Source organism: Neophocaena asiaeorientalis, unplaced genomic scaffold, assembly GCF_003031525.2.
Source record: "Neophocaena asiaeorientalis asiaeorientalis breed wild unplaced genomic scaffold, Neophocaena_asiaeorientalis_V1.1 scaffold293, whole genome shotgun sequence".
Taxonomy (NCBI): domain Eukaryota; kingdom Metazoa; phylum Chordata; class Mammalia; order Artiodactyla; family Phocoenidae; genus Neophocaena; species Neophocaena asiaeorientalis.
Genome location: NW_020173920.1, coordinates 1,313,340 through 1,454,876, shown reverse-complemented (window position 1 = coordinate 1,454,876; position 141,537 = coordinate 1,313,340). Strand labels below are relative to the sequence as shown.

The 141,537-nt window shown below is 40.8% G+C and overlaps 2 protein-coding genes across 2 annotated transcripts in view; both read left to right on the top strand.

The window, feature by feature from the left end:
• ATP13A4 (ATPase 13A4) overlaps positions 1 to 33,392 on the top strand; it is a 60,703-nt gene extending 27,311 nt beyond the window's left edge. Inside the window, exons 12-24 of the mRNA XM_024752117.1 lie at positions 3,881 to 4,005; positions 8,714 to 8,877; positions 9,692 to 9,814; positions 11,068 to 11,147; positions 12,572 to 12,614; positions 13,002 to 13,111; positions 14,975 to 15,071; positions 16,806 to 16,878; positions 23,931 to 24,102; positions 24,817 to 25,010; positions 26,454 to 26,542; positions 28,596 to 28,676; positions 33,180 to 33,392. Of these exons, the coding sequence (XP_024607885.1) occupies positions 3,881 to 4,005; positions 8,714 to 8,877; positions 9,692 to 9,814; positions 11,068 to 11,147; positions 12,572 to 12,614; positions 13,002 to 13,111; positions 14,975 to 15,071; positions 16,806 to 16,878; positions 23,931 to 24,102; positions 24,817 to 25,010; positions 26,454 to 26,542; positions 28,596 to 28,676; positions 33,180 to 33,392 (1,564 nt within the window). The remainder of the gene's footprint in view (positions 1 to 3,880; positions 4,006 to 8,713; positions 8,878 to 9,691; positions 9,815 to 11,067; positions 11,148 to 12,571; positions 12,615 to 13,001; positions 13,112 to 14,974; positions 15,072 to 16,805; positions 16,879 to 23,930; positions 24,103 to 24,816; positions 25,011 to 26,453; positions 26,543 to 28,595; positions 28,677 to 33,179) is intronic.
• A 29,699-nt stretch (positions 33,393 to 63,091) lies between these two features.
• On the top strand, positions 63,092 to 140,840 carry LOC112404271 (probable cation-transporting ATPase 13A5). Its single transcript, XM_024752101.1, is given in 28 exon segments — positions 63,092 to 63,162; positions 64,317 to 64,530; positions 76,020 to 76,095; positions 76,312 to 76,375; positions 76,480 to 76,560; positions 83,061 to 83,130; positions 85,975 to 86,060; positions 86,062 to 86,104; positions 93,545 to 93,551; positions 94,924 to 94,989; positions 95,948 to 96,076; positions 101,897 to 102,036; positions 102,439 to 102,630; positions 106,561 to 106,622; positions 108,300 to 108,450; positions 111,261 to 111,347; positions 117,183 to 117,261; positions 117,264 to 117,338; positions 121,259 to 121,378; positions 121,381 to 121,404; positions 122,203 to 122,363; positions 123,945 to 124,070; positions 125,184 to 125,263; positions 127,879 to 127,921; positions 129,771 to 129,880; positions 135,007 to 135,103; positions 137,112 to 137,184; positions 140,824 to 140,840. Coding segments are annotated over 28 exon segments (2,544 nt in total).
• Positions 140,841 to 141,537: the final 697 nt, after the last annotated feature.

The following is a 141,537-nucleotide window of genomic DNA, read 5'->3' as shown; positions in this document are numbered from 1 at the left end:
TAAATTTTGGAGATTAATCCTTTGTCAGTTGCTTCATTTGCAAATGTTTTCTCCCATTCTGAGGGTTGTCTTTTGGTCTTGGTTATGGTTTCCTTTGCTGTGCAAAAGCTTTTTAAGTTTCACTAGGTCCCTTTGTTTATTTTTGTTTTTATTTCCATTTCTCTAGGAAGTGGGTCCAAAAGGATCTTGCTGTGTTTTATGTCATGGAGTGTTCTGCCTCTAAGTGTTTTCCTCTAGAGTGTTTTCCTCTAACACTTTTATAGTGTCTGGCCTTACATTTAGGCCTTTAATCCACTTTCAGTTTACTTTTGTGTATGGTGTTAGGAAGTGTTCTAATTTCATTCTTTTACATGTAGCTGTCCAGTTTTCCCAGCACCAGTTATTGAAGAGGCTGTCATTTCTCCATGTATATTCTTGCCTCCTTTATCAAAGATAAGGTGTCCATATGTGCGTGGGTTTATCTCTGGGCTTTCTATCCTGTTCCACTGATCTATCTTTCTGTTTTTGTGCCAGTACCATACTGTCTTGATTACTGTAGCTTTGTAGTATAGTCTGAAGTCAGGGAGCCTGATTCCTCCAGCTCCTTTTTTCTTTCTCAAGATGGCTTTGGCTATTCGGGGTCTGTTGTGATTCCATACAAATTGTGAAATGTTTTGTTCTAGTTCTGTGAAAAATGCTATTGGTAGTTTGATAGGGGTTGCATTGAATCTGTAGCTTGCCTTGGGTAGAATAGTCATTTTCACAATGTTGATTCTTCCAATCCAAGAACATGGTATATCTAGCCATCTGTTTGTATAGTCTTTAATTTCTTTCATCAGTGTCTTATAGTTTTCGGCATACAGGTCTTTTGTCTTCTTAGGTAGGTTTATACCTGGGTATTTTTTTCTTTTTGTTGCAGGATTTGGCAGGCGGACTCTCAACCACTGTGCCACCAGGGAAGTCTGTGCATTAGTTTTGTGTCCTGCTACTTTACCAGATTCATTGATTAGCTCTAGTAGTTTTCTGGTAGCATCTTTCGGATTCTCTATGTATAGTATCATGTCACCTGAAAACAGTCACAGTTTTACTTCTTTTCTGATTTGGATTCCTTTTATTTCTTTTTCTTCTCTAACTGCTGTGCCTAAAACTTCCAAAACTATGTGGAATAATAGTGGTGAGAATGGGCAACCTTGTCTTGTTCCTGATCTTAGAGGAAATGGTTTCAGTTTTTCACCATTGAGAACGACGTTGGCTGTGGTTTGTCATATATGACCTTTATTATTTTGAGGTAAGTTCCCTCTGTGCCTACTTTCTGAGGGGTTTTATCATAAATTGGTGTTGAAATTTGTCAAAAGTATTTCTATATCTATTGAGATGATCAATGGTTTTCCTCCTTCAGTTTGTTAATATGGTGTATCACATTGATTGATTTGTATATTTTGAAGTATCCTTGCATTCCTGTGATAAACCCCACTTGATCATGGTGTATGATCCTTTTAGTGTGCCGTTGGATTCTGTTTGCTAGTATTTTGTTGATGATTTTTGCATGTATGTTCATCTGTGATATTAGCCTGTAGTTTTCTTTCTTTGTGGCATCTTTGGTTTTGGTATCTGGGTGATGGTGGCCTCGTAGAATGAGTTTGGGAGTGTTTCTCCTTCTGCTATATTTTGGAACAGTTTGTGAAGGATAGGTGTTAGCTCTTCTCTAAATGTTTGATAGAATTCGCCTGTGATGCCATCTGGTCCTGGCCTTGTGTCGTTTAAAGCTTGTGTTTCCTTATTTATTTTAATTTTGGATGATCTGTCCATTGGTGAAAGTGGGGTGTTTAAGTCCCCTACTATTATTTTGTTACTGTCGATTTCCCCTTTTATGGCTGTTAGCATTTGCCTTTTTATTGAGGTGCTCCTATGTTGGGTGCCTGCATATTTACAATTGTTATATCTTCTTGGATTGCTCCCTTGATCATTATATAGTGTCCTTCTTTGTCTCTTACTTGTTGTAAAGCTGGTTTGGTGGTGCTGAATTCTCAGCTTTTGATTATCTGTAAAGGTTTTATTTTCTCCCTCAAATCTGAATGATATCATTGCTGTGTAGAATAATCTTGGTTGTAGGTTTTTCCCTTTCATCACTTTAAATATGTCCTGCCACCCCCTTCTGGCTTGCAGAGTTTCTGCTAAAAGATCAGCTGTTAACCTTATGGGGATTTTCTTGTATGTTAATTGTTGCTTTTCTCTTGCTGCTTTTAATATTTTTTCTTTGTATTTAATTTTTGATAGTTTGATTAATATGTATCATGGCATGTTTCTCCTTGGATTTATCCTGTATGGGACTCTCTGCCCTTCCTGGACTTGACTATTTCCTTACCCATATTGGGGAAGTTTTCAACTATAATCTCTTCAAATATTTTCTCCATCCCTTTCTTTTTCTCTTCTTCTTCTGGGACCCCTATAATTTGAATGTTGGTGTGTTTAATGTTGTCCAAGTGGTCTCTGAGATTGTCCTCAATTCTTTTCATTCTTTTTTCTTTATTCTGCTTTGTGGTAGTTATTTCCACTATTTTATCTTCCAGGTCACTTATCGTTCTTCTGCCTCAGTTATTCTGCTATCCATTCCTTCTAGATAATTTTTTATTTCATTTATTGTGTTGTTCATCATTGTTTATTTGCTCTTTAGTTCTAGGTCCTTGTTAAACGTTTCTTGTATTTTCTCCATTCTATTTGTAAGATTTGGGATCAACTTTACTATCATTACTCTGAATTATTTTTCAGGTAGACTGCCTATTTCCTCTTCATTTGTTTTGTCTGGTGGGTTTTTACCTTGCTCCTCCATCTGTGTTTCTCTGTCTTCTCATTTTGCTTAACTTACTGTGTTTGGGATCTCCTTCTTTCAGGCTGCAGGTTCATCGTTCCCGTTGTTTTTGGTGTCTGCCCCCAGTGGCTAAGGTTGGTTCAGTGGGTTGTGTAGGCTTTATGGTGGAGGGGACTAGTGCCTGTGTTCTGGTGGATGAGGCTGGATCTTGTCATTCTAGTGGGCAGGACCATGTCTGGTCGTGTGTTTTGGGGTGTATGTGAACTTATTATGATTTTAGGCAGCTTCTCTGCTAATGGGTGGGGTTGTGTTCCTGTCTTGCTAGTTGTTTGGCATAGGGTGTCCAGCACTGTACCTTGCTGGTCATTGAGTGGAGCTGGGTCTTTGCGTTGAGATGGAGATCTCTGGGAGAGCTTTCACCGTTTGATATTACATGGGGCCAGGAGGTCTCTGGTGGACCAATGTCCTGAACCCGGCTCTCCAACCTTAGAGGCTCAAGCCTGATACCCAGCCAGAGCGCCAAGACCCTGTCAGCCACATGGCCATGTACATGGGGAGTTTCTTGCCTTTTGGGATGTCTGAGGTCTCCTGCCAGCGTTCAGTAGGTGTTCTGTAGTAGATGTTCCACATGTAGATGTATTTCTGATTGATTTGTGCGGTGGAAGTTGTTCTCCACATCTTACTCCTCCACCATCTTGAAGGCGCCTCACCTCACTTATTTTTAATGGTGTTTTCTACCAGAGCTAGAACTCTCTGGTGGCTGTTAACAGGTATGGTGATGAAAATCACCACAGAAGATGGAAGACAGCGTTGTGGTCATTTAATTCATTCTCTACAAAGATTAAAGTTAATCTCATCCTTAATAAGCATCCTCTCTTCATTTCAGTTCTGTCAGAACAAAAGTCTCTATATCCTTGTGCCCCCTCCTGTTTTCTTTCTGGATAGTTTCTGCACACATTCAGTGTCCCAGGAATGGTGAATGAGTAAGTGGGGACCACTCTGAGAGGAAGATATCTGACTTTGTTTTTGTTTGGCTTCCTGTAAGAAAGACTGTAATGTGTGATTTCTGTTCAATCATCCATATACTTCCAGGGACCAGGTAGAATCAGACCTGATATTTCTGGGATTGCTGATCTTGGAGAATCGACTGAAGGAGGAGACAAAACCTGCCCTGGAAGAGCTCATCTCAGCCCGGATAAGGACTGTAATGATCACAGGTATAGAAAAAAGTGTGTGTGAAAACAGGAAGAATTTGATGTGGAAATAGACAGAGATTCACTCATTTAGCAAATCTTGTTGACTTGCAACTATGGGCCGGACACTGTTCTAGACACTGGACCTGGACAGCAAAATAGGCAAAGTTATTACTCTGAGCATCCTTTTACATGGGTTAAGATAGAAAATCAATCATTCAATTGAATAAACAGCTACCAATAAGTGTTATGAGATACATAAAACAGGTGATGTGGTAAAGTGTGTTTGACCAGCTACTTTAGACGAGGTGTCCTTTCTGAGAGGGAACGTTTGAAATAACACCTGAATAAGAAGACATAAGCCATGCAAAGATGTTGATATTTATTATTAAATTTTCAGAGAAGAAGAATGCTTAGTCAGCATGGTCTGTAAAATACACTGAAGGCCCATCAATGAGCGCTACAATTCTAGAGATTAAAAAATGCTGTCCCTTCTACTCCCACTCCCAAACTCCAAGTCACAAACAAGGGAGCAGTGAGAAAAGATTGTGCAAGAGAAATGTGTGAAGTTTCTTAATGAATGCTTCCGAGTAGAGAGTCAGTGATTTCCTAATGCATTCATGATTTTTGAGTGTGTATTGCCTTCCCTTTCTCTGCTCTCAAAGTCAGATGCGTTTAACTCTATGAATTCTGGCATCAAGATACAGTCTTGCCCCACCAAAGCACTCTCTCCCTATCCCACTGTCCTTGAACCCAATTTGATGTTGGAAACTCGAGAATACATTCACCTCCCCTTTGGAGCTTCTCCACCCCCCTCCACTACCACACCCTCCAATCCAAGAGACTTTTGGATCACTTTTTCCCTCTCCCTTCTTAGCCCCTCTGCCCAACTTCTAGGTGCTGCTGAGTTAGTTTACTACTTATTAAAATTCCCCTTACATTATGACCCTTCTGTTTCAAAATTTTTATTTAGCACTTATTTTACACAGTCTCAGAATCTATCCTTTACCAGTTAGATTTATGTAGAAGTAAGAGCTCATCGCTCACAACACTCCCTCTTCACTTCTTCTTTCATATTAAAATTTCTGTTCTGCTTCTTTCCTTGCTTGGTTGTAATTTTTCTGAAGAATTGTCCTTGGATGGGTTGGAAGGGTGATATGCTCTCTGATCTTTTATATACCCTGAAATATCTTTCTTTGCTCTGATAGGTGAATGATGTCTTGCCTGGGTATAGTATGTTTGGGTTAGAGTACTTTTTAAAAAAAAACTTTATTGGAGTATAGTTGATTTATAATGTTATGTTAGTTTCAGCAAAGTGAATCAGTTATACATATATCAATACATATAATATATCCACTCTTCTTTAGGTTCTTTTCCTATATAGGTCATTACAGAGACCTATATTACACTACTAATGTAGAGAACTCTACATTACAGAGTAGAGTTCCCTGTGCTATACAGTAGGTCCTTATTAGTTATCTATTTTATATGTAGAGTCCTTTTTTATTAATGGTCTGTAGGTTTTATTCTTTTATCTTCCAGTTTTTGGTATTGCATATCACAAGGCCAGTGGAGTCCACTGTAGGTAACTTGTTCTGTTTACATATAATCCTTTTTCTTTAACTTTGGAGTTTAGAAATGTTACCAAGGTGTGCCTATATGTTTGTCTTTTTTCATTAATTTAGTCTGGAACATTGTGAGCATTTTTTTTGTGTGTGTGTGGTACGTGGGCCTCTCACTGTTGTGGCCTCTCCCGTTGCGGAACACAAGCTCCAGACGCGCAGACTCAGCGGCCATGGCTCACGGGCCCAGCCGCTCCGCGGCATGTGGGATCCTCCCAGACCGGGGCACGAACCCACGTCCCCTGCATCGGCAGGCGGACTCTCAACCACTGCGCCACCGGGGAAGCTCCATTATGAGCATTTTTAATCTGTCTTCTTCTTCTCAGGAAAATTTCTTCTATTGTTAATTAGGGCTTTTGTTCTCTCTTTCCTTCTTCCCTTCTGGAATTTCCATTATTCACATGACAGGCTTCCTGGATCTATCCTCTCAGTCTCTTATGTTTTTTTTCTTGTAACTCATATTTTAAATTTTTTCATATAATTTTTAAAGGCTATATTCCATTTACAGTTACTACAAAATATTGGCTATATTTCCCATGTTGTACATAGATCCTTTTAGTCAATCTTACATAACTCTCATATTTTTATAATTTTGCTCTGAGCTTTAAGGGTTCTTTTTTTGCACTGAATTTTTTCAAACTGCAAACTCGGGTATCAAAAATGAGGATGATCTCCTTCAAATCACCTCTTGAATTGTGAAGTTCTTAAATTGTGTTTTGGAGTAGGAGTGACTTTAGAAAACCATGTTTTGCCTGTGCTCCATTTGAGTTTCCTAAGTGCTCTCATTATTTTTAATGCAGCTTTCTTCTGTCTCCAGCAGCTAGCCTACTTTACCAGTCATGTTCTGGTTGTTCTGCCTTATATTTCCTTATCTAGCTTCTGGAATTTCTTAAGTAGGTTTTTATCTTTTTTTGTCAGATGGTTGAGGATCAGGCCTGGGCTGCATGTCCTAAACAACAGACCTCTCGCAGGTGACAGATGGCAAAACGGTCTGTGTTGCAAAGCAGATGGCTGTTGTCACCCTGCTGAGGCACGTGGAAGAGCCTCTCACTCTCAGGGCTCCCTGATCTCAGGCTAGAGCATCTCCCTCCCCCCAGTTAGCTCTTCTGAGGATTCTCAAAGTATTTTGGTAGAAACCTGGGAGAAACCATGTTAGGGATAGCCAGCCAGTTGTTACGTTATTTATTTTTAGTGGTTGCTCTACAAATCACTATATCTGTACCTACCCTTTCAAGAAGGCTTATCATCATAAACATCCCCTACTTTCTCTCCTCTGTTATTGTTGTATATATATGTGTATGACATACAATGAAACCCCACCAGACAATGTTAGAGTTTTAAATTTCAACAGTCAAGAGTTGGAGAACATAAGTGAAGAAAAATCGACTTTATATTTATACGGCTCTTTATTATTTCTGTTCCTAAATGTTCATGTCTTATGTTGCAAGTTTCCCTCTGGTATCATTTCCTGTCAGCCTAAAGAACTTCTTTAAGCATTTCTTTTTGAGCATATCTGCTGGCACAAATTATCTTAGATTCCCTTATCTAAGAATGTCTTCATTCCTGAGACTATTTTCATTAGCTATAGGAGTCTGAGTTGACAATTTTTTTCTTTCAGCACTTTAAAGATGTTCCACTGTTATCTTGCCTTCATGGTTTTTGATGAGAAATCTGTGATAATTTGAATTATTGTTTCCCTATATGTAATTTATTGTTTTCCCTAGCTGCTCCTAAGATATTTGCTTTATCTTCGGTTTTTTAGCAGCCTGATTATGTGTCTGGGTGTGGTTTTCACTGAATTTATCGTGTTTCGGATTCACTGAGCTTCTTGAATCTGTAAATTTAAATCTTTTACCATATTTGGGAAGTTTTCTGCTATTATGTCTTCAAAACATTTTTTTCCTGTTCCAATCTTTCTCCTCTCCTTCTTGGGCTCTAATGACATGAATGTGAGTTCTTTTGATATTCTTCAATCTTTGTTCTTTGTTTTTTCAGTTGAGAACTTCTATCTTGTCATTTATTTCAAGAGTATCAACCTTCACCACATGGAGGAGGATTACAATAGCTGCTTTAAAAGCATTGTCTGATAATTCCAACATCTGGGTCATCTTGGGACAAGCAACTATTGAATTGTTTTTTTCTTGAGAATTGGCCAGATTTTCCAGGTTTTTCACATGTTGAGAATCCTGAACATTTTGAATATTATGTTGGGATACTTTGGATCCTGTTAAAATCCTCTAGAGAATGTTGAGTTTGTTGTTTTAGCAAGCAAAACTCTGGAATATGGGAGGTGACTAATATCATAGTTCAATTCTTGAAGCTTTTGCTATCCTTCTTCAGGTTTGCTCTGCACATGCACAGCTCTGGGTTGAGCTTGGGGCTTACATAGTTCATACACTGAATTAGTCTCCTTGTCTAGCTCTCTTCTTTCTAGGATTTCCCTCACAACTCTTCAGGCCTCCAGTGCCCCTTTCCTGGTTCCTTTGGCCAGAAAAAGTAGGTTTTTCTTGGAGTTTTAGCTATCTGCATAGCTCTGGGACTGGGGCTCACACTCAGGTCAAATTACGTGAGAGGAAAGAGAAAAAAAGCTGAGAATCTCTCCACCTTGTAGATTATTTCTCCAAATTTGACTCCCTTTCACATTATGCCATTTGTGTTTACTTTTCAAAGTCCTCAGGTAGGTTTTTTTAATGGCATTTTTTCTGGAGTTTTCCATTGTAATCAGTGGGAGAAATAGATTCTAGTGGGCTTACTCCATATTAGCTGGAAGTGGAACCACAAGATGTCATATTAAACCAGTAGAGTTTTGCTAAACATCTACTAAGCTGCTGACAAATAACAGAAATATATTTGAACTTTTCCTTTTTAATTTTACTTCCCACTCCCTGGCAAAAAAATACTAGTAGGTCATAAAGTAACCAGATGAAAAGCAGCAATAATAAGAAAAGGGATCACAGAATCATGGAAGGTCAGGGCTGAGAGAGAACTTAGAGACTGTTTCTTCTCACACCAAAAATAAGGTCTGAACTCCTTACCCTAGCTTTCTAGGTTCTACGTGAATTGGTTCTGTCTCTTTGATCTCATCTTGGGATACTTTTCCTTTCTTCTAGGTGACAATCTTCAGACTGCAATAACAGTGGCCAGAAAGTCTGGAATGGTTTCTGAAAGCCAGAAAGTCATTCTCATTGAAGCAAATGAAACTACTGAGTCCTCATCAGCATCTGTATCTTGGCAGTTAGTCGAAGAGAAGAAACATATTGCTTATAGGAATCAGGTATACCTAAAAGCAGACTGCCATATTATCTAACTCGTCACACAGTGTTGACTACTGAGCAGCTTTGACCAGCAGAGGTGTACAGGTGACCTAGGGTCAACATACTTCTCCAAATGTCTAACATGTATACAGTTCAAAGAACTCAATTATATCATTTTCCCATACCATTCCTACTGAGCTTTAAGGTATAGTGCTTTCCTGGGTGCTGGAAATAATCCATTCTTTTAAACTTAAAAAAGTCTTTAGAAAGAATATAGTAAGTGGGGCTGCAAGTCTAATTTTCCATTTTTTCCCTTGCTTGCCAGCCATCCCACTGGGTTCAAAGGGGATTTAGTCCCTAAGAGAGACACTGCTGTGTGCATTGGAAAATCAGACTATATCTTCAGGGTGGGAAGAAGTTTTATTCATTTATCTCCAATCTTGTCAGTATCCTATGTCTATTATGTCCTTGTGAAACAATATTAATTCTGTAAAAAAAAAAAAAAAGGAAAGTTCTCACCTCAGGGAGGGATTTGTTAAGCTGCAATGCTTTTGTATTTTACACTTGAAATGTGTGAAATGTGCTTTTTTCTGGGACTCACTGAGATCAAATCAGGATGAGAACAGGACGTGAGTAAGTGTTACCCCCCTGTTCACTAGAGGCTGTTGATGTGCAAAGATTGATCCAGCAAAGAGAAAGTGCTTCTCTGAGGAATCAGGGCCAGAGTGTGACTTTTATAGAGAGATCCCAGACTGTCATTGTTGCCTTTGTTCAGATATGCTTGTGGTCCTAACCACTCTATCAAGTCTAAAATTACTGCGTCTTGCCTTGCAGGACAATTACATTAACATCAGGGAAGAAGTCTCTGATAACAGCAGAGAGGGAAGTTACCATTTTGCCCTAAGTGGAAAATCCTTCCAGGTTATAAGTCAACATTTCAGCAGCCTACTGCCAAAGGTAAGTTCTAAGAGGGTACCAGTCTCCTAGTAAAGATGCTAACAATGTCACGGAGCATGATCGTAAGTAATTTCAAACCTCTAACTAGGTTAGATATACCTATTGAATGTATCATAAGGGAAGCAGATAGTTTTGCAGAGGTCGCTGCTGTTTCATTTCCTGCTAGATTTAAAATTAGTAAATTTGATTAACTAATTATCCATCATCTATAGGATTAAAATATTAGTGACTTCTCAAGTGATAAGATTGCTTTGGGGGAGCTGTCACTATATTGCCATGGTTAGGGGGTCTCACAGTATAGTGTAAATCCAGCAATTATACAGGAAGGCAGGCCCAAAATAGAGGAATTCCATTAGGTTTTTGATAGAGGACGTCTATACAAAAGAGGGTCAAACTTAAAACTTTTCTGATGAAGAACAAAGCCACAATGAGGGCAGGTAAGTTATATACATAAAAAAACATGTGAGCAAACTAGAGAAAGATTGTGTCCAGGGTAAAGCAAAGATAATTTATTTGTATTCAATTGCTCATTATCTTAAGTACTGTTTAAGAAAAAAAGAATGAAGACTTTAAAGGTGAGTGAACAGTAAGCTGAGTTTACAGCCAAGAAGAGCAGGGAGCACACACAGCTGTGACACAGAAGAATGTAGACTCTGTAGGATGGGGTTCAGGTGGATGGAGCTGGTACAGGTTTTTATACAACAATCCATTAATGTGACAATCTATTAATGTTTCAGAGCCCAAATTAGGCTGGAGTTATCAGCTGAGTTTCACAGTTGGTCAAGCCCAGATGGTATGGTTAAGTCAAAGACCACAGATAGTCACTCTCTCATCTCTAGGCTATTTTTCTGCTAGATCTGAACAATTTTCTGAGAAGCAGTTGCCTCCTTTCCTTCTCCTGGGATGCTGACCTCTTGTTATCTTGCAATTTCTCATACTTTACTGGTTTAAGGTTCCATCAAGCTCAGGGTTTTTCAGGACGACATCCTTCATGGCCCCTAAGCTAAATTCCTGTAGGTCATCAATTATGTCTATTAAGTAGTCATTTTTACTGATTTTGGTCTTCCTGATCACTTATCTGATGACCAAAGTCTCAACATCTGTCTTAAAATCCAAAGAAGGACTTCTTGGAAACAAATATTTTTCTCACTCATGGATATCATTACCCAGTCAGTGTTCTGAATGTTATCAATTACTTCATGTATGACCAGCTGACATAATAAAAAAAATTTTCCCTTTTGTATTCTTTACAGATATTGATCAATGGGACCATCTTTGCAAGAATGTCTCCAGGGCAGAAATCCAGTCTGGTGGAAGAATTTCAGAAACTAGAGTAGGTCTTTACCAATTCAGATGGTGTGAAGTGCATGGAGGCATGACAGGGGGAGAGTAAGGAAGTCACTCAGTTTGGTTAGGGCAGTGGTTCTTAACGTGGTTACACATGACAGTCACCTTGGGAGCTTTGAAAAATTAGCAATACCAGGACACCACCGTTCAGAGATTCTGATTCAATTGCTCATGTGGGCACTTGGACATCAGTATTTTTTTAAAAGTTCCTTTCATAAGTCAATTATGCATCCAGAATTGAGAACCCCACTGAACTAGAACATAAGGGGGACAAGAAATAACTCTGGAAAGGTCATCTGAACTTGGCTCCTAAAGGTACAATGAAAATTTAGACTTCATTTTTACAAATTATTTTCATGGTTATGATACAGGGAGGTCCCTATGACAAGAGATTCACATAACCCTAAAAATATTAAAACATTCTTATGCCAAAGCATCCTCTCCATCCTACATCAGAAAACTATTCTTGACACAAAGGGTCTCCATTGTCAGAATCCCATCATTTGGGATCCTTTATTTCCTGTTAATGGAAGCCCATGGAGTCTCAGAGGCTTTCTCTACCTCTGGTGCTGGACCACACTCACACAGCTCCAACTCCTACCCATCCCTAGTCCACCCTCATACTCATTGATTCAGTCACTAGGCAAAAGATCTATATTCAAAAAGCCCTATCTTCTAAATATGGCTAAAAACCTCCACAGTAAACTCATTGCCTTAGATAGAAGTGTGGAAGAGAAGTACAGCAAATTCTGCAAACACTGTCAGAGTGCTCCTACCTTAAAAAGCAGACTGTCTTCGTCAACAATTCAAGAGAGCAGTATTCATCCAGCCTCAGAAAGCTATCCTGAAATGGGGATATAGTTTCTTTCTTCAACTTCTGGTCCTGGCACCACATTTTTGAGTTGAATGACAGCTGACACGGTGGATTTCCTCTCCACTTACTATTAATGTCACCAACAATAATTCTTATTTATCATTTCAGAATACATCACTTCACTGAATACTCATAATGCTTGTAGGGGAGAAAAATGATAGTCAAAATGGGGAAGTGATCAGGTCAGAGATCCAGATCTTCTGGCTTCAAATTCTGCGCCTTCCCCACCATGCCATGCTGTCATATAATCGTGAACATCCTGTTTTACAGCTGACAGAGCTGCCTCCTAGACAGAGAAGTGCAGGGTCTCCTTGAATCGCTTGGAGTCAGGAAGGCTGTATGGGATTTCTTAATCCATTGTAGGAACTGCTGAGTCATACTTTATTTTATTCAAACCAGACTGTTGGGGAAACTCCCTTAAAATACATAATAAGTTTGAGCCTTAAGTAATGAAGCTCATTTTATCTTTTTAATTAGAGCAATTAGAAGGTAAGATTGCTTTGATCTCCTCTACAATTGACACGGTTCCCTTTTAGTTACTTTGTAGGTATGTGTGGTGACGGAGCCAATGACTGTGGGGTAAGTAGCTGTCAGTGTGTCAGTTGTACTTGCTTCAAGCCCTGTAAGAGATAGTATCCCCTGGGATATATACCACCTCCATTCCTCTTGAAGGAGAAACTGATGTGGGCGGTTTGGAAAGGTTTGAACCAAAGCCACACAATGACTCAGTGGTCAGTACAGACTAAATGGGGGAGAACTTGGTTCTGCATTCCCCACTTCTTTAGCTAGGTGTCCCAGTGCCATCTCTTTCTTATGTGGCAGGCAGAGCAAAATTTGATCATCTCCTGGCCAGTGCTTGGGCCCACAAGCCACTTCGTGCGCAGCTTAACTAGCCTTTCTCGTGTGGCCTCAGGAGAGAGATGTGTGAGTGTGCATCTATACAGTAAGCTGACTCTTTGCTTTCAGGCTTTGAAAATGGCTCACGTGGGCATCTCTTTATCAGAGCAGGAGGCATCTGTGGCCTCACCTTTCACTTCCAAAACTCCAAACATTGAATGTGTACCTCACCTTATCAAGTAAGTAGGTACTTTTCACCAGCATTGTTTTAATGTCTCTTGACTTTTAGGTGCAAACCCCTTTGTTTTGCCAGGCGAAGACCAGTGGAAATGTGTGTCCCTGGGCGGGGAGGATGCTTTGTGGGAGAAACCAGTCAAACATTCTACTCCAGAGTGGACTTACCTCCTGGGAAAACAGTGGCATTTCTAATGAAGATCACTGAATAGATTAATTTTAGAAGATTAGAATCTGGAACTTGTTGCTGCTTTGAAAATGTCAATCATACTCTTCTTATTATTATTTTAAGTGAATCTCCTTAGATACTTTCTTAATGGAGAATTGACAGAAACCTTCTCTTCCCTACTTGCTTTCCTTTCCTCTTGCCTCTTTATGCTTCCTTGGAATATACTTCCTATCCCCAGTTTTCAGAATATTTATTCATCTTTGCTGCTTCTGCCACAATTTCCCTTGGTGCTTTGTTCCCCTCCCCCAACCCCAGAATATGTACTTCTGCTGCATTTTGTTTGAATGATGGAGACGGTTAGCATTGTGGCTGCTTTTGGTTATTATAACTAGTATGTGTTTACAGTTTATAAAGTGCTTTAATGCCTAGTATCTTATACATCAAAACAGCCTGGAATTGTAGGGATGGTCACTATTTCTTTTACAAACAAAGAAATTGAGGCTCAGAGAACTTGATGTATCGAAGCTCACAGCCATATAGGATTGAAGATTGCATTAGAATTAATTTTGTTTCAATGTGTTTTATATACAAATATCATATTCCTGCCACCACATTAAAATAATGATTTGACTAGCTGCTCCCCATTTTAAAAATGTATTCATGCATCTGACAAATATTTATAAAGTAGGGACTTAGGGCCAGGAACAGTTGGAGGCACTGGGGACCCAGAAGCAAATAAATCGAACGCCCCTTGCTCTCACGAAGCTTTCTTCCCGTGAAGAAGTTGGGCAATAAACACACACACAGAAAAGTCAGGCGTAGTGTGAAAAGTTGGAAGATGGCTTGGGCAGTGGAATCGGCTGCTTCAGATGCGGTGGTGTGGGGAAGCCTTTCTAAGGAGGTGTGGAGGAGAAACCACCTTCTAGGCGGAATAAACAGCAGCAGCAAAGCCCTGATACAGGAAAAAGTCTAGTTTGAGGATCAGGTTTTGGAATCCCAGGAAACCATTCTGACCAGAATTAAATTTAAACTCTATTTTTTCCCACATGAATGAGATAAAAGTGGCATTTCATACGTACTCTATTTTACACTCTGAATATATACTATGCATTCAAAGTCAATCAACAGTAATACAAATGAACAGGCTTATTGATTCCAGTCTCTTTAAATTTGATGTGTGCCTAATTTGAGTGTGCATATTGTCTTAGTTCAGTTTTAGAAAAAGTTGGTACTGCCAGATGAAATTTGAATGAGATGTTTGCAAACTCCTGAAGCACCTGAAGCACCCCAAACCTGCAATCTTATTTCAATTTCTCAGTTCACAGATGAAGAAACTGTAACCAAGAGAGGGAAAATGACCTTTCAGATGACATTAGTGAGTAGATATGAGATCTGGGACCAGTTCCCAGGTCTCCTGACTCAGAGCTGAAATAATGCCTGCAGACAGGACAAGAGTAACTCTACATTCGGGCTCCATCGAAGGCCTGTGGACCTTGGCCTGGATTTAGTCTTCCTTGAACATCTAGCACACTGACTGCCGGCTCCCACTGGCTCAAGACTGTCCAGTCTGTCAGACAAACAATCGAATTATCAGGCTTTGATGTTTTCTTCTGAGCTCAGCTGAACAGCACAGAATAACTGACCGCGTTTCTTTTTGTGACTTTCATTTCATTACTCTTTCATTTCTTTTCTCACACAGGGAAGGACGTGCAGCTCTCGTTACCTCATTTTGCATGTTTAAGTACATGGCTCTGTACAGCATGATTCAGTATGTTGGTGTTCTGCTGCTCTACTGGGTATGACTTGAGACCTAGCCTCTTGGTTAGTGAGAGCTAAAACAAGTAGCGGTCACTGGCAATTTGCAAAGCCTCTTAAAGAAAGAGTGCACATGGGATATGTCGAGTACCAACAGCCTCTCTAAAACTATCTTTAACGTTTTCGAAAGTAAATCAGAAATAGACAAGGATACAAAGGAAAAGTCGTTGGCGTCAGTTCTCTGACTCTCTGACAGTAGTTTCTTATCGCGTTGTAGCTGAGGTTCAGAACTGAAGGTAAACTTTCTCTCTCACTGTTGTTTTGGCTTGCCTGGACCAGGTCTCTTATCTTCCCAGTTCCAGTGTGGCTCCACCCTAGCATAACATTCACTAGAGAGGTGCTTCTCTAATTGGGGTTCTGGTAAATGTTTCATAACTGGCTCTCCCTGGAAACACAAACCCCAATTATTAATGTTTACCAATTTCAATGGCATAACTACTCCCACCATGGCTGATTTCAAGCTATCTACCTGACGTCACTGAACATGGAGTTGGGAAGAGATGTATTATACAGTAGCATACCATTCTATAATACTTGCACCATATAGATACAAGAGTTGTAAATAACCTTAAAACCATTGATAATAGTTAAATGTAGGGAAATGATTAGAGAGTGATGAGTTTTGGCTATTACCTGTGTTTTTAGTATAAGTTATTTAATGGTAAATTTGTATAATTTAAGTTTTTATATTGGCTGTGTTTAAAAACCAGCTCACGGAATTCCTGAAACTTTAGCAGTTGACTTTCATGAGCTAGTACAAAGCAGCCTATCACTGATTCCCTGAATACAGGGACTTGAAAATTGGCATATCATGCCCCCAAAGCACATAGGCCTTGTGATGGTTTTTACTATTTAACAAAATCTAAAAGGAGAAAAGACATATCTAGTATTTGTGAGCGCAACACTTGGGCTTATTCTGTTAAGTAACACTGAGAAAGTGAGTTCCATTTGTGCTGAAGGTATCTAGATTCGTCTCTATGCCTTGCCCCCTTGCTCCTGGTATGAAGGTTTTTACTTCCGTTATTTTCAGATTATATAAGTCCTTTTCCTCTCACTGATGAATGGGCTGGAAAAGGAGAGGCTGTTTATAGAAATCTGTCCCTAGTTTGGAATCCCAATAACTCATTATGCTCAAAAGTAGAGTTAAACATGGGTCATCATTATCTCCTTTCCACGAAGGGTGTGTGTGGGGGGAAGGAAGCAAGTTTCTTGAAATCAGTAAAACATGAACTTTTTTTTTTTTCAGGAATATCAAGGTGCTTTATCAGGACTTTCTAACAACACCCAAGAATGCAAATAGTGGGTTTAGTTATTCTCATTTTCCATTGGTGAAATTTAGGTAGGGTCACCACACATCTGTCACTGACCATTGGGAATGTGTCATTTTGTTGTGTCAGACCAAACCCCAACCTTTCTGCTAACAAGTAGAAAAGAGACTAGAGATGAATCAGAGTGAGATGTTCCCCTCAACAGGGGTGACACTGATGCTCAAAGGAGCAGCCCAGAAAGCACACTGCAGTGGCCCTCCTGGCTAGAAGGGGGTTTGCAGGCTTGCCTTTGGTACCCCTGCCGACATGCCCAGGCCCCTGACCATACCATCTCCTTGGTAATTTACTTGAAAATCCTATGTTGCAGTGAGAAAATGAGTGCAATTGATGTCACATTTCATCCAGAAGGTTATAACTTTTTTGAGCCACTTTCCTTTTTATTTTCAGGAGACAAACAGCCTTTCAAATTACCAGTTTCTGTTCCAGGATCTGGCCATTACAACTCTTATTGGTGTAACAAGTAAGATGTCTTTTAAATTTTCTTCTCAGAGATACTCCCCTCCACTTCCTTCCCTCTACCCTGCAGGGTTAGTCCACCATTGAGGGGTAGCAGCTGTAGCCGCAGTGATGAGTGACTTATTCCCAAAGGGGTATGGTATGCAGAGAGAGAAAGAGGAAATAGAATCTTCATTTTTAAGTGTTGAAAGTGTTAGCAAAGGAAAAGCTGGCTCGTTGTTTTGCTGTTTTCCACCAAATATAGAGCTTCTATAAATGGTCACTAAACCTTTAAAATGAAAAAAAGCACCTTGAAAACTGACTTCAGTGTGCTTTTAGGTATAGTTATGGTCCAAATGTGCCCAATTTATAGAAGTTAAATGGCTTTTATGTTTCCCATTTCCAATCCTAACCTCTCAGGATTTAGAACAGAGATTAAATGTAATCTTGCCATTATGCCACTCTCACCCATCACCTCCTAACTGATATATGAATTGTCTCCCCAGTTTCCCCGCTATGGGATTTTTCCCCAGCCTGACCACTATCCATCATGTTTACCATATTCTCTGCTTTTCTCTCTTATATATGAATGCCACCAGCTCCACTTGTACTTTAAATCCTACCTGCTCCTACCTCCTCAAGGATTTTGTTCCTGGAATGATCTTTTTCTCTATCACCAACTTTTCTCTGGTCCACTGGATCATTCCAATCAGCAGATAAATATAGTTTTGTATCGTCTTTCTTTAAAACCTCTTCTGTGACCCCAAATCTACCATTAGCTACTGTCCCCTTTATTCTCAAACTTCCCAAACAGTTGAGTAGACCCACTTTGTCCACTTGCCATCTCTAATTCTATTGTCATTTCATTTCAATCAGCCGGATTCTAACGTTCACGGACATGAATTTGGATTCTGGGCCTGTGCAGTTGTTTGGTGGAAGGCAGTGGTTTCCTGGCACATATGTAACAGCCAGCTCTCCAAAAAGTTGTAGATATGCATGTATATGCATACGCATAGAAGCTTATTATAAGCTTTACTAAAAAGGAAAATGTGTAGTGAGCAATTATCAAATAACATTAAAGTATACGTTACTCTTTCTTGCAATTTCCATTTAGCCAATGGATTCTCACAGAATGCTTTAACTGAGTTTCATTAGTCTTGTATCCATAGTCAATTATTGTCGCGATTGATGACTGAAATGGTTCTGATGTGAATGAATGTTTGTTGACGTTTTTCTTTACCTGAGTGAGCAAAACAACACAGGCTTATGCTGAAACTTTAATCATTCAACAGTCATGTGAGCAACTTATTTGCTAATTTGGATAATAGTTCTTGAAATCTGGAAGAATATTTCCTCAGTTAAAAAACAATTGTTCATGATGTAATGGCTACAGACGTGACACACGTTTAAGTTCAATCTCCATGTTTAACTTTAAGAACAGAGATAATGCTAAACTGTAGTAAAATCATTAGGACTGCATCGGTTCTGAGTATTCATTATCTTGGTTTGTTTTTTGCGGTACGCGGGCCTCCCACTGTTGTGGCCTCTCCTGTTTCGGCCTCTCCTGTTGCGGAGCACAGGCTCCGGACGCGCAGGCTCAGCGGCCATGGCTCACGGGCCCAGCCGCTCCGCGGCATGTAGGATCTTCCCGTACCGGGTCACGAACCCGCGTCCCCTGCATCGGCAGGCGGACTCTCAACCACTGCGCCACCAGGGAAGCCCCCATTATCTTTGTTTTTAAGATAATATTTATTTAATTGCAACTTTATATAGTATTCTTCTAATAATGGCTACATTTAATAATTGGCTTACGAACTTAGTGGCAATTGGCTCTTGTGAGCTCGTATGAGCCAGCTCCAGACACCGCTGGCTGGGAGGGTCCACATTACTGATACATTCAAAAATACCAGCATATACACACTACTGTATATAAAGTAGGAAAACAACAAAGACCTACTGTATAAAACAGAGAACTATACTAAATATCTTGTAATAATGTGTAACGGAAAAGAATCTGAAAAAGAATATATGTGTGTGTGTGTGTGTGTGTGTGTGTGTGTGTGTGTGTGTAACTGAATCACTTTGTTGTACTAACACAACATTGTAAATTAACTATACTTCGATACAAAAAAAAAGTACCAATCTTAGACTGCCTCTTCCACATGCCTCCTGGTCTTGCTTTCACACTGTTTCCACTATTTCATCTTATACCTTGTCGTCATAATCTTAACAGCTATCACGCCAACTTATGGTTTAAAAAACTTGCTCAAAAGCTTTGCTTTCAGAGAACATATGCAAGGAGAGTAAGTACTATGCACACTTCGGCTGTCTCTTCCCCAGCACTGCTCTTGTCAAGTCCACCAATGACTCCCTTGCGGTCAGCAGTACTGATCACTTCTCTTTCCTCACTGTACTTGGATCTCTCAACAGCACTCTTATCCTTCAAAAGGTTTCTTCTCTTGACTTTCATGATGCCGCACCCTGCTGAATTATCTATTGCCTTAATGAATACAGCTTCCTCATGTCTTTTGCTGGTCTCTGCTCCTTTACCTGTGCTCTAACTTTTAGAATGTTCCAAGGCTTGCTAGTTCTTAGGTTCTCTTGTCTTTTCAGTCTACACAATCTCCCGAAGTGATTTCAACCAATTCTATGGCTTTAATGTTATCTGTATGCTGATGAATCCCAAATTTATGTCTCTAGGCTTGATGTCTATCCTAAATTCTGGAAATGCAGCTGCTAAGCATCTAATCTTGGATATTTAACAGGATGGAGACTTAATGTGCCCAAACAGGATGCTTTATTCTATCAGATCTGATATTCAACAAAATTATTAAATATTTACTGAGTGTCTGGTTTGTTCTACTTACTGTAGTAGGCACTTGATATACGTCAGTGGAAAAAACCATAGAAATTCGTTTCCTCATGGAGCTTGTATTCTATTGAAATAGTACCACAATCTACCAAGTTGTTCACATCGAAGACCCGGAGTCATCCTTAATTCCCCTCTTTTCTTCACCTTTACATATAATATCTATCTATATATATATATATATACAATTCCTATTGGCTCTACCTCCGAAACACATCCTACATAGCTTCTCTCCATCCCTATTGTAGCCACTGTCACAAAGCCATGTCACCTCCCCTGTGGGTTACTGCGGTACCTTCGCAACTGACCTTGCTTCTGCTCTTGCTGACTTCTCCTCACCCCAATTTACCTTTCACACAGTAGTAAGACTGTTGTTTTTTAAATGTAAATTTTATCGTCATCCTTCCCATTTCCACTAAATCCAAAGTCTTACATGACTACTTCTCCAGCTTCACCTCTAACCATATTGCTACCCACTTACTTGTTCCAGGCACCCTGGTCTTTCTGTCTTGTGAGCATTGCCAAGCTTGTGGGTACCTCAGCACCTTTGTTTTTGCTATTTTCTTTGCCTAAAATACTCTCCCTGTAGATCTTCCTATGGTTCTAGTCAGAAAAATGTCACCACTTCAGAAAGGTCACTTTAAATAGTGACCAAACCAGTTATTCTCTATCACCACACGTTCTGCTTTATTTTTTTCACACTACTTTTCACAATCCGAAATTATGATATTTACCTAAGTTTTTATTTGTTTTTGCCTGCCTTCCCTCACTCAGTGTGTGTACTTCGTGAGAACAGCACCTTGTCTATCCTGATCACTGCTGTATTCCCAATACTTCTAACAGTGCCGGACATATCAAAGGAGCTCATTAAATATTTGTTAAATCTACTGTAAGAACATCCTTGGGCAGTCCTTACTGTTAACAGAGTAATCCTTTACATCAAGCCAGGTCTACCTCTGTGTCACTTTCACCCATCTCAGTCTTCAGTTCTGCCATTTGGGGTGGCAGAGAATAGTCTGATTTTTCTCTCCAGAATAGTTCTTCAGATATTTGAAAACAGCTCGCATTTCTTCTGTGATTATTCTCTTTCCCATAACAAGCATCTCCAGATTTTTCTCTATTTTTTAATGTAATTCATCGTGAAAAGAAGATGGAAAACATTGCAAGAGATAACAAAGAGAAAAACCACCTATATCCTCCTATATCCTGCTATCCAGAGCTAACAAATTAAAGCATTTTGATGTATTCCCTTCCAATTATACACACACACACGTATAGATAAAGAAATTTGAATTATGTTTTCTATATAATAGTTGTGCATCCTGGTTTGTTAACTTTATGACCACTTTTTTATGTGTACATATTTTCATTCTTTTTTATGGTGATAAATTATACATAACATAATATTTGCCATTTTCACCATTTTTAAGTGTACAATTCAGGAGCATTAATTACATTCACAACATTGTGCAACCATCACCACTGTCTATTTCTAATTTTTTTCATCACCCCAAACAGAAACTCTTTACCCATTAAGCAGTAACTCCCATTGCCCCTCCACCTAGCCTCTGATAACCGCTAAACTATTTTCTGTCTCTATGAATTTGCCAGTTCAAGATGTTTCCAATAAGTTGAACCATACAATGTTTGTCCCTTTATTTCTGGCATATCTTATTAGCATAATACTTTCATGATTCATCTATGTTGTAGCATGTGTCAGAACTTCATTCTTTTTATGGGTGAATAATATTCCATTATATATATACCACATTTTAATGTTGATGTGTTGAAACTCAACTGATTCTTATGTGTTGATCTTGTATCCTGCAACATAGCTGAATTCACTTATCAACTCTAGCAGTTTTCTTGAGGATTCTTTGGGATTTCCAATATTTGGTATCATGTCACTTGTGAATAGAGATAGTTTTACTTCTTTCCTCCAACTTGAATGACTTTTATTTCTTTTTCTTCTCTAATTGCTCTAGATAAAACTTCCAATGCAATGTTGAATAACAGTCGTGAAAGTAGGCATCCTTGTTTTGTTCCTGATTTTAGGAGGGAAAGCTTTCAATCTTTCACCCTTGAGTGTGATGTTAACTGTAGGTTTTTTATTACATAATATATAATTATGAGGGTTACATGTAATATGCTAAATGTGTAACAATCTAGTTTGAATAGGTACCTTAACTTTAGTAGCATATAAAAACTCTGCTACTTTACAGGTCTGTCTCCTCCTTTCATGCTATTGTTGTCAAATTACATCTTTATCCATTTTGTGCCCAATAACATACGTATATAATTTTTTTTTATGCATTTGTCTTTTAAATCATGTAGGAATAAAAAGCTGAGTTAAAAAACACAAATACAATAATATAGGATTTTATATTTGCCCAAATAATTACCATTACTGGGCAAAATGAGTACGTCAGTAAAGAGATAGAAATTATAAAAGAGGATTCTTTAAAAAGAATGTCTTTGGGCTTCATTTTAAAATTTCTAACTCTTTAATACTCTCCTTTTGTTCACATTATTTCCCTGATTTTCTTCAGTTCTTTGAGCATGTTAAAAACAGTTGTATTAAAGTCTTTGCCCAGTAAGTCCAACATCTGGGCTTCCTCAGAAATAATTTCTGTCAATTTATTTTATTCCATTAAATATTATAATGTTGTAACTCTGGAAATCAGATTCTTTCCCCTCCCCATGGCTTGATGTTTTTTGTTTTGCTGCTTTTTGAAGACTGTAGTAGTCCATTTATTTAGTGACTTTTCTAAACTATTTTTGCAAAGATTAGATCAGTTGTCATGTGTGGTCACTAAAATCTCTATTCCTTTAGCTTTTGTTCAGCTAGTGTTTTGACAGAGATATCCATGAGTTGAATTCCATGAGTTTAAAAACATGAACAAAGAAATACCTCTCCCAGTCTTTGCAGACCAGTTTTGTGCTGGGGCACATCAACACTTAACTAAGCTTGTGCTGAGTCTAGTGATTGTCCAGGGCTGAAAGCTTAGGGTCTTTCCTGGTCTTTTCTGAACATACATCTTTGGCAGGCACATGGCTTTCTATATTCCCCAACATGCACAGGTACTTCTGAATACCATATTTTCCAAATAAATGCTCCTTAACTTTTCTTTCTAGGCTTCAGGTTGTTATTTTATGTCTCAACTGTAATCTTTTGCTCCCCATGACTATGGGTAGCTTGTTAGCCTTACAGTGTTTTGAAGGAGTGTATGCTGCTTTTCCACCCTGACTAAGTTTTTTATTAGGCAAAACAGAGATGAACACCTTGCATCAGTTCTCCAGGTAGCTTCCAGACAGGTTAGAACAGACATACACAATAATTTGTGGATAAAGTTTGCTTTTCCCCTTTTGTAACCAGGGACAAGGACCCTCCGCTGGGAATGCAGACAACCATGTTCAAGATTGCCATTGAGCTAAGGAGGGAGGGGGGCAAGGGCAAGTAAAAATGCCACAAAGCTTTCTTCCCATTTTTAAGTTGTCTTTTTCTTGACTCAGCATTTGCTTGTTTGCTGTAAACTTTCGTCTGTTTTTCAGAGTTCTGACAAAGTTGCTTCTGACAGTTTCCTTTTGTTTTTCAATGTTTCTGTGGAGGGATGGGATGTTGGAGTTGCTAATCTGCCATTTGGTTGATGTCACTCCTCATTTTGTTATTAAATATTTGAAAACATTGCTTCTTAGTGACTGTATGTTGTTTCATTATAGAGATGTACCATAATTTATTGTAAATGATGCTGTGCTGAACATCTTCCTACATCTCTGATTTTTTAGCTTAGAATAAACTTCCAGAAATGGAATAGCTATGTCAAAGGTTATGAACATTTTTCAGTCTCTTCATATTTATTGCCAAACTGCCCTGCAGAAGGTAGTTTTGTGTTAATATACGTTTCCACAAGCAGTGTATGAGACTGCTCATTTCATCACTTCCTCATCTATAATGTAATAGTCTTTGCTTATTTAATAGGGGGGGAAAGGGCATCTTGTTGTTGTTCTGTCTTCTCTTTCAAGAATTCCTCATATGACTTGAGTTTGAATTCATTCATTGTTTTATTCCCTTACTTTGTGATGTATCAATATTTCAATTTGTCAATTTCCTCAGATATATGGGCCCAAGAAGTTACACCATTCTTCTGATGAAGAATACAAAATTTTCCTGCTCTCATATACATATAAAACTTGAATTTATTTTGTAGTGAATTTGAATGGTGCCTATCCCAAGCTGGTGCCTTTCAGACCTGCAGGACGGCTGATCTCCCCGCCTCTGCTGCTCTCTGTGATTCTCAACATTCTTCTCAGCCTGGCCATGCACATTGTGGGCTTCATTCTGGTTCAGAGGCAGCCTTGGTATTCCATGGGGATGCACAGGTATGATCACAGCCTTAGATTGTCACATTCTAATTTCTGTCAAACATCATCTGGCCCATATGTTGGGAGGCAGATGGGTCTTCATTCTACTAAAGCTTTGGCTTCCTTAAGGCCCTTGGCAGTTTTCCAGTGATCTCTTCTTTGTAGCACAGTTTGGTGGCATCATTCATTAGCACTTATCTTTGCTCATCTTGAATGATAGTGAACTCTGACCATCTTTTATATCTAGGGTGACCATGCATTATAGTTTGGCTAGGCAGCCCTATTTTAAGCCTGATATCCCAAAGGAATGATTACATTGTTCCCTTTCACATTCAAATCTGTGCCTGTTGGATGATGAATTGTATAGTCACACTACTTGTAAATGTTCAGAAATCTGAAGCAAATAGAGGGAAGTGTCATGACTTACTCATATCTTTTTCTCTCACATAGTCTTACTACATTATTCGTGCCCAAATTATTGAATAAATAACTTGTTGGATCTGTTATCTATCTATCTATTGATATCTATCTATCATCTATCTATCAATCATCTATCCATCTACCCAAAATATAGATCTATACATGCTGGTTTCTTTCTCCTTACTTTTCAGTATATTCTTTCCCAAAGTGTAGGCAATTATAGAAGCATTAAGGACATGTAGTTGTGTAGATACATATGCTTCGTAAGGACTTGTCGTCTCACTTCATTAGCTTCTTTGGTTTCCTTTTTAGTACCTGCACAGTGCAAAATGAGACCATCTCAAAGTTAACCATTTCTCCAACTGCTCCAGATAAGATCGGAAGTAATGGTGTCTTCACAAGTTTTGAGAACACTACTATATGGTTCTTGGGAACAATCAACTGTATCATTGTGGCTCTTGTCTTCTCTAAAGGAAAACCATTTAGGCAGCCCACATACACAAACTGTGAGTAGAACTGTACCATATCAGAGGTGAGAGGTCATCAGAGAGGAGAACAGATTCTCCTGGGTCACTCAAGGAGCAATTGCAGAGTTGACACTCATCTAGGGTCTTCTGACTTCCACTCCAGGGCTCTGTAAACACATGCAGCCTTATTTCCTGGTCCTTTGCTACCTCCCTCAAAGCTGTGTTAAATACTAGAGTTTCTTAATCCACCACTTCCTTTCCCTAGAAATTTGTCTCTAGGTATCTTTTCATGGGTTCACTCCAAATTGGGAAGACACGTTTAATTCTCTGCTTGTCAGTACTTGTCAGAATTCATCTCAGAGGAGGTGGGGAGAAGGGTCACAGCGCTCAGTTGGAAGTGTCTCCTGCCATGAATACAATGGTCGGGATGACACTGTGTGATTGGCAGTTCTGGGAGCGGGTCCAGCCTGGAGGAGCCTGACTATAGAAAGTTGTTGAGATTCTTGGCCAAAGTACCTCTCACCTCCTTACAGTCTGGGCTGAGGGTGGGGGTGAGTGTTAGGAGAAGTAGGTGACCTGTTTAGCTTTTGGGACATGTATTTGCATAGCATCACTACCCCTCTAATTGGGAAAATTTAGAAGCACAAGTTGAAGAATCAATATCCTCAGAAAAATCTGTTCGGAGAAAGTTATTTTGCTCTTCTTCTTGGGATGAGGAAGCAACCGAACGCTGACCTCCGCATGATTGCAATTCAAACATTTGTTTATTTACAGTCCTCCTTTTTCCCAGAAAAGGATTTGAGGCAGATGCTTTTTTGTTGTTGTTTTTTTGTTTTTTTTTTTTTGAGATGCGGGTGCCTCTCACTGCTGTGGCCTCTCCCACTGCGGAGCATAGGCTCCGGACGCACAGGCTCAGCGGCCATGGCTCACGGGCCCAGCCGCTCCGCGGCATGTGGGATTTTCCCGGACCGGGGCACGAACCCGTTTCCCCTGCATCGGCAGGTGGACTCTCAACTACTACGCCACCAGGGAAGCCCAGATGATTTTTTTTTTAACATCTTTATTGGAGTATAATTGCTTTACAACGGTGTGTTCGTTTCTGCTTTATAACAAAGTGAATCAGCTGTGCATATACATGTGAGGTGGATGATTTGCATTAAAGAGACTCAGATACTTGGATATCTCCAAGGCATTTATTGAAAACGTTATTTTGTCAGTGTTACCCTATATGTATGTCCCATTTTTATTAATTGAAACATATAACATGCATGTAAAATTTTCCACTTACCTCAAGGACATACATAGAAATCGTAGAGGTGAGACCCATTGCATAGAAGTGAGTACTTTTCATCTATTTTGCTGAGTTTAGTTGTAGAAATCAAGTAAATCTAATCAGTGTTAATCTAGAATATGTGTATCAGTGGATGTGATACTCTGGACTCAGATTTCTCTAAATGATAGCTTGTGTTCTTATTTCCTCAGATATATTTGTCCTTGTGCTGGTCATACAGCTGAGTGTGTGTCTATTCATTCTATTTGCCGATATTCCAGAATTATATAGGCGTCTGGATGTAAGTCTTATCTCTGGGATATGATGATATTTTATAGTTATATAACACCCCGGCTTCAAAAAGCAGGCCACAATTGCAATTGACATGGATTCTTGACACCTATTATTCTTTTGAGATGGTAGGGTTAAAATGAATGCTGAATTTATTCATAATTTTTATTTAAGCTGGTCGGGAAATAAAATTCTGTCTAGCCTTGGTTTCAAGTATTTCAAAAACATTGAACGTTTTTCCTTTAAAAGATCTCTGTAAGATTGGGAATTCTATTTATACATTTTCTCTTAAAGAGAATTTTCTCGTAAATGGTTTTGCTTTGAAGCTGTTTAAAACAGTTTTGCCTATAACACTTTTGGGGTTAATTCTCAAATCTGTATTTACATTTTTTTTAAAACTCTTTAAAAACTTGTTTTTCTGTATTACATACTTAATGTCTGCAAAACCTACGTTCAAAGATCCATATCTTACCTCAAGTACTCTCTTACAGTTTTGTAATTTTGAGACAACTGTGAAACTCTAGAAGAGACAGAAATTTTACATATTCAAGCAAGGGAAAATGTATATTTTGATTCCTCTAATCTATTCTTCTTTTGAATTAGAAGTTAATCATTAATAAAAGTCCTTTAGACCAATAAATAGGATACAGAAGAGATGATAAAAGGACCTGAGCTTTTAGTTCTTTGTAAAATTGCCTGTCTGCTTCTCCCTCTCAAAGATAAGTTTCATGAGGTCCAACATCCTATCTTATTCATTCTTGTATTACCAGTGCCTGGCATAGTGAATGGCACATAATGGCAATGACTGACTGACTGACCATTGCAGATCAGGTTCCTAAATGTAGACAAGCATTTGGAGTACATAGTGCATTCCAAACCAGCAACACCGTCACAAACCCATGGTGACATTTGACATATAAACTAATATCTACATTCAGCTTTTCATTTTTATAATTGTATTACTGTGGTTGACGGTATAATTGTATTCATGAATTAGATTAGGTACTCATGGAGATAAATAGTCCTTGCCTACTAGCCTTCTAAATGAGTTAAAATTCCTTAATCCTGCCGAAGTTAAGGTTAAAACATGTTGGATTTAGTTACACTCTTAAGTTAGTGAAGACTGTTTCAGAGAGGCTGGGACCTCTTGTAACAAAATAAGGAATGTATTTGGTTTGGAGGGAACCTGTGCAGAGTCATTGCCAGCATGACTTCAAAAGATTCTGCAAAGGATTATTGCTCACCTTAAAAATAATTATTTTTCTTATTACATAAAATTATGGGTGCATTTTAAAAAATGTAACTATGCAGGTAAGGAAAATTATAACATTATTAACTATAGCCTTCCATCTTTAAAATTCATATATTATAAATGTGTGTTTGATTTATGAAGTTTATTTTATTTTAAATGGAATCATGCTGCTTTGTAACCTAATTATTGCTCATTTTTTAAAAATTCATATTTTTTTTAAATAGAGAAAACATTCCCATGGTTTAAAATTCAAAAGTTTAGAGAAGTTATGTGGTGAAAGCCTCCCTCCCATCCTTGTTCCCCGACTACCAGTTCCTCTCTCTGGAGACAACTGATAACACCAGTTTATTTTACATACTTTCAGATATGTATTATACACGTGTACATATACATTTCTTATATGTATATTCTACCATGTTTACACAAATAGTAACAAACTGTTACATTTGTCCAAGTCTTCTGAGATGGAGATATCCAGGTGAGGTGAGATGTGTAAGAAAGTTATTGGAAGAATTACCTGTGAAGGAAAAAAAAAAAAATATTAGGAAGCCAGTGGAGGTGGGGAGGATGCCACACTATGATGTGGGTCTGACCCCTGCGAAGGACAGAGGGAAGGAACGTGAGCTGGATGAGTTGAGTTTCAGACTGCAGTGAGATTCCAAGAAAGTCAAGCCAAAGTTGCCCATCAGAGGTGTCTAGTGTCTCACAAGAATGAGTGTGGTTAGAAGCCTGCATGTACACTGTGAACAGCATGAAGTTTTTGCAGCATAATTAGTCTTCAGACTGACTTTGCTTTTTCATCTCCCACCAGCTGCTCTGCACTCCAGTCCTGTGGAGGGTCTACATTGTCGTTATGCTCGGCTCCAATTTCATTGTGTCCCTTGTCGTGGAGGTAAGTGGCCTCAGGCTGCTGATTGCTAGTTGGGGTGGCGGAGGCATTCTCTGGGAGTCTGAAAAAGGAACAGCTTTAGCTGACAAGGCTCAACAGTGCAAGGGTCTCCCTTCCTTGGCAACATGAGCAATGATGCTTCCCTCTGATGAATTCCAAACAAGGTATTCATTTGCCTATCTGTAAAGTGGGGCTGGGGAGGATGGGAGAAGGTCCTATCCATTTTTAAATTTCACAAATAGAGACCCAAATCAATTCATTCAAATTTCTTCAAAAGAAACTGATATATGAGTCACATACTGTAAGATTTACCTTTTTAAAGTGTACGATTCAGTGGCTTTTAATATGTTCAGTGAGTTGTGCAACCTCCAACACTGTCTAATTCTAGAACATTCTCATCACCCTGAAAGAAATCCCACGCCCATTAGCAGTCACTCCTTATTTCCCCTTCTTCTTCCTTCACCTCCTGGCAACCACTAAACTACCTTCTGTCTCTATGGATTTGCCTATTCTGGACATTTCATATAAAGGGGATCATACAGTATGTAGCCTTTTGTGTCTGGCTTCTTTCACTGAACAACTTCTATCATTTTTACTTTACAGATGGGAAATGAGATTCAGAGTGAGCTTTTCCCAGCTTTTATTCTTTATGCTCCGTTTCCCCAGGAAAATGAGCTTGCGTTCCCCCTTTGCCTTGCTACGTGCTTTACTCTCTCCTCCTTCAGTGCTGTTAGACACAATCCCCATTTCTTAAAGCCCACTCTTGGAGGGGGCGCCCCAGAAAAGGCATCCATTCTGTAGGAGGGATGAGCTTTAAGACTCCATCTGTCCCCATTCCTGCTTTCACTTACAAACCCAGACTGGTTCCAGTGAGGGGGGATTCGTGGTGGGCTGGCGCACCTGGGGCCTGACGGCCCTGCAGTATTTTGTATGCAGGAGCTCCGGAGCCTTCATTGCTAAACAGGGTAAAGGCTGCACAGGAGCTGGTGGCAGGACAGGACATAGAATTAGGATAAGGAGCATCTATCTCTTTGCTAAACTAGGACTTCTCAAACTTGAGTGGGCATCAGAATTCCCTGGAGCGCTTGTTAACACACAGATTGTCCGGCACTGCCCCAGCATTTCTGATTTGGTAGGTCTGAAGTAGATACAAGCTTTTGTTTCGAATAAGTTGCCCGGTAATTCTGACGCAGCTGACTCAGGAATCACACTGAGGAGTCCTGTGCTAAACCATATGGTCCCCAAAGCCACCGAATTAATAGAAGAGCATTGCCATGAGAGTCGTCTTATGGAGTTGCAGAAAGATGGTCCTTGTCCTTTAAGGGATAATCTTATGTGTATATCATATTCCTGTCCATGATCGTGTTATTTCTTCTGTCTAGTACGTCTTTCCCCATTTCTGCATATTGAAATAACATTCCGTCTTCTGTGGCACAGCTAGAGTATTGGCCTGTTCACAAATTTTTCCTGATTCCTGGATCAGTTAGGCAAGTAACAAAGCTCAGCAAGCAGTGGCTTAAACAATAAAGATATTTATTGACTCACTTAACAAGAAGATTGGAAGCCAGTGGCTTCAGGGCTAGTTTAGTGTCTCTGTGGCATCACTGGGGCTCTGCATTCTTCCACCTTTTCGTCTCACCATCCTTAGATGTTGGCCTTCATGGTTGTGCTTGTTGCTTATGGGACCCAGCTAGCTCCCATGTAGCTAGGCTTTATGTCTGTTTTCAGTGCAGGAAAAAAATGGAAGAAGAGGTACCAGCAAGCTTTTATTCCCACAAGTATGAACCTTTCATCAGGAAGCAAAAAATGTCCTGCAGCCCACCAGAAGGCTTCCTCTTATGCCTCATTGCTTAGAACTCTGTCTCATAGCTTTAGTAGAAAAGGACTCTGGGAAGGTGGATCTATGCCAAAAAGTTAGACAAATGGGCTTAGACTAGTTATGATTTTTTTTTTTAAGGTGGGCAGGGAAGAGCCAGGAGGAATGGGCTGTAGGGTAATCAAGCAACAAAGTCTGCCATAATCCCCCAGCAGGAAGCCGTTCTCCTTCAGTACATTTGCAGCTAAGAATATAGCTGCAGAGTGTAGTCTACCTGGGTTTGAATCCTGGCTCCACCCTTTCTTGTTGTCTGACTTTGGTCAAGTCACTACACTTCTCTGTGTCTCTGTTTCCTCATCTGCAAAATGATGATAATAATGGTACCTTATCTCATAGGGTTACTGTGAGCATGAAATGTAAACAGTGAAAAGCACATAGCACTTAGTAAATATAAGCTCTTATTATTATGCTATCTCTTGTGGTACTTACCATTCCTTACTTTGTGTCTAGCAATCATTTATTCATTCACTCTTTCCACAAGCATTTGTTGAACCTGTGCCATGTACTAGGGCATGATGTGAAAGGGGTAATAATAGCAGAGGGGTAGAGCTCACAATCTACAGGGAGAAAGAAGACAAGCGTTATAGTTACCTGGGTATAAATTTCTCTTTTTGCTTGCCATTAAACTATGGCAAGAAGTCATCTTACTAGCTATAACAACTGCTTTGTTCTATTAGGAGCTGGGTAAAGGTTTATTCAATTCTTAAATGTGAGAAGTAAGCCTGCCCACCCCCAGCAGATGGAGACAGTAATTTGATACTCGTGAAACAAGTTTGAGTGAGACCTTATCCTTACTTGCTGGGTCTCATGATCTCCTGCTAACAGGCAGAGGAGCTAATGTGGATAGCTTTAACACACTCCCTTTTATTACTTATGCATTGTGTGAATGCGTGTGTGTGTATATATGTATGTGTGTGTGTGTGTGTATATATATATATATATATGAATTATCTGAATGTCTGTCAGAAGAGCTCATGTGATGAAGTTTTGTTTTTTTCTTTAAGAAATGGTATATCATCAAGGCTTTCCTTTTGTTTCTCATTCTACATCTAATTTACAGTATACAGTGACAGGATGGACTATTTCTCAGTGCTTTCTTTGATTCCCTTTTCAGGGCATCAAAGTAATACAGGTCATCACATTTGTAGAATTGTAACAAAGCTCAAGATGTTGTGTAGAGCACTAATGTCTTGTGTGTGTGTGTTCATTTGTTTTGTACGAAGCCTGCTAAGATTTCCTGGACATAAGTTAGATTTTAAAACCTTTAATTGAATACCTATGATCCTGCCTTAGCTCTAAGGAGAACTACTGTTCTCTTGTTAATTAAAGAGGACAAAAAACCTTGGTCTGGGAAAGTAAAGGAACAGGTTTGGCTAGGTGATCCCTGAGGTTTGCAAGATGCTGATAAGATGGCTGTGTGAGTGTTTAACAGCCTGTCGGCAGATGATCAGTTTTTAGAGGAATGTTCAGACTAGCTGTTCTCTATGATTTCCATGGGCAGTGGACTCAGATGTCAATGATGGGTGGATTTTAGGAGACCACTATCTCTAGCAAAGTTCCTTGTAGAATCCTACAGAATTAACTCTTTCAGTTTCGCAAAGATACCACTGACAGACACCAAAACCAGTTCTAATTCTGTGGGACAGCTTGGGTCCTCATATTTTCCTCTTTGTTTCTTTCATGATAACTTATAAGATGGTCAATCTTTGTGACCACATAGGATGAAAAAAATGAATTTAACATAATCCCTCATGTGCTATGTATTATAAGTTATAACTTGGGCTCTATTCAAGGCTCAGTCTAACTCATGATGTAAAATGCCAGTCCAAAATGTTTTCAAAGGACATATCTTTTGTCATCTTATAAAACGTGTTGCAATGAGATATTTGTAGGTGAAGTTTGGAGGCTTATGTGAATAAGGCTGCAATGCACAGCCATTTGTTAAATGAATAGTTCAGGAGAATGGTAAAGGGAAGTAGCTGTGCCATGCCATGCTCTGCATTGTAAGGGGAGTTATATAATCCTAATGACAAATATAAGAGGAAGGAATTATTATTTCTAATCACTGAGGCTCAGATGGGGTAATTAACTTGCCCATAGTAGGTGTCAGAGCTGGGATTCAAATCCAGATCTGTCCAGCTACAAAACTGTGGCCCACATCCCAAATTTTACCTGTGTTCATGACTACGCAGTGATGTGCCAGGGTACACACAAGTCACATCGTAAGCATGGCATATCTTTCTGTAAGGTCAATACCATTTGGTAGTAGATAATTTTAAGTGTCATCTATATTAAATCACATACGGATGTTGATATGGAGTGAACTGCAGAATTTGGATGCTTTTACATTTAATTTACATATGAAATCCTTGAGGCGGACTACTTCAAGCTATGTTTCTGGATTCTTGAAACTGTTTCTCTCTCTTCTTCCAGAAGAGTTTCTTAAGTGGAAAAGTTTGAGAGGCCATGACCTATCACATGAAATCACCTTGGATTTGTCAGAGGCTCAAGTTGTTTTTCAAGCTAGATTGAAGCAGTCAATGCAGTAGTGCCTTATGAGGGTCTATGGAAGGCTGTATTCTGGAAACACTTAACCTCTGATTGTAAACGGTCACTCCTTTATTTTGCAGGAGGCCATCATTGAAAATAGAGCCCTGTGGATGATAATCAAAAGATGTTTTGGCTATCAATCAAGAAGCCAGTATCGGATATGGCAGAGGGCCTTGGCAAATGACCCCAGTTGGCCCCCCATAAACCAGACCTCCTTCTCTGACATGCCGGCGTGTGGCAGGGGAGTGTCTTATAGCAACCCGGTGTTTGAGAGCAACGAGGAGCAACTTTGAAGGCGATGTGATATCCAAGTTTATATAACATAGTAACGATGACAAAAGGGACCAGTTTCAGTGATTTGTTTTTAAGCAGTGAGACTCTTACAATATCAGCTAGAGTTTTTGGAATCAAAAACCTGCCCAATCATGGTGACAAATTAAAGTCTTTTTGATAAAATACTTTCTACAGAGCAGAACACTGCCCTAGGAGAGTGTTTTTCTCTCGGCTTCTGAAAGTATTAGAGGTGTTCAGTGATTCAAGAATGGTCCACGGATGGCAATGGGCCAAGAGATTGAGAGGCTAAAGGAGAAGGAGAGTACGTAGTCTTTCTTCTTAGATAATATATTTTTTAAATGAGTTGAGGGAAAGTAGCATAGAATTGTAAACATGTTAAAGATCATTTTTGAATTCTGATTTCATTGATGGAAAAACAAAGGCATGAGAGCCATCACGCCACTCTTCGCTGTCTGGTTTCCTTTCCTTTATGGTACTTTTCAGATTTGAGATGTTTCCTTCCATTTCCGGCCTTCCCCTAAGTATTAGTAAGGATAGGCTTAGCCGATGCTGCAGTAACAAACAGCTCCAGTATCTCAGTGTCTTAACACTCAAGAGCTTCTGTCTTGATCCGGGTGGCTCTTTAGAATAGCCCTCCTCGGAGTGGTGACTGCTCCAATCTGATGGCTCCACCGACTCAACACAAGGACTCCATGTATATTGCAATGGGGAAGGAGGATGGAAGCTCTTCAGTGTGTCAGAGTGGTACACGTCTCTCCCATCACTCACACCACACTAACCAGGGATTTGGCAAAGAAACTGGGAAGTACAGTCTCCTGTATTTAGGGCTGGTTTCACGGACATACAATCTGGCAGTCGCATAGGGTCTCATGCTCAGAAAGGTCCCATTGTTGGTTTAATGCTCTGCTATTGCCATCTTGAAAGTCCTTATTTTTAATAAGGGTCCCCCAAATTACATAGTTGGTCTGGCTTATATTCCTGGAATAGAAAGGAAGGTAGCGCAAATCAAAGAGCACTAGAAATGTCCACTAACCTCTGGCTCCTGACTCTGTGGACGTCTATGTTTTAGGAACCCCGCGTCTCGTGTGCCCAGTTCCGGGAACCACATCCCGTGTGCCCAATTCCAGGAATGTTTACTCCTCTGCTCCCTTATTTTTGAGAAAAGTTAGTCTTGTGCTACAACATTATATGTTGTCATTAACATAAGTCCTCATACAACGTACGCATTTCTTAAGCTTGAGCCTTTAGATTTCAGAAAACAAAAATTTCCCTTATTTTATCATTAGTACAGTTTGGTTATATTGAGCTCAGCAGACAGCACTGAATTCTAGGAAAACTTCCACAAATAGTATTTTAAAGCAAAAGCAACATTTTCATGACAAACATCAAATCCTAAGTGAATGTTCCGGGCAGGGAGTGAGTCCCTGGCTGGTTGGCTACTTAAGAGCATCTGCAGGCATTCCCTTACCTGGCTTAACTCCTGAGCGTGGTTCTGGAACATGGTGCAGATAATTCTGGAACCTGGTGTTTCTCAGCCACAAAGTTACCTTGTCATTTCTGGTTTTAAAACAGGGTGTGAAGAATCATTAGAGCAGGCTGCAGGATCTTTGTCTTAGTACAGAAAGAAATGTTTCCTTTGACAAAGTCAGCCTTGGCAGTGATATGGAAGCTCTGAATGTCTTTTTCTAACACTGATAGTTGTTCTCGTTTTTCGAAAGTTGTGGGCAGGGGCAAGCTGGAGATAGTCTGCAGCCTAGTGACGAGCAAGTGTGGGGTGCACCGTTCAGACTCTGAAAAGCCTCCCACCAAGTGCCATCACCTCCACTAGCCATCTGAATTACATAATCCTCCCGGAACTCAGACAAGGAAGGGCTTACCATCAGCATTTTACAGATGAGAAAGCTGAGATTCAGGGTGAGGAGAGCACACCCAGACCTTGGACACAAATCTTCAGCGAACCTGATGTTACCTCCAAATAATACCTCCTAATTACTAAGCTCCAACAGGGCAGGGGTGCATGGTGTGATCTCACAGTCAAACAAAGAGTGAATTTCTTTTTGCCAGGTGCAAGGAGGCAAGCCTTTGCTAATACCAGGGCCTTCTGTTCAAATGAATGCAAGGCATCCTGCCAGCCTTAGACTAGAGGTGTGTTAAAAACCAAACAAAACCCCAAACCACAGGTGTCTGTTTTTCTGCAATTCTGAGCTGCTTTTATCTTGATCTGAAGTGATTCCATCCTCAGCAAAGGGAACAGGGACGGAGGACTCTGGCTCCTCACCAGCCAAACAGCCATAAAACCTTGGCCAAAAGGGACTCATTCTAAAGATCGTTCTTGAGATGAACTACATCTTAGAGGCAGTGAGTGAAAGACCAGGAAGTGCTTAGCCTGGAAAAATGGGTGTTCAGGGGACGCCAGAATGGTAGTCAAACACTTGAAGGAGTTACCGTGAGAGAGAAAGCTCTGACCCGGGTCCGGTGGCACCACCAGTGGGTGAAGAGCACGATGGGAGCGGCTTCAGGCTGACACGAAGACCACTCCCCTAACAGTCAGCACTGCCAGAGGTGGAAGTTGGTGACCTCTGTGTGCACTCCGTGACATTGGTGGTTGCAGCAGATATTAAAGACCAATTCGCAAGGGAAGTCAAGTATCAGATGAAACTCAATTACCTGCAGGATTCCTTTCAGGCTTGATACACCCAGTGTCTCAGTCTCACGCTGTGATGTGAACCTTTTATGACTGCTGCCCACAGACTGACCTTGTGGGGGGCTAGGCTGGGGAGGTCCCGTGGTGAGGGTGCACAGGCTGATTGCTCTGTACCTTGGAAGGTGGCTTCTGATGGGACAGGAACCTAGACAAAAGTTGCACAGAGCGGGGCCCTGACTGCCAAACTGACAGCTGGGGGATACTTCTGATGTGAGTATTTTCTCAGAAAGAGGTGTTTGAAAATTTTGAGAAAAAGAACATGGGACAGTGCCCCAAACCCAAGGGCAGTGCTACCTGTGCCCGATATGCTTTCCCGACCAGGACTTGGAGGAGAAAAGGACATAGTCACCTGGTCCAAACCACTTGGGAGGGTCCCCTGTGTGTTTACTCCAAGGTATACGGCTCTTACCCATAGAGAAGAACCCTGACTCCAGGCTCGCCTTGCTAAATACGGAATGATGGAAATAGAGAATGGAAGTACGGCTGTGCCATGTACGTCCTTATGTGCTCACAGAAGTGTGCGTTACACACTTGCAGATGTGATGACTGGAAAAAGGGATTATATATTCAGAGGCTAGTATGTTGTTTATGTGATAATAATTTATTCTGTACGAAGGAGGCATGTAAAATCTATCATTCTGTTGTTCTAAACTCAGTCTCTCTTCCTCCGCAGTGGAGTCTTTCGTTCTGGATAATAAAATGGTGTGGTCTCCTCCATTATGCTGAGTCAAAACAACATCTTTACAAAGTCCCAGGCATTTCTAACACTGCAGATGCCATTATTCCCTGCTTTGTTACAGGACGTTACAGTCTCTAAAACACCTGTACACTCGTGCTTTTATTTAAGCCTCATAACAGTCTTAGGAGGAAGGCAGGGCAAGGATTACTATCCTCCTTCTTTTCGTGAGGTACCAAATCCTCCAAAGGCTTAGTAACTTGTCCAAGGACACACAGCTCGAGAGTGGAGGGGCTGGAGCTGCATTCAGACGTGGGACCTCTCTGCCTGCGAAATCTCTGCTGTGTCACTCTTCCATGTTGTTTTCCCCAGGATGTTTGCAGCACCGACAGTCAAGGAGGCAAGCAAGGCAGCTGTACAATGGATTGCCATCATGAGTATGAATTCCTCCAGAAAGAGTTGTTAGTTTTCCTAGAAGTTCTCTTGGACCTAACCATCACTCACAGAAGAGGTCAACTCCCACAGCTGAGAGAGTAAAATCATAAAACCAGAGATCTGTGAGCCTATGTCATGAGATCACATAAAGCTCTGGGTTTTGCCTTCAGTCTCCAGAAGCAGAAACCTGTATCTCTGCTTGAACTTTGCTCAGCCCCTACTTTGTTTTTTTTTGTGTGTTTGTTTGTTTGTTTTGCGATACGCAGGCCTGTCACTGCTGTGGCCTCTCCCGCCGTGGAGCACAGGCTCTGGATGCGCAGGCCCAGCGGCCATGGGCCACGGGCCCAGCCGCTCTGCGGCACGCGGGATCCTCCCGGACTGGGGCACACACCTGCGCCCCCCGCATCGGCAGGCGGACTCCCAACCACCGCGCCACCAGGGAAGCCCTCAGCCCCTACTTTGTACAGCTTTTTTTAGGGTTATATGAATTCTCTTGCGGCTTTGCACTATGCTCACTTCTTTATGCTTAAGAAATGGCTGCCACACAACACTGGCTGTCCTTTGGGTTCCATTAGACTTGTTAAAAGAACGCTCTACACTTTATCAACGAAATGACTTTCCTCAAAATTGAAAAAACATACAAATAAAAACAACAATGACAAAACACACCTCTCCTAGAGGTGTTGACAGAGCCTTAGGAGTGAGTCACCCTGGCATTCCCAAACATGTCAAGCTTGTTCCTTCCCTGGGAAGACTGCATTTGCCATCCTTTCTGCCTTGAATGCTGCCCCCACTCCCACCAACCCCTACCCTCCTGGCTGACTCCCTTCTCCTTCAGGTTTCAGCTCACTGGTCACTTCTTCAAAAAAGTCTGCCCTGATCCGACCACTTTATCCAAGGGTTTCCTCACCCCACTAGCTCGGTTTGTTTTCTACATAATACCTGAGCAACCCTTTAGGAGGCTGAGGTTGAAAAAAATCCCAATTGTTTGAGATCACGCACTTAGGAAATGGGTGACCTGAGTCTAAAATCCTAGTCTATAGGTTTCCAAATGAAGGTCCTTTATGTTTTTCACTCCTAGCCAGATTCTGCTAATCAAATCATCTAATCCACTAGGGAAAAGAATGTAACATGTTGTAGAGCATCCATGTTTGAATGTAGAGTACTCAAAGGGTTATCCAGACTCTCCCAGCTCTACTTCCTTGCCATCTCCTTTCGATTCTCTCTCCTTAGTGTTTCAGCTTCATGAAAAATCTGATAAAGCACTGGCCTGTGATAAAGGCTGCACACATATTGACTATGGAAACTCTGTTGAGTTTGAAGTTGTGGATAAGGGTGACAATGCTGCCAGAAGGTCTCACATACGTTGCATGTATTACGCACTGCACAACTCAAGGGGGCGCCCTTCACATTGTATCACAAGCCAAAAGTGGTGGTTCTGTGTGATATCAAGAAGGCTTTGTGGGTAAGTGAGGACTTTTCCTTGTGTAACCACAAACATGGGCATGCAATGAAGAGTCCCACCTGTCCCCCTCCAATCAGTTCTTAAATCCCTGCACGCTCTCTTGGCTGTATCTCTCCAGTAGAACTTCCTCTCCTCCAAGACGCTGGCCACCACCTGCCTGAATATAAGAATCTCTTATCTGGTCTCCCCAACTGAAGTCTCTCTTCTGGTTTTGCTTCCCAAGGTCCCTATGAATTTGATCGCCCAACTTGATCATGCCACGTCCATGGTCAGAAACCTTTCATAGTCTAAATTATCTACCAAATAAAATACACATTGTTTAGTAAGGAATTTAAGACTCTTTGCGCTGGCCACATCTGGCCTCATCTCAGACATTTCTCATCCTTGTACTCTATAATGCAACAAACTGTCATTTCCACACTCAGTAACTCACTTATTATTCCCAGCACTCTGTAATTCACTTATTCGCAGCATACAATAACCCCTTTCTCACCACGATACCTTTTCCCATGCTGTTTTCTCTATAATTATTACTCTTATCTTCATACATCCAAATCCCACCTATTTCTCAAGATCCAGTTATAATGCCACCGGATCTGCCAAAACAAATGGGAGACCTCTTTTATCTGCACACACAACACACTCTACATACCCATCCTTTGGGTAGCAGGCAGTTCTTTTTACCTTGTATTATCGTCCAGTAGTGTTTTAATTTCCTCCAATGCCTACACAACCCCATTTAACTAGGAGCACATTCTCTGAGGGTAGGGACCAAGTCTGATTCATTTCATTTTCCCACGCTATACGCAGCACAGGGCCATGGTTGAGTCTCCGCAAGCAGCTGTGGCATGATTGAATACAAAATATAATCACCGGGACATTTTGTTGATTTATTTCTCCTCCTTTGTCTGTGAACATCTGTTTTCCATTCAATACAAAGAAGCTTAACTAAAACATTAGGGCTATGAATAAAAACAACCAAATGTATAAACGTATAGTGATTCCAGTGTTGTGCTTTATGTGTATACATATACATATACATGGTTTGTATAGCGGGTGGGGGAGGTGCGCTGTGGAATTAGAAGAGCTAGGTATATGCTACAAAGACCATCTTTATATGTAGAGGACACTAGAGGTTTATTTGTGAGTGAAAAGGCTCTCCTAGAAAGGTACTCAACCCGAGGGAAGAGAGAATTGAGGCAAGCAAACTTTTTCGAAAACCAAACAATGGATATTAGGGAACAGGGGGAGAGTTTCAGTATAATTGGCTCTGTATTTTCCAATTTGTTCTCTGGTTTCACCCTATCTTTACCAACTTTTGCAGGGGCCCAAGGAACAGAAAGCTGTGATGAAAAGAGAGAGAAAGAGATAAAAAATAGAGATAGGGATAGAGATAAAGATGGAGAAAGAGATAGGGATAGAGACAGAGATAGGGGTAGGGGTAGAGATAGAGATAGAGATAGGGGGAGGGATAGAGATAGGAGCCCACTCTGTGGTCGGTGTGTCAGAGTGTGATAAAAGCACAGTGGAGGGAATCCACCTGTGGCCTCTGTCACTTTGCAGTGTTGCGACTGTGTGAGCACCAGAGGAAGACGCATTTTGCTACTGGCTGAGGGTGTCACACAGAGACCTATAAGTATTATAAACAGTCTGAGCACGTCTCCAAATGGCTAAGGGAGGTAGAAAGTGGCGAAAGAAGATGAAAAATGGGGAGGTGTGACTAGAGTGGCGTGCAATTTGGGGTCCCCTGCAACCAACCTTCAGGTCAGATAAAGCCCATAGAAGCCTCATGGAAGCAGCAGAGATCATCTTGGAGTGGTGCTCTGTGTGTCTGTGTGGGAGAGAAGAGCGTCCTGTCACCAGGAGCCCTACTGCAGTATTCCGTGGATCTTCTCAGTGATTCAGGAAAGACTTCAGCATGGCACTGCTTCTGTGATCCTGTTTTTGACTACGATAGGGAAACATAGGTTGTAAGGATAGGAGAGATACCTATCCAGGAGGTGAAGGTGCATTTCATGGAAGCATATGCAGGAACATTTAGGGGTAAAGCACTCTGAGAAAACAGCTCAGAGCCCCAAGGCCACGCCATGTTCCTGGTCTGCTCAAGAACTAGGCAAAGTGCAAGATAAAGTGGCTCCACAGCTGGCTGGATGCTTTTTCCTGAAAGCTGAGTCATTTCTCTCTTGACCCAGCTCAAGGTTAGCCTTGAGAATTGGATAAGGCCTTCTTAAATAGCCTCAAGAATTCAGCCACAATCCATGACTAATTAGAAGCTGGTTTGATCTGGGGACAGTTTTTTAGGTTCACATCCTCCCTAGAGGGATCCTGTAACCTATTTGGTCTGGATGCCAAGAGTCATACTTGGCAAAGGCCAAATATTTGTGTCTGCCCACACCTAACCCTAGCACAGCGGGTGTCCCAGGGCAAACTGGGTAGCTCAGGCCTGTACCTGGAGCCTGTGAAGGTAGGCAGAGCTGGCTTTTGGGGGTGTAGGAACAGCGATGCTAGCTGAGGTCATGTGCTCACATCGAGTACCCCATGTCTGACCTCATCATGTGGGCCACACAGCGCTCAGATAAAGTCAATCTCAAAAGTGTCGCTTTCGGGCAATGGCATATGGCAGCTAAGAGTATAAGCTTAGGAGTCAGGCAGGTCTGAGCTCTAACCCAGAATTCTCTGATTTGTGATTTTGAACAAATTAGTTACTATGTCTACATCTTAGTTTCCCTGGCTATTGGCATGAGCATATAATTTATTACCTCATTCATAACTGCAAAAATCAAAAGAGATTAAATGTGGCACATAATTTTTTCCCCTACGTCTCTCAAGCCTTTTTTTTTTTTTGGATAAAAGAACATTTCAAAATTTATTTTGGCATAGAGTAGATATTTACAAGGTTCTTAGCAAGGCAGGTGGGTAGCGTCCTCTGATCTGACCTTAAGACGTGACATCTGGTTTTAAGTGGTCAGAGAATTAAAGCTTCCAAATCTGCCAAGTTAGCAACTCTAGAAAAATCTGTAGGGATGGTGACTTAAGACGATGAATAATCAGTGAAAAAAAGGGAAGGTAATTCTTAGATAACAGAATCTTCAACAGTGAAGGCTTTAAAATGAAAGGAATTTTGTGTCCCCAGTTTTGTTCTGTGTCTTGTTGCATTTTTTTTTTTTTTGGATAAAAGAACATTTCAAAATTTATTTTGGCATAGAGTAGATATTTACAAGGTTCTTAGCAAGGCAGGTGGGTAGCGTCCTCTGATCTGACCTTAAGACGTGACATTTGGTTTTAAGTGGTCAGAGAATTAAAGCTTCCAAATCTGCCGAGTTAGCAACTCTAGAAAAATCTGTAGGGGTGGTGATTTAAGACAATGAATATTCAGTGAAGAAAAGGGAAGGTAATTCTTAGATAACAGAATCTTCAACAGTGAAGGCTTTAAAATGAAAGGAATTTTGTGTCCCCAGTTCATAGAGTAGATATTTACAAGGTTCTTAGCAAGGCAGGTGGGTAGCGTCCTCTGATCTGACCTTAAGACGTGACATCTGGTTTTAAGTGGTCAGAGAATTAAAGCTTCCAAATCTGCCAAGTTAGCAACTCTAGAAAAATCTGTAGGGATGGTGACTTAAGACGATGAATAATCAGTGAAAAAAAGGGAAGGTAATTCTTAGGTAACAGAATCTTCAACAGTGAAGTCTTTAAAATGAAAGGAATTTTGTGTCCCCAGCTTTGTTCTGTGTCTTGTTGCATGGAGACAACATTATTATGGTATGTAAGGCTTGCCGTGGTTTATGCCTTACTGAGAGTTTCTTTGCTCACTATAGCCTTGTATAGCAAGGAGTCCCTCAGGCTCACACACACACAAAAGTCTGTGTTGTCACGAGAAATCTGAGTCCCTCCAAAAGATGCCCCACTGATTCAAAAGCCAGGCACTTCTTTGTCAACAAAGACATCCAGGGCGAAAAGTCTGGAGGGCAATCTGCACTTGGCTCATTGGTAAGTCTTAATCACAGTCCCTGTTTATTTGGTTCTTACTGACATTAATGTGAAACATCAGCAATTTTGCTTCCAAGACAGAATCCATTGACTTAATTTTTTCACTTTTTTTTCAGTTGTGCAGTCAGAAATTCATTCATATGAGGAAGAGGCAGCTACTACCTATGGAAAAACGCCAGAGAAAGCAGTGGCCGGACTGATTGCTTTTTGGCAAAGGCTGAACTCAAGATTTACCAAGGGAAGCCCGTGTAAGTGTGACCTGAGGGGAAGTTACAAGTGCCAGAGCATTGCTGAGCCTGGAAACTGGAATTTCAGTTACCTTGTAAGGTATTTCAGAGAAAATTATACATATGCAAACACAAGGATGATGTATCACCATGTTGCTAAAACGGTGATTTCTTTTTTTTTTTTTTAGGGTTTACTCTTTTTTTTTTAATAGATCTTTTATTTTATTCCAATAGCATAATTTTTTTTTTTATGTGCCACATCTTCTTTATCCATTCATCTGTCGATGGACCCTTAGGTTGCTTCCACATCCTGACTATTGTAAATAGAGCTGCAATGAACATTGTGGTATATGACTCTTTTTGAATTATGGTTTTCTCAGGGTATATGCCCAGTAATGGGATTCCTGGGTCATATAGTAGTTCTAGTTTTAGTTTTTTAAGGAGCCTCAGTACTGTTCCCCATAGTGGTTGTATCAATTTACATTCCCACCAACAGTGCAGTAGTGTTCCTTTCTCACCACACCCTTTCCAGCATTTACAGTTTCTAGATTTTTTGACGATGGCCGTTCTGACTGGTGTGAGGTGATACCTCATTGTAGTTTTGATTTGCATTGCTCTAATAATTAGTGATGTTGAGCATCTTTTCATGTGCCTCTTGGCCATCTGTATGTCCTCTTTGGTGAAATGTCTATTTAGGTCTTCTGCCCATTTTTTAATCAGATTGCTTGTTTTTTTGATATTGAGCTCCATGATCTGTTTGTATATTTTGGAGATTAATCCTCTGTCCATTGTTTCATTTGGAAATATTTTCTATCACTCTGAGGGTTGTCTTTCCATCTTGTTTATGGTTTCCTTTGCTGTGAAAAAGCTTTTAAGTTTAATGAGGTCCCATTTTTATTTTCATTACTCTAGGAGGTGAGTCAAAAAAGATCTTGCTGTGAACTTTCCTGGTGGTGCAGTGGTTAAGAATCCTCCTGCCAGTGCAGGGGATATGGGTTCAAGCCCTGGTCTGGGAAGATCCCACATGCTGTGGAGCAACTAAGCCCATGTGCCACAACTACTGAGCCTGCACTCTACAGCCCACGAGCCACACTACTGAGCCCGTGTGCCACAACTGCTGAAGCCCATGTGGTCTAGAGCCAGTGAGCCACAACTACTGAGCCCGCGTGCTGCAACTACTGAAGCCCATACACCTAGAAACCTGTGCTCTGCAACAAGAGAAGCCACCACAATGAGAAGCCCACACGTCGCAATGAAGAGTAGCCCCCACTCACCATAACCAGAGAAAGCCCAGGTGCAGCAATGAAGACAGAACACAGACAATAAATAAATAAATAAATGGATAAATAAATAGAAAACAGTAAACTGATTAAAAAATAAAGATCTTGCTGTGGTTTATGTCAAAGGGTGTTTTTCCTGGGTTTTCCTCTAAGAGTTTTATAGTGTCTGGTCTCACATTTCAGTCTTTAATTCATTTAGAGTTTATTTTTGTGTATGGTGTTAAGGAGTGTTCTAATTTCATTCTTTTACATGTAGCTGTCCAGTTTTCCCAGCACCACTTATTGAAGAGGCTGTCTTTTCTCCACTGTATGTTAGCTCTTCTCCAAATGTTTGACAGAATTCACCTGTGAAGCCATTCTTGGCTCCTTTGTCATAAATTAGGTGACTATATGTGCATGGGTTTATCTCTGGGATTTCTCTCCTGTTCCATTGATCTATGTTTCTGTTTTTGTGCCAGTACCATACTGTCTTGATTACTGTAGCTTTGTAGTATAGTCTGAAGTCAGGGAGCCTGATTCCTCCAGTTCTGTTTTTTTTTTTTTCTTATGATTGCTTTGATTATTCGGGGTCTTTTGTGTTTCCATATGAATTGTAAAATTTTTTGTTCTAATTCTGTGAAGAATGCCATTGGTAGTTTGATAGGGATTGCATTGAATCTGTAGATTGCTTTGGGTAGTATAGTCATTTTCACAATATTGATTCTTCTAATCCAAGAACATGGTATATTTCTCCATCTGTTTTTGTCATCTTTGATTTCTTTCATCAGTTTTTTATAATTTTCTGAGTGCAAGTCTTTCGCCTCCTTTGATAGTTTTATTCCTAAATATTTTATTCTTTTTGTTGCGGTGGTAAATGGGACTGTTCCCTTAATTTCTCTTTCGGATTTTTCATTGTTAGTGTATAGGAATGCCAGAGATTTCTGTGCATTTAGATTGTTTATTTGAGATATTTCTTGTTTCTTGAGGTGAGATTGTATTGCTATAAACTTCCCTCTCAGAACTGCTTTTGCTGCATCCCATTGGTTTGGGGTCATTCCATTTTCATTGTCATTTGTTTCTATGTATTTTTTTATTTCTTCTTTGATTTCTTCAGTGTTCTCTTGGTTATTTAGTAGCACACTGTTTAGCCTCCATGTTTTTGTGTATTTTACAGCTTGGGTTTTTTTTCCTGTAATTGATTTCCAACCTCATAGCATTGTGGTCAGAAAAGATGTTTGATACGATTTCAACTTTCTTAAATTTTCTGAGACTTGATTTGTGCCCCAAGATGTGATCTATCCTGGAGAATGTTCCATGTGCACTTGAGAAGAAAGTGTATTCTGCTAATTTTGGGTGGAATGTTCTATAAATATCAGTTAAATCTATCTGGTCTATTGTGTCATTAAAACTTGTGTTTTCTTGTTTATTTTCTGTTTGGATGATCTGTGCATTAGTGTAAGTGGGGGTATTAAAGTCCCTTACTATTATTGTGTTTCTGTCAATTTCCCCTTTCATGGTTGTTAACGTTTGCCTTATGTATTGAGGTGCTCCTATGTTGGGTGCATAAACATTTATAATTGTTACATCTTCTTCTTGGATTGATCCATTGATCATTATGTAATGTCCCTCCTTATCTCTTGTAACAGTCTTTATTTTTATTTATTTTTTTTTTTTGCGGCACGCGGGCCTCTCACTGTTGGGGCCTCTCACGTTGCGGAGCACAGACTCCGGACGCGCAGGCTCAGTGGCCATGGCTCACGGGCCCAGCCGCTCCGCGGCATGTGGGATCTTCCCAGACCGGGGCACCAACCCGCGTCCCCTGCATTGGCAGGCGGACTCTCAACCACTGCGCCACCAGGGAAACCCAACAGTCTTTATTTTAAGGTCTATTTTATGTGATACAAGTATTGCTACTCCAGCTTTCTTTTGATTTCCATTTGCATGGAATATCTTTTTTCATCCCTTCACTTTCATTCTGTATGTGTCCCTAGGTCTGAAGTGGGTCTCTTGTAGATAGCATATATATGGGTCTTGTTTTACTATCCATTCAGCCAGTCTGTGTCTCTGGTTGGGGCATTCAATCCATTTACATTCAAGGTTATTGTCAATATGTGTGTCCCTATTACCATTTTCTTAATTGTTTTGGGCTTGTTTTTGTGGGTCTTTTTCTTCTTTTGTGTCTCCTGCCCAGAGAAATTCCTTTAGCATTTGTTGTAAAGCTGGTTTGGTGGTGCTGAATTCTCTTAGCTTTTGCTTGTCTGAAAAGCTTTTGATTCCTCCATCAAATGCAATCCTTGCTGGGTAGAGTAATCTTGGTTGTAGGTTTTCCTCTTTCATCACTTTAAATAAATCCTGCCCCTCCCTTCCGGCCTACAGAGTTTCTGCTGAATGTAACCTTAAGGGGATTCCTTTGTATGTTATTTTTGTTTTTCCCTTGCTGCTTTTAATACATTTTCTTTAAATTTAATTTTTGTTAGTTTGATTAATATGTGTCTTGGTGTGTTTCTCCTAGGGTGTACCATGTATGGGACTCTCTGGGTTTCTTGGACTTGTGTGATTATTTCCTTTCCCAAGTTAGGGACGTTTTCCACTATGATCTCTTCAAATATTTTCTCAGACCCTTTCCTTTTTCTCTTCTTCTCCTGGGACCTCTTTAATTCGAATGTTGGTACATTTAGTGTTGTCCCAGAGGTCTCTTTGATTGTCTTCAATTCTTTTCATTCTGTTTTCTTTATTCTGCTCCTCAGCAGTTATTTCCACCATTTTTTCTTCCAGCTCACTTATTTGTTCTTCTGGCTCAGTTATTCTATTATTGATTCCTTCTAGTGTATTTTTTCATTTCAGTTATTGTGTTGTTCATCTCTGTTTGTTTGTTCTTTAGTTCTTCTAGGTCTTTGTTAAACATTTCTTGTATTTTCTCATACCGTGCCTCCATTCTATTTCTGAGATTCTGGATCATCTTTACTATCATTACTCTGAATTATTTTTCAGGTAGATTGTCTATTTGCTCTTCCTTTATTTGGTCTTGTAGGTTTTTACCTTGCTCCTTCATCAGTGACATATTATTTTGTGCTCTCTTTTTTTTTTTGATGAGTGGGATTGTGTCCCCTGTCTTATTGGTTGTTTGGCCTGAGGCTTCCAACACCGGAGTTTGTAGGCTGTTGGGTAGAGCTGGGTCTTGGTGCTGAGATGAGGACCTCTGGGAGACCTCACTCCAATGAATATTCCCTGGGGTCTGAGGTTCTCTGTTAGTCCAGTGGTTTGGACTTGGAGCTCCCACTACAGGAGCCTCAGCCCGACCCCTGGCTCATGAACCAAGATCCTGCAAGCTGTGCAGGGTGGCAAAAAACAAAAAAAGGGAACAATAACAAAGTAAAATTAGACTAGGAAACTAACAGATATGTTAGAAAGAATATAAAAATAAAAATATAGATGAAACAACTGGAAGGTAAAACAGAACCACAATAGTAAAAAAGAGGAGGAGAAAATAGAAATGGTGGAAAAGGCCTTGGCTGTGGAGGGCAGGGCATAGCGGGGGCGGGGGGGTTGTTGGGTGGTAGGCGGGGCCTATGCTTAGGACCCACAGAGCTGACAAAGGCCCTAGGGTGTGTGTGGGAGAGGGGTGCTTAGGCTCAATAGAACAGAAGGGGCCCAGGCGTGTCTCCTGTGTCTGGTCTCAGAGGGTGGGAGACCCCACCTGGGAGCCCAGCAGGTTTCCCAGGCTCGAGTGGGTGGGGCCAATGCCCTCCTCTCCTCTCCTGCTCCTCCAGTTCTGGAGGGCCCCTCCCACCTGCCTCTCCTGTTCTCCCCCAGCCTCCCTCCTACGCTCTCAGGACCAACATGACCCAGAGGGGAGTTCTGAGGGTGTCAGATCTGGCCCAAGAGCTGGGCAGACTTCCCCGGCCGATTGGGCAGAGGAAACGCTGGGCGTGCTCTTCCCTGATCCAAGGCCCCTGAGGGTCCCTCCAGGTGTGGGAACCCCTCCGCCCTCTCAGCCAGCCCTCAGGGGCACTGGTCCTGTCTGGCCTCCACTTCTCCTCCCCCTTCAGTCCCCCCATGTCCTACCAGTTTGCTTGGGGGTTTCTCCCATCTCCTTGGGTGTCAAGGTCCCCCACCAGTATCTGTCAGGTGCCCTAGTTGGGGAGAGATGTGAACTCTGCATCTTCCCACACTGCCATCTTGACTCCACTCCCTTAAGGAGGAATTTAAAGTCTTGGCCTTGCACACAGTATAGCTTTTTAATGTGTTGTGTGAATCAGTGAAGGAGTAAATAAAAGAATGCATTAGTGGAGAATGAATAACTGATGAATGCACTATAAACTTCTAGGAATTGAATGAATATAATTCTACTTTAATTAAAATGTTATTGTCTATGATAATACTATCTATTTACTAATTGTTTAAAATTATTCTTTTTAAATCTCCTTATTTATTTAAAATGAGATACAGAGTGTCTTACAGCTAGCCTTTGTTTACAGAATCAATTACTTGCCCTTCAAGAGTCAACTTTCTTTTCAGACTTCATTTTGGAGTCCTTCTTGTCCCATTATCTGACCACCCTGAAGGACTGCTTTTTTAAATTGACCCTTCTTGGATGACTTCCAAGTCTACAGAATCTCCCATGAGATGCAAAGAACTGTACTAAATAGTCCAGATCCAGACATATTTGCAGGTAGTGTTTAGTTGGTCTTTTTGCCCACTGTCTCCAGGGAATTGTCTACAGCACTTCATAGGTTTCTTTTTGGAACATGGTTCTCAAACTTGACCCATCATGAAAATCCCCAAGGAGCTTATTATAGAAATAAAGTCCTGGGCCCAAGCTCAGACATACTCTGAATCCCTGGAATGGCTCCTGGGGAGCTGTATCTTTAACAAGCTCACCAGGTGATTCTGAGGATGAATCAGATTTATGAATTGTAATCCTAAACGAATAACTTAGATGATTTTCCCCTAAAGGTGCTATCTTGCATTTGTCCTCATAGAGACTCATATACAATTTTTTCTGCCAACTCCCACAGTGTTGAGAGAATATTTTGTGGTATAGTTCCTTTGGAAATACTATGTTTGTCACTGTCACATTCTCAACTCTGTCATAAAAGCAGTCCCTGGTGGGAAGAAAGCCTGTTGACAGACTTCTCTCCATTTGAGGTGAGCCCATTTATCCCTGCTCTTTGTTAGAGTACTAAGTACTCCATTCTTAACAAGACAATCACCTGCTGGCTAAGTTCAGTGGGAAAGCATTACCACTAGCCAAAGGCAAAAAGGTAGAATGGGGTTTAATACCTTGTATTCTTGAAGCTATAGTAGAAAATGTATGTAAAGCCTATGCTCCTTAAGGTGTTCAATCTAATCCATCCTTCAGATGAGGGAGAAAAAGAACAACTCATCCTGGACCATTATCTCAAAAGGTCTGATTATCTCAAAAGAATTCTCGTCTTTCCAACCAGGTTAGATCATCTAGAATTGGTTGGTAAGAAACCAATTTGTTTCAGGACATCAATTTAGAGGGTTATATTCTCCTTAGGATAGATCTTGGGGTCCAGCTCACTCTGGAATGCCTAAGTCCATTCCCTATCTTTGTAACCATCCCATCTTATCCCAGCTGTTTTCTTTCTGGGGAAGCCTCTTAGACTGACAAATGTTACTGAACTTCTGTTCTTTGAGCAGAGACAACACCAGTTTCAGAAATGCCGCTGTTCTTCTGTTCAGTATCCTTCATTTGTCTCAATGGTCAATAGCATTTTAAGCAGTGGGGGGAGCAGAGATGTGAGTTCAGTGTTCACAAAGGTATTGATCTTGAAACCAGACTTCTTGGATGGGACTCAAACCCAGCCGCACCTCAGACTGGGACTTGAATCCATGATCCCTGACTTAGGAGGGGACTTGAATCCTTTTTTTTTTTAATACATCTTTTTTGGAGTATAATTGCTTCACAATGTTGTGTTAGATTCTGCCATACAACAGAGTGAATCAGCTATATGCACACACGTATCCCTATATCTCCTCCCTCTTGAGCCTCCCTCCCTATCCCACCCCTCTTGGTGGTCACAAAGCACCGAGCTGATCTCCCCATGCTATGCAGCAGCTTCCCACCAGCCAGTCATTTAATTAATACTGCTCACCTGGTGTCAGGACTTACTGAGGCTCAGGTTCTTTTGTCTCAGTGTAGAAAGAATTTAGCAAGAGGCAAAGTGATAGGTAAGAAGTGGATTTAATAGTACAGAACACTCATGAGAGATACAAATGGGCAGGCAAGGGAGTACCGCCCTGTGAACTTAGTGGGCTTCAGTTTCATAATCAAAGGAAAAGTGGGGAGGGGGAGAAGACCATCTTCTTCCTCATTCTGGAGTAGACATTAAGCTTCCATCATCAGCTCCTCCTCCACATCCGGCGGGGGAGTTTTCTGTTCCTACATGGTTAACCTGGGACTGTCATGGAGCTATTCAATTCAGCGGAAAGGGGGTAACACATGCTAAAATATGGTAAGTCATCTCAGGTTTCAGCATAATGAGGGTCTTCTACTTTGGAATGTCACCCTTCCCCTATATTTTTATTTTTAATATGCACAGAAGAGCACGTCCTAGGAATCATTAACTTACTGACCTCACTAGGCGGGATGTGAGTCTCATTGACCTGATGTATAGCTTTGTTGTTAGTTTTGTTGTTAGTTTCGTTGTTAAGCGAGCCTGCTTGGTTTCGTTGCTAAGCAAACCTGCTTTCTTGAGTGATCATTAACTTTAGGGGTCTCCCATAATTTTCTCTCTACTTACAATCCCCTAGTGGGATTAACTATTTAATCACCTATTCTGTCCCTATCAATCTGACAGCACTGGGGCATCTTTTTGGCCACTTGTCAGACTTTGGTAGGTGACTTACCTGACAAACACAGTTAACACTTGACAATCATTCTCACTGGCATTTCCAGTACTCAGCTGACAAGCCATGCAATTGGCAGTCTGTATAGATTTGTTCTTGTGGCCAGTCATCTGGAAAGCCCTCCAGAATATGAAATTAAACAGACATTCTGATCCTATCCTGCTACTAAATACACAAAGTGCTGGGACAATGTGGCATAAGCTTTGGCAAGCCTAAAGTCCTTGACAAGAGTCAATACATTTCCAGCAGCTTAAAATGAACTATTGAATTCTCCTGGAACAATCTTAATACCTTAGGCAGAAAGAGTGGTTAGACCAAACTCAGAGAAGCTGAATGGAAAATTTTAAATTAGGGAGAGAAGAAACTGGAGACTTTGAAGTGAGGGACCTTTGTAAGAGCCAGGTGAGAGAAATGAAAGATGAAATCTGCTTATACAGTAAGTAGTTCCCCATCCCCCCAAAAAAGAAATGAGTGCCGCCATAGATCCGGAATGGGGGTTACAAATATTACAAACCCTTAGTTCTTTTCTGATGTTGGATTCCCCAGAAGCAGACCCTAAGCCATGGAGTCATATGCAAATACTTATTAAGGAAGTATTCCTAGGAGAAACTGGTAAGGGAGTAGAAGAAAAGACAAGGGAGAATGTTATTTTGGGCAAAGTCTTAACCTCAGCTCGATGCTACCACGGAGACTTGGAACATAAACTTCACCTCTATGTTCCAACTCTTGGCAAAGGAGAAGAGCTTCAGACCTCAGTCTTAGTCATTGGCTCCTGGCTGCTGGGGCGGGGTGGGTATGGGGAGTAAACTCCAGGTACTTTCGGTTCTTTGCTAGGACAGGCAAAATAGTTCAAGGACAATCCTCTACAGACAGTTGCAGGTACATTAGAAGAAAACACATAAATGCCTGTGGAGGCATCAAAGACATCCAAGGGGATCTGAACAGACCACAGACAATGTCTACTATAGTTTTATTTTCTGCTCTGCCACTGACCACCCTAAAGGAAAAACACAGTAAGCATCCACATAATCTGAAAAATGGAAGAGTGTGAATCAGATTCCTTAGGCAGGGAAAGAGTGATTTATTCATCTACACAATATTTGTTGAACACCTGCCATACCTGCCACTCCCTGAGCTAAGTACTTGGATTTGAAGATGAATTGTTCTTTCCCTTGAGGGTGATAAGAGCCATTATTGAGTTATGTATAAAATGCTGCGGGAATGGTCCCCAAAGCAAAGTTGGTGTACCCAAGGGCAGTGAGGGTCACTAAGCCTGGGACACATAAAGCATTAGTAAAATGGAATTGACTCCATAATAGAGTAAATAAATTAATACTTATTTAATAACTGAAGAGACATTAAAAAAAAAATCTCAAACAGGAGCTTCAATGGCCCACACCAAATCACAAAATCTGTACCACGTGAAGTAAATTTTACAATAAAGACAAAGTAGAGCCTAGGATTTGATCCAAGTTCTTGTACTTGACTCCCATGAGGGTCATGGAAGAACTAGGTCAGCTACCTAACCTGTGTCTCTGCCCCTACGGAGAACAGATGGAGGGGCAGTCATGCCTAGAATAGGAGCAGAAATGAGAACCCCAGAGAAAAGCCATCAGCAGAAGAGGGGTAGCCTTTTCCTAATCGACCAGGTCACAGCAGTAAGTGGGCGAGGTGGAATATATCTTTCCCCTTGATTCACATACTCTAATCAGAAGTCCCTGGGCTGCCTTGTTCTGCTACAAGTTCAGATATGCCAACAATCAGTCACTTTCAAAAGTCATAACTTCTGCCAATAGATTCTGAACCACCCAGTTTCTATAGGAGGAAGATAACTCAAAGGCTCCAGCTAAGCAATGAATGGTTTACACGTCAGTGACAAGCTAAACTTGAGCCTGTCCATGAGAGGTGAGCTTGTCAATGCCCTTCTGGGATATTGGTCTTAAGAACAGCTAGAGGGAAGTAGAGAATACAGAACAATTCAATTCCACAGCATGTCTCCAATAGATTGAGCTCAAGGGCAGGGTTCCAGCCTCATTCATCACTAGATTCTCACCTTAGGGCCTAGAACAGTGCTTTGCATATGCCACCTTTTCATACGTGTGGGCAGAAATGAATTGAGAATCTGACAAAAAACTGATATCCGGGACATCTCATAAATAGTTGATGGGAAAGGTCTGGCGGTTTCTTAAAACAACTAAATATACACCTATCTTACAACCCAAACGTTTCACTTCAAGGTATTTACCGAAAAGAAATGAAAACATATGTCCACAAAAAGATTTGTGTAACAGTGTTCGTAGAAGCATAACAACTCCAAACTGGAAACAACCCAATTAAGAAAATGGATGAATAAACTGTTGTTTATATAAAGGACACTATTCAACAATAAAAAGGAACAGACTACTGGCACGACGTGGATAAATATCAAAAACACTATGCTGGGCTTCCCTGGTGGCGCAGTGGTTGAGAGTCCGCCTGCCGATGCAGGGGACACGGGTTCGTGCCCTGGTCCGGGAAGATCCCACGTGCCGTGGAGCGGCTGGGCCCACGAGCCATGGCCGCGGAGCCTGCACGTCCGGAGCCTGTGCTCCGCAATGGGAGAGGCCACAACAGTGAGAGGCCCGCGTACCGCAAAAAAAAAAAACAAAAACACTATGCTGAGTGAAAGAAGCCTAACATAAACAAGTTTATGCTGTATGATTCCATTTCTGTGAAGTTCTAGAACTGGCAAATCCAATCTATTTTAGGGGAAAAATAAAACCCAGCAAAGAGATTGTCTCTTTGCAGGGGGTGGGGATGGGATAGGGCAAGGATTAGCAGGGAAGGAGAATAAGGGAACTTTCTGGAGTCACTGTAATGTTCTATATCTTGATAGGGGTTACGCGGGCCTCTCACTGTTGTGGCCTCTCCTGTTGCGGAGCAGAGGCTCCGGACGCGTAGGGTCAGCGGCCATGGCTCATGGGCCCAGCCGCTCCGTGCCTCGTGGGATCTTCCCGGACTGGGGCACGAACCCGTGTCCCCTGCATCGGCAGGCGGACTCTCAACCACTGTGCCACCAGGGAAGCCCTATGATATATTTTGAAATACATTAAAAAATTAGAAGGGATTGATAGAAGGATAGAGTAATAATGGGAGATTCTAGGTGGGCGTTTACTGTAAAATTCTTCCAGTTTTTCTGTATGTTTGAAAATTTTGTTATAATAAAATTTGGGGAGATATAAAAAAAAAAAGAAATGAATTGAGAAAAGCTGATGTGGTTGATGAGCTACGATTACAACTCCAAGGGACGCCTTTTGCCAACCATGTAAAATCTAACTTGTAGCTAGAGAGCTCAGATTTCCATCTTCTGGCTTTCATTTACTTATCTAGTTTTTTCTTCCTAGGTTCTTCTTCAAAAAGAGCAAAGCAGAGTACACATTGCAAATTGAAATACTTGTGTTTGGTAAGTGCAAATTTTAGTTCATACTTGAAATGTTTTACTGAATTTGAATAATATCTTCAAAATCAAAATTTATTTTTCTTTTCAAAGTTTCAATTGTTTGTTTTAAAATTAAAGAATGGGTCAAATAGCTAGCTAGTGGGAAGCAGCCACATAGCACAGGGAGATCAGCTCCGTGCTTTGTGTCCACCTAGAGGGGTGGGATAGGGAGGGTAGGAGGGAGACGCAAGAGGGAGGAGTTATGGGGATACGTGTATATGTATAACTGATTCACTTTGTTATACAGCAGAAACTAACACACCATTGTAAAGCAATTATACTCCAATAAAGATGTTAAAAAAAAAAGAATGGGTCAAGAAAATAAAATTTTACATCATATAGAACAATTTGATAATTGCCCAAATTTTACCTTTTGCAGGAGTTTTCATTTTATTAAAATTCATATATTGGTTACCACAATATTACTATTAATTACAATGTACAAATTTTTTTCTTTTGGAAAAATAATAAAAATTTAAATTATTAATCCATTACTTCTTTCCTCATGCACTCTAATATTTATTTTTTATTTATTTTATTATTTTTTTTTTTTGCAGTACGCAGGCCTCTCACTGTTGTGGCTTCTCCCGTTGCGGAGCACAGGCTCCGGACGCGCAGGCTCAGCGGCCATGGCTCACGGGCCCAGCCGCTCCGCGGCATGTGGGATCTTCCCGGACCAGGGCACGAACCCGTGTCCCCTGCATCGGCAGGCGGACTCTCAACCACTGCGCCACCAGGGAAGCCCTATTTTTTATTTTTAAAAACTCTTTGCTGGTGTAATTATACATACAAAATCCAATAAAAGATCATTTTGGCATCTATGTTTATTTTCTATTTGTTGTTCTCATTTCACTTCACAAATTGAAAATCATTCATCATATAGAAGAGGAGGCATAAAGAATGATCTGCTGGACAGGGAAAGACAAATACCGTATGATAACACTTACATGTGGAATCTAAAAAAATGTAACAAACCAGTGAATAAGACCGAAAAGAAACAGACTCACAGATAAAGAGAACAAACTAGTGGTTACCAGTGGGGAGAGGGAAGTGGGGAAGTGGGAGGTACAAACTATTACATATAAAAGAAGCTACAAGGATATACTGTACAACATGAGGAAGAGAGTATTTTATAATAACTATAAATGGAATATAACCTGTAAAAATTATGAATCACTATATTGTACACCTGTAACATACAATATTGTACAGCAGCTATGCTTCAATTAAAAAAACTATCGGGCTTCCCTGGTGGCGCAGTGGTTGGGAGTCCGCCTGCCGATGCAGGGGACAATGGGTTCGTGCCCCGGTCCGGGAAGATCCCACATGCCGCAGAGCGGCTGGGCCCGTGAGCCAGGGCTACTGAGCCTGCGCGTCCGGAGCCTGTGCTCCGCAACGGGAGAGGCCACAACGGTGAAAGGCCCACGTACCGCAAAAAAAAAACAACAAAAAAACCAAACATATCTGCTCTAGGTGCCAAATACGCCAGGCACCCAGCACTGCCTCTCTACTTCCAGTCCTGTGGTTTGCCCCTTGCATACACAGGTTTGGGCACACTGACTTCCTTCCTGCCCCCCAACTTCAACATTTGGACATCTGATATTCCCTTTACCGAGAACCCTCTTGGCCTAGATAGCCGTTAAGCCTTAACTCTAATACTACCTTGTCAGTAGTACCTTCCCTGCCCAATTTATTTAAAATGCAACTTCACATCTTCTTCTGTTTCTCACCCCCTCACTCCAGACCCCCACTGACATTGCCTAGTCCTATTTCTAACCTTATTTTTCTCCACAGCAACTGTGAATTTTATTTGTTTACTTGTGTTGTCAGTCTATTTCGTGGAGGATTAATAGGGTGTGGAGTGGCCTATGATATAATATAATAATAATAAGGCCTCTCACATATGCTCCTCCTTAGTCTGCAATAACCCAGGCCACCCTCACTTCTTCCTTGTATTTCAGTCACCTCTGCATGGTTTTGCCTCTTTCATCAGAGTCTTCTGAGTAAAAGGATCCGATCTGATCTACCCCATTGCCCCTCACTGGGATCATCACAGGTTCTGTGTGGGAGAGACTGCTAGATACCATCCAGTTTATTTCCTTTTCCTGGCATACAGGCGGACCACATTTCCTAATCAACTTGGCAGTTAAGTGTGGTCATCTGACCGAGTTCCAGCCAATCTTTTGGCACAGGTACAGAGTACCTCTTCCAGGACTAGTCTATGGAAACCTTCATTAACTCTCCGTATACACTCCCCCTTTCATACAATCATAGCAGCCTTGGACACCTCTTGCTGAAGGTGGTAGGGACACAAAATGGAAGGACTCAGGCTTCTGAATCCCTGTTTGGAGGAGACACCCCCCACCCTCATCGCTCCACCAATGCCCTCCCACCACCACAAACTTAGACCCACGCTTCTGCTGTGTTAAACCTCTGAAAATTGATATAGTTCACTGTTGTTATAGCAGTCAGCTTACCTTAACTAAACAGTCTTGCCCATAGGGCATTCTTTCCCAGAAGACTCCTGTCCCCAGCTCTTTCCTGTGTAGATTTTCAACAATGTATGTGAGATGGGGTGCTTCTGTAAGGCTCCAGTGGTCAGTAGAGGAATCTAGATAAGGCATCCCAATCCACACTAGCTTTCCCTCTAGGTCATGAGGAATTGGGAAGAGGGAATCTTGACCCTGCCACATAAGAGTGTGACACATGGTTCTAATACACTCCGCTATGCCTGTTGCTTCTTCATTTCTAAGACTCATGGACTAGAGGTGGAGACATCTCACCTCCCCTAATCCATGTACTCCCCCATGTTCTTCACCTCTCCAGGATCAGAGCAGAGTTTTAGAGAAAATACAGTAGGAAAGGACGAAGTATTTCCTGATGGAAATAAACTGGACTGGAACCAAGAGACCTGGCTCTGTGTTCTGGATCTGCCAGTATTGTGCTGTGTTGCTTTGAGCAAACCTCTTTTCATATCTGTGTTCTTTTTTGTTTTCTGGAAATTGTATTTTGAGTCAGGGATTGTCTGGGGAGATACCCTCTCAGTCATTTACCTCCTCTGGCTTCACTCTGGACAGAAAGATCCTTCAAAGAGCTAAGACTTGGCTTCTGGGTATTATTGGTTCTTCAGGTCCTTGTGTGAAGTGAGAATTTTACTCTATTTTCCTTTCATGTTTTTCATCTGGCTCCTCCCTTCCTGTCTCTGGAGGACCCTACCTTATGGTATATGATGCTGACAACTTCTAATTGGTAGGGTGTTTGCCTTTGGGGTTCATCAGGATGTACTATGTTCTGCTTCCGGTCACAGGCAACCAGGAATCTGGCCTCTTCAGATGGAAAAGATTGGCAGAGTGTCAACTTAAGTTACAGCCTCCTGAGCTCTATGGCTAAGCAGCTTCTAGAAAGCCCCTTTCACCAAGGCTGAGTGTGCTTCCCCACCATTCCCACCCCAACACTCCTACCCACCACCCCTCACTACATAAACACAGTAGATGGCTCTTCCTCTCATGGGCCTTCAAGGCGCTGGCTAAGCCATTGAGGTGAGGTGTGACTAGCTCTCTCTTGCTTATGGGCATCCGTTAGTAGATTCTTTAAGCTTTAATATCTGTTACAGATCCTCCAGGAGGTTGGGTTTAAAGCAGACATGATTATTCTCTATACTGAGCATGTCCTCTGGTGGCTGAAGCAAGTGCTCAGTACTTACAGAACTTCAAGATCAACCAGTTCGATTCTGTTTACAAGCTCTTCATGGTGGGTACACCTCTGTTTACATTACATGCTCATTGCCCACCACTCCCCCTCATTCCCTGTATTCTCAAGCCTTACTTTCATATCTCTTGATACCCGAAATAAGCTGTATTTTCTCACCTCTCTTAAACCTTTTCACACATTCTGTTCTTCTGTTCTCTGGTCTAGAATGTGTTCACCATCCACCACTATCCCCTATTCCTTCCATGTGGTTAACATGTGCTCATCTTTGAGATGTCAGCATAGGTGTCATTTCCTTTGGGAAGCTGTTATTATCCCATTAAATCTGAGTTTGATGTCTTTCTTATTTAAGAGGCTGCTTACTTGCCTGTCTCTCCCAAGCAACTATAAACTCCCTCAGGGTGGTGGCTCTCTCCTTTTCATCACTGACTCCCAAGGGCTCAGCACAATGTCTGGAATATCTGTTGTTTAACGCATGATTGCTGAATGGAGTTGCTGTGAGTGTTATATTTTGTATCTTTGGGCTGTAACAGAAACCACAAGCGACAGTGGCTTTATTAAGAACATTTAATTTTATGTTTAACAAGGTGTCTAGAGCTAGGTGGTCCCAGGTTAGTCATGTGGCTCAATGGGATCATCAGGATCTAAGCCCTTTTATCCTTTACTCCACCATCATTAACATGGTGATTTTCATCTTCCTCATGGTCTAAAGATGGCTGTCATGCTCTAAACATTGCATCTTCACATATTTGTAAAGGAAGAAAAAGTTCTCTCTCTTTTGTCAATAGGGCATTCTTTTCCAGAAGACTCCCGTCCCCAGCTCTTTCCCGTGTATTTTACTGTTGCGAACTGGATCACATGCCCACTCTAAGACACATCGTGACTCATCCTTGGGGATTTTATCTGAAGTCATGCTGCTCAGACAAAGTAGGGCTTCTTCTAGCAAAAAAAATGAGTGAATAGCTGATCAGTAAGAAGTGAATGATGGCTGCCCCTCAAGTCTTTCACTAGGTTTTACTACAATCAAGGACTCTTCTCCATATCTGAGCTCTACTTTAGATTGGTGCTACTTCAAATGCAACATTTGTGATGGCATGTTCTTCTATCATGTGGGCACCTCAGTAGCCCCTCTGGCCTGAAAAGCTGTAATTGTCTGTTTATTCTCATCAGTCACTTTCTCCTGAGCCAGAGAGCATGTTGACCTCTCCTGAACTTCAAGGTGGGCACTCGTTTCCCCTCAGGGCAAACAACTATTTCAGGCAGTGGAAAGAGTCAAGCATCATCCTCCAGTTGTATTCATTCTCAGTGAATTTTCTTCCATGGCCAAAGCTGCAAGAGTTTTGTTCAGTTATTGTGTCCTGATGTTACCACATCAGGACTAGATGCAATAAAAAGGCAATAATAACATGATAAAAGTTTTTATCGTGAACAAACTAACCAACTCCTGAATGGATCACAGTGCACCTATTTTTTGATAAAAATATCAAATTCAGTGGTGGTTATACAACTGTTGGGATCTAGATGACATCCCCAATATTTAGCCTTCCTAGCTCTTCCTCCCTCCATCTACTTTACTGATCTGAAAACTTTTTAAACTAAAAAGGGAAAGTGAAAGGGATCAAATTATTATCATTATACTTTACTTTAAAAAAGCTTGTTTCTTCTTGGTTAGTGTGAAGATGATGATCTCTTACTGAGTGTGACACCTGCTATAGTTGGGCTTTTACGAACATCATCTTAGATCCTCATATCAACCCTATGTTCATTGTTGATGTGTTATATACTAGCAGCCTAAATTTCAAATTTTAAGTGATTTGTCCAGAGTCATCAGTAGAACAGGGATTAGAATTCAGATTTTCCCAATTCCAAAGTGATCCCTACATTCCCCGTCATGAACCAAAACCTCTTCCTTCAATTTTCATTGTCACCCCCAGTATTCTCACTACTTTTCCCAAGTTCATAAGGTTTTCAGTCGTCTCTCACTGGTTAACCCTTCTGTCTCAGGTTTTTGGCAAAGTGGCCAATCCCATTCATTGGCTGAGATATGTATGGACAGACATGCAATTATTTATCTTCCTAGTTCAACAACTTAAGTCGGGAGGCACTCGCATCTAGCTAAGCAAATAAATACTAAGAATTTAAAAAAAACAAAAGGATAGGGGCTCCCTGGTGGCACAATGGTTAAGAACCCGCCTGCCAATGCAGGGGACACGGGTGCGAGCCCTGGTCCAGGAAGATCCCACATGCCGCGGAGCGACTAAGCCCGTGTGCCACAACTACTGAGCCCATGTGCCACAACTACTGAAACCCGCATGCCTAGAAGCCCGTGCTCCACAACAAGAGAAGCCACCGCAATGAGAAGCCCCCACGCACAGCAACAATGAATAGCCCCCGCTCGCCGCAACCAGAGAAAAGCCTGCGCACAGCAATGAAGACCCAATGCAGCCAAAAATAAATAAAATAAAATATATAAATTTAAAAAAATAGCATCATTTCCTGCTTAAAAAAAAAAAAGGATAGATTAACAGACCAATGCTGTGGCTGAGGAAAGTATTTCCTCTCTTTCCTTTGTAAGCCTAATAGGTAAGGCATGTGCTAAGAGATTTTAAAAGCTCCTGAGAACAGCAACGACAAGTAGTGATTGTTCTGAGTTCACAGAAGCCCCGGTGGTTTCGACATTTCCCCAAGGAATTAGCCGGGAGGTCCAGTTCAGATGGAGGAGGAAAGTAGGAAGGACCATCGGGCTTTGCTCAACCCAGGAGGAGAGAATGAACTGGTGAGCCTTCCCTTCTTTTTATTATAGTTTCTCAAAGTGCCTGAGACTGTGGGCTACTTGGGGGGATGCTGGCTTTAGGAACTGGAGAGGTTTAAGTCTGGTAAGTCTCCTGGAGATCCACGAGGCACACCTTTATAGTGGGGGACCTGCAGGGGCGAGAAAGTTGTGTCTTCTAGATGATGGCATTCTTGCCAGCCTCATGTGCATTGATTGGACCCGCGAAGCTCCCCTCAGCTATTTTGCAGTCATCGGTGTACACTCCCACAGGGTACTCACTGAGGTATTCATCCTCATTATCTGGCATTCCATATAATTAGACAAATTCAGGCAAAAACTGAAACACTTTTTTTAAAAAAATTCTTTTATCTTTAGTATATCTGAATAACTTGGTCTCAGAGTGCTTTGGGCTGAACTCATGCCTTACAAGGCCAGGAGAGATTTTAAGCACCAAGTACTGAAGAAAGGAATAGAGCGTGACCTGGGATTTAGCACACGTTAAAAAAAAAGTTCTCATTTCTCCAATTCTTTTTTCCCATTGCCCCTACCACTTAACACAGATAAATCTTGAAAAATAATCATGAAAAACTTGAAAACTCCTGCAATAGCTCTTTGGTGCTGAGGAGTTTAGATTTATTAGTTTATTTGATCCTCAGAATTCACGGAAGGAATTAATCCTATTTCATAGACAAGAAATCTGAGACTTGGGAGGTTAAGTAACTTGCCCAAGGTCCTCAGCCTCCAAGGGCCAGGCTGGGAAACCAGTTCACTACTTCCCCCTCCACACCCCGTGATGTTCACACTTTAGCTAGGCAATGAGAAAGGGAGATGAAGAAAAAGAGGGTATGGAATAGAGAGGGCGCACTGGAGGGTGGAAAGGAACCCAGAGGACGTGGTTCATATATCAGAAAGGTATCAGTTACTCGGCTGGTTTTTCTGGTTCCCCATGAGATCCATGGGAAATCCATACTCACTCTCTCCCCACCTACCTGCATTTGTGAACCTACAGAAAATAAGTGACTTCATAAATACCTGCACTGTCCAATAAGGCAACCACTGGCCATGCGTGGTTTTAGACAAGTTCTAGCGTTAAATACACAGAGGCTTTTGAAGACTTAATAAAAGCAATGTGTAAAATATCTCATTAATAATTTTTACATTGATTATACATTGAGATGACAATGTTTTGGATAGCTTGGGTTAAATAAAACATATTGTGAAAATTAACGTCACTCGCTTTTTTTTACTTCTTTAAAGTGGCTGCTGGGAAATTGAAATGACAAAAGCGGCTCACATGGGTGGCGTACACTATTGTAACCCACCGATCTTGACAGTGGGACAGTGTTCTAAAACCCTTGGACTGAAGGGATGCAAAGACTTAAACCTACTCACCTGTGTTCACTGCCGAACAACTCTGTACCGGATCTAATTCTTTTTCAGCACGTTTACGAGCGCTCATGAAAATCTCTGGCTGCTCTTAATTCTTATCTAACTACGTGTTGCTTTGGTGACGTTTAGAGCCTCGTGTTTTCCGTCTCTTAACCATAGAAAGAGCGTGAGTATCAAAGGATTCTATAACAGATCAGGAGCCGCTTTTCTTCTTTTTTGTTGGTGATCAAATAGTTCTAGAGAAATCCACCAAAAAAAACGTTGTTAGGACTCCCAGCTAGGCTTACCTCATTGTCAGGGCATCCTGGGGAGGGGGACAGGCTATCGACCTCTCCATAAATCTTACTCAAGAGCTTAGGCAGAGAGCACAGAGGCAAAACCTACTCGGGTGGATCAGGAAACTTGGTGAGGCAGGTAGGCTCCAGGGGGTGACCCAGGTGCACAGCTGAGAGAATTTGCCACCTGCCTCGGGGCACTTGCTGTCCTATAAGTCACAGGCCCAGTGCTGTCGGATCTTTCAAGTTTGAAAAGGAAGCCAGAAATCTGTATGCTTATGTAAAATAGCCTTATTATAAACTTTGGGAAAAAATTCTTTTTTTTTTTTTTTTAAGATAATCAGTGGGCCAAAGACAAATTGGGCCTAGTCTAGTCCCAGCCTTTGGAAGCCTGTCAGTCCGTGGTTTTACGACCTCTCCTCACTTGCTCTTCCTGAAGTTTCCCCATGGCCCCATCTGACTCCTTGCAGTCATCAGTTCAAGGGAACAAGCACTGTGACGTGCGAGAGGGCGTGAGGTAGAAACCGTCTCCGCGGGCGGTGAGGGTCTGCGAGATGAGCCACGCGCAGGCTTGGGTCATTTTGCTGAGCTCAGCACAGCAGAAAGCGTGGCAGGAGCCTCCGCCGTTGAACCTTGCTGTATCATCTCCTGTCCTCTGCCACCCCCAGCTCCTCCTGGAGGGGAGCGGCTCATACCTCCTGTGTCGGCACCGTGCTCAGTGCTTGACAAGCAATAGTTCGTGTCACCCTCACAACAGCCCATGTGATAGATGCCCTCACTGTACAGGCCTTGACTGTGCTTCCCAACCTCTCCCACCCTCCCACTCCTACCTGGCTCCAGGGGTCTCTTTTTCCTTCACCTGGCTTTTTCCTAAAAGTGTCTCCGTTCTTCTGCCCCGCGTTTCATCAGCCCCTCCATTCACAGTCAGCTTTTCTTGTCTCCTCCCGTGGTCCTCTCAGGACCCACAGACTCACTAACAGCCCACAGTATCCGTCACAGCCCCAGACCCTCAATGAACCTGGAGCCTTCGGACTGTATAGCTCCTACCTAATGGAATGAAATTTGTTCTCAGGCAGGCCTGGGTTTAAATTCTGGTCCTGTTGGGTAAGTTATTTAACATCTCTGAGTTATTCGTAAAATGAGGATAGTAATACCTACCATTCAGAATTGTGGTGCGGATTAAATGAGGTAAGACAGACTTTCCAAAAATATCTTCCGTTGTACAATATCATAATAGGTATTTACTGTATAAAAAGTCTGCTTTTTCCCCCTAGCAATTAGGTTTGAGAAATACTAGGTGAAACAGGCAAGCCAATAACAGCAGGCCCTCTCAGAGCCTGTAGTATACTGTGGTTCTTTGTGAATCTCCAAAAGGGGCATTACAGTGTGCCCTATTTCACATGTATGTATGTATCCATGGAATCCTTCCTGTGTGTGTTGGGCAGGGCGTACCTCATGACTACTGTTCCATGTAACCACCGTAGGAAAGGATGGGAAAGGATGGGATGTTTTCAATGAACGATTGGTATCATTTTAGCATTATTATTACTCTCCTCTATGAAAAAGGCATTATATCTCCCCGAAGCCAGGCATGTCAGGAGGCACAGGATATGCACAGCATCCTCTCTTTCGGAGTCCCCTCTGGCCATGCTTGCCGCATTTACTTTCCAGAGATCGTCTTGATTCTGTTCCTGAGACAGAAGTGCTGCGTGATTCATATCGGTTGCCAAGCCCAACCATTCCATCGGGGCTCCCCTCTGCACAGATGCCCCCCACACTAGTGTCAAAATCACAGGTGCGAGCAGCCCCAGAAGGCAAAAAGACAGCAGATCTTAGTCAAGGTTCCACTGCTGACTGGGTGGCTGCGGACACCTTTTGGGACCTTGTTAGTTGCCTAAGAATGACATCAATTACCCCTTCTGATTCACAGGGTTTGCGAGGGTCACATAGAAAAGATGGAAAATGCTATGAAAATATGAAGAGTAGATTTACATGCAAGGAGTCAGGAGTTGTCATGTGGCTTTAAAAATTACAGAAATACAAATAAGTGAAATTGATGCTGAGAATACTTCCCCTGCCTCTGATTAAACTTGGGGAACGATAATTGTTTGAGGTCTACCATTTCCAAAACAGTATGTGAAGAGTTGTTAAGAAAAATCAGGAGTTTTGAACATCTGAATTATTTTAAACACTGTCACATTCTCCTCATCTTCCATTCAAGGAAAAACAAAACAACACTCAAGGGACTAAAACTGAAAATTAAAAAGTGAGCTTTATTGTCTCTTTCCTCTGTTTAGTCACCATTTATATTAACAGATTGGGTGACAGCAAGTTTATCTCAACTTCAACTGACACCTCACTACGAGGGAGCGAGAACACTATAGATGACAGAATCAAGATTCAAAAAGTTCTCTAGGGACTTTCTTGGTGGTCCAGTGGTTAGGACTCCATGCTTTCACTGCAGGGGGCATGAGTCTGATCCCTTGTTGGGGAATTAAGATGCCTTGTGCCACGCGGTGTGGACAAACAAAAAAGTTCTCTAGGCTGGATTGTAGGGGAGAAGTTGGCAAGATGCAGTGCAACAGGCCTCATTATGGAGTTTTTGTCTTAAGCTATTATAAAAATACAAGGTGAGGGGATCAATGACTTGGGCTTAGCTATGCATGGAAAAGTACTTTATTTGGTTATGGTTGGATTTTAGTTGCCAATATGATATAACTATAAAAAAAGTCCTTGGATATCTTGTTGGAGTTTGTTCTGCAGAATAGAGGAAATAAATCCTGCTATAATTTATGTAAGAACTGTTTAAAAGACATTGGAAATAGTTCCCCAAAGAATAATCACAGTGGTTGTCTTCCAATAGTTAAGTGGCTGATGTGGAGAACAGAGTAGAGGTTGGTAGAGTCCAGCCTGATCTATTTTCCTTATGGAAGAACTTTCTAATCACCTGTGGTGGCAGAATCTTAACATGACACCCCTCCAATGAGCTTTGCCTTTGTATTATCCCCTCTGGTTGAGTGTTGGTGGCACCCAAAAGTATGATGAGCTCTGATTCCTGTGATTATGTTATGTTGTATGGCAAAAAGGGATTTACAGATGATAAATGCTGGAGAAGGTACAGAGAAAAGGAAACCCTCTTAAACTGTTGGTGGAAATGTAAATGCAGTCACTGTGGAAAACAGTATGGAGGTTCCTTTAAAAATGAAAAATAGAGTTACCATTAGATCTAAAAAAAAAAAAAAAAAAAAAAAAAAAAAAAAACAGACAATAGGTGTTCATCTGTGAAAGATGGTGTACAGCTATTTTTTTCCAAAAGATACATTTGAACCAAATAATTTCTGAGACACTCCTCCTGTTTAGTGATGCTCTTGCTCCACAAATAACTTGTAACAGAACATGCCATGTTGCCCCATCCATGCCTTTGACGTAGGACGAATTTTGGTTCTAGAAATTGTCCCTGCTAGCCAGCCCATGCGCCTCATTCCCTTTTGATGTACTTTCAGCGCTCTGTCACCATTAGCCTCATCAAACAAAGGTCCTCAGTTGCACTTTTACTTCCAGGAACACGACGTGATGGCACTTTTGCTATAGTAGTCCTGGCTGACTTTATGAGCGTGGCTACAGCTGAGTGTGACATTATGTACATCTCTTTGGCACTGGATTCTGATTCACACTTCTAAAGAGGGAATGGCTTTACTTACTCCAGAAAGAGCTAACACACCATTGTAAAGCGATTATACTCCAATAAAGATGTTTAAAAAAGAAACATAAGGGGGATATTTAAGAGGTTAAACTATTTCAGTACTTATTTTAAACAAAACATTTTTTTAAATTTATTCATTTATTTTTGGCTGTGTTGGGTCTTCATTGCTGTGCGCAGGCTTTTTCTAGTTGCGGCAAGCGGGAGGCCAGCGGAGGCTACTCTTTAGTGCAGCGCACAGGCTTCTCATTGCGGCTTGCGAAGCATGGGCTTTAGACGCGCGGGCTTCAGTAGTTGTGGCTCGTGGGCTCTAGAGCGCAGGCTCAGTAGTGGGGCACACGGGCTTAGTTGCTCCGCGGCACGTGGGATCTTCCCAGACCAGGGCTCGAACCTGTGTCCCCTGCATTGGGAGGCGGATACCTATCCACTGCGCCACCAGGACAGTCCCTATTTTAAACTTATTCAAGGCTCAGTGTCTTTTTTATTTTTATAGTTTGTCAACATGTCTACATTTTATTTTAATTTATTTTGGGGGTGGTTGGCAAAGATTTTTATTATTTATTTATTTATTGAAGTGTAGTTGATTTACAAAGTTGTGTTAGGTTCAGGTGTACAGCAAAGTGATTCATTTATACATATATATCTATTCTTTTTCAGATTATTTTCCCTTATATGATATTACAAAATATTTATTTAGTTCCCTTGTTGGTTATCTATTTTATAAATAGTAGTGTATGTATGTTAATCCCAAACTCCTAACTTATCGCCCCCCGCCAAGCCTCAGTTTCTTTGATCTACAAATAATAACTTACAAATATTATTAATAATAATAACTATTTCAATACATGATAATGTCTATTTCATAGGATTCTTGGGAAGATTAAATGACACCTAAGTAAATGTCCAGAAATGTTAGTTCTTATTGCCAAATGTAGACAAAAGTGAAAGTACTCGTGATATTTTATCCTTACTCGAAAGGCACTTCATGGCATGAACGTAGGGAAAAATACAGGAAACTATAATTAACAACATTTGGCAACTAGTGACAACTAACACAAATTACTACATGTGACTAAACCAGTAATAGAAGGTTGAGGAAAAACACCACACTGACATGACTCATTACCTAGAGACAATATTATCCTAACATTAAAGAAAAGAACTTTAAAACATGGCAGAGTTAGAGATAAGAGAGCATTTTAAGAATATCCTCCCACTTAACACACAAAAGAACCCAATTTGGCATGTCTAGATAAAGACAGCAGAGGGTAGATTGTGAATAATAAATAGAAACTCGGTGCTGTGATTGTTGTTTTAAAAAAAGAAGATAAAACATGATGAATTCTAGCATCATACAAGGACTCAGAGATATTATCTCTTTGGCCATGATTCAAAGGACTAAAAGTTTGAGGATTATACAGAAAGAGATAACTTACTCTAAGGCTATTGGAACATTCTCACTCATGGAAACGCCTAACATGTCACAGCAAAAAGCTGGCATTGCCATCCACAGAAGAAAATTGAAGTACTGAGAATTATTTATGTGATATCTTGGTTGAGTAAATGAATTTACAACTTTGAGCTGTAAGAATCTGGTTTGAGGAAGTAAAAGTGTTCTGAAAGTAACCCAAAATACCCACTCCCAAAAATTTGAATCACTACTGTGTCTTTGCATGGTGGGTAGGTAACAGATATTTCAGATGGATAAACACATGAATGGTGAACATAAGAATAAGATGATTTACAAAAGCTGAAAAAGACCTGTTTACAAGACCAGTGGTTCATAAATGTTACTGCTCCAGATGCAATAAAAATTCCAGAACAAAGACAGGAGGAGACCCTAGGAGATGATGATTCCATAAGTCTAAGAGGATCCCACCAAAAGGGAATTTGGTGAGGAAACCATGCTTAGATGAAACTGGGCCCTGTAATTTTCCTTTCCTGAAGAATATGACCAAACCTAGCTCTGTCTCTGATCGCAGCTGTGAGAACTACCTATAAAGAAAAGAAAGGAAAAACATTTTTTTAAAAATGCCCTTTCTGTGCTAGTACTTCATGTATGTTCTCATTGAATCCCTATGAGCTAGTTACTCAGATATCAATTTTACAGCTGAGGAAACTGAGGCTCAGCTAAGTAAACGTATAAAAGGTCACATTACGTAAGCATCAGAGGATGCTCTGTCACACTGTTTACCTCCTATGCAAGTGAAGGATGGCTGTACTGGTGTGTGTGTGTGCTTGGGTGTGCTCGTGTATATAGTTACTACATCTGTTAATCTTTTAATTAGTTTGGTGTTTATCTTAAAGCCTTTTTCCTAGTTTCACATATTACAAAGGTGAGCAGTTTTCTTTTGGGCCTGCATTTGACTTCAGTTTTGACAATTTGTGCTCAGTGGGAAAAGCAAAAATTCCATTTAAGCCACTGGATCAATCACTTTCAGAAACACAGCTTATGGTTTTGGCAAATAATATTTAGCTCTAAATATTGCCCGTGGTCAAATCATTTCACAGTGAGTGCAATGGGACTAGCCACTTTTAATCCACTGAAATTTTGTTGTAAATTAACCAAGCTAATATTTACTCTCAACATATACTGAGTGTTCAAAATGTTTCAGGAACTGTGTTAAATGCTTTGCATGCATTATCACATTAGTTTCTCACAACAACCCTAGAAAAATAGTTAATGCTCTTATTTCCATTTATGAAGGAGGAAATTGAGTCAACAGAAGTAAAGTGGATTACCCAAGGTCAGATATCTGGTTAAGTGGTAGAGGCATGATTTGAACTTGGTTTTCTCACGCCATATCCCAAGCTTTTAACTGTGACGTCAGACTACTTCCACTGTGTTTTACAACCAGCCACATTTTTCACATGAGGAATCTAAAGTTCAGTTAATGAAATCATTTACCCAGATCGCATTAACTGGCAAGTGATGGAGCAAGAAATAGAAGTGAGAGCTTCTAGAAGGCATTGGGGTGGGCTATAAAGAAAAGAGTCTCTGCTGATAGACCTGGATAGGGCTCTAAATTGTGACCTTAGGGAACAACCTCTGTCAAAAGGCATGTACAGATTTCAGTTACTCCTAATCCAAGCTGCTTCCTCCGTATTCCGGTCCTAGAGAAAGACAATTAAGGCTGTGTTACCTCTCCTGTTACCTGGAATACAGAATTCTAGTGGGGAACAAAAAAGCGAGGGAACATTACTGCTTAGAGAGAATACAATTCAAGTCTATGTGAAGATGGGCACAACCTCTGTGCTATTCAACACCACTAATAGGTGGCAGATCGGGGGTCCTCACCCTGTGGAACACAGCCCGTTTCCATCACCATCCCTGACTCAGTGTATTGCAACTCAAAACTGAAGGAGTCACCTCTCTCCTCCTTTGGATGAACCTATTATCACACCACTGCTAACCGTGACAGAGCACTTCCTTCGTGCTCAACACCTTACACTCCTTGTTTAATCTTCACAACTATTCTTCCAGGTGTGTGTTATTAATATCCCCTAAGTACAGAGATGGAAACTGAGACTTAGAGAAGTTAAGTCCTGAGGTCACAGAGCTAATAGGTGGCAAAACTCACTTTATTGCAACGAGCCACGTATAATGCGGTTGAGATTCTGATGCTCTCACTCCTGTTCCCAGTGTCTTTACATTTACAAGACCTCTGGATTCTACTTATCTTCCTCTTATGGCACACATATTGTTCCTGGCTCTCTCCTCTACCCTGCATTTCTTAATGGATTTTACCAGAGGTAAATCAATATTTAGGAGAAATCTGAATGACTCTTACTACATCACAAGAATAATCATCTAGAACAATCAAATTATACTTGAGATTAATCGGTCAAATGGAAACATGATAAACTCGAGTCACATAAACATTGGCAAGCCAATTGGGAGTAGATTGAAAGAGTACCAAATAAAGTAGCGATTCTTTTATCCTAAACCTCAAGTCCCATATCTAGCCACATAAACTCTGGGAAAACTGAGAAATGATAGAAAGGAATTTTACCAAGATTTATGAGGCCAGTTTATCAAAGAAGCAAAAACATTGCTTCTACTCATCTTTGCTCAAGGAGCTACTTATTTCTGAAAGTTACTCTGACATTAACAAGGTCTTTTATATCTATCTATCATCTATCTATCTATCTACTATCTGCTATCTAGGTTTGCTATCTACTTACTTATTTTTTAACAGATAGGGAATAAAAAAACTGTTGATATTTTGATTGAGCTGTCCCCAGCCAAAAGCAATGTCTTTCACAGAAATTTATCTTGGTTACAGGGATGTGATTTTATCTCTGCTCCTATGTATGTCAGCACTTCCCAATCATCCACACCAGGAGGCAGCTACTGTATTCCCAGGTCACCAAACCTCCTATTTCCAATAGAAATCCCCTTCTCTGGTCTTTTTCTTTTTTCAATCACTTTTCAAATTTTGCTGCCATTTTCTCTTTCTCAATCCAATCTCACTGAAGTAATTAAAGTAACTTCCACCTGCTTGGAACAATATCTAATAACAAACTCCACTTTTATTTTATTTTTAGTGACATATACAGTGGTGTCAATAAAGTGCACTGATTTTAAGTGTACAGTTCTATGACCTCTATCAACACTTGGTTAAATGGGATTGCTAATGGTTAGTCCTCGAACTTAATATATCTCTCCATTTATTTAGATATTTGCTCTCAGCAATAATATGTAGTTTTTAATTTAGAGGTCCCGTACAACTTTGTTAGAACTATTACGAGATAATTGATTTTTTCCCTTGATAGTATTGCAAATGATATTTAACTTTATTTTCAAATTGTTTGTTACTAGTATATACAAATACAATTAGTTTTTCTGTATTGACTCAATATCCAGCGACCTTGATAAATTCACTTATTAACTCTAATAATTTGTACATTCTTTTCATTTCTTCATGTACATAATCACATTATATACTCATAAAAAGAGTTTTATTTCTTTTTTCCCCAAGGTTATTGAGGTATAATTGACATATAACAATTTGTAAGTTTAAAGTGAGAACTTTAAGACTTATTGTCTTAGCAACTTTCAAGTATATAATACAGTATTGTTACTTTTCATTTTCCAATTATTGTAAACATTATTTCTTTTTCTTGCCTTACTGCACTGGTTAAGACTTCCAATACTATACTGGATATTAGTAGTGATTGTTGATAACCTTATTTTGCTTGTGATCTCAGGAGAGGCCTATATTTTATCATTAAGCATGATGTTAGCTGGAAGATGTTCGTATCTATTGTTAGGTTGCTGAGAGTTTTCTTTCTGTTTTTTCTTAATGTATCGGTGTTGAATTTTATGAAAGTTTCTTTGTATCTATTGAGATCACCTCATAATTTTCCTCCTGAAAGTTAACATACCAAATACAGTGATTTTCAAGTCCTTGTAATCCTAGAATAAATTCCATTTGGTAATGATGTATTACCTTTTTAATATATCACTGACTTAGTTAGATGATATATTTCAGGATTATTTCATCCATGTTTCTGACAGATCTTAGCCTGTAATTTTCCTTTCTTGTAACATACCTATCAGATTTTGGTATCTGAGTATGCTTGCCTCATAAAATGACTTGGGAGCATTCCCACCTCTATTTATGAAAGAGTTTATGAAAGATTGGTATCATTTATACCTTAAATATTTGAAAGGATTCACAACCCGTCTGGGCTTGAAGTTTGTTTTTTTAGTTTTTTTCTCTTTTTTTTTTGGTAGAAAGGCTTTTAGCTACACATTCATTTTCTTTTATAACCTTAAAAATACTCAGATTTATTTGAGTTTATCAGTTTTATTAACCTCACAAAGTATAAATTTGGCATTATTGCCTCTATTGTATGTCTGCTTTCTATTTTATTCATTTCTCTTCTTATCTTTGTTTCCTTCCTTATGTGTTAAAATCTTCAATGATGAGAGTGAATTTAAGTTCTATCAATTATGCTTTACAAGTTTTGAAACTATGCTTACAGGTACACAAAAATTTAAGATTGTTATGTCTCTCTGTTGAATGGATGTGTGTCCTTCTTTTTCTCATAATATTTCTTTTCTTAGAGTCTATTTTGTCTGATATTAATATAGCTATACTGATTTTCTTTTGTTAGTCTTTGCATGATACATTTTCTCCCTTCTTTATCCTTATAATCTATCTGCTTCTTTATATTTAAAGTGTGTCTCTTGTAAACAGCATATAGTAGATCTTCTTTTATTATGTAGTCTGACAATCTTTGCTTTCAGTCACAGAATTAAGGCCATTTACATTTAATGTAATTACTGGTATAGTTGGGTTAAAGTTCATAATGTTGCTATTTGTTTTCCATCTATTTTATCTGTTCTATGTTTTTTCCTTCACTTAGCATTATATCATATAATGTCCCATAACTCTACATTGAGTTCACAAATTTTGTTTTTAATGGCCCCACAATAGCCCATTGTTTTGACCCACATCTTATTGAACCATTAGCTATCATTTATTTCTTCTAATAATTTTTCTATTACAGATAATGCTGTGCTGAACATCTTTATATACAACACTTTCCACTTTGTGTATTATTTCCTTTGGGTATATTTTTTAGTGCAGAATTACTGATTCAAGGGATAGAAACATCTTTATAATTCTTAGTACAATTTGTCACCTTGCTTTCCCTAAAGAATTACTCCAGTTTACAAGGTTGTTAGCAGTGTGTAGCTATAGTGATTTCATTGCAGTCTTGATAGCACTGTGAGTTCCTTTTTGAATTAAAAAAAAAGTATGGAAAAGACCTGAAGGGGAATCAGAATTATGATTACCAATGTCACTGCTGTGTGTAAGTAAACAGAAAAAAGGAAAGCCATTTTCCTGAAATGTGTTCATTTCAGCTACAAGCTGGACTAAAATTCCAACTGTTCTGCTTCTATTTTGCACACACCTGGGCTTTGGCAATAGCCCCTGTAAATAAATTTGTAAAAGAATGCATATTTATGATATAATACGTGAACTGGCATATACTTTTTATTTGAGTCTAATAAACCTATAATTCACAAATAAAACCAAAACAGGTTTACAGCATCAGAGGAAAGAGAGGAGAAAGGAGATCCAACTGAAAATATGCTTAAAAGCACAGTGAACACATGTTTCTAAGTTACATTTAAATCTTATCATGAATAATCTCCAAATAGAGTGGCAGCATCACTAAACTTAACGGTCATTGTTTCCCCAGGTAGGTGATTGTGTTGAGGAGTAGTGGAAAGGAACTCTTAACATTGTAATTACTTTGCAGAACACTTAAGGTGACATTATCTCATTTGAGCACAAGTACCCTGTAAGGCACATGTTTCTAATTGTTTTGTAGGAAACAATTGGGATTCCCTAGAGGTGAAATGATTTACCTAAGTTCACATAGTTGAAAACTAGCCAAGTGGTGACTCAAACTTATGTCTTAGCTTCTTAAGCCTGTGACTTTTTCAATATGTCTAAGGGTTACTTTCAACAACTGTTATTGAAATGTTAATCTACCACAGAGTTCTTTATTAGAAAATATTAATGAAAATGACCATAGTGAAGATGAAAACTTTTCCAAAGAATAAAGACAAGAGATTTATTATAGCATGATCTAAACTGGCATAAAATTCAGGAGATTCCATCACTGAAAGTGCTATAGAAACTCAGTAAAATCCTATCTTCTTGACATTATAGCCCTATGATCTGGACCCGGGATTTCAGTCTTAGAACACACACACACACACACTCACACACACACACAAAATAACACCAGAAAGTAAAATAATGGTAGAGTAACAATGTCATTCATAATCAGGAGCCCTCTGGGTCTTCACACTAAATATCTAGTTTTTGAAATTTAAAAAACAATGCTGTGAAACTTCATTGTAGGAGATGGAAACTAAAAATTACCTTTAATTAAGCAAATCTATTGTTTTTGGCTAGTTATCTTCCCCTAAAACCACATCTCAAGTCTTTACTCAATTCATGACAAACATTAACTAGCCTATTATTAAAAATAGAAATATTTCAGCATGTTACTCTCAGGGTAAATACCTATAAGCTGTCTTTTGAAAGTTTTTCATGTCCACAAATAATCTCATAATCTCTCCCTACTGTTTTAGAAATCAGTACACTTATGTGCACTCTCAATCCTTCTTAATCATATTATTATAAAACAAATCTGAATCTGAATAAAGCAAGATATATAAGTATGGATCACATTGGTCATAATTTTATCATCGTCCTCCAGTAACTTCACATTAATAATTTTTTTAAAAACATCTTTATTGGGGTATAATTGCTTTACAATGGTGTGTTAGTTTCTGCTTTATAACAAAGTGAATCAGTTATACATATACATATGTTCCCATATGTCTTCCCTCTTGCGTCTCCCTCCCTCCCACTCTCCCTATCCCACCCCTCCAGGCTGTCACAAAGCCCCGAGCTAATATCCCTGTGCCTTGCGGCTGCTTCCCCCCAGCTATCTACCTTACTACGTTTGTTAGTGTGTATATGTCCATGACTCTCTCTCGCCCTGTCAAAGCTCACCCTTCTCCCTCCCCATATCCTCAAGTCTGTTTTCCAGTAGGTCTGCGTCTTTATTCCTGTCTTACCCCTAGGTTCTTCATGACATTTTTTTCCCCTTAAATTCCATATATATGTGTTAAAACCTTACATCTAAAAGAAGTAAATCTGATCCAAAACATGAAGTATTTTATAAATCTGAGGTGACTCTTATGAGTATTTAGAACCAAATAAGTCTGTCCATTCCTTGCTCCTAATGTTTTAGTTCCATGTGCCAAGGTAGCAAAATGAGTCCTTCCTGGAACTTTTAAAAATTATATCAGCTGACAGCTGTATGCAATCAATCTGATTCAACCAGCCAAAACTAGATTTCTTTCTCAACCAACCCCTGAATCTAAAGTTTGTGTGTCTTGGAACAGAATGCGTTTTTATGTGGGAAAAAAATAGAGTAAATCTTTTATTTACTCTGCAGGAGGTGTTTGGTTACCAGACCCAGAATCTACACAGAGCTCTCTGCCTCATAACATCCGTGCTGACCTGTGGGGTCCTTCTCCTGTTATTTTACTGGAAGCCGCAGTGGAGGGTATGGGCCAACTGTATCCCATGCTCCTTGCAAGAGGCAGACACTATTTTGCTAAGGACAACGGTGCGTGTCCTTCTGTGTTTCATCTATTGCACAGCCTGTGATGGCCAGCATTCCAGAGTGGATCCTCCTCTATTTAAGTTTCCCCGTCCACAAATAGGAGATGGCAAAACTATCTCTGCCGTCTATTTGCTATGTCTTATTTTGTCTCAGGAATGAAGGGCATTTCCTCCACATCAGCCTGGAGAAATTTCTACCATGTCAGGCTCGTTGTGAGAGCCCTTAGCCATTACATGAGCAGTGGCTGTCCGTGTTATAACGCTTAAAGACATAACATGGGAATGATTGTTCAGTTTTTCAGAAATATGTATTTTGAGGAAATTATACATTTTAAACATCAAGGTGTGATTTTAAGATAGCTGGAAACTATTTTCTAGATATAAAGTTTCTTGCAAAGTGTATCTTTCTCTTTATTCCCTAGCACAGTGGTTCTTAAATTTTAGTCCAAATCAGAATTACCTGGAGGGATCTTTAAAACAGAGACTGCTGAATATTGGATCCAGTAGGTTTGGGGTGAGGCTGAGAACCTGCATTTCCACTCTGTCATAAACCAAGCCATACTGAAGCCAGAATTAAAAGTAAGTGATTTTAAGAGTACAATGTTACGGCATGTTTTTGTTACAAGAAAATAATGTATTTATTGGATGAAAGTTCTGAAAATCACACTGCTGGGCTGGGAATTACAGCTACGTATCAAGGAAAGTGAGAGCTGCATGTAATAGACAACCCTCACCTCCCCTGATGGGCTTTACTTTGTGAATGACAACTTTTCTATTACATTTGTAATTGCATTTGCAGTGTATCCAAGTGCAAAAATCAGGTATGTTTGGAACCACTTGGAGAAGAGGTTTCAGAAAGTTGGGTAAGTCCGAATTTTCCTCAGCACTCATCAGGATCTACGGGAAGAACACTGATTTGTTAAGTACCATGAACTGAAGTACGGTTCCTGTCCTGACCACACCCTAGGTTGCTGGAAGATAGCAACACCTGCTACAACATCCATCATACGTTTGGACTGGGTCTGACCTGTGGAGAACAAGAGGTCAGGTGGGGTTTGTGGTACTGCTGGAGTAAACTCTGCCAGCAGAAATGGAGATACCACATCGCTTATGATCAGTGAATTGTTGACATAATGTTTCATCAGCTTCATATAACCCCAGCTCATTTACTGGCATCAGAGAGATGTCGTAAATTATTCTCATCTTAAGCACACTAATTAAAAAGAAAAGACTGAAAGAACAGTACAAGCAAATAACATTTGGTCTTTTCTCTCAGGATTATAGAACAGTATTCTCTGTGTTGTCTTTTCTTTCCTCAAAAATTCTTGAGTCATTTCATAAACATCAGTATCTTAATCCTCCAAATCCTCTGAGAGACAGAAAGACAATATGATGATTGCATTTTACTATGGAGAACCAGCCCTGGAGAGAAGGATTTTGTTTGCTCAGTTAATTGTGTCATTCACCACTGTTATTAACAGAACCTAGAACAGTGCCTGATTCATGGTAGAAGCTCAATAGATATGTGTGGAAGGAATGAATAAGTAAATGCATTCATTGATCTGTGAACTAAACTCTAATATGTCAGGCATTTCGCAAGGCACAAGGGATCTAAGGATAAATAAGACTTAGTCATCGTCTCAGAGACATTAACTGACTGGAAGGAAAGAGAGACAAAGAATAGTGGTACAATTATGAGAATGAGATCTATGGATGCCAATAGATTAGAAACTCATAGTATAATAGTAACACAGGAAATTCTTAGGCTGCTTGTTAACTCACAGTGACCTAGAGTCCCTGCTTCCCTCATCTGTAATTTGAAATGGCGAATCCTGGTGACTGAAAGTAAACCATTGCAAGCCTTCCCAGGAATCTTAATAATCACCTTCATTTCTTGCCCAGTTTTAGGGACAAGAAGAAGGATCTGCCTGACCATCTTCACAGTTAGTCAGAAACAAAAATTCTCAAGCTAAGAAGCAATCTCGTACTTAAAATACAGGTTCTTGGGTTCTCCTCCATAATTCTGATTTAGTAGGTAGAAGCTGGGGTAGTGGTAAGAAAAGAAACTGCATTTTTAGCAAGCACCCCCATAATTTGTATTCACACCAAGCCTGCGAGCTACTGATCTGTTATTGTTTTCAAGTCTTCCCTCTGTCTGAACGCTATGCAAAATGAACCAGGCATCTAGATTATGACAATATTACAAAGTGCCTTAGAGATGGTATCATTATATAAGATTTCAGATACAATGCTTAAAACACTGAAATACAAGAAGTTTTCAAAGTCATTAAAAACATATTGCTTTAATAGCATTAAGCACAGGACATTTAAAGGATTGACCTATTTAGGAAAACTAGTTGATAAATATAGATATACTCTGCCTAGGAAACCGTTTCCACAGGAAAGATTTCCCATCCGTGTAGCTACCTCATGTTTGTCCTTATTTATCAAGTGCCAATCTTTAGTAAACATCATACATAATTAAATTTAAATCTGGTCCACACAGAAAAGAACTTGACAATCTAATAAGCAAGACACAGAATATAGTTTCCCAAATATGAAGACTAGAGGAGACAATCTACTTAGAATCACAGAGTCACATTTTATTTTGTGGGTTTTTCTCTTTGGAGAGTAAAGAAAGCAAGTAGAATATGGAGCATTCCCCCGCTCCCCCACCAGTTTTCCCTTTTATATTTTAGTGTAAGACTAAATGTTTTTTTCAAAAATTTATTGTGATTGATTGGTTGGTTGAATGACAGCTTATCAATTTCCTAAATCAATTCGAGCTTGCTTGCATGAAAAGCTAGGACCCAGTAAAAGAAATAAAGGAAGAGGGATACACAGAAATCTCTGATCATAAAAAGCCACAAAATCTAAATACAACTTCCTCTTTCAGGCTTCATAGCAGCAAGGCAAAGAGAGAAAAATGCACAGATGTTCATAGTCTCACTTTCCTGTAGCAAAAAGCAAATCAAGACATCAGCTGTGATCATTTTACTCTGGAGAGAAATTGCCAAGGGCATCAGGAAGAAAGCAGGAAAATTATTCCAGGAGGTTCCCTGCCCCTACCTTCATTCATTCATGAACCGAACACAGCTTCGCATCTTAGTGCCTGTCCCAGACAGGTCCATAGACACTTGGGGTAATTCTCTTACCGCAGGGACACAGGGCCCTATGGAAAATACACACTTACCTCATCCAAGCTGTCTTCCTATTAGGACAGTTTTTAAGTTGAGTGACCCTTCATCTTTTCACTTAGCCCACATTTATTTAGCTTATTTACCTTTGCCTCCTTTATTTAGCCTCCTGAAGGAGAACTTTCTGGCAGTAGAGATCCAGGCATGTCCTAATCAGGGGTTAGCTCCAGACCAATTGCCTTGTTGGTAACCCAGAACTCTAGAAGAAAAAAATTTTGGTGGCTAAGGTTTGCTAATGTCTCTAATGGGAATACTCCAACCATGGCTGATTTCAGTGTGACGTTGCTGAATGTGGAGCTGTGAAAATGGTACTCATAATTGGCTTGGTGATTCTGTAGGACCAAACTTAATTCTCAACACTTGTCACACCACTGAGAAAAAAAGGCATGCCTGTTAGTACCAAAGGAAAGAAATCTGAGTGACAGCAGCAAAAGAGGGTGGATTTGCCATCAATGCTTCAGCTCCAAGCTGGTGGAAGCTGTTCCAGGAGAAGAGAGAGAAAAAAGAAGCAAGAGGAAGGCGGGGGGAGAGAGAAAGAGATTTAGGGCTGCTACGAAACCCTTTTCTCTTACTCCTCAGGTCTTGTGCAAAGCAAACGTCAGAAAAGAAATTGTGCCTATAGACCATGACCTTTTCCCCTTGGAAAGCTCCATCTTTAGAATACAGCCCACATATAGATACTCACCCATCAGATCAGTTCTTTGAGAAAAAGAGCAAGGAGGGTTTGGTTGGAGTAGAAGAGACAGGCTTTACTCATTCTTCTGGAATCCAACGAGATTGTCTCAAATCTTAGCATTTGGTTAGAAGTCAATAATTTATGTAAAAATATAACCCATGGTACTATGGCTCTGAATCCACTCAAAGTATAAAATCACTTAACTCTAAGGCCTTGTTTCAGAGCAAAACCTTATGGCAGCGTGAGTAAGTCTAAGTCCTGGGTCTCTCTGGAGATCCTGGGATTTCTCCATCCCCACCTCCCCCCAGATGCCCTCCTGGTCCTCTGCTTTCTGGATCTTCATGCCTGGGAATGCTCCAGGCACTTTCCCCAAAAACCTGATGAGAAGCACCTCACTTAGCTCACATATAGGGCATGAAACCCTGCAAGAACTTGAGGTTATCTGAAAATGTGCTTTAGGAAATGAAAGAAATAGACAGATCACAGATAAGAACTAATGTGAAAAAAGAAAATCACTTTTGTCATTTGTAAAACGGGTCCTCTCTCTACAAATTATAAAGTATAGAAGCAGGTTCAAGTACTGCTAAAATAGGGATTCTTTCCCCTGAAAGCAGTTTCTCAAAACATGCCTATCTTGTTATTATTATTAGTTTTTAATGGGAAGGCTCTAAGACCAACATACGTGTTATACTCTACAACCATACCCAGATCCCAGAAATTGGGTACCGTTTCTATGCATCTGTGAATTTCTTAGCTCTCGCTTCCTTTAGAAAGTGGGTATGTTAGGGGAGTGAGGGATTAGCTAGCAAAATCACCTGGGAACTTTTTTCAAACTCTAATAAACCCGCTCCCTAAAAATTCCACAGTTCATGGAAATGGGTCATGCCAGAATCCTCAGGCTTAGTATTAACTGTTTGGAAAACTACAAGCTTCCCTTCCTGCCAAGGACTCTATTGGTGGCTTATCAGAATGGAAGCCGAGCAGTCACATGCAGTTTGAAGATGCTCACCAGTGATTCTGACATGCTCCTCCTGCCTCTTTGAGGACTCCCAGCCTAGTCTTCACCATGTGGAGCCTAAAGGGCCTAGCAGAAAACATATTCTCAACAATTATTTGGTAAATAAATTGATAAATGGATGAACGAATGAACAAATCATCAAATTGAAAAGAGATAGAGACCATCGCCAAAGAAAATATTCCTAGTCATTCATGCTTGGTTTTTCAGAAATACCTTCCAGCAGGTTTACGAATATCTCCTGGTTGCAAGAAACCTCAGTGCTCCTTCAAGCACAGCTCATAGCCAGTGCAGAAATGCCCTTCATAACTTCCCCTGTTAAGAAATCTCTTTGGAGAGGGACCTTCTACGTCCGAAGCAATTATTCCCCTAATGAATGGTTCTGAATATTAGGCAAGTCTACTTAATTTCATTCTGACTATTTAGTTTTGTGAGGCCACCTGGAATAATTCTAGGGCTTCTTTTTCCCCTGCCAGCTCGTCAGATTTCTAAAGTCAGGGCATGTCATCTCCTTTGTTCCTTGGAACTTTGCTCATGTGACCCAGCTTCAAACCTCATATTCCTTCCGGTTGCTCAGCCATTGGTCACTGCCCCTGAAAACTCTGCTTGGCTTGTGCTGAGATTGAGATGAGTACACAATTCCCTAAACATGCAATACTTTTTGGCACGAGACAGTGGAATAGATGAAGCAGCAAGGGGCATGCCTGTCTACGATTCAAACACGGCTGTCAACTGAAGAAAGAACGCACAACCTAAAAGTTGAGAATTATGTTTATTTGGCGGACATTCTGAGGACTTCAAGCCAGTGAGACAGGACTCTCAGGTCTCATGGAGGTCCATCCATGTTGCTGCAAATGGCGTTATTTCATTCTTTTTTAATGGCTGAGTAATATTCCATTGTGTACATGTACCACATCTTTTGGACTATTGTGATGATCAAATGAGAGAATCTTTTGTAAGAACTTTGTAAATTGTAAATTGCTAGGCAAACACGAAGGCTTCTTTTTTTAAATTTTTATTTTATATTGGAGTATAGTTTATGTACAATGTTGTGTTCGTTTCAGGCATACAGCAAAGTGATTTAGTTATACATGTACATATATCTATTCTTTTTCAGATTCTTTTCCCATATAGGTTATTACAGAGTATTGAGTAGAGTTCCCTGTGCTGTACAGTAGATCCTCACTGATTTTCTATTTTATATATAATAGTGGTGTGCATATGCTAATCCCGACCTCTTAATTTATCCCCCCCTGAGGGCTTCTTATTGTAATGTACATATGTGTGGATTTACAAGTTGTTAGCCGTGAGGACCATATGCCATCTTCCACTTCATTGGCTCATTCCTTCATGTATTCATTGAGTTCATATGCTAAGGACCTGTCCTAGGTGTTGGAGATACCAAGGTAAGATAGACATGATCTCCAACATCAAGGGCAGTCTAGAATGCCTGAGAATTCTAGGAATATCTTCATATCTGTGTCTTTTTAGCTGCTCTTAGAATATAATCAAATTATATTTTAAAAAAACTCAAAATGCCTTTCTAATTTCATTTTGATTCTTAAGTTGTACTGTACTTAAGATATATTTTAACCAGAAAAACAACTTTGTCCATCATGTACTAACTTTCATTTTAAAATGTATTAGTATTTTGAGATTGGCACGCTAATTTTTTTTTTTTTTAACATCTTTATTGGGGTATAATTGCTTTACAATGGTGTGTTAGTTTCTGATTTATAACAAAGTGAATCAGCTATACATATACATGTGCTCCCATGTGTCTTCCCTCTTGCGTCTCCCTCCCTCCCACTCTCCCCCTCCCACCCCTCCAGTCTGTCCCAAAGCCCCGAGCTAATATCCCTGTGCCTTGCGGCTGCTTCCCCCTAGCTATCTACCTTACTACGTTTGTTAGTGTGTATATGTCCATGACTCTCTCTCGCCCTGTCAAAACTCACCCTTCCCCCTCCCCATATCCTTAAGTCCGTTCTCCAGTAGGTCTGCGCCTCTATTCCTGTCTTATCCCTAGGTTCTTCATGACATTTTTTCCCCTTAAATTCCATATATATGTGTTAGCATACGGTATTTGTCTTTGTCTTTCTGACTTACTTCACTCTGTATGACAGACTCTAGGTCTATCCATCTCATTACAAATAGCTCAATTTCATTTCTTTTTAAGGCTGAGTAATATTCCATTGTGTATATGTGCCACATCTTCTTTATCCATTCGTCCGATGATGGGCACTTAGGTTCTTTCCATCTCCGGGCTATTGTAAATAGAGCTGCAATGAACATTTTGGTACATGACTCTTTTTGAATTTTGGTTTTCTCAGGGTATATGCCCAGTAGTGGGATTGCTGGGTCATATGGTAGTTCTATTTGTAGTTTTTTAAGGAACCTCCATACTGTTCTCCATAGTGGCTGAACCAATTCACATTCCCACCAGCAGTGCAAGAGTGTCCCCTTTTCTCCACACCCTCTCCAGCATTTATTGTTTCTAGATTTTTTGATGATGGCCATTCTGACTGGTGGCACGCTAATTTTTGATTGAAGACACAAATTCCCTGAAGGGTAGAGAAGGGGCTCCTGCTTAGTGTGGTCTGTACTCACTTATTAGTGTGAGCATGTAGCTGTGATGCTAACAGATGATCGATCTCCTACAGAAGATTAGTGTGGGGGTCAAATGCCATTGAGGTCGAAATCCAACCCACGTGGAAGCTGCTTGTTAAACAGGTAACTGTTTTCATTTATTTTTGAAAATAAACTCCTGTTTTTTCCTTTTTTCTTTCTAGTACTCAAAGAAATCGATGTAGACGAAAGTCTGTGTTTTGTGCAACTTTTTTTTGTTATTCCCAGTGACTTTAGTTTATGCCTTTCCTGTCTATTGAGGTTTTCTTTTTTATTATTATTTCAATAAATATATATATTTTATACCAGTAATTCTAACTGGTCCTTTTCAGTAACCACTTGTTTTAAATTCAAACCCCTTCCCAGTGTGAGGGACAGATTCCCGTTTCATACTCTCCTGTTTGTTCGTTTTGTTTTCAGTGTTTTATGGTGGTTGTGATGGGTGGGGGGAGTGGGGAGGGTTGTTATTATTTCATGATCTCTTCGAGGATTGAAAAAGGATTATTTTGGTCTTTTTCGTACTGTTCTATCACTCTATTATATCCATTTTCTTGAGAGTGACTTCTTCCTTGGTTGGTGTTTTTGTTTGTTTGTTTTAGAATATTTTCTCTGTATGCTTCGAAGTTATTGCTTTCGGTAAGCTCAGCTTGGGTGGGACTTTCCCTTCTCCCATTTCTCTTCCTCTCTGTGCTCACTCTCCCTTTTTGGTGGTTCTTATTAGTCCCCATGTGTCCCCAGTTCAGAACTAGGGCCTGTGTTGGGAGTTTGTGCTCTGTCCCTTGGGGATCTGTTCAATGCAGTCCCCGAGCCAGCTTGGGGCTTGGCCAAATTCACAGCTGCATCACCAACTTGTCTCTCCTATTCCTCCCTCTGCTGGTGAACCCTTGCTGGTTGTGACTTTTCTCAGCCTCTGCTCTGGGGCAAGCCTGGTTTTGTCCCCTGCCACTTGTGGGACACTTATTCCTCCTAGCATTGAGCTCCTAGTCATTGATCTCCAGTCCTTGTATGAAAACCAACAGACTGATCAATCAGTCCCCCCTCAGTGCTGCATGTTTCTGGTCTATTTCTAATCCACAAAGATGGTCATTTGGGTTTTTAACGTGACCATTTTTTTTAATACATTTTTTATTAGACTTTTTTTTAGTGCAGTCTTAGATTCACAGCAAAATTGATTGGAAGGCACTGAGATTTCCCCCATACCCCATGCTTCCACATATGCACAATCTCTCTTACTATTAAAAAAGCAGGATGCTTTTTAAACATCTTATTCAAGTACATTTTCAAATTACCAAAGACTCTTTCAAGTGTCAATTTAGTCTATTTTGAAAAGAGTGTTAATATTTTATGGCACTTATGAATTAGGCCTTTAGTAGAAACAAAAAAGTAAAACTATGTCTTCACATTTGGTTTCAAAAGAATATTGAATAAGGGAACTAAATTAAATGGTGTTGTTTCTTCTACAAGAAGTATTTAACCAATTTTCTACTGAGTTTATACAAACTCAAAATCATATTATCTCAAATGTGTAATATACAATTAAAGCATTTTATGCCAAGCAGACAGAAGAGCTATAATTTGTAAGAAAACATGTTGCAACGGAAATTATAAAAACGTTAAGGAACACAAGCTTCTTTAATGTACAAAATATATCCAAGAGTTTAAGAAACTTTTAAGATGTGTCCTATTAACTTATTAACCAGATGTCAGTTCATTTTTAGGACTAAGGTAGAAGTTTATTTAATATATTAGAGAATTATAGAAAGTAGAGGTAAGAAAAAGTGGCAGTGGTTTTAGGTACTATTTCATCTAATTCATAATAATTATAAAGAGCACTTCACCAAGAAAAGAATCCTTGCTTTGCTCAGATGGACTCTTTATTCAAGCTGTGTGTAGGTCATGTGACCTTCTCTAGCTCCCTGGGGTTTGCCCTCTCTTCTATTATTATTAATAGTGAAGTCAGCAAGACCAAAATGGGGACAGTTGAAGGAATTTTAAAAGTTGAAGATATTATTAACAGACCAAAAATACCTGCATGGATGACCATCTTTGGGGCTGGTGACAAATTCTGCCCATGATTTTCACTGCATCTTTGGATAAGACGTTTCCCTTCCCTGGGTAGGACCTTCCCTCTTTGTTCAAGGGAAGGTCCATGCTGACTCGACTGATTCTCAGAGGATCTTACTAAGACCTGTGACATGAGAGTATGTTATTTGTAAATGAATGACCTGGATAAAAGTGGAATCTTTAATTTTCATTGTACAACTTGACTACATTGGCAGCATGTGATTGCATGAAAAAGAAACCTGCAATAAAAAGGGGGAAGGGTAAACTGTGACAAAGCGAGAGAGAGGCATGGACATATATACGTAAGGTAGATAGCTAGTGGGAAGCAGCCGCATGGCACAGGGAGATCAGCTCGGTGCTTTGTGACCGCCTGGAGGGGTGGGATAGGGAGGGTGGGAGAGAGGGAGACGCAAGAGGGAAGAGATATGGGAACATATGTATATACATAACTGATTCATTTTGTTGTGAAGCAGAAACTAACACACCATTGTAAAGCAATTATACTCCAATAAAGATGTTAAAAAAAAAAAGTTCAAAATTGAAGTTTGTTTTTAAAAGAGTCTGAATCATGTGTCTTCTCCATTGTGGGTACATCTGTTTAAAAATGTAAATTGTTAGATTTTGTTATTGGTCAAATATTTTTGAAAATTCAAAATAAATAAGAATGATCAATTTGTGGGCATGGCTCTGAGTGCTTAAAATAAATTTGCTTCTACTATATCACATTTTATGTGCTTGACATTGTCTCTACTGCAATTAATGGAGTTCTAAGTGAATTCTATTGCTGTAAAAATGGAAGAAAAATATCTATAAAGAAATGACATCATCTTGACTGCCACTATGGTCCATGCAAGTGACCCAGATGCTCTTTTCATACCTTCATAGGTTTTAGATCTATGCTACGTGTTTCAAGCCTTTACCCTCACTTTGTGGCTGTCTCAGGGTTACATCGAATACTCAGTGGCCATCATCATCTGTTCTCTCCATTGTCTTAAGCGTGTACGATTTGCGACAGGTAAGAACAGAAATCGTAGCTGGATTCTATTTAGCTTCTAGCTGCACAAGAAGCCAAACCTATGGCCTTTCCACTGAGAGCAAAGAGTTGCTTTGTTAAACATAAGTCATAACAAGGGAAAAGGCAAGGGCTTACTAAATACGGGACCTCAGGAGGAGGGCTTCAAGAATACCAGGTAGATTTAAACATCTTTGCAAACTCTGATTATCAACTGATGGCTGCACTGAATACAGTGTTTAGAAGGACTCTGAGGCTGTGTCTGAGCATGGTGGGAAAGAAAACAGTGATGGATTAATGATGACAGCATAGTACCTGTCCGTCTCTCTTACCATCGCTGTTCATCTTATAGCCATTTAAAATCCTCCTTTTAAAGAAAAAATCAGTCTTATAAATGGTATACCAACACATTCAGAAGTGGAATCTAGCTGAGTATTACTTACCACAGCCTTTCTGAATCTCATTTTCCCACAACATCTTTCTAGAAAATGTTCTACTACTTTGCTTAAGATGCATCAGGCTAGGGCTTCCCTGGTGGCGCAGTGGTTGAGAATCTGCCTGCCAATGCAGGGGACACGGGTTTGAGCCCTAGTCTGGGAAGATCCCACATGCCGTGGAGCAACTAGGCCACTGAGCCACAACTACTGAGCCTGAACATCTGCAGCCCGTGCTCCGCAACAAAAAAGGCCGCGACAGTGAGAGGCCCGCGCACCGCGATGAAGAGCGGCCCCCGCTTGCCACAACTAGAGAAAGCCCTCGCACAGAAATGAAGACGCAACACCGCAAAAATTAATTAATTAATTAATAAACTCCTACCCCCAACATCTTCTTTAAAAAAAAAAAAAAGATGCATCAGGCGAAATTATGAGGCAACATCCAAAGGGTGTCTCACTGTATTTGTTGTATATTTTTGAAAACTTGACTGTGAAATTGGCTTTTTAGACACAGGAAACAATGGTACTTGTATCCACCTGTCAACTCTATTGAACTGTTGAAATCGCCTAGTTTTCTCAAACTTCGTCCTTCATCTAGAGAAGAGGAAACTAAGATTTCCAGGGGAAACAAACAAGGGAGCTTGTTCAGGTCATAAAGTGGGTTTGTGACGGAGTCAGGGCTTCTGGCTCCTCATAAGTGAAATTCTATTGCACGTGCAATATTTCCTTAGCAGAAAGCACTTTCCAAAGTAGCACATAGCTGGGGAAGAAAGTCAAACCTACGTGTGAGAGGAGAGATGAATTCTAGCTATCAGCAGAGTAAAGTCTGGGCCCATGTCAGTAAGGCAGATGTGGAGGCTTTTAAACAAGCCCAACTGAAAGAGATCTTTTATTTTTACTCTATTTCAGTCACTCAGCAAATATTAGATCTAAGATTGGCTTTTTGTCTGGTTTTAGATGCTACAAATTTTGAGCTATGAAGTGTTTGATGAGAAATGAAAGAAACGCAATATATATTTAAAGAGTTAGAAAACAGGACCTAAAAATGAAAAGTTAAGTCAATGGAGACACTTTGAGCTAGAGAGTGAGGACTAGAAGGGCTTTGTTTTATTTATTTATTCCGTGTCCCCTGCATCGGCAGGCGGACTCCCAACCACTGCGCCACCAGGGAAGCCCCCTTGGCTTTTTCTTTTTTAAAAAAAATTAGTGCCTAGTGCGTTTCTTCATGAACAAATTTAAATCACAAAAATATTAACAGTGATCAGTAACCTGCCTCTGATGGTGACAATTCCTTTCTGTCTGGCTGCCAAGTCAGGGGGTAGAGTGACTGTCCTTCTGGTGAACTCTGAGCATTTGAACAAAAGAAGGAAAATAAACACCAGGACAATAAAAGATCTGGCACTTTCTGCTCGGCCACAATAGGAAAGAAATTATCATGTCCCAAACGTTTACCTTTGTCATTTGATAGAGGTATGTAATGTGAAGCCCCCATATCAAATTTCTAGTTCCTGGGTTTTGAGAAATCTTTGTTTTAATAGAATATCTAATTTGATACCTACGAGCCACTCCTATGCTTTCTGGCTGATGTCAAACCTCAGTGAATACGGGTCTTCTCCCATGTGCTTCCCTCTATTGGGAATACATAGACACACAATCACCTGAGTATATCATCGCAAACCATCTCAGGGTTCTGAGGAAAAATACAGAATGCTCTGAGGACTTTGGCAGGGAGATCTTATCTAGTCAAGTTAAAATTCCCCGCTCACTACTCCTACTTGTGTTACTTGACACTATTTGTTACTTGACACTTTAATGGTCACCTTCCTTATTTGTAAGAGTGTGTGTGTTTGTGTTCAATGTTATAGTCAAGAAAAGTAAATGAAACAATGCATCTGAATTACTTGTGTTCCTGGTACCTAGTAGGCACTCATCAAATGTTACCTTTATTACCGTTATGGCTGTTGCTGTTTTTATTACTGTTCTTGGAGTGGGGAAAGTAGATTATGGAAAGATGGGAGGAGGCACAGAGATTGAAGGGAGGAGGGATAACTCGAACAAGAAAGTAGCACAGGAACATCCCAGGACAGGGCTTCTAACCACCACTGACTCATTTATTGTGTGGCTCTGGGATCTCTTTTCTCCTCCCTGGACTCACTTTCCTCAGCTGTAAATAGTGGAGGTTAAACTCTGTCTCTTTAGGTCCCACCTTTTTTAGGCTTCTATCATTTTGCCAGGGCCACCAATAAGGCATGAAAAAAGGGCTCTTGGAAACTTTAAAACACTAATAAGAAACTTTCTGGCCACTGGGAATGTGGGAGCACATTTTGGAGACTGGAGTCAATTCCTACAAGACCCTATTAATTTTGGACTAACTAGCCACATAGACTACTCAGTCAGGATGTGGACAAATAATAGAAACCTGTTTAAACTCCCTTAATCACAAAAGGGATATGGATTATAAATATGCACCAGTAGCTCACGAAACCCAAGATCATGAAGTACAGATGGACTTTACTGGGGGCCGGACCCAGGAACTTGGGTTACTCTTCCCAGTCTCCTATTCTCAGACAAGTATGGAACTAAATACACATATTCTGGGGGCAGTGCTCCACCACTACTCCTCTCCTCTGAAAACTGGGTGTACCCAGAGCCCAGAGCTGACAGCCCACAACTGGTTTGTTCCATGTGGCTTTCTCCTTCCACTGGCACAGCTAGTTGGAACAGGGGGCACCCAACCAGTGGAAGCCAATCCATCAACAGGCGTGATGGCAACATATCTTTTTGCCTGAGATCCTGGAATAAAGCCTTGAAGGTGCTGGTCATACTCTGTTAGGAAAATGATCTGAAAAATGACGTATAGCCAGGACCAGGGTGGCCACTTTTGATCCCTGTGTATGGACAAGCAAAGAAAAAAAAACTTCTGCAGAGAAAGAGAGGAAAAGAGTGAACCAAATACACAGTGAGACACAGAGGTGAGCAATACACAGTCCAGCAGAGACAGAGTCACCTGTTCCTCACAGCGTTTTCTGTTCCTGTTCAGGAAACTTCCTTGGGACACTTGGCTGTACTTCCTACCCTTCGGTTCCTTCCTAAGACATCCCTGCATCCTCATATATTCTCATCCTCTGCTTAAAGCAGCCTAACAAGTTTCTGTTACTTGCAGTCAATTTGTCCCAAGGAAATGTGGTGCTACTGTTTGATACATTATGCTCCCCTAGCATGTTTCCACCTATGTCCCCTGACTTAGATATTGTCTCTGTCCTACACAGTATCCATCTGTATCTTTATGACAAATTTCAGTGTCTCTTTTAAAATTCCTTTACAATGCCCATGTCTTCACTTGGAACTCAGGTATCTTTCTTTAAGGAAACCCCAAATAAATTTAGAAATTCCAGTGGAGGAGTAGGGGAAGTGTTGTAGCAAAAGTTAGGTTTGATTCTATAGGCCAGAGGGCAATGTTCCAGTGAGAAAATTACTTGAGATTCCTGAGTTCCTAAACTCTTACCTTAAATCAAAATATCTACAGAATAAGAGGAATTTACACTTTTTAACAGTTTCATAACAGGTGATTGTTATGCATTCTAAAGGCTTAATTAACAGCTGTTGTTACAGAGGAACACACCAAAGGCAAATTCAAGCACCAAGATCCCAAATCTATCTATTTATTTATTTATTCATGTCATCACCAGCTGAACGTATTTTTCACTCTTTTTACTCTATCAGATGCACGGAAGTACAAGTTTATATGGAGATTTATTTAGGTATTTATTAATTTGTTTTATCAAAACAGAATTGTCCTATGTGTGTTTATCTGGAACTTGCATTTTTCACCTTACAATATATATAATGGCCATCCACCATTATAAACAAATAATTCTAAATCATGTTTAAAAATAATGCTGTGATATTCCATAGTATACCATAATTTATTCAAATATTCTTCTCTTTATGGAAAATAAGGGGTTTCTTCTCCAATTTTTGCCACCGCAAATATGTTGAATTAAACATAACTACAATATAGGGTAGCCTTACATATTAGTGTTTGCAACCCTTTTTTCAGCAAAACAATCAAAACCAGGCTGCTGAATCAAAAGATATGTATGTGTTGGATATTAATAAATACTGTAATATTATTTTCCCCAAATGAAATAATTCATTCTCCTATCAGCAACATATGAGAATATTCATTTTCCCAGATCCTCACCAGCATTAGGTGTTATAGCTTGACATTTAAAAATTTCAATCTAATACTTTTTTTTAATTGCATCTCATTGATGTTTTAATTTACATTTCCCTGACTGCTAGTGAGATTAGACACACACTTTCCATTGTCTAAAAGAGATTTGCATTTTTATTTACTGTCTGTTTATATCCATCATATAGGTGAAAAAGTTTTATTTTTTAGTCTTTTTTCTCTTGAGCTTGACTTTTGCTAGATTTATAAAATATGTCTAGTTAAATATGTTTCTTTCTCTTTATGGCTTCTGGGTTTCTAGTTTTGCTTATAAAGTTTTCCTCTTCCAAAACTGGATATTCTTTTTTTTCTATTTGTAATTTTCTTAATATTTATTTTAAAGTCCTTAATGGAATTTAAACATGCAGATTCCACACCTTAAAGAATCCCTGAATGCCTTTACTCAAAATAATGACTGGCACGAGAATTTCAGACTTGATGGCAATATTGCAAAAGACTTCTTTGAAATGATGACACTAATTCCATTAGCAGTTAGCATTTGTTAATAAAACCTTAGCTGACCCAACCTGCAAGGCATCTTGTAACACTATGCAAAATGGGCCAGTTTCCTGAAACTGTATCTTTGCAGTTTAAACCACAAGTCCTCAACAACTAATATCTGTTTAGCACTACAATTTGCAATGGACTCTGACATTTATAATGAATGTGCTTGTATGAGGCTTGGCAAGCTGTGAAATGATACACATATGATATATCCTCCCATCACCGGAGAGGGAGGGACAGGGCCAATCAGGGGTGTAAAGTGACCTGCTCACACTCACCCAGGAACGGCAGCTGCAGACCTTAATCCCAGGTTTCCTGACTCCAAGTCAGGTCGCTGTGCCATTGAGCAAAATCTCAAAGTAACCTGTGAGCTTCCTGTGGCAGTAGATGAGGTTTCAATAATTTTAGAACGAAAAGCAGATTTGGGGAGGAGGGCTGGCAGGAAGGGAAGAAAGAGCATCTACTGCCATCTCCAAATCATGCTAAATAAATACATGCTTTTGAGAATTGCAGGAGGGGAAGTGTTGGCAGAAGTGGGATAAGACATCTTATCCCACTTATCATGCACCTACTCTAGCCCCAATTCATGTCGCACAGAGAGGTTAACCCTGCCTAAGCCAAGAAGCACCCCGTTGCAGTACAGTCCCTTTCTACCACGTTTGGTGCAGGTATGAGTGCAAACCTTGGCACTTAGTTGCATTTCCATGGAACTGTACTGGCTCCACGGGCGGCTGCTGGCAATAGCACGGAGAGTATCTGGCCTCATTCAGGACTGAGCTGGGCTCAAGAGACACCTGAGTTAATGCCCTCATTACTCATCTCTGGAGGAAATCCAGCCAGAGCAAACACAAGGACACACAGCAACAGATGCCAAATAATAACAGTATGCAAATTAGCCTTGGAAACAGATCCTGGTCCCACCGAACAGGGACTGGAGAAAGCAGAGGGGGCCTAATGAAAATCAGGCAGCGAGCTTCGAAATCATGGCAAGCATCACAGAGCTGGCTTTCTCCTAGCTGGTTGGTTGTCATAGAAACCTGTGTTTGTAGAGTTTCTGAGTACATTCGCTCAAAGAGGATGCTTATATTATCCTACTGTAGTGTTGCTGGGAGAAATAGAATAATTCAGTTCAATTAAATAAATATTTGCTGAGGATCTACTACGTGATACACCACAGGGGATACAGATAAATACATAGCCTCATCCTTGAACCTCCTGACTTAGAGGGGAGACCTGACAAGAAAACAGACAGCTCTAATGGAGTGGGATCTATACACTAGTACAGGTGGAAACACAGTGAGCAGGGCAATTAATTCTTCCTGGGGGTGTTAAGGACTTATGGAGAGGAGATGACATTTGAGCAGGACTTTATGTGAAGGATTAGAAAGAGTTGGCTAGTAGAAAACAGGGGTAAACATCCCAGGGAATAGCTCGAGTGAAGGCACAGAAGCACGGCAGTTTGCGCAGAATGCTGAGCCTGATGAACAAATCCAGCTTTACGCCATCGTGAGTTTTGAGAATTACAGTCAAGCACTATTAACTCATACCTCACTTCCAAATGTGTTATCATCCTTTTAAGCTAAGTTGAAATTGTATGACATTGACTAAGAGAGTTTGCTAAGCAAGAAAATAACTTAAAGAAATTTGTAAGGAAAGATGTTTATCTTCTTAAAGGGCAAAAGCTGCTTTCAAGCACTTTCAGAGAACATATTCATCAACAGAAAAGCCTTTAGAGTCGGATGAACCTGGTTTTATTTTGACTTTAATACTTAGTAAGAAAATGATTGTGGGCAAGTTACTTTAACATTTTCAAGCCCCTGTTTTTTTTTGTTTTTGCTTTGCTATATGTACTTTGGAGGTGATATAGCATTTTCATCATAGAATTATCTTGAGGATTAAAAAAAAAGCAAGCCATCCATTCCAAGTGCCTAAAATAGCACCTGGCACATGGTGACTGAATCAAGTTCTAAACTGTTTAAAAATAATAATTTGAGTCATTTGTTATACTCTGGGTATTTCTTCTATGAAGCCTTGGGGGTTTTGAATAAATCTCTGATATGCAAAATAAATCATGTCATTTTAGAGCTTGAAGGGAAGTTGCGAATAATCCAGTTCAATGTTGTCTGTTTACAAAGGAAGCGGCTAACGTATAAGGTGAAATGTCTTATGTATGGGTATCTGGCTAGCTAGTGGGTAAGCCTGACCCACCACAAACCGCTTTCTCACTGTCCCCCACCATTTAAATGAATGCCCCAACAGGCGAGCCTCAAGGAGTCAAGTTAGGGCGATGAATATGTGCCCAATATCACTTCTTCCACTCAACTGGTCCAAATAATTGAAGTTTAGCTTTTCATGCAAAACTGAAGTAAATAATAAATAGTTCTATATAAATATTAACACCGAACTCATTGTGTTCTCTCGAGAGGAAAGATGCATAACTGTGTTGGAATGCTTGTCTAAGCCTGATGAGATTTATAACATTAGACATCATCAACAAAACAGATAAAAATAATTTAACATCTAAAAAGACGTTTTACATTTGAATTATGTTAAGCTGTGTCTAACCATGTTGACAGTATTCAGACCTCTTCTACTTAGAGTTATCTGAGTAACTGACATCCATGCAGAGAGGGGCAGTGCTTTCCAGGGTTGCCTCGGCTGGTCCAGCTTTGTACTCCCTCTGGCTCGTGGCGCCCCTGACAGTCAGTTTAGAGAACTCTGTGGACCACATCCCTTCTCACCTCCGTTTTCCTGTCCCCTAAGTCATTCTAGCAGATGCTTCCTCCACTTCTCCAGGGTGCTTCCATTTCCTCTGCTTTGTCAGGGTCCTATCTCAGTGAATTCCACCTCAAGTGAATTTTTCCAGCTGATGTACTCAGACAACTGTTTTGTTTTGTTTTTTAACAACAACTTTCTTATTAATCATCGACACTCACTGAGCTCTTACTATAGTAATGAATACTATCCAAAGGGTTAAGTAAAATAAGATAAGCCTTAAGTAACTTAAAATAAAAAAAAAAAAAAAAAAAAAAAAAGATACTGCTATTATCTCCACCTTTGGATGAGGAAAAGGGAGTTATACAGGCTAAATAACTCATAAGTGGTAGCACCAGGATTCCAAACGGAACAACATGACTCCAGTCTGCAGAATTATCCAATGTGAAAACCCACCAGTTCATAAAGGAGGCAATGGTTGTTCCACTTATGATCAAAATACAACCTAAATATTCACAGGCTCTTACAATGGAAAGCCACTTCCAGTTCATACTCAGCTTTGCTTTCTACGGACAGGGTAACAGAGGCACAGAGAACGGGAGTGGTCTCGTTGCTTTTCTTCAGTCTAATCATGCATCCTCAAGAAAGGAAGTCTCGGTTCCTTGGCTTGAGTCCATGTGGCAGTGACTGTCCATCATCTTTCTTGGGATTGAAATAGCATTAAACTAATGAGCATATTTGCTGCTGTAAGTAGGGAGTTGAGTGAAGTAAGCGTTGAGGGGGGGGAACGGGAGCATGGAAAGTAGACTTGAGTCTTTCCCCAGAGTCAGTTTGGCTGTGACAGTAGGTTCAGCATTTACTGTATTCAGATCAGGTGGTTTTCCGGATATGGAAATATTAGATATTTAAACACTGACTTTGAATTTGTAGCAAAGTTAAGCTGCACAACCTTGTGGAGGATCACAACAAAGTCCAGGTTACAATCATTGTAAAAGGCAAAGGTAAGTGATGGGTCCTGCCGTCGCCAGCATCCTGGTATTCAGAGTGGAGTCAGTCTCATTTGTTTTATTGGTCAAGGAGAAAAAGTTTTTTCTCATTAAACTGAGGACTGGAGCTAAGGTGAGGTAAACGAGGCACCATAGATGCAAACTTTAAGGAGGCAAGGTCATGAGAATGCTGGCCTGTACCTGCGGGAGCCTGAGTGAGCCCCTCGTTGAATTCTGTACCCTACGTACCTGGCATGCCTCACCCTGGTCCCAGCCCTGATTGAACCATGTCTGTCCAATGTCTGATTTATTTCAAATTCCTTCTGTCCTCCATATTTCACTTACTGGAATGTTACTGGGTAAGCCTTCTTAAGGCTTTGTGATTTCCCCTACTAACGATCCCAAACAGACCTTGCATCGTATATTTCAATCTGTTATCTGGAACCCAGGCCTGCATAAGGCTTATAGATGGTTGGCTGGACATTTGGCATTGGCTCTGAGTTAGCCTGGGCTGGGGTGGCCATGACTCTCAGCAACGAGTAGCTGCACTCCTGGGCAGCAGAAGTTGTCTGGAGTGTTTACATAGGCCCCAATCCAAGAACAGATTGTGCTACGGGGTGTGGGGGGAATGGGGAGGACGGTCAGGAACCCAACCACAGAGAGTAAGAAACAGCAAAGGGGCATTCCTTCATTGACCAATGCCACCGAGTGCCTTCGGTGGGCAGAGCGCTGTCTCAGGCACTAAGATCAAGATGGGACACTTGTTGCTGAGCAAATCCTTTGCCATGGCCCGGGTATCAATTCCCTAATCCTGGTTCTCTGGGAATCCGCAGTGGAATGGAAAGGGGCTGGAGCAGGTGAGCATGCAAGGGTAGCTCTTGGCCAACAAGTTGATAAGAGTTCTCAGTTGTTTTAATTGTTAAGTATAAACAGGAAAAGTTCAGCTAGTCATGTAAACTTTGCCATTATATAGGTTTGCAGGAGCTAGAGTCCCGTCTCTTGGTTCCCGGAGATATTCTTATTTTTCCAGGAAAACTTTCATTGCCATGCGATGCTGCTCTGATCGATGGAAGCTGTGTGGTGCATGAAGGCATGCTCACGGGTAGGCAGTTATCACGATGCTTCCTCTTTCCTTCCAACAGCCAGGCCAGATGAGCAAAGCAGTTCAGTGTACACTTACCTGCTTTATACCAAGGCTAAGGTATTGAGAGATAGATGAGGAAGACACACCCAGACTATTCATGCAGATGGAAACCATATATGCAAACAGGAAATGTTTAAGGATATAGGAATCAAGCCACAAGACACACGAAACTAGAAGAAAAGACTTCTACAACATGGGATCAATTAATTGCCTGATGACTGGGATGAATAGGGTGCCCTGAGTTCAGAGGAGTGTCAGAACCTCATACTGTTTGATGCACAGTCTCTTCCTAAATATACGGATAATTTATACTCCTGTACAAACAAAGCACAGCCTAAAACCATCACCTCACAATTGGCAGGAAATAGAGATTTTATCCAGCCCTGTACTCTGTAGATGGAAAACCAAGCCCCAGCTTTCAGTGGGAAGGAGGTTGAGTTGAACATTCCAGAAAGGCAATAAAATAGTTCTGTTCTCTAGAATCATGTTTCCAGTTGATCTCACTGAGCAGAAAAGACTGGTTTTCTAGTTATGGTTTGAACTATCCTTGTCCTCATTTGTACTTTGTACAGTCCATTTGAATTTGGGTAATTAGTAAGGCACTATTTATAAAATATTCTTCAGGCGAAAAAGAAAATACACAGGGCATCTTAATGAGAGAAGGAGAAACTATATGGCACCACAGAAATAGAAAGTATTGGCCTACTGTGCTTGCAGATTATTGCACTTTTCTGTTTCCAAACGGTGTAAAGACAGGAAAAAAAAAAAACCCACACACGCACAAAACTTTTTTAACATCACCTGAACATAAAGAGAGGCATTCTCTATTCTTAAATTGTTCGAAACAAGTAGATTTCACATGAAAAAAATGGGTCTGCTTAAATTAAAATTGAGGCAGGAAAATGTAGTAAGCATAAATATGTTCAGTATAATTACAAAATACCCTTTTAATGTGTTAAAATCAAACTGCCTTGTAATGGCAGTGATGAGAATTTGCATACTGATCATATCTTTCATCCAGAATGTTGCCATCGTACCCTAAGTATAAACCTCAAACCCGAGAAAACTGTGCTCTTCACTCAGAGGCAGCAATTGTCTCGTATTCCCAGCAGGCTGCCAACCAAGAACAGCATCCCTCACGGCGACACAGAGAATGGCAGTGAGAAAACAGGGGAGGACACACAGCAGGGTTTACTCCCCTGGGTCTGCTGACCTGGGCGACCGTTCTTGTCCTGATTCTCATGAAAACTCAGAGTGTCTCAGAGAAGTAGGAATGGCAAAAATACCGCCTTTTAACAGATGTGCAAAGTTGACCTAAAATGACCTCAAATGGTCAGTGGTTTTTCTGAGGGTCTATTTCAGGAAACATAAGGTCACCAGCATTTATATATATGTAACCTAAGTACTGATCAAGTCAATTTTAGAAACAGACACATGAAATGGAAATACATCTATTTCTTTCTCTTTAACTTCTTGAAATAGATCTAAGTGCCAACACGCTCTGAATACTTTCTTACACATCCTGCCTAGATCCTCTCACTCACGTATGTATTTGTGGAAAGGATCCTGATTGAGCAATCAGGTTAGGGTTAGATTCCTGAAACTACAACTGTATTTCTGGGCATGTGTCCACAAATGTGACTCAGGTAGTTCCCTATGTGCAAAAATAGTCCTTTGCATATACAGAAGTCTTTATTTATGTAGGAAGAATAGCAAATACTCCTAACATCTCTATAGCAATTTATATTTTTAGAAGCAACTTTTATACCTCACTTCATTGTAACATAAAACAAATTAGACTAGGAACTATTATAATACCCCATTTACAGATAAGGAAACTGAGGTGAAAAGAGACCAGGGTTGCTCAGTTAGTGAGAGAAAAGTCAGAGTTGGAGGTGGCATTGGCTTTCAGACACGAGGGACCATAGGCGTGAGGACGATGATTTGAGGGTGGGTTCAGCCACTGCCTTTGTGTTTCATCACCTTTTCCTCTCTCCTGGTTATTCCCATTCATAGCACATACCCAGTGTGGGATTTTTCCTGCTCACCTTCATAACCTCATCCTATTGTCATGAGCTCGGCTGTGCAAGAAACATAACTTTATTTTACACTTCATTTTTATTTTGGCTCCAAATTTGGCCACCCTTGAAAGTATGCGGCACGAAGTATCTGGTACAAGTCAGGCGTCCCCATCAATTAGCAGGACCTCCGACTCTGGTCTGGCTACAGAAGTTGCATAAGGCACTGCTGAGGGGCATCTGGTCTGGGGCTCACTCCTCTTTCTGTTGCCTCACACCACATGGACCTTGGGAAGCATCCAGGGCCTATCTACCTGGAAAAGGAGGCAGACCCAGGTGAAGTTGCTCTCGGTTTCTACACACTTCTAGAATGTTTCCATATCCTAATTTCGTCTAGGCCCCTTCTCTCAAAGACACACGATATCTAAGTTTCCTTTAGATTTTCTTCCAACTCCCAGTCCAGGGTTTTGTTTGGTTTGGTTTGGTTTGGTTAGGAAAGTAGTAGAGGAAAGGCATGGTGAACAGAAAAGCTTTGTTCTCACTCTCAGGTGGTCGCTAAAATCCATTATCAAATTTATGAACGACTTTTGAAACTCAAAAGCTAGTCCTCTGTCTTTTATTTCTGCCTCCCGAGACAGTGATCCCCTTCAAGATTTAGCTCCTCACGGAGGGGTCAAGAGGCATAAGGGAATACCTTATTGCCTTACTGAGGGGCAATTTTCTCTTGGTAACAATAGCTAATTTTTCTTAGTTCTTGTATGTATATGTACGAGGCACTTAGCTAGCATTTTACATATGCTATTTCATTCAAGCTACAACTCTATAATGTGGGAGAATCTGAGGTCCAGAGAGGGTAATTTATTTGCCTAAGGTCACACAGCTTAAAAGTGGTGGAACTGAGATTTGAATTCATTTGTTTATTCATTCATTCATTCAGCCGACAAATGTTTATTAGCCCCTACTATGGAGCAGACACTCTACTAGGTGCTGGGGATACAACTGTGAACAAGGCAGATTTCTGCCCATATGGAGTTGACATGCTAGTGGGAGAACAGAAAACAGGAAAGTAGGTAAATTTCCAACAGCTATAAGTTCTATGAAGAAAATAAAACACCTAAACCCAGGCATATTGTCCCCAGAGCCTATGCTTGAAACTACTGCTCCTCATTCTCTTGGGGAAAATTATGGGGGAGAGGGGTAGCATTCACTCTGCCACAATCCCTCCCTTCTCCCTCTACTCATTAGAGTTAATGATCTATTTGAATAGTATGTACAGAAGTATGTACTGATCTGAGTTGGACACACAGGAATTTCCCTAAGTGGTTATTTCACACTTATATCCTGTCAGACAAGCTTAAAATCAGTGGATAGATCAGATCTTTTCCTCTCTTCCTTCTTCCCTTTCTTCCTCTCTGGTATGTGGGCCTTTCACTGTTGTGGCCTCTCCCGTTGTGGAGCACAGGCTCCGGACGCGCAGGCTCAGCGGCCATGGCTCACGGGCCCAGTTGCTCCGCGTCATGTGGGATCTTCCCGGACCGGGGCACGAACCCGCGTCCCCTGCATCGGCAGGCGGACTCTCAATCACTGCGCCACCAGGGAAGCCCGGTAAGCCTTTTTAATAGCATAGCTTTCTCAAGGAGCTTAACCTAACTAAAAAGGGTTTCCTCTAAGTCCTATTATTCTGAATCAGTGTCATCCAATAGAGATTTTAGGATGATGAAAATATTCTATATACTACACTGTCCAACTTGGTAGTCCTTAACTATGCGTTCATTGAGCACTTGACGTGTGCTTGGTGTAACTGAGAAAATGAATTTTCAGTTTTATTTCTTTTTAATTAATTTAAATTTAAATAGCCACATGTGATTAGTGGAAATTATATTGAAAGGTGCAGCTATCAAAAGCTGCAAAGTTCACGGCTCCTTTCACCACTTGGATGGGAGAAAGAGGTTACTGCATGTATGGCATTTGTGATATCCGAGGCCAAATAGCTTCAGAGAAAAAACATGTTTCTCAAGCCTGATAGGATGGGGAAGATTCAGTCAATCAGATCAGAAAGCAGGAAGAATATACTAATTTGAGTAAGCAAAATGCAAAGGAAGAAAAAGCACACAGGGTTTCTGGAACAAGAAAGCGATTTAAAGATAAGTCTAGCAAGTAAGATTAGATCAGACTGCAGGGCATCTCGAATGCCATGCCTAGAAGTTTAGACTATTTGAGAGTGTTGAAGTATGTGAGTGTGTACATAGTCCAGGGAATACCCAACATACCATACAGTCAATGAGTTGCCCTGTGTTCTTGTTAGGCTCTGAGATGAAATTAAATGTCTCCTTTTACAGAGCTGTGTACTGAATGGATCTCCACTTCCCTCTTTAAGCTTCACGATGTCTGGTTTCATTTGGATGTCTCTCTGAATAGTTGTAATGGCTGTAGAGGAAAGGGTTGTGATAAATGACCTCTGAGGTCCTTTCTGGTGCTGAGATTCTGATTCTGTTATGAGCCGTGCAGTCTTTTCTGTAAGATATGCTGGGATCTTAGCACTGTGGGCTTATAGGGGAGACTAAAACATTGTGAATAAAAGGATCCAAACACAGGTATGAAACTGGGGTTGGGTGGCCTCCTGACAATGCTCAGCGATGGCATAGAAATGTTTGTGTGTTGAGTTGGGGAGAGGCAAAGACAGTCACAAGAATTTCTAGGCAATGTTCATGCTCAAACTTGAGCTCTGCACAGTCATTTCAATCTGAAATTAGCTCCCAGGGAGCATTTCTAGGGGAAGGGAGGGCAGAGGAGGCCAGGGAACGTTGGCAACGGGAGAATGGAGCTTGGAAAGAGGGAGGCAGAATGTCGAAGCCAGTGGGGCTGGAATTTGAGGCAGTGTGCCGGTTTCATCTGGAGAGCAGGAGAACCAAGCAGGAAAACCAGCAAAAAGCCCTCTCCTATGGACCAGGAAGCCCTGGCAGTGGATTGGGTATGAAGGTTTCCTGGGGAGGACTCAATATCCAATACGCACCAAAGCAGTGCACTCATTGCGCACCCCATCTTCTTGTAGGTCAGAACCTGTGGACCTGTTGGCTGCCTCTATCTGCACTGGCTCAGCATTAGGCAGGCATGAGTCCTCAGGGTTAAAGCTCCTCTGTGGCTGGGATTGGGGAAATCAGGGAATGATGGATTTTGCAATAAACTCGAATTGGCCCAAAGATGTATCTAGTAGCCATTGCTACTGAACTTGGATCTGTGTTTCCGATACTGAAAAGAGAACTTTATGGCTAAAATTACGGTAATGTCATGAAAACCTAGGCAAGGTTGTAGAGGGAAAGCCCTTAATCAACAGAGCATGGGAGCATTAAGCAACCTATGATTTGATCGTGGCCCCGCCCTTATTAGTCCTGTGAGCCTCGGTAGATTTGCCTGGAATCCTGACTCCATGAGACCTGGCTTGATAATATGACATACCAGTCACACATTTGTGCTCTCGAGTTGAATAGACTAGGGTCTACATCCTCACCATTTAACCAGCATGCGGCCTTGGGAAAGCTGTTTAATTTTTTAAGTCTCCAGTTGCCTCTACCATTAAATGGAAGAAATAACAGTATTTACGTCACAAGGTGGTTGTGAGGAGTAACTAAATAGTGTATGTACACAGTGCCTGTCCCAGCGAGTGTGTCCAGGGAGAGCAAGCTATTTTTATTATTGGCTTCCCCAGAGCAGTTGATATACGCTGAGAAGTTGGCAGGGTCTTGGTCTTAGTTTTTATCAGGTCGCCACGCATTCAGCGTGTGTGCTGAGCACCTCCTCTGTGTCAGAACTGTGCTAGGCTCTGCAACTGGAGATGAGAAAGATGAATTCCAAGGAGACTTCAAAGATAAAGAAGGCACAGCTTCGGCGCCCCAGGAGTTTGTAGGCTAGTGGGGGAGGGAGATTCATAAGCCTACAGTCAAGCCATGTGTGACATGTTACAACTCAAGACTAGGCCCAGTGCCCAGGAGTCCAGAGGCTGTGAGGACACCTGATGAGCAGACAAGGGGTGGCACTCTGGTCGGAGGGAAGGCTCAGTGGAGAGAAGCAGGGTCAAGGACAGTAAGACGTGGGGTGGTGATCCGGGGTCTCCTTTGTTTTGCGGTGGAAGACAATTTGTTGATTCCTCAGGCACAGCCAAGGGAACACTCAGTCCCACCAAGACGGCCGGCTCACAGTGATTATCCTGAGCTTCTAGAACCCCAGTGGTGCAGCAGGAGATGGTGCCAGGAAGGGTTCTGGCCCTCTCTCCCAGGCCAGCCTGTATGCCCCTCCCCTCCCCAGGTCTCTCCAAAAGATACTGCAACCAAGGCCCTGCCCCTCCTCTCCGCACTGTCCCTCCTGTGCGGCCAGCCACCCTTCCTGACCACGGGCATCGTGTATGCACAAAGGAGGCTGAAGAGAAAGAAAATCTTCTGGATCTCCCCACAGAGAATCAATATGTACAGGCAAATCAACCTCGTGTGCTTTGACAAAGTATGCGCTAAACTTTCCAGGTTGGAGGTTACAGGTCACTAGACACAGCCGAGCTGGGAAGTCTGTCTAGCCCAGCACCCTCGTGGGACGGATGGGAACACGGAGGTCATGAAGGTCACACAGGGAGCTAGTGTGAGATCACATTCTAGAAGCCCGCTTTCCTGAGTCCTGAGGAAGTGGTTTAGCCATCACACCATGAATTTCTTCCCTGTCAAATTTAATATTTTCACGCCTGTTTTGGGATTCAAAACCGTCTCTTACTGCAATAACTTTTCTGATTATATTTTTTCAGGCAAAATTTATGAGGAACATTTTGTATGCGGGCCTCTCACTGTTGTGGCCTCTCCCGTTGCGGAGCACAGGCTCCGGATGCGAGGCTCAGCGGCCATGGCTCACGGGCCCAGCCGCTCTGCAGCAAGTGGGACTAGGGCACGAACCCGTGTCCTCTGCATCAGCAGGCGGACTCTCAACCACTGCGCCACCAGGGAAGCCCGTGAGGAACATTTCTGTTCCCCTAAGTTCTTTGCCTAGAGCTTAAGCGAGCATATTCCTTTCTCCTCCGCTGCTTCTTTTTAGGAAAGGGAGGGAGGGAGCTGCCACCCGTGTTTACCCACTCCGGCCCCTCTTTTCTCCTTTGCTTCCCAGGGTATCAAGACTCAGGACTGGGGCAGGTTGCCTGGAAAGGTGGCAGAAGGGGAGTATGTCCAGAGGAGGGGACAGCTGCTATCGGACAGGTCCCAGGACCCCTCTCCATGGCTCTCGCACGGGGGACCTGACGGGGCTGTAGCATCAGCCGCCTCGGCTCGGGTAGCAGGTTTACCCACTCGAAGGCAGGGCTCCTGGCCTGGTCCCTCCGTGTCTTCGGAAGAGATGGCTCCTTGTCCTAGACAAGGAGGGTGGGAATAGACAGCAGAAGACAAGCTGGAGAGACGGTTCCCATGTGGAAGTGGCATAGCTCTTACGTTAGTTCAGTTCTATTCTTTTCTAGTTTCCTTTGACAAAGAAGGTCCTGTAAGGTTAACTTAACAGTAGCTTCCTTTTAGCTGCAGGGCCAAAGAACAGCCCCCAATAGGGATTCCTGTTACCTACCCAGCAGCCTCCCCAGTGTCTGAATATAGGAGGGAAATTTAGAAAATGCGTTCATTGCTTATCTCCTTCTAACACTAATTTTTTCAGAGGTGTTTCCGTCCCGTAGAAAGCTTTTCCCTCCACAACCTCATGTGCTCCTTTGCTAGGCTGTCTTAGGGATGCTCAACAGAAGATGTGTCCAAACTCCGTATGTCATGATGGCATCTTATTGTACAAAGGACTCTTGGTTGGGAAAGGGCAAAATGAGAAACTAATCCTGAATTTGATGCTAAGTTTCCATGTGACTTTTTAAGATAAGAAGGTTGAACTACAATGATCCCTGTTTCTTTCTAGCTTTAATATTATAAAACTCTACCAACATGGTGTTGAAATAAAGCCCTCCACAATTAATTGAATTAATTGATTAAAAAATTTTTAATCAAATAAACACATTTAATGTTAAATAAAAGGGCTTGGGACAACTAAATATACTGTAATTTCTTAGGAGCTTGGGTTTTCTGTAAATCATGATATAATTAAAAGCTCTAAATCTTCTGCTAAAACCCATTCTAATTATCTTACATGTGTTCCCGTATATTTCTAGTTTACGTTGGCTTGTTATAAGTTCCTTAAAGCAAGTTCTCTCTTCCTTTTCTATCCAATTCAGCCCAAGCCTGGGCTAGTATTTATGCTAAGTTTTCTTTTTCTATCTTATTCCCTTTAAAACAGCAACTATAATTTAGATTTTTTTTTCCATTTATGGCTAGTTTTATTGTCTAAGGGTCATTTTCACATAGAGAAATAACATGGTCCCGTATCTGTTTGGCTGCAGTATCATCTCTGTTTTCATGTTCAAGATATTGATGTTTAAAACATAATCTAATCATCAGAAAAACATTTCAGTTTGAATTAAGTTGCTAACTGTTTTTGAAATGGAACAACTCAAGAGCATTTGGAATCTAAACACACATGTTGGGGTCCTTATAAAATACAGGATGGAGGGCTTCCCTGGTGGCGCAGTGGTTGAGAGTCCGCCTGCCGATGCAGGGGACACGGGTTCATGCCCCGGTCCGGGAAGATCCCACATGCATGGCCGCTGAGCCTGCGCGTCTGGAGCCTGTGCTCCGCAAGGGGAGAGGCCACAACAGTGAGAGGCCTGCGTACCGTAAAAAAAAAAATACAGGAGAGAAATGAAGCAGATAGTGTTTTATTTGTTTTTTTTGTTTTGTTTTGTTTTGCGGTTTTTGTTCTTGAAGGAATAACTTACACAGAGGCACGTTAGCTCTCCATGAAGTCCAAATGAATTAATGAAACAAACATTCCTTACTTCTTTAATCCAGAAGCCCAGTACGGACTTTGTCTCTCCACATGCTTTGCAGAATTCATTTAACATTCGTCATCTGGTGGAAGTCTCCAGATGGGCTGGATTCTGGTTCTTTCTCTCCAACCTACGGGCCCCTAGACCCTGGGGCTACTCATTTCACCCCTAAGCTGAGAATGTCTCTACCCTATTTACTCAGTTGTAAGAAGTAAAAACATTGTAAGCACTTCACTGTAAAGCATGACGCTAATGCTATATGCTGTAATGATAAAAGATACCATTTGATAGAAAACTAGAAACTCCAGTATCTTATACAGAGATGACCTTCAAGAAAAATAGTGTAAGAGACCTGGGTGTCAGTGTTGAAGAGGATATTCCCTAGTGCTTGGCAGTGCTCTGCTTGGCCTTGACAGTGCTGAGGCAGTGGTAACCACTTCCTTACTCTGACTGGGTGTTGAGCAGGCCTAATGCAATTGGCCTACTGAGTAAAGACACCGGGGTTTGTAATTAATAACTGACTGTGAAGCAACGAGCAAATTAAAAGTGCTGTGATAGTACTCAGTTCCCTTTTGCTTTCTCTGTTACATTATCTGTGAAATACTTTCACATAGTACAGCAAATCAACTCTCTCAACCATTTTCCTCTTGATCTAACAGTAAAACCCATTCCTGGGCGTTAATTAATATTTATTATAAGCACTTTACTTCTCTCTGTAGCCTTAAGGCCCTTTATCAACATTTCATTATCAATCTGGACAGTCACCATGTCTCCCATATTTTTAGGAAGATAGCTGTGAACCAGATGGCAGACTGGGAACTAAATAGTCTTGCAAAGAAAGAAAAAAATTCTGAGCTCCGGTTTAGAAAGACAGCAGGTGCCAACTGAAAAGTCAAACTCAAGCTGGTTCTTGTTGGATTTCTATCCACTGAACCTCTCTCATTCAGCAACAGCAGTGGTCACAACAATAAAAAAACAAAAACAAAACACTTGCATTTTGTACTAATTAATGACTAGATTCACCTAATTTTCAACACCGTCTTTTGGGAATCATTTGTCACATGCTGAATCTTTCTTTCAGGCGCTCTTCTCTGACTTAAAATTTGATGTTTACCAATAAGGGCTTGGCCAATATTTTATAATTAGTATAAATGGAGTATAACCTTTAAAAATTGTGAATTACTATATTATACATATGTAACTTATAGAATATTTTACATCAGCTATACTTCAATAAAAATAAGATATAAAAAAAATAAAATTTAATTTAAAAAAGAATCTTTGAACAAATGGAGAATAGAAATTTTTAAAAATCTGTCTTGAAAGAAAAAAAGAAAGCTAATGGAAAACTGAGTATCACATTTACTATAGATAAATACAATAATGAAAAAAAATTTAATCAAATAAACACATTTAATGTTAAATAAAAGGGCTTGGGACAACTAAATATACTGTAATTTCTTAGGAGCTTGGGTTTTCTGTAAATCGTGATATAATTAAAAGCTCGAAATCTTCTGCTAAAACCCATTCTAATTACCTTGCAGACTGGCACTCTTACAGAAGATGGACTGGACCTCTGGGGGACAGTTCCTACTGCTGACAACTGGTAGGCCCTTTGGCGAAGACAGAGTGTGTGATTGGTGGGGCTACCCAGGTGACACTTCAATTCATCCTTCCTGTGTTGACGGATGAATCTCACATAAAAATATACACAATAATTGGCTGATACCAGCTCCTCATTAGTCTAACGTGCTAAATTAAATGAGTTCTAAGTTCAGAATCAGATGGGGAAAGTAGGTCTTCAAACTCCACATGAAAAATGGAATAGAATAAAGTGGATGATTAGGTAGTTGAATGAATAAAACAAAAAAGCAAAGAGTGAAATCAGGACTATGCTTAATTAAAAACCGCACAGACTTCCTGGGCGGCTTGTGAGGTAGGAAATCCAGAAAAGAAAACCTCCATCTCCCCCCAGCATGGAGTTCACACTCTAGTTGGATGAAAGTTGCAAATGCACCCACCTTCAATGTACTACACAGGCCAGGAAAAGAATTATGATTAAGGTACAGATATCACGATACAGAAGAAGACATAATAAAGACTGCTTGATAAAAAAAACAAAAAACCACATTTCTGATTTTTATAATAACATAGTGGATAAAAGGTAGAAATTCATTTTGAAAATGAATGGATCGAGGAATACCACCTGGAGGAGATAGCATTTGAGATAGGTTTTGAAGGGGGAATGCCTAGAATTTTTACAGACATGATTTAAAAACTGGCACTAGGGACCGGAGAGGGCAATCACATAGACACTACCCTAGAACAGAGCTAGAGACAGGAGAGGCTGCCCATCTTCACAGAGTGGCCCCGAGCTCCGTTTCTCGCAGGGCTGGGACCTGCTTCTCAGTCAGAGTGGAGATACATCTGCTCTTAAGCTCTGGGTACCCCACCTGGGCTCCAGACTCTGGCTGAGGCTGCTGTTATTGAAGGAGTCATGCAGGGGCTCTCCAGGATGGTAACGGGACTGGGTTCAGCACTGGCACAAGAGAACAGCAGTCAGGCAGTGTGACGTTGCAGAAGATACCTGGGTTCTGGCCCTATTCATGTGTCTCTGCTTCTGGCTGCTCCGATGCCCAGGCCAGGCCTTTGTCCAGACAGGTAGGGCCTCTACTGGCCAGAGCAGTGAAAGGGGAAAGGGATGTTTGCAGTTTCCACCCCTTCTCTCCCTCTCTTGCCCCTGGTACTCTGAAACTTTGGGGGAAGTAGAAACCACTAGAAACAATTATTATTCAGCTCTAAGATGGGAGGAGAGAAGGTAAGGCAAGCCAGTCTGCTGTCAAATATAGGCAAAGGCCAAAGGGCCAATTAGTGAGAACTATTTGAGCCCGTGCTTGCTTTTACTTGAAGAAGAAAGGAGCCAGCAGGCAGGCTTCCGTTCCATCCCTGCTACCCCATTGGCCTGGAGACTTCTTGCCTGGGTTGGGTGGCTTTGCAGAAGCAACTTTGCAGTTCACAGATGTCAGCTCTGAGCCTTCCCACAATGTGCCTTCCTGCAACACTGCCACCTTGTGGGCTGGCGGCAGGCAACCTGACAAAAGCCCCTGTGATTATACCCAAGTACTCTACTCGGAATTTATCATACAGGGCATGGGGAGCTATTGAAGCTTTTGAGCATAGGGGTTAGGTATTATTGAAGCTTATGTTAATAAGATTTTAAGGGGCAGGGTGTGCAAAATGATTTTGTTGAAGATCTTAACTTACTAATGATCTTCTCTACCAGTTTCCAGGAAGTCCACAGCTTTGCCTCGGGCAAGGCTTTGCCCTGGGGCCCACTGTGTGTGGCCATGGCCAGCTGCCACTCTCTGATCCTTCTCGACAGGACCATCCAGGGAGATCCACTGGACCTCAAAATGTTTGAGGGCACAGCTTGAGTAAGGTGATTATTTCTTGGCTCTAATGAATGAGGAAAACTGGAAGAAATACTTACCAGGAGTTCCAAGGCATTTCTAACTTTGGTTGAAACCCAGAGAAGATTCATAACAATATGTGAATGAGGGTCTGATCCTACCTGAATTTCCCAGTCCCTGCTCCAAGACTCTATTAACTAGTGCAACATGAACTAGGGTTCCATGATCAAATAAACTTGAGAACTGCTGTTCAAACAAAGTTAAGTTGATTTCTTTAGGATTTCTTTAATATAGTGTGGTACATTGTGAATATTCAAGAGGGAATATAATACACAGCATTTACTAAACCTATTTCACCACAGAAAACCTTGACAGGCCAAAACATGGTACAAAACACTCTTGGAAAAACACTAGTCTAAAGCAGTACCGTTAATGCAGTAGCCACTAGCCACATTGGCTATTGAACACATGAACTGTGGGTATGCATCTAAGGAACTGGATTTTAAATTTTATTTATGTTAACTAATTTAAATTTAAATAGCCACAAGTGGCTCGTAGCTACTGTACTAGACAGTATAGGTCTCAAAACCAGAATGGAGGTCCCTCAATCCAATGGGTTCGGTTTCCTGAGGTGAATGTAGATGACAGATGAAGGTTTTAAGACTCCCCCTGGTGACTGTCATGACACAGTGGGAAAACCTCTTGACTCCGCCACTCTCTAGATGCAAGACCCCAAACCCAGAACAAGATTCTGAGTCATTACCTCATCTGCGCATTTGGATAATAATGCCTCATTCAGGAGCATGTTGAGACTGTGAGCCTGAAGGGGCTGCATGCATTGTAAAGTGCGCAAACAATGGAGAGTATTCATTCATTCATTAGTTAGTTAATTAACTATATTGTTCTGCCCTCCAAAAAAATATTCTAAAGCTACTTATAGTGACACATAAAATACAGGACAGCATTTAAACAGAGTTGTAAAGGAATGAAAACAGATGACTGTACAGACATGGAGAACACCTCACAAAGAGGCTAATTCAAAGATTTATTGTAGGAAAATTGTAGCTTTCTAGAGGCCAAAGTAATAAAAGGCCAAACCTGGTAAACAGGGAAATTTCTGTATCAGTAAATTCAAATGAGAGCATTTGCTGTGGAGAAATGCTTGATATTGTCGACTGAAAAAAATTCACAACCTAAAAGTTGAGAGTTATGTTTTATTTGGCAGACAAAACTGAGGACTTAAACCCAGGGCCCAGCATCTCAGATAATTCTGACGGACTACAACAGGAAAGTTGCGTGGGAGGGGGAGCCAGGATACATAGGAGTTTTTGCAACAAAGACCAGGTAGTCAAATCAAAAGATTACTGTTAATTAAAGGCAACCAGATACCTCAAGTTAAGGAATTTAGCACTTTTCTATGTATGGGAAGATGCAAGAGTCTGAGCTCACTGAAATCATTCCTTTGATATGCACCTCAGCTCTCTGGGGCCAGCATCCTGTGTTTTCTCATCCTGAGTCTCCCCAGGGTGCACTGTCAGGGGTGCCTGCAGAGGCTGACTGCTAGACGGCAGGCATCCTATTTCTATCCCGAGTTCCCTGAGGGCTCACCATCTAGGCAGCTGTAATGTGATGGCTTGATGGTTCCAATGTCCTTTGTTTGCTGATATGGCAGGAAATATTTTTATTCACAATATAAGGGCAAGACTAAAATCACTTTTCTGGATCTTAATGGAGACGAATCAGTGTAATTTTTATAAGCAAGGTCCTTACCAGCATCATTGGTGCTGACACAGTGAGGAGTTGCACATGGTCATTATTGCTGCATGTGACTTTGATCCTGGTTCTAACAGTGCCCCCTTCTCCAATGGAGGAGGCTTGATCTCTTTGTACAAATGACATACAAATTGGGGTCTTATGTGAAGACATAAATCTATAGTATTAGCTCTGTAAGTACTGTCTTTAAGACCAGTTATATCCACCCCAACAAAGAAAGTGCAAATTGCTCATTGAGTTTAAAGCTGGATGAGAAAGAGTCTCTAGTTAAATATCTTTTGGTAGTTCCTTTCACTAAGCATAATGGGGAAGGAAAAAGTCCTTACAGACTCTAAGAATATTAGCACTAGAAGGGATGTCATGATATTTTTCAGAAGAAATTGAGATCTGCAGAAATGAAGTGATATCCCCAAGGTTGAACAAGCAAGTGATAGAGCGGAAACCAGATGTTGTCTCCTATTTTCTGACTTGTGCTATTTATATATCTGACTGCCTTTACCATATTTGAGCTTAATATTGGTTTCTCAGATGGTATAACTTATACTGTTGTAACACCCAAAGAATACAAATTATTTTCAAATATGCTTTCTAATTTGCTAGCAGCTAACTTGTAACTCTCTAGCTAACGAATTAAGCTAGTAGCATAGATAGAGCATAAGAAATAGTATAGTGTTTATCTCAAGATTCAACCCTCTGTCATCTGAGAGCTAGTGTGCTCAGGTATATTGGAGAGTAGATCTCCACTTAAACCCTCATCCATTTACAAGACATGCCTTTTAGGAAGAGCCAATGGGCTGTAGTTAGCACTTCCTCCACCAATTACTACTTAAAATGTAGTCACAATAATTCTGGCTTTTTGACATTTTACAATAAGGTCCTTAATATAAATCAACACAACAGAAATTTGACAATGATGGTATTAAGATAATTGGCCTACAAGAGAAAATACATGAAAAGGGCTTTGAAAAGATTAAAGTGCTATTTAGATATTTATTAGAGAGATATTTCTTTCTTATTATTTTTCTCTAAGGAATCTTATGAATGTTTTCATTTTAAAACAGATAAAGGAAGATTGCAATGTAGACTACTGCAAATTTGGGATATCAGTTTCCAACATAATAATAAAACCAGGACCAAAAGCCAGTTGGGTATGATTTGCTTTTTTTAAATTATATAAATATTCCCCCTTAAAACTGGTGAAATTCCCCTTTCTTTTACATATTTTTATATTCCTATTATTTTGTCTTATCCTAACAGTATCCATGGTCAGTTTGCTCATTCCTTCATTCCTGAATTTATCCATTAATTTATTCAACAAACACTCATGAGGTACCTATGTATGCTCGAGCCCTGTGCTAAGTGTTAAGGCATAAAGTGACTTCAAAACTAGACATGCTGGGAGGGACCTTCAAGATGGCGGAGAAGTAAGACATGGAGATCACCTTCTTCCCCACAAATACATCAAAAATATATCTACATGTGGAACAACTCCTACAGAACATCTACTGAATGCTGGCAGAAGACCTCAGATTTCCCAAAAGGCAAGAAATTCCCCACGTACCTGGGTAGGGCAAAAGAAAAAAACAGACAAAAGAATAGGGATGGGAGCTGCAACTCTGGGAGGGAGCTGTGAAGGAGGAAAAGTTTCCACACACTAGGAAGCCCCTTCACTGGCGGGGACAGGGGACGGCCGGGGGGAAGCTTCGGAGCCATGGAAGAGAGCGCAGCAACAGGGGTGCAGAGGGCAAAGCACAGAGATTCCCGCACAGAGGATCAGGGCCGACCGGCACTCACTAGCCCGAGAGGCTTGTCTGCTCACCCGCCGGGGTGGGTGGGGGCTGGGAGCTGAGGCTCCGGCTTCGGTCGGATCCCAGGGAGAGTACTGGGGCTGGCGGCGTGAACACAGCCTGAAAGGGGCTAGTGCCCCACAGCTAGCTGGGAGGGAGTCCGGGAGAGTCTGGACCTGCCGAAGAGGCAAGAGACCATTGTTTCAGGGTGCGCGAGGAGAGGGGATTCAGAGCACTGCCTAAACCAACTCCAGAGAAGGGCACGAGCCGTGGCTATCAGCGTGGACACCAGAGACAGGCATTAAACGCTAAGGCTGCTGCTGCCGCCACCAAGAAGCCTCTGTGCAAGCTCATGTCACTATCCACACACACCCTCCCCAACCCGGGAGGCTGTGCAGCCCGCCACTGCCAGGGTCCCGTGATCCAGGGACAACTTCCCAGGGAGAACACGCGGCACTCCTCAGGCTGCTGCAACGTCATGCTGGCCTCTGCTGACACAGGCTCAACCTGCATTCCAATTATAACTACCGTTCCCTTCCCTCCCCTCTGGCCTGAGTAAGCCAGAGCCCCCTAATCAGCCGCTGTTTTAACCCCATCCTGTCTGGGTGGGAACAGATGCCTGAGGGTGACCTACACGAAGAGGCGGGGCCAAAACCAAAGTTGAACTCCAGGAGCTGTGCGGACAAAGAAGACAAAGGGAAATTTCTCTGTGCAGTCCCAGAAGCAGCGGATTAAATCCCCACAATCAACTTGATGTACCCTGCATCTGTGGAATACCTGAATAGACAACGAATCATCCCAAATTGAGGTGTTGGATTTTGGGAGCAGCTGTAGACTTAAGGTTTGCAGTCTGCAACTGACCTGTTTCTGATTTTTATGTTTATCTTAGTATAGTTTTTAGCACTTGTTATCATTGGTGGTTTTATTGGTTTGGTTGCTCTCTTTTAATTAAATATTATTACTTTTGAATTTTTTTACTTTAATAATTTTATTTTTTAAATTTATTATTATATTTTTCTTTCTTTTTTTCTCCTTTTTCTTTGGAGCCATGTGGCTGATAGGGTCTTGGTGCTCTGGCCTGGTGTCAGGCCTGAGCCTCTGAGGTGGGAGAGCCGAGTTCAGAATCTGGACTACCAGAGACATCCCGGCCCCATGTAATATCAATTGGCAAAAGTGCTCCCTGAGATCTCCGTCTCAATGCTAAGACCCAGCTCCACCCAACGGCCAGCAACCTCCAGTGCTAGACGCCCCAAGCCAAACAACTAGCAAGACAGGAACACAACCCCACCCATTAGCAGAGAGGCTACCTAAGGTATTACTAACTTCACAGATACCCCAAAACACACCACCAGACATGGTCCTGCCCATGAGAAAGACAAGGTCCAGCCTCATCCACCAGAACACAGGCACCAGTCCCCTCCACCAGGAAGCCTACACAACCCACTGAACCAACCTTACCCACTGGGGGCACACACCAAAAACAATGGGAACTATAAACCTGCAGCCTGTGAAAAGGAGACCCCCAAACACAGTAAGCTAAGCAAAATGAGAAGACAGAGAAATATGCAGCAGATGAGGGAGCAAGGTAAAAACCCACCAGACCAAACAAATGAAGAGGACATAGGCAGTCTACCTGAAAAGAATTCAATCATGCAAATGGAAATCAAAAGAAAGCTGGAGTAGCAATTCTCATATCAGAAAAAAAGAGACTTTAAAATAAAGACATTACAAGAGACAAAGAAGGACACTACATAATGATCATGGGAGCAATCCAAGAAGAAGATATAACAATTTTAAATATTTATGCACCCAACATAGGGAACCTCAATACATAAGGCAAATGCTAACAGCCATAAAAGGGGAAGTTGACAGTAACAGAATAACAATAGGGGACTTTAACAACCACTTTCAGCAATGTACAGGTCATCCAAAGTGAAAATAAATAAGGAAACACAAGCTTTAAATGACACATTAAACCAGATGGACTTGATATATACAGGACATTCCATCCATAACAACAGAATACACTTTCTTCTCAAGTGCTCATGGAACATTCTCCAGGGTGGGTCATATCTTGGGTCACAAATCAAGCCTTGGTAAATTTAAGAAAATTGGAACCGTACCAAGTACCTTTTCCAACCACAAAACTATGAGACTAGTTATCAATTATAAGAAAAGAAAAACCGTAAAAAGTACAAACACATGGAGGCTAAACAGTATGTTACTAAATAACCAAGAGATCTCTGAAGAAATAAAACAGGAAATAAAAAAATATCTAGAAACAAATAACAATGAAAACATGATGACGCAAAACCTATGGGATGCAGCAAAAGCAGTTCTAAGAGGGAAGTTTATAACAATACAATCCTACTTCAAGAAACAACAAACATCCCAAATAAACAACCTAAACTTGCACCTAAAGCAATTAGAGAAAGAAGAACAAAAAAACCCCCAAAGTTAGCAGAAGGAAAGAAATCATAAAGATCAGATCAGAAATAAATGAAAAAGAAATGAAGGAAACAATAGCAAAGATCAATAAAACTAAAAGCTGAGGCAGACACCAAAAGCAATGGGAACTTGTTCTTTGAGAAGATAAACAAAATTGATAAAACATTAGCCAGACTCATCAGTAAAAAAAGGAGAAGGCTCAAATCAACAGAATTAGAAATGAAAAAGGAGAAGTAACAACTGACACTGCAGATATACAAAGGATCATGAGAGATTACTACAAGCAACTATATGCCAAAAAAATGGACAACCTGGGAGAAATGGACAAATTCTTAAAAAACACAACCTTCTGAGGCTGAACCAGGAAGAAATAGAAAATATAAACCAACCAATCACAAGCACTGAAATTGAAGCTGTGATTAAAAATCTTCCAACAAGCAAAAGCCCAGGAGCAGTTGGTTTCACAGGCGAATTCCATCAAACATTTAGAGAAGAGCTAACACCTATCCTTCTCAAAGTCTTCCAAAATATAGCAGAGGGAGGAACACTCCCAAACTCATTCTATGAGCCCACCATCACCCTGATACCAAAACCAGACAAAGATACCACATAAAAAGAAAACTACAGGCCAATATCACTGATGAACATAGATTCAAAAATCCTAAAGAAGCTACTAGCAAACAGAATCCAACAACACATTAAAAGGATCATACACTATGATCAAGTAGGATTTATCCCAGGAATGCAAGGGTCTTCAATATACACAAATCAATCAATGTGATAAACCATTTTAACAAACTGAAGGAGAAAAAGCTATGATAATCTCAATAGATGCAGGAAAATCTTTCAACAAAATTCAACACCCATTTATGACAAAAACTCTCCAGAAAGTAGGCATACAGGGAAGCTACCTCAACATAATAAAGTCCATAAATGACAAACCCACAGCCAACATCATTCTCAATGGTGAAAAATGGAAACAATTTCCTCTAAGATCAGGAACAAGACAAGGTTGCCCACTCTCCCCATTATTATTCCACTTAGTTTTGGAACTTTTAGTCACAGCAGTCAGAGAAGAAAAAGAAGCAAAAGGAATCCAAATCAGAAAAGAAGAAGTAAAACTCTCACTGTTTGCAGATGACATGGTACTATACATAGAGAATCTAAAAGATGTTACCAGAAAACTACTAGAGCTAATCAATGAATCTGGTAAAGTAGTAGGATACAAAATTAATGCACAGAAATCTCTGACATTCCTATACACTAATGATGAAAAATATGAAAGAGAAATTAAGGAAACACTCCCATTTTAAATAGACATTTCTCCAAAGAAGATATACAGATTGCCAACAAACACATGAAAGGATGCTCAACATCACTAATCATTAGAGAAAGGTAAGTCAAAACTACAAGGAGGTATCACCTCACACTGCTCAGAATGACTATCATCAAAAAGTCGACAAACAATAAATGCTGGAGAGGGTGTGGAGAAAAGGGAACCCTCTTACACTGTTGGTGGCAATTTAAATTGATACAGCCACTGTGGAGAACAGTATGGAGGTGCCTTAAAAAACTAAAACTAGAACTACCATATGACCCAGTTATCCCACTACTGGGCATATATCCTGAGAAAACCACAATTCAAAAAATGTTCATTGCAACACTCTTTACAATATCCAGGACATGGAAGTAACAATATCCAGGACATGGAAGCAACCTAAGTGTCCATCGACAGATGAATGGATAAAGAAGATGTGGCACATATATACAATGGAATATTACTCAGCGATAAAAAGAAACGAAATTGAGTTATTTGTAGTGAAGTGGATGGACCTAGAGTCTGTCATACAGAGTGAAGTAAGTCAGAAAGAGAAAAGCAAATACTGTATGCTAACACATATATATGGAATCTAAGAAAAGAAAAAAGGTTCTGATGAACCTAGGGACAGGACAGGAATAAAGATGCAGACGTAGAGAATGGATTTGAGGACACATGGAGGGGGAAGGGTAAGCTGGGACGAAGTGAGAGACTGTCATGGACATATATACACTACCAAATGTAAAATAGATAGGTAGTGGGAAGCAGTTGCTTAGCACAGGGAGATCAGCTCGGTGCTTTGTGTCCACCTAGAGGGGTGGGATAGGGAGGGTGGGAGGGAGACACAAGAGGGAGGGGATCTGGTGATACATGCATAGGTATAGCTGATTCACTCTGTTATACAGCAGAAAATAACACACCATTGTAAAGCAATTATACTCCAATAAAGATGTTTAAAAGAAAAAAAAAAGGAAAGAAAATAGAAAAAGAGAAATGCAAAAAAAGAAAGCTAGACATGTTGGGCTCTGTGCTGGAAGAATAGGTGGACTGATAGAAAAATCAATATAGGTGCAAATAAATGCAGTATAATGTGCCCAGTGCTATAATAAAGGCTGAAGAAAGAACAGCAGGAGTCCAGAGGTGGGAGTAAATACTGTTTTTAGGAGAGAAGTACCACAGAGGTGGCGCCCTGCAAACTTGGTCTGGAAGATGATTCAGATTCCTCCAAGCAGCCAAGGGGAAGGGCCTTGCAGACCAGACAACTTGATGAGGGAATCGCCTTAGACGCAGCTAGAAAAATATCAACGTTGTGACAACGTACGACTTCATGATGTCCCTGGGCTCACCGAAGAGTAAACCTTATATGCTGCTGTGCATCTCCTAAATCTCACGTAACAGCTTCTTAAGGTCCCCTCTTTTGGGGCCCTCAGAGCCCCTTGGAAGCCATCGCCATCTTTTGACAGTCTCCATTTTCCTGCAGCCTGCAGAGGATGTCTGTGGTCATTCAGCTGGAGGGGAGGATTATTTTTGTGTCTATATGAAAGGTGCCCTGGAGATGCTGGCTAGGTTCTGCAGATCTGAAACAGGTACTAACTGACACTTATCTCTTTCAGGAGGCAAAAATATTTTAAAAGCTCAAACACACAGAGCAAACCAACCTAAATCAATGAATGTGGAGGTGGTTATTTTCTCGGTAAGTGGGAAGTGGGCTCAGTAGATCTGCTAAGGCAGAGGTGGTAACTTAAAAGCAGAGAAGCAGTGAGTAAATGTCAGCCAGAAAAGCCCAACCACAATGGGGCATCAGAGAGGGAGGTGTGAAGCAAGCCTCAGAAGCCAGAACAGGGAGCTACAGAGGGGTCAGAGGACCAGGGAGCGTGACAATGAGGAGTGTTAAAAGGAACCAAAGAGACAGGTCTGAACCCTAGATTAATTCTGCAGACAGGGATGCTCTGTCACCTCCTGGGGGCTGGCACCGCTTATGGAGTCTTAGACAGATCAATGAGAGGAGAATATAAAAAAAATAAATCTTTTAGAAAAAAAAAGTGATTAGAGTAAATTAGATGGTATTAGAGCAAGGTAATTGATCATTTTCACAGCAATTTCATCTTTCAGGCCCAGATTTTGAGCTGATTTGTATTGTTTCTTAGTCTTATAAACATATGCGCTCTCTAAGCTGCAGCCCAGATTTGTAAGAATATTGTTGCATTCAAATGAGTTCATTTGGATAAAACTGGCCTTTTTACTCCTGATTTTCATCTATATTCTCCTTACAATTGCTGATAGCCATCAACTTGTGCACAGAATTCTAAGATTTGACAAATGATTGCTTTAACTTCTCTCTCTACTTCGAGTCTTTTTTTAGAAGTCCCTCTTTTTTCTGACTTTGATCTTCCTCATAGCTCCCATTAACTCCATCCTTCACAGATTGATGGTCTGTGCTTGGCTGTTCATTTCTTTTCAGGTGTCATTTGCCACCCCTTATTCTTCTGGTAGCCCTTCCAATTCTTCTTATTGTCCTAAATTCTGATCCTTGACATATGCTAATATCATATTCATACAGTTGGCACTTTGAAAGACCTCCAGAATCCTTTAGATATGTCTTCTTTCAAGAATCAGTAGTACACCTCCCTCGGGTCTGGAGAGGTAGTGAGTGCAAATTGAGTTCCTTATATGAAGTAGAATTCAGTATTCTTAATTACGTTCTGGAGACAGATTGTCCTCAGCAGAGGACAATCTGTAGATTATTTTTTCTTTCGAAGTTTCTCAGTTTTTAAAGTTTGTTTTTGAATTGCTTATGACAAAGGAGTAAAGAAATACTGTGGAAAATTGAATAACAAATCATCTGCATCACTTATCTTTGATTTTGTGTTGCTGGTAGAGAGATCCTCACTTATATACAATTATTAACCCCTCTGCACAAGATGTGGATATCCTCGGTTCCGCATTACTATTTACAACCTAAGTCTATCTACTCTAATATAATCAGTAATCACCGTCCCTTCCTTACCCTGTGTCTATTTCCCCCATCTATAAAAAGTGGGATTGGGTGATCTCTAAGAAGCCTTTCGCCATGACATTTTAATCTTCTAAATAGAATCACAAATATATGGGGTTCACAAATATACGAACGGCACTCTCAGGTTTAACATTCAAGGTGTTAGCTATTCTTGAGGAAGCATAAAGACCCATAACACACAGGATTTTGTAATTTTTCAAGATACAAATTTTAATAATGAAAGTTAAGGTCACGTGTGAAGACAAGATTTATGTCGCTAGAAATGGAATGTAGCTGCCACCCAGCTGTCACATACAAATTAAACTGTGATGTTCTCATTTAAAAGCACCAGTGAGAGAGACATTATTATAAATATGACAAAATTTTAAAATGAGGGTAAATGCGCTAGATTTCCAACTATCCCAGGTTTTCCCAGAGGATATCAGGAGCCTATTATCATGCTTCCTAGACTATAGTTATTATTTTCAAACAGGGTTAAAGATCAGGGTTTTGATTATTTTTTGAGTCAAATTATATGCAGCAGAAATTTCCAATTAGGAAAATCAAGATGTATAAAAAACTGACATCATAAAGGGGAAGTAGAAGAGTTTCCTGAGATGACTTAGGGGGAAAAAAAATCAGGAGCAATACCTTATCAAGATTCACCCTTTCATGAGTTTAGCCAATTTCTATTGAGCTTGACTATGTATTGGCTGCCCCTCAAGGCACTGAGGATTCAGAAGTGAATAAAATCAAATCCTTGCCCTCACAAAACTTATATCCTAATTGGGGGAAATAATTAATGAAGTTAATCTATAAAATATTGTCAGGCAGTGATAAATGCCCTGAAAGAAGAAAAAAAGCAGGTTAAAAGGATTTTAAAAATGACAGAGAGCACCGTATTACATGGGGAGTTTAGGGAAGTCCTCTGAGGGGGTAACATTTGAACAGAGATCTGAGTAAAGTCAGGGAGCAGAGCATGCAAGTATCCAGGGACGGAGCACTGCAGGCAATAGGAATAGTGGATGCAACAGGCCTCGACACAGGATTTTGCTAGAATGTTGTAGAATCCCGAGATACCCAAGTGCCTGAAGCAGTGAAAAAGGGAAGAGTCATAAAACAGAGGCTCAAAGCAGAATACATTGGTGAGAAGATTTTGGAATTTTTCTTTTAGCTCTAGTTAATGAGAAAATATTAATCCAATTTATAATAGAAAGTCATGAAGTTAAATGATGAGAATTTAACAAATTCTATATTAAGGTGCATTTTCTTTTATAATATTCTCTAAGATCATGAGGTAGGATTCATATCTGATTATCTGAGTATTCACCAACGTGCCTAATATAGGATCTAAAATAAAGTAGTAATTTAGTAATTGGACTGTGGAATGAAGGATGTAGCTACTTATACTCTACTCCAGAGAGAAGTTTCTTCATTGTATTCTTATCCACGTTGAATTATTTCTCATCAAGAAATTCAACTCTGATTTTTTTCTTAAAGAAGTTTACTGACCACGTGATCATTTCCCTCCCAAGTCCTACTAACAGGATAGAAAAGAAAGTTTCAAAGAAAACTAGAGAAGGAATAAGTGTAGATGAGAGATTTCTATATATTTCTGTAAGACGTAAAGTAAGTGGAGGAGTGGTAGCTGAATCAGCAGGGTAGAAGAAGCTATAGCTTATACCAAGACAGAGAGATTGCAAGAGGAAAGCTGGTTCACCCTGTAGAACCCCAGAGAGAACGAGACTCTGATACGTCATGTACTGTGGAAGATGGAGATGAGACTGAGGACAGTGAACATGGGGGATGGACTGACAGCAGGCACAGAAGTTGGTTCCCTAGGTCTCCCTATCCTTCCCCTTCCTCTTCCTGAAATCTTAACTCCACTCTGGACAGAAAAAGGAAAAAATGAGGGATCAAGAAAGAGCTCTTGGCCCCCAAATTTACTTTTTAAGAAACACCTGAGATTTATTTTATTTTAGAGGAGAGGTCCCACTACCTAATGTAACCCAGTTAGACTCCAAGCCTCCCATTTCAAATTCTGAAAACTCTTCAAATCCTTGGCTGATGTCATATATTTACTGGATGTTACAGATGGAGGCTGAAATAAACGATTCCATATTCAACTATTACTATAGTATCCTGTATGCAGTACGTACTTAATAAATGTCTACTAAACTAAAATGCTTACAAGCTAAAAAAGTTTTAAAAATATATGACTAACAAAAAATTTTAAAAACCAACAGAAGAGTTGGAAGATAAGCACATTGTTTTTAAAAAATGGAGTTGAAAAACTGGAAGAAGCAGCTAAAAGATATAAAAGTAGTTACCTCTGAGAAGGAGAAGGGGTGGGGTGCTGTGAAGACAGGGGCTACTGGTTTTCATTACTATAAACTTTTGGGTTCTTTTTGATTTTTTAAACCTGTGCATGTATTACATTGATAAAACTTAGAAATTTCAAAACGAAGAAATAAATCCAACTGTTGAGATTATATGGATACACTTTAATAGTGACTTTCTTCCAAATCCAAAGAGAGAAGGTGGAATCAGAGTTAACATTTCTGGGACTTCTCATAATGGAGAATCACTTGAAAAAGGAAACAAAACCAGTCTTGAAGGAACTGAGCTAGGCCCCATCAGGACTGCGATGATTACCGGTATGGGTTTCAGGAAGCCTGTCAAATTACATGTATCCCAGGCATAAGCAAAATACCATGTGAGCTGAGTGAGTTCATGTAACTGAGGCGGAGAGAACAAAACTTGGCTGTCAAGTTTGTTACCCTCTGCTCCAGTTACCTGGGAACATGGGTAGCTCCCCCACCCCCAGCATGACCCTGAGCTTTGGAGGCAAGGACCGTAGCTCATTCTCTTTGTCTAATGCCCTCTGTTCCTACCCAGGATCTGTGCAGGGCTAATAGGCTCACAACAACTGTTGAAAGAAGAGAATGGGATTCTCATCAAGAACCCCAGTGAGACCTCTGTGTGAAGGGGGTGAGACCTTGCTGGACTGTCCTTCAGGGCGGTGGGGTAGGCATGGCCTGTGATGATCAAATCCAACATGGCCAGCCCTAAGTGCTTTTTTTCTTTACTTAATTGGAATCCAGATGCCAAGAATAGTTTTATGTTATCAGACGAGGCCCATATAACTTTCACCACTGACAGCTGTCAGTCTTCTGAGGATTAGTCGTAAAGCACTTAAATATTTATTCACTTGTGCATGTTTTGGAAATATGCGATGTTCTGGGACATGATGCGGTTATGGGAGGGAAATGCGGACGTAGTGTTTGAGCACCCATGACAGATAGGCCTGATAAACGGTTATGAAAAAAAGCAGAAAGCGATAAATGCCCCCAAGAGCACCAACAATGTGGTACAGTCACTCGGAAGAGGGAGAGCTCAGTTCTGGATGCTGAGAGGTTTCTACATAAAGCAAGCCCACTTTCTTTGTGATCTAGGTGACAACGTTCAAACAGCCATTACTGTTGCAAAGGATTCTGAAATGATTCCTCGAGGGAGCCACGTGATCCTTGTTGAAGCCAATGAACCCGAAGAGTTTGTCCCTGCCTCCGTGACCTGGAAGCTGGTAGAGAACCAAGAGAGTGGGCCTGGAAAGAATGTGAGTGAATGTTACAAGGTTCCTGCATGGGCTGGGGCAGATGGAATACAGCCCTGACCCTGGGCAGCTCTCTCTTGGCATTAGAAGTCACCACAGTAATAAGCCCTCCCATCTGCCCAGAGTTTTACTGTTTGAAAAGCTTTTAGCATTTCCGCCAGCACTTCTCAGTCTTGGCCTCACGTAGAAACTACCTAGAAGAGTTTTTAAGCTTCCAAAGCCAAGACTGCGGATTCAATCAGAATCTCTGGGCTGGGAACTGACATCAGTCCTTCTCCCGGTGATTCCAATGTGCAGATGTGGCTGAGAACCACATCTTGCTTGTACCTATATACATTTTTAATAGAGATGGTATACTTTAAAATTTTTATTTTATTTAAGAATAGCTGGTTTACAATGCTGTGTTAATTTCTGCTGTACAGCAAAGTGATTCAGTTATACATCTATATATTCTTTTTCATGGTCTTTTCCATTATGGTTTATTACAGGATACTGAATATAGATCCTCTCTACTTTTTAACAAAGAGTCCACGTATGAGCTTAATGCCTCTCCTGAAGGTTTGTCATTGCAGGGAGAAGTCGCATCATAGTCTCAGGCTTTCCTGCTCCTCTCTGGCTCCCTCCCACCCCACTTTCTCTCCTCGATTTCCAAGAAAAGCACAGGGAATCCAGTCCCTGCCTCGAGTGAACACTTTACAACAAGTCTTTGGTTGGTGGTTTTACAATGGAGGTTGGAAGGGGAGGGGTGTATCACCTTGCCTCCCAGTCTAGGACATCAAAATATTTTTTCTTCCAACTACACTGCTTCCCCCAGTGAATTCCTCTAATGAAGAAAAGGTTCTCATCTTTTATACTATCTGAATTTAGAGTCCTACACAAATGTAAGACCCTCTGAAAAATGTTGCATCAGCAGCCATTACCAGCTATTGATATCATGAATGCATACAGAGTCATCAGATGCTTTCTCCTGGAGCTGAGCCAGCTGGGGCTAGAACCCAGTGACAGGGCTACACTGACAGGTGAAAAACGGGACAGAGAGGGTTTCAGGAAAGGAGTAGTGCTGGTGCAGGGGTCACAGGATGTGGAAGAGGATCTGGGCACTGTGAGGGAATAGGTTACCTGTTGGGTGGGGAGAGGTCAGGTTAGGCTCTGAAGAAAGAGTCTACCTATTGTACAGGGAAGAAATTGGGGCATGATCTTTGAAGGAATGAATGGTAAGAGATCTTAGGAAACAAAAGGTTGAATGAAGAGAAGGAAGAGAAGGGAAGAATGTTTCCTCTTCTTCCTTGGAATCACTCATTGGTACCTTGGAATGATTTCCTCAGTAGACTGACATCACACGTATTATTTCCCAGAATAGGATACAGAGCACCATGTTGCCAACTCTGCTCATGTTTGGGGGGGAGCATTTTGAGTATCTTCTTCTTCTTCATATGAGTCTAAGTTCTATGAGTAAATTCCATATTGTGTATTTGCTGGTCCTCACCCTGTTGTGTAACATGAATACACCTCCTTCCATAAAATGTAGGAAAGCAACAACATTCCTTAAGAGCCGATGTAGAAACAATGCCCTTTTGAGTTTAGGAAACCTACATTAACATTGGAAACAGTTCAGTGCCTGATGGAGAAAGAGGGAGCTGTTACCATTTCGCAGTGAGTGGGAAATCATACCAAGTGATATTTCAGCATTTCAACAGCTTGCTTCCAGAAGTAAGTACTGGAGAAATGATGCGTTTTGTTTTGCTCCTCAAATTACTGAGATAAAAAAGGGTAAGAGAACAGTGAAGGGGACGATCAGCGAGGTTATCTCAGAGTTAGGAAATAAACACCCCCAAACAGGCACTGCGCTTTCAGGAGTTTCCTGCCCCGCTAAACCTCCTGATCCAGCACATGCGCATGGCCTCCTGTTCAGCGTTTGAGGCTGGTACTGCCCCTCGCCCCGCCCCTGGGGCCAGTCCAGCCCCCTGCATCCTTCCTCCCTCCCTCCCGAGCAGAGAGAACCTCCAGCTAGTTCCAAAGACGCTGCCTGTTTTTTGTGTCTGTTTCTCTCTGAAAGTCACCAACTCATGTCAGGCTGAACTCTATTCCCCTTCCTGCCTGGATTCTTAAATTACAGCAGAAGGAAACAAAGACTTCATGGTTTATTCTCAAAATCATTTGTTATCTTGTCGCTGTGTGTGTATTTTCAAACAGTGCCCTGCAGGGTTGTGCTGTCAGTGGGAAGGAGATAAGTGGAGAACGAGCCCAGGGCAGCAACCATCTGTTAGCAGTGTCTTGAAAGTCCTGTCGCCTTACCAGTCAAGGACCATAGAATCTAGACCCCCGAAGCTTCTAGAAAGCCGTTAGTGCAGTTCCTCATTGGAGAGACTGGAAAGCTGAGACTCAGAGAGGTTGTCTCTTGCCTAAGGTTTGCACAATTTGGGGCAGAGCTAGGAATAGAACCCTGATTCTCAACTCATGATCTATTGCTCTTTCCTCTGCATAGTCTTCAGTTACAGAGACAGTGTTTATTAAAAAGAACTGTATTTCCTTAAGCGTTTTAATCTTATATGCTCTTCTGCTTTTTAGTTACTTTTTGTTCATTAGCGCTTACCCATCTTGGAAAGATGGCCTGGAACAAAGTAATAGACTTGTGATGGAAAAGTGAAAGTTAAATATTAAAGTGTTAAATCCTCTTTTTTCCTTTTCCTGACATTTGGTCTAATGTCACACCACCCAATGCTATATTAAAACGGCGGCCAGGGGTCATTTTTCAGGACTGTTCTTTTATTTTAAAAGTGTTCAACTCTCTAATCTTATTGCAATCGTTGTTTTTCTCTTTAGATTCTGGTGAATGGAACAATTTTTGCAAGAATGTTCCCTGGGCAGAAATCTAGCCTCATTGAAGAATTTCAGAAATTAAAGTAGTTGTTATTGCATGAAAAGAGAGTGTATTTGTTATTTATTGCTGTGTAACAAATTACCCCAAATCATAGTGGCTTAGAATAACACCTTTTTTTTTTTTTTTTACATTGTTGTGGGTCAGGAATCCAGGTGTGCTTAGCTGAGTCTTCTGGTTCTAGGTCTCTCACAGGTGTAATGAGGTGTTGGCCATGACTGTAGTCATCTTGGGTGGGGAGGATCTGCCACCAGCCTCACTCATGTGTTGTTGGCAGGATTCAGTTTCTTGTGGGCGGTTGGGCTAAAGAGTGTGTTTTTTACTGGCTGTTGGGCAGAAACCACCCTTGTTTCCTTGCCACGTGGGTCATTGCATAAGGAAGCTCACAGTGTGTCAGCTAGCTTCCATGAGAGAGAGCAAGTAAGAGGAGTCAGAGGGAGAGAGAAAGAGAGGGAGAGAGAGAGGTATGACCATTTTTTATATCTTCATCTTAGAAGTAACACCTTATCCCGTCACTTTATTCCTTTCATTAGAAGCAAGTTGCTAGGTCCAGTCCACACTCAAGGGAGGGCATTAGATGTCATGAATACTAGGAGGTGGGCCATTTCAGAAGCTGTCTACCCCGGAGAGCATTCCTTCTGTGGCCCATAGGGCATATCTTAGAGGAAGACCCCCTGCTTGGATATAGAGTATAGAAACAACAGGGGTTTGTACAGCTCAGAGTGGAAAAAAATGGAGACGTGTGAGAGTTATCACCTGGAATTATTTGAGGTTGGTCCATCAGAAGCTGTGTGAATAATTTCAGGTCCTCCAGGAAGGAGATGAAATGGCATTTTCACTGTTTTGGGTAGAGAGGCCAAAGTCAGAGAAAGAAAAAGTCCTTTCTTACCTCCTTCAATACTACAGAAGACCAAGTCACATCAGAGTGAAATGGTTCTTGTTGAGACCAGACCTATGTATTACTTTCTGGAACTGTTACAATTTCTGGACTGCAGATTTCTGGAAAGTGAAAAGGAATGGAGAGTAGTGAAACTTAGATAATTGCTGATAAGTAGTAAATAAAATCAAGATACTGCCTTTGACTATTATTTTTTGTTGCCCAAGCATTCTTAGGGAAGTTTCCAAAATTGCTTATTAACTCCCATAATGCCTTGAGGCTGGGTTAGTAACCAGTGTCTAAAATGACTATTTTACTTACATGGTCATTGTATGATATTGGCTGAAGAAAGTAATTTTACCCTTCTCAAATACCTGAGAAATGTTGCCAACTTAAATGCTTACTTTTGACAAGCTGTATTCCCCTAAAGAAACATCAATTCAGGAGGATATATGCTGTCTCAGAATAAGTTATCCTCTCAATTTCCAGATCTTGATCTTCATTCAGAATTTATTCTTTATTCAGACAACACTAGAAGATGTAAGATTCCTCGTGTGATATAAAGACTAAATATGCACTTTACGCCTGGAGAAAGGAAGCCATTTTCAGCAAATGTGTATAGTTTTGATATGTACATGAACACAAACAAATGTTTATAGGGTGATTTTCATATATACTAGCCAAATAGTAGGTTAAACCATATGAATCTGTTTACATGTGACAATTTTTTTTTTTTTTTTCGGTACACGGGCCTCTCACTGTTGCGGCCTCTCCTGTTGCGGAGCACAGGCTCCGGATGCGCAGGCTCAGCGGCCATGGCTCACGGGCCCAGCTGCTCCGCGGCATGTGGGATCTTCCCAGACCGGGGCACAAACCCGTGTCCCCTGCATCGGCAGGCGGACTCTCAACCACTGCGCCACCAGGGAAGCCCCACATGTGACAATTTTTGCATAATAAAGATGGCCGTTTCTTATGTGTCAACTAATAAGGAAATTCTCTGAGAACTTCATTTTTCCCTGTATTGTGTTATTTCATGTGTTTTTGGCAAGTTACCACTGAGCCTTTAAAAGTATTGCCATTAATCAATACCTTCGATGTATTATTTACTTATAATAGAAGACAGTGTGTCTTGCATCAGAAACTCCTTTTCTTTAGTAATAGCTTTAAAATTTACTCTTCCCTTTATACTGTTGTGTTTGTACACCAAACTGGTATAGGTGGGAGCCATGTTATCTCATTTTCACTCCAAGAGGCATCAAGAATATGTGTATATATCTCTAGTTATATCTGTTAAACCATTTCCCAAATGTTTCTCTCCCTAGTGTCTACATGTTAAACTTTCAGCAGCAGTCAGCAACCAAAACACAGATGGACTAGGTTGTGATCTGTGCATTAGGGTGTGGAAAGTGCTGTGATTATGACAGCACACACTTCAGCTTGGTCTTGGTGGATATAATCCAACAGGACTTCTTTTGAAGTGTGTGATCATCTTTGTGGACATCCTTGGCAGTATCACCATCATTTCCATGTGATTGATTGATTGAAACAATTTAAATATACAAGGGCATTATCCCTCTGGGAATAGTTATCTCCAAGACTTTCTTTCAGCCTGATTCCACATGTGTTCAGGAGACACACACACACACACACACACACATACACACACACATCGCGTGTGAGCTAGTTATGATGGAAATTACTCAAGTGAGGCATTAAGCTTAATTAAAATTAAGCATTAATTTTTCTTATCCTTTCCCCTGCAGTTATTATGTAGGCATGTGTGGAGATGGAGCTAATGACTGTGGGGTGAGTAGAAATTACTTCTTCTAATGCAGGGGGGTCACTGATATCCCTTTTAAGGACCCCACATCTCCTGGGGTCTGACTCTTCACCCTTCTGCCAACAATCACATCACTTAATCATTCTGATGTTTATATTCACTTCTACCGGAGTGTGGGTTGGACGTGGTTTGGAGTAAAGTGAGATGAGTCACTTCCGCTGTTTTCTAGCAACTCCTAGAATAATAAAGACAAGGAAAGGCTACATAGGCTCCCATATTTCAGACCCAAAAGGGACTTTTCAAGGCTAGCTGGTTTAAATCTCTCCTGTTATAAATAAGGAAATGAGACTCAGGGAGGTGAATACTTTTTTTTTTTTTTTTCCTGAAGTCATGCAGCTGGTAAAGGCTTAATGAAGGAAGAATTTGAAACTGATGGTAAAGCTTTGAATTATGTGTAAATTGTGTTTATCCCTGCCAGATTTCTACACCAGGGTTACTTTTTACAAGTTGGCTATACCCCAAAATTCTTACACTCAGCAAAATCATAGACCAAATTATTTGGTCATTACATACAATAGCAAACCTAAATTACAAGATTCTCAGCAGATTACTTCTCTAACGCAATAGAAGGCAGTGCATATTTTACAATCTGAGTTTCGAAGATATGGTTGAAACAGTAGCTTACTTGAAGATTGTTGTACATAAGAAAATATTTTAGGAGCTAATTCGTGGAACGAGAAGTAAAGAGAATTGCTTTGTATTTCCAAAGTCTATTAGAGACTTAAGGTCTAGGTATTTGTTTTACTTCCTTCTTAAATATTTTCTTCAAAGTTCTGTGAAAAACTATGTTCATAATTAGAGATCTGTTATGAATTTTTCTGCCTCGTATTTCATGAGAAGACGCTAGTTGTTAGTCTCCTCTTCCAAATCTAGAGTGAGTACCCATTCTCATTAATTATGTGGAATTTAGAACAAAACAAATAAACTGGATGTTATAAAGGACATAGTCTCTTCCTCCAAAGAGTTCGTTATCTGATGGGGGGAAAAAATCATGCATAAAACTAACCCTAACATAAAGTAGATGGTCCTAAATTACATCACAGAGATATAAAATATTAAGGGAGAAAGGAGGAAGAAGGAAATATTCTAATATTAATTGAACATGAATTTAGTGTATACTGGCCATAGTAACCAGGTACTTTGCACTTTCTACAGAGCTACAGAAATACGAAATCTCATTTTATGTTCATACAATTCTCATAGGATTAGGGGCTCACTGGACTGCTCGTTGGCCACTCTCTGCTCTGGGCATTCTCTGGACAGTTTCCAGTCTTGATGAGAAATGAATTAGCCCTTATATCTGTGAGACAACATATATTCTGGAACGATTCTCTGATGTGTGCATCTGGTCCTTTCCTCCAGTGAAGATGCTGTATGCCCCACACTTCGTCCCAGCAGTTAGCTGGTTGGCCGGATCAGGCAGCCGACAGCCTAGGAAAAGGTGGGAATTAGTTTTTCCTATAGTTCACGAAGGTGGCCTGTTAAGTGTAAGAACTGTGATAGTAAAGGCCCTCACAAAGTTCCATCCAAATTCTGTCATCTTTTTAATAGATTTCTGGAATGAGTCCTTCCATTTTTTTATCATGTCTACACCCCCTCAACCAATACACACACACACACACACACACAGTCTTCTACCACTGGGTCATTGTTTACTTGGTGCCTCTTTCATTGGTGACTGCGTGTATCCAGAGACCCAGGGGTGGGAGAGTGCAATGTTATCAACTCTATAACATGAAGAATAGCCTCGCGATGTTTGAAGAGTTAGAGCTTGGCCTGAGGAGTCGTGGGTGTAACATGGCTTTATCATTCCAGGCTTTGAAAATGGCTCATGCAGGCATTTTGCTGTCAGAACAGGAGGCATCTGTGGCCTCCCCTTTCACCTTGAAAACAGCCAACATGGAGTGTGTGTCTCATCTCATCAAGTAGGCCACCTATCCCCCTTCTATCCCCTGACCGACAGGCTCACTGTCTGGCTCTGGACAGAATTCAGCTATAATTGAAAGTGATAAGCAGAGGCTTGGGTAAAGTGCTACTGAGTACCATTTAAGGGGGCCATGAGTGCTGCTTGAGAATGCTGGTAAAAGCAACAAAAAGGTGACTTATGCTGAGCTTTAAAGGATACATGGCTGTGTCATGTGGACAGTTGAAAACTAGAGTTGATATTTAAAAACCTATTGTATTTCTTACTTCTCTCCTTTATTTTGTATGTTGGATGCTTACTGGAACCTTTATCTCAGGAGTTGGGGATGCGGGGGAAGCAGAAAAGGAACCCTCCACCAGAAAGCTTCCCCCAGTAGTGTTATGTCTCCAAAATACAAATTAGTGAATATCCAAAGTGATGCACCAGAGACTTTTACAATGGATTGGCAATTGGATTAGGGAACGGGAAGGAATTTAAAACTGTTTATTTTCCCAGTATAGCTCCCTTACATCCACTGCACTCTCATTTCTGATCTTGTCTCTACTCATATTTTTTTTTGGTCTAATTATTATCAATTAAATAAAGGTTTCATTGGCTAAATAACTAACAAACAGCCATAAACCCTATGATGTGATCCAGGCCAGTAGCTATATGTAGAGATTCATGAATTATTATTCTTAACCAGCGTTTTGATTGCAATATTTGACACTCAGTATTTGTGTGTACATTTGCTCTAAATTAACATTAAAACAAGTAATGACATTTTTAGGGATTTCTGCTATGGCTCAAACTTCAGACTGACAATGGAGAAGGATGATATAACATCCAAGTAGCACATAAAGATATAAAACAATAGAAGGCCTGGTTTCTATGAAAACTCCAAGTACTGGGCCTTGAGACTTCCCTGGTGGTCCAGTGGTTAAGATTCTGTGCTTCCACTGCAGAGGGGCACGGGTTCGATCCGTAGTTGGGGAACTAAGATTCCACATGCCACATAGCACAGTCAAAAAAAAAAAAAAAAGAAATTTATTCATACAGTTAAGAATAAAACATCAGATTTTTTTCATTTAACATACCTTTTTTATTGAAGTATAGTTGATTTGCAATGTTGTGTTAATTTCTGCTGTACAGCAAAGTGACTCAGTTATACATACAATTACCTTTTTTTTAATATTCTTTCCCATTATGGTTTATCACAGGATACTGAATATAGTTCCCTGTGCTATACAGTAAGATCTTCTTTATACATCCTGTATATAATAGTTTGCATCTGCTAATCCCAAACTCCCGCTCCATCCCTCCCCCCCACCCTACCCCCCCTTGGCAACCACAAGTCTGTTCTCTATGTCTGTGAATCTGCTTCTGTTTCATAGATAAGTTCATTTGTGTTGTATTTTAGATTCCACATATAAGTGATATCATACGGAATTTTTCTTTCTGACTTACATCAGGTTTTATACTGTGTGCATACATTTTTTCCCTCTGATTTTTCCTGTAATACTGTGGGGTAACTTCAGGCCATCTTCACGGCCGATGGTCTGGAGCACATCACAGAATGTTGAAGTTTATACAAAAAAAGACAACCTTGAAGTTCTCAGCATGTGCCTTGGTGCATCTGAATGTACGGCGGCCATTGGGAATTACCTAAATGTGCTGTAGCCTCTGACCCCTCTCCCTGAGTACTGGGTGCCTGTACCTGTGTCCTTCATGCCCTCAAACAACATCACCTCCCCTACCTTCAAAGCAGCTTCCCTTGCTAACTCCCATGTTTTCTGCTTCTGAGGACCATTTGGTCCTTAGAGTCCATCTTTGAGGCTCAGAACCTCAGAGTGCTTTTAACTCTTTCCTCTTTCTCATCCCTGGTGAGCCAGGCATTATGTTTTAGTGGTGTGTCTTTTGGAGAGTCTCTCCAAGCCTTACCCTTAATATCTCTATTGCCTTAACCTGGTTTGTGTCATGGTGACTACATATCCAGAGTGTTTGGGACACTTGCCAGACTTCATGCTTCCTATCATCAACACAACCCATGCAGGTCTTTTAAAATATTGTGCTTGAAAATGTGGTGGATTAAGAATGAGACAGAGGCTTGAGCTGGAGGGCTCACATTCCAGTAAAGGGTATAGATATATGCAGATGTAATTGCATAACACAGAATCTTCTGCCTGATAAGTGATAGGTGCTCAATAAATTAGCTTTAAATAAATGAACGTCCCAATAATATAGTCATCGTTCCAGTAGTTCAGGATGATAACTCAAGCCAAAAGGGAAGGTTTCAAAGGAAGGTTGCAATTTGAAGGATGGATAGGATGTATGGAAATGTGAAGGAGGTGGGAGGAATTCCAGGTGGGGGAATGGAGAGCCATGTTCAGAAATGGGGTTTTCATTGGAGAGTGCAGGGACCTGATAGCCAAACTGGGCTGGAAGGCTTCTCAGATGGGATCTGTGGAGGGGAAGCTGGAGTGCCAGGTGTGGAGGCCTTTCATAGGGGGTTCAAACTCCAGGACGGTTGCACCAAGTGCCTACTTGATTCATCCAAAAGACAGTGGCACTTGAACTTCGGATGCCCCTTCTCATGCCCAGTGCATTTCTGGAGGCAATATACTGTTTTAAAATACAAGTCGGGGGCTTCCCTGGTGGCGCAGTGGTTGAGAGTCCACCTGCCGATGCAGGGGACGCCCCGGTCCGGGAGGATCCCATGTGCCGCGGAGCGGCTGGGCACGTGAGCCATGGCCGCTGGGCCTGCGCGTCCGGAGCCTGTGCTCCGCAACGGGAGAGGCCACAGCGGTGAGAGGCCCACGTACCGCAAAAAAAAAAAAAGTCAGGATGTTAAATTTCTCTAGTGGCAGATGGCTTAGTAAGACTTCAGGGTTAGGCTGATTTTACCCTTGCTGTCCTTGATGCATGCCTAGTCCTGAGAAGACATCCTCTAGAGGAGAAATGAGGTACAGTTTTAGGTACATGGGTCCAGATCCACAGGTTTCCATTTTTATTCTTTGAAACATGATTGACTTGTTATAGTTCAAGTCCTTTAGGACAAGGACTATGCCTTATTCATTTCTCTGTTGCTGTGCCTACCACGGTACCTCAGAGCATTTGATGAACGTTTGTGGAATGCATTAAGTAAATGAGTGAGCCGCTTAAAATTCACAACCATTTGGAATAGCAGTCATTTTGGAGGCCCGTGCCAGGTGTGGAGGCCTCTCATAGGGGATTCAAACATTCTTTATGCCTTACCATTCTAGATTTTTGCACTTTATTGTTTTTTTAAATCCGGGTGTCAGTTTTCCTGGAAATGTACAACTGTAGGGAAAAAAGGATGAAATCACAAAGTGCATGTCAGAAAAGGATCCAGGCTTCACATGCTTGCCATTCTCAGCTGGTCTTCTGCTCCACCCTCTGTGCTGAAAACAAAAAGGCAGTACCTCGCAGCCTGGTAGAAAACATCCACCCAAAGCATCCTGGCTCATCTCCCACCAGAACCTTCTCATCTTGTCCAAGACAATGTGGTTGTTAGCTTGGCTCTTTGGGTTTTATTTCTCATGTCCCTGACCTGTTGACAAAGTTTGAGCAGCGGCGTCCATGTCACTGGGGACTGGAAACCAAGAGGATGTAGGCTGCCTCCCACGTGGATTCGCTTCTGCCTTGCTTGTCAAGAGGAGGCTGCAGGAGGGCTTGTTTGCCAAATTCCCCACTCCTCTTACTTTGACCTGCCATAATCCACCACCAACCAGATCCAGTTAAAGGAATAACAATTCAAACAGAATTTTTTAAAGAGGGTAATATTTACTTTTTTATTCTTATTTATTTATTTATTGGCTGCGTTGGGTCTTCATTGCTGCGTGTGGGATTTCTCTAGTTGCGACGAGCAGGGGCTACTCTTTGTTGAGGTGTGTAGGCTTATCATTGCAGTGGCTTCTCTTGTTGCGGAGCACAGGCTCCAGGCGCCCAGGCTTCAGTAGTTGTGGCACATGGGCTCAGTAGTTGTGGTGCACGGGCTTAGTTGCTCTGCGGAATGTGAGATCTTCCTGGACCAGGGATTGAACCCATGTTCCCTGCATTGGTAGGCGGATTCTTCTTTTTTGTTTTTTTTTTTTTGCGGTAGGCGGGCCTCTCACTGTTGTGGCCTCTCCCTCTGCAGAGCACAGGCTCCAGACGCGCAGGCTCAGCGGCCATGGCTCACGGGCCCAGCCGCTCCGCGGCATGTGGGATCTTCCCGGACCGGGGCATGAACCCGTGTCTCCTGCATCAGCAGGCGGACTCTCAACCACTGCGCCACCAGGGAAGCCCTGGTAGGCGGATTCTTAACCACTGCACCACCAGGGGAATCCAGTAATATTTGCTTTTTTCTTTTTTATTGAAGTATAGTTGACATACAATATTATGTTAGTTTCAGATGTACAACTTAGTGATTTGACATTTATGTACATTATGAATTGATCACCATGATAAGTCTAGTAACCATCTGTCACCATACAAAGTTATTATAATATTATTGACTAGGGACTATTTACTTGCTAAGCTTCAATTTTTACCCTTGTCTTTATCTCTTTGGGTTCCCATACCAGCTCACATTATTACCCTGTGCTCTTCCTCGTGTATTGAAGCCAACAAACCCATTTCATCTCAAATATTGGCGCCACATCTACTCTCCCTGTGATGTGAGAGCACCTGGCCCTTAGCTTTATGTCTCTAAGGGACTTTAAAACACACACAGGGAGCAAGTGTTGCTAGGATGGAATGAATCACAGGCGAGTCAGTACTTGACATTTTGCACCTTGTCACAATGTATTGTGTTTATAATGTACATGTTAATCTTCTTAATTCATTGCAAGCTAGTTGAAAATAAGGACTGTGCCTGATTCATTTATATCCTCCATGACTCTGAGCACAATGCTGGCACCTTATAAGCCTTAAATAAATGTGAACTTATGAATCAGTGGGTGAGGTAATGATTGAAGGAAAGAATGAGTGAGTGAATAAGTGGTTAAATGAATAATTGAGAGGATGAATCAGTGATTAAGTGAATGTATACCAGCAGGCTATTAAAATGAGCTCCTTTTAAAATATAAAAGAGACTGGGAGATATGTGTCATATATAACCAGTTACTTTTATGTTTTCTTAAACAGAGAAAGCCTTGCTGCTCTCGTCTCATCCTTTGGGGTATTTAAATACTTGGTCATGTACAGCATAACCCACTTTATGGGTACATCACTGCTCTACTGGGTACGAACCAAAATAATTTCTTCCCAGTTCTAATTGCATTTATATCCCTTGTTTATTTGGGGGAGGTGGTGCAGCTCTTACACAGGATTTAATGTTTTATAAATAAATGACATTTCTCAAAATAGATGTCTACAAACTTGAGAACTTGATATAGCCGTGCATGAAACACAGAGCTAGAAATAAGTAGATGTGGCTCAGTTTCTAGGAGTGCTGTTCTTCTCTAGATAACCTGAGACACTTGACCTCCTCCAGCCTCTATTTCTTCACTTAGAGTACGGAGAGAGCTTCAGGGGAGCCTAAATATAACTCAGCAGGAAATGCATCAGTCTCCAACTATGGAATATTTTTGGCAGACTAAGAAGAGATAAAAAGAATGAGAAGTTGTTGAATTTGACTTTGAAGGACTCAAAAACTGGAAAAATTCCCACACCGGAGCTTTAGTTCTGAACTTGCCCAGAACTTACACGTCATTAGTAAAGGATTAACAATTCCGTAAAAATGTTTTGAAAAGACTTTTGAAATGAAATGATAAAAATAATCATCTAAGAATTAATTAGCTATATGGAAGAAATATGTATAGGTTGAAAGTAATCTGCATCGGTTCAGTCATAACTTACTCTACAGTAAAATGATCCACCAGGCTCAGGGAACTCTGTGGGGAGGGAATTATTTTACGGCTTCCCTAAGACATTTGAGTGGTGAAAGCAGGGACCACAGGACTCCAGTCTCAGTGGGCTATTGATTGCAAGAAGCATACACAGAGGCTAAGGGCCAACTAGATGGGTAGAAACAAGAAATGGATTGGGAGTCAGGAAACCTCGATTCAAGTTCTGCCTCTATGACTAAAAACAAATTAGATCTTGCCCTTGGCCGAGCCTTTATCTGCCTCCGGGAACTCAGGCTGACTGATTTCCAAAGCCCTCGATAGTTCTCTGAAAACTGCTCCCAGAATAAAAAGTAAAGCTGTCTTTGAAAAGCCCTGTTCCATCTCAACCTGCTTATATATAATTTTACCATTCTGAGGGCAAAAGAATATGAGAAGGAAATGTAAAAAGACAGAGAAAGAATTGGAGGATGAGAGGAACACTGAGAAACTATTTGCATTCTCTGAAAATTACAAAAGCAGAATTTCAGTTCCAAAGTCTCCATGGATAGAGTTGGAACCAGTCTACTCTGAAACCACTCACTCTGATGGTCTAGACCTAAGTAAGAGTGCCCTCCAAGGACCTTCACCTGGAAACATCTCGGCCTTGAGTTCACTCTCCAAGGGGCCAGAAATATTTTCATTTGCATCAATGTGGTCTGTAATATGCATAGAACCAGATTATGATTTAGTGCTCAGTCAATAGCTATGAAGCAGAGAAACAGACTTGGCAGCAAAAGGTATTGCAAGGCAAGTTCCTGGAGAGTATCGAGCTGACTTTCATGTTTAAATACTTCAGTTCCATAATTGTGAACTGAAAAGGAGTTCTATGTCTACACAAACCTTAGAAAGGCAGGTGGTATACCTGAAGTCTGCAATGGGCTTTCTTGGGGTGGGGAACTTGTTCAGTTTGTGAAGGTAGATGGACTCCAAGAGAACGATGTTGTGAACTCAATCCATGGATGAGGATGGAGAAAAAAACGTGTTGAATGATTTGAAGCCTTGACTTCAAATTTTAAGCATGAAGTCCCAGAAGAACTTTCAGGTTTTAATATCTTATGTTGAGAGTTCAACTATCCAGGCTAAGTCTACAGCTGCAAGAATTACTATGGCCAATAAGGAGGGTGTTTCCCAACTGACTGACTCTCGTCGCTAATATGGAATTAAGTTAAACACTGGGAAAATAGTGATTTGGTTTTATTCTATCCAATGAGATGCTAAAGATGTTAGGTAAGTTCCTTTCTTCCTAAAGTGGGGAGAAAAGTAACAGCTGCTTCCTGACTACTTTCAAGAACAGTGTTGGGAATGATAAAGACAATATGATGGCAGAAGCCTCACTTATGTTTACATTTCTTTCCTTTTCAGCAACTACAGCTTTTCGGGATTTACCAGTATCTCATGTCAGATGTTGCTACTACCTTGATGGTCTGTTTAACAGGTGAGCTCTTTAGCAAAGTAAACCATATTAGTTGTATTTATCCATGAAATTCTAGAACTATTCATACAAATAAGAGGTTCTGACAATGACACATCTTAACTACCAAGACCTCATTACCTGTGAATTTTTTGAAAGTGGTGTTGGCAGTAAGTTGAGGCTTGAAGTCCTCAGACTTGGCGTTAATATGTCCTGATAGAAAATAGGTCGTAGCCTTACAAAATTGTCAATGCATTCTCAGTTCTTTGTAGGTTTGTGTCTTGTACAAAGAAAAATGTACAAGAAATCCGGGAAGGGAAATCTTTGAAACCCAAAGGTCATTTTCCATTATTCAGCTATGCTTCACATTGACGTGAAACCAGACTTTTTCTGGGTCTTTGACGTTTGAGAACAAATGCTAACGCTTTATTGTAGTGGAATTCTCTCAAAAGCAAGGTGCGGCTCACAGCAGCTATTGCTTATTTCCTTCCTTTGAGATGACACTGCTAAAGTATTTCCTACCAAGGAACTTAGAGCTTGATACTAACTCTTAGTAAGTGAGAAAGGTGACTGCCTCAACAGAGAGCAAAGAAAGAGAGTGATATACTCACCTCCTTTTCCTTGTTCAACGAAGGAAGTGTTACGAAAAGTAACAGATAAAACATGAAGCAATGCAGGATATTAACAACCTTGAGAATTTCATGTAGCATCTTTTTTTTTATAAGCAGATATTCATTTTTAATTATTATTTATTTATTTATTTGTTTTTGGCTGTGTTGGGTCTTCGTTTCTGTGTGAGGGCTTTCTCCAGTTGTGGCAAGCGGGGGCCACTCTTCATCGCGGTGCGCAGGCCTCTCACTATCGTGGCCTCTCTTGTTGTGGAGCACAGGCTCCAGACGCGCAGGCTCAATAGTTGTGGCTCACGGACTCTAGAGCGCAGGCTCGGTAGCTGTGGCTCACGAGCCTAGTTGCTCCGCCGCATGCGGGATCTTCCCAGACCAGGGCTCAAACCCGTGTCCCCTGCATCGGCAGGCAGATTCTCAACCACTGCACCACCAGGGAAGCCCCATGTAGCATCTTAGAAACATGAAAGTGATATTGAGGTCATATATTATATTCACCCAATGACAAAATTTATCAGTGTCAGGGATGTAAGTAATATCAATTTTGATTCTTAGGGTTGAAATGTCTATTTATAGCCCTCTAAAATATTTTCTATGTGTTATTAATATTCACATGACTGGATAATTTTGAATCCTTGATATTGCTTCTAGAATGTTCTCTATTTTTTAAAGCAATTTGCATGATTTACTTGTGAAGATGGACGATGATGTTAAAAAGAATACCAGGGTGTTCCGAGAGCTACGCTAGCAGGCAGTAGCGTGAAAGTGAAGGCCATGGCCATCCTCTACCACGCCCTATCTCTGCGACCTTTGGGAAATTATTTACTAAATAAATAATTGACTCATATGAAAGGTCCTTATAAGGTTGTGAGGATCAGATAACGTACCACATGTAAAGTGTATGGAACAGTGCACCACACCCTGTAAGCCTTCATTACAAGATGAATGATATTGCGCTACACCCATCCTTTTTGTCTTTTTTTTTTTGAGATGACTATTTGGTGAGCCCTTGAAAAGACTTAGCCTGCGTACAAGTAGACTGATAGGAAATTCAAACACATGGGTGGTAGCCTGGCCACAGAATTGCCAGATGGCCTTGAGCAAGTTGTTCTGAGCTTTTGCACACTTAATTCCATGATACTGGTTATGAATTTGACTCCCAAGGTGATGGGTATACTTTATGCTTTCCCATGGCAATAGCCTGCTGACTCTCATGCCAGTTGGTCATGCTGTGAAACTTACCCTCTCATCTCAGAGCGAGTTTGGTGGGAGAGTTGGGATGACTCAGGGCAGGACCACTGTTACCAGTGGGAGAGAAAAGTCTCAGAAGGGTGATAGACCAGAAGCATAGTGTTCTATTTGAATGACAGCACTTTACCAATTATTATTCAACAAGTGTGTAGCTGTCTAAGTAAATGGTGAAGGCGAAAAAAGAGGGTGGAAACTGCTATCTTTGTTTGTTTTTACCACCTGCCTTCAAACACTATTGCTTTCCCATCCCTGCAAGTTCAGTCATCCTACAGGCAGATCATTTCCTGGTCAATTCTAGGTATTCAAATGACATCATCTTTAGATATAAGAAGTCCAGGTATTATAAATTCACATTTCATGTTTTCACCCAATGCAAAGCTTTCTTCCCCGGATGAAGCCTGACCTATGGCTTGGAGCAGGCAGTGGGAGAGAAGGCCATGGTCTCTATTTTCCTTTGTTTTCTACTTTCACCCCTGCTTCAGCAAATATAAGCGCAGGACCCCAGGACTTTTTGCTTAAGTGGGGGTACTCTAGTTCTCTCCTGTCAAGTGCCCTCTAACAGGGTAAGCATCTAAACTCAGGCACTTTGCATGGGGCTCACTGGTGAGTTCTTGAGTTCTTCAGAGATTCCCAGTCCAGCGCTCTAGACTAGACCCCGCCCTGACATGTGTGGCGCTCTCTCCTCTGACCCCTCAGGATTTCTTTCAGGATCTGCCTTCTAGTGGTACATATCACAAAGCCTTTTTCTTCTGCTGGGCCCTCTAGCCTCAGCTGAACAGTCCACTGGGCAGATTCCTTCCAAGACAGCTCTAGCCTGGCTAATTTCCATCCCTTCTACTTGACGTACCAGATAGTAGATGTGTAGCTTGTTCTCACTGCTGCCCCTTCTCTCTTCCCTTTGATATTACAGGAAGGAGAATGAGAGCCATTCTCCACCCTCGCCACTTCAGGTCTCTCCTGGAGTGGTTTTTATGACCTCCCTTCATTTGTGTTGTGACGCTGGGAAGAAAACCACAGTTCTTGCTTCTCCTAACAATTTCCGTTAAAGAATCTCTTGATCATCTCCATGGTTTACTCTTATATAGTCTGTACATAGGTAACTGGGGGAGGGGGGATGGCATGCTTACAGTTGAAGGACCAGTGTGGATCCCTCTTGGTAGGCACTATGGAGATATGGTAGTCATCTTTCTTCACATTAAATTGGCACTTACCTCTCACTGTCCTCAAATATGAGGCTCAGCAAAATTCCCCAGACAAGAGGAAAATCTCCATTCAACCTCCTCTTAGAAGTGTTCATCTCCTACTATGTGTTACGCACATTAAGTACCTGGGCATTAAAAGGCTGTTCATTGATGTATAGAGTTTAGTGGAGGATTCACATACATGAATGGATGAAATACAAGTCAAAAATAGTGAGTACCAGAAAACAGCAGATGCTTTTGGAGTTTGGAAAAAGGGGATATTGTTTCTGATGATCTGCAGTTAAGGAGGAGATGGCAATGTAGAAAAGAGACATACTGGGATGGCTTCATGGAAGAAGTAGCATTTGCACCAAAATAGGAAGGGTGAAAAGATTTCAAATATCTTTTACCAAAAGAAAGGCATTTCAAGTAGAAGGAAGCAGCCTGAGCGAGAGAGAGCTGATAAATATAGGGGGTGAGTTTTTCAATTTGACCACACTGTAGGGTATGTGGAAAAAAATAGCAGGAGATAAAATCTGACGAAGTAGGTTGGGTCAGATCACAGAACCTTGACTGACAGGCTGATAACTGTGGACATTTATCTGCAGACATTAAGCGTCATTGACGATTGGACGATCCATGTAAAATCACTCTCACCAAGGCATCTATATTTCCAGGTTCCCCAGTTAGGACTTTGAACCTAAGCCTGAATTAGTATGGGACAAAGAAAATGCCATAACATTAAGCTAAGTGAAATAAGCCAGAGAAAGGTAAATACTGTCACTTATATGTGGAATCTAAAAAATATAACAAATTAGTGAACATAACAAAAAAGAAGCAGACTCAGATAGAGAGAACAAACTAGTGGTTACCAGTGGGGAGGGTGGGGACAGGCACTAAAGGGGTTGGGGTACAAACTATTGGGTGTAAGATAGACTACAAGGGTATATTGTACAGCATGGGGAATATAGCCAATATTTTGTAATGACTGTAAATGGAGTGTAACCTTTAAAAATTGCATAAAATTTTTAAAAAATTAATTTAAAAAACCATAATGAAATAAATCTACCTAGTACATTCTCTTAGAGAATGTTTTTAAAAAGACAATTCTATCACATTATTTATTTATTTACTTGCTTATCTATCCACACCTTGCCTTGTTCCCACAAGATTTTATTTTATTTTATTTATTTATTTTTTTAACATCTTTATTGGAGTATAATTGCTTTACAGTGGTGTGATAGTTTCTGCTTTATAACAAAGTGAATCAGCTATATATATACATATATCCCCATATCTCCTCCCTCTGTGTCTCCCTCCCA